Source organism: Staurois parvus, unplaced genomic scaffold (assembly GCF_062004578.1).
Source record: "Staurois parvus isolate SC_StPar_1 unplaced genomic scaffold, SC_StPar_1.0 ptg000694l, whole genome shotgun sequence".
In the NCBI taxonomy this organism is placed as follows: domain Eukaryota; kingdom Metazoa; phylum Chordata; class Amphibia; order Anura; family Ranidae; genus Staurois; species Staurois parvus.
In genome coordinates, this window is record NW_028318490.1 from 5,105,063 (window position 1) to 5,218,824 (window position 113,762).

The 113,762-nt window shown below is 43.6% G+C and overlaps 2 protein-coding genes and 2 pseudogenes across 2 annotated transcripts; 1 reads left to right on the plus strand and 3 right to left on the minus strand.

Annotated features, from left to right (window-relative positions):
• The first annotated feature begins 245 nt into the window (after positions 1-245).
• LOC149446217 (protein RD3-like) lies at positions 246-8,701 on the plus strand. Its single transcript, XM_089652863.1, has 3 exons — positions 246-424; positions 1,244-1,557; positions 6,855-8,701. The coding sequence occupies exons 2-3, from the start codon at positions 1,253-1,255 to the stop codon at positions 7,165-7,167; spliced, it is 618 nt and encodes a 205-aa protein (XP_089508989.1). The 5' UTR covers positions 246-424; positions 1,244-1,252; the 3' UTR covers positions 7,168-8,701.
• A 12,395-nt stretch (positions 8,702-21,096) lies between these two features.
• On the minus strand, positions 21,097-21,954 carry LOC149446218 (uncharacterized; annotated as a pseudogene).
• A 123-nt stretch (positions 21,955-22,077) lies between these two features.
• On the minus strand, positions 22,078-22,778 carry LOC149446219 (uncharacterized; annotated as a pseudogene).
• An 8,731-nt stretch (positions 22,779-31,509) lies between these two features.
• STX5 (syntaxin 5) lies at positions 31,510-67,085 on the minus strand. Its single transcript, XM_089652864.1, has 11 exons — positions 66,957-67,085; positions 49,690-49,901; positions 43,881-43,951; positions 42,227-42,282; positions 39,607-39,677; positions 39,395-39,511; positions 35,492-35,548; positions 35,013-35,094; positions 33,508-33,608; positions 33,286-33,407; positions 31,510-32,592 (listed from the first exon to the last, which is right to left on the minus strand). The coding sequence occupies exons 2-11, from the start codon at positions 49,885-49,887 to the stop codon at positions 32,433-32,435; spliced, it is 1,035 nt and encodes a 344-aa protein (XP_089508990.1). The 5' UTR covers positions 49,888-49,901; positions 66,957-67,085; the 3' UTR covers positions 31,510-32,432.
• Positions 67,086-113,762: the final 46,677 nt, after the last annotated feature.

A 113,762-nucleotide genomic window follows, 5' to 3' on the forward strand; every position in this document is an offset into this window, starting at 1 on the left:
AATCTGAACAACAACAGAAATCTAAAAAAAGCTAACATGCTAAAAACAAAATGTTTACCCGTCCCATACCTGAGTTGAGCTTTTACAGCACGTATGTATGAGCTATTGTTATATAACTAGTGCATTGTATCCCAATGAAGAGAATGCTGAGTGGACCGAATCTGCAGATTACAGAGCATTAGACGAGGCTTTAAAAAGTAGAGCTTGCCTAATGACAATGTGATGAGTGTGGAGACAGATGAGAAGGAAGACAGAAGAGAGTGTATTGAAAACAAAGAGCCTCTGAAAACTGAGACATAGGAAAGGTTCAAATAAGGAGGCAAGGAATAAGAAAAGATAATATCTGTGGCTGATACCATTGGCCCTGAGCAGAAGAAATACCAGGACTGGGTATACTTCCGGGGATACTTTGAGAAGAGCCCAGGTAATTGAGCATCCACTGCTTTTGATACAAAAATTTACTGGGAAATTTCAAAGAAACTGGATGTCATCAGTATTGTGAATAATGTTTTTATTTATTTGTTATGTAAAGTGTATTATAATGATGCAATTATCCATACCTACTATTATTATTTACAATATCAATATACTTATCAATGGCTTTTAGAACTATTTCTCTTCAACACTTTGTGTATTCTGCATGGGTCTGTCACAAATGTTATGACAAAACGTTGGAATATGGCAAATGGTCAGACACTTGTAATAAGTAATTTTGTAATTTATGGGAGAAGGGTTAAGGAGACCTAGGTACCTGTTGGCATCTGCAATAATACAAATCTCCACTCTTCATTGGTTAGGATAATGCACCTCCAGGGATTATGTGATTTTTTTTATTTTTTTTTATTTACTTGTATTTTCTCAGTGTCAGAACAGAAATATAAGCCCACATAGCCATCAGATCACGTGCTGATAACATGTACTCAATAGCAAATAAACAACAAGCAATCTGTCTGGATCACACTAAGAAAAGCAAAAGACTCTGTTAACATACCGTTTTATCTTCCTTCCATGGCCTAGACAAAGTATTTATTATCAGCTTTGAGCAGGGGAACATGTCTGCTTTACTGGGGTCCTACAGCCAAACCTAAACTGGCCTTTCTGCTTTGACAAGGAGAGAATACATGTGAATAACAGCAACTACTGCAAAATTATTCTGAAAAAGAAATGCTTGTTGATTTCAATATTTTAAAAGTGCTATTTATGGAAATGACCTGTAACCTAAGGGTGATATTGTCTTTACTAGGTCCAGAGGATGTTCCTGGCAGGACTCTTTGGTTGGAATGACTCGGAAAACTCTGCACTGAAACTGGCACCCAGGAGTAGTGCAGAGCTGGTTACAGAGACTTTGATGTTAGAACTGGGATCCCATCTCAAACGTGCTGAAAAGCAGCAACGGGAGCGCTTTATTGAGTACCGTCGAGTGAAGAGCGGCGTGGACTACACATGGCTTGCTTCCATACCACGCCAAGGCTACGAGGTCACCCCAGGTGACCAGCTGGAGCTTAGAGATATATGCTCCAAAATAAGCCCCTCGCAGTGTGGTCCTGCCATTCTCAGGTACAGTGACAAACCTTAAATACGCTTTTTCAGTAATGTTTTATGGAGTGATGCGAAATGTTTGCTGGTCTTCAGGAATCCTGTCCCCATCTATACATTTCATTACTGACAAGAGCAGATGGCAACTGTTGTGTAGCAAAGTATATATCCTCAAATTTCTACTCACAAAAGTATAATACATGCAGTATTTCCATTGTCATGTGTCGGTGTTTGCACAATAAAAATAGATTTTTTTAAATTCAGTAAAACCATTACAACATAGTTGAGTTCAATCTGCATTTTAATAAAAAAAAATGTACCTGTTGAGTATAGAAAAGGCAATTCAAATTTTTGTGAATCAGATATTGCTAGGAGAAAACCATAATAAACAAGGTTTAAAAAAAATTATCTTAATGAACTGAGTCTATGACATTTTGTAGAAATTTAAGGAACCAATTAATGTTTGAAGCAAATGTAAGTGAGTGGTGTCACGGTAGGATAAACGGCTTGGTCATGAAATATGGCAGAGCAATAGGGAATAATTATATAGTAAGACAGTCCATACATTGATCATTGTTTTTCATTCAACCCACTGGCTGAAAGGAAAACAATGATCCCATTCCTCCATCCACGCACTCAATAAATAGGGGAATGTGGTATTGTATTCTGACAGTAGGTAGACTTCCCTGCTGTCAGAATACAATGGTCAGTGTTAAGCTGACCATACATGAACTGCAATATGGCTGGTTCAGCAGGGACCAGCTGAATTTCGGTCCATATATGGGCAGACTGGTTGTACACAAGTCGATCTATGAACCAGCCTGTTGAGTTTTTCCTGAGCAAGCAGGCTGCTGGCTACAGCAGGCAACACTGATCTTTGTGTGGATGGGAGAATCGGACAATGTAATGGGCTGCCTAAAGCCTAGTAAACATGATAAAAAAAAAATCATCCAAAAAATACCGTTTACGAAACGATCATATGATAATCTGATCGGTAGTACACGGCTTTCATCCGAAATTATTTGAAGGGACAATCACCAAAATGTTCTCATACGATACCAGATTGTACAATTTTTGTTTAACCAGTACAGTTTTCGTCTGAAAATACAATACAAAACAATACATTACTTCAGAATTTTTATTCTGTCGTACAAGAATTTGTACAGTCTTCATTTTCAATATGGAGACTAGCATGCAAAAAAAAACAAAAATGGACAATCATTCGTCCAATATTCTCATCATGTGTACGGGGATTTATTTTTCTTTTTTTTTTAAAAAAACTAACACTGAGTATACACATATCGAAAATTGACACATGTACCCCTGACTGTTCAACAAACAGGCACTGAAGACCAGCATTTGACCATTATCTGATTTGTGTATTCTGGGGGGAGTCCCCCTTGTCAGGATACAAAGACATAGCAGGAGAGATCCCTGCATTAACATTGCTTGTGTTGATGTGGGGATCTGTGCAGGGGCGGACTGACCATTTGGAAACTCGGGCACTGCCTGAGGGCCCGGGGTCAGTAGGGGGCACCATGAGATGCCCCTGGTACCTTTTTCATAGGCTTTTTTGAGTTTGGGCAAGGACACAGGGCCCCCATGATCCCCTATTGCCCGGGAGCCCCATGGGTTGTCAGTCCGCCCCTGGATCTGTGATATTTTTTCTTTTTCAACTCGCTGGTTGAAGTAAAAGAAAACTCATTGTGTATACCCTACTTAAGGGTTAAAACTGTTGCCATTTTTTTTTTCCCTGGAGACACAAGAGGAAGGGAAAAGGAAAAATAGTCTTAGACAGTTGTCACTGATAATATTAGAAGATTTCCCCTAAACTCTTGTTCAGGTACAAACTTAAAATGTTGGATTTCCCATCACATTCTATCCGAATGACCATGCCACCAGGACAAATAGAGAATGGGAATTTCACCAGTAAAAGATGCAGACTGTAGTACAAACCTGAAAGAGATTCTGGCTTTTAGAAAACATATTAACACCCCAGTTGCTAAAAGTGGCATTCCAACTTTTAAGATAACTTAATTTCGTGATGGCTCCCTCCATCCAATCACGACAGGTACAAAGTACTTTGGGAACAGGGGCGGACTGACCATTTGGAAACTTGGGCACTGCCCGAGGGCCCGGGGTCAATATGGGGCCCCATGAGATGCCCCTGGTAACTTTTTCATAGGCTTTTTTGAGTTTGGGAAAGGACACAGGGGCCCCATGATCACCTATTGCCCGGGGGCCCCATGAGTTGTCAGTCCGCCCCTGTTTGGGAATAATGCAATGCAGACACTGATGTGTGAAGCACAGAATTCAACGTCTTTATTATTGTTTGAGTTTAAATACCGAGATAACACCGAATATTTCAGGTGTTGTCCATAAAGCACCAATCAAAATACATTATAGATTTTGCAATAATTCCCCATATGGTGCGTAATAGAAATATGGCAAACAAAATAATAAGTTCTGCAAAACTTCATGGCCGAGGACACACTTGTAGATAGCATTCCAGTCCTCAGAGAACATTCTGTTATGGGGATAAAAGTTGATTTAGTAAGCATAAAGCAAAGGTTACTTAACTATTAACCCTTTTACCAACCACAAACATCTATGTAAAATAAATTATTTCTTGTCATGGTGTGGAAAATGTTCAGATCGGTTTTGTAATAGAATTAATTTACTAGCACAATATATGCTGGATACTACAGCCAGCACTGTACTTCAGGCTCTGCAGCTACGGCTCTCATACAATGAAGCGATCCTGTCATTTGCCTGCCCCTCCTCTCCTCTTGTCCATTCACAGAATGCCTTGTGCTCTCTGAACAGAAGTACAGCACTTTCTGTATAGTCCAGCATATACTAATAAATTAATAATATGGCAACGAAAACAGTCTGAACTGCTTTCTTTACTTTAAGAATGTATATACAGTTGTGCTCAAAATAATAGCAGTCAGACATCACTAACCTGATCAATCACGGTTTTTCGTAGAAATGATATTTCTTCATGGCAAATAATTTACTAGCAGATGTAGTAGAGTAATAGAAATCCAACAGACCCAACAGTCATGACATGCATGCTGCTGATTCTGTGTAATTTAATCACTTATTGAAAGGGGCATGTTCAAAATAATAGCAGTGTGGAGTTCTATTAGTAAGGTCATTCATTTTTTGAAAAACAGGTGGCAATTATTGCCCTTATTTAAGGAAGGAAGACAGCAAATGTTGTACATTCTGGTTACAGTGCATTTCTCTCTGAAATTCTGTGGAAAATGGGTCGTTCCAGACATTGTTCAGAAAAACAGCGTACCTTGATTAAAAAGTTGATTGGAGAGGGGAAAACATATAAAGAAGTGCAGAAAATGGTAGGCTGCTCAGCTAAAATGATCACAAATGCTTTAAAATGGCAACCAAAACCTGAAAGACGTGGAAGAAAGCTAAAAACTACCATTCGAATGGATAGACTAGCCAAAATGGCAAGGACTCAGCCAACAATCAGCTCCGGGAAGATCAAAGAAGGTCTAAAGTTACCTGTGAGTACTGTTACAGTTAGAAGACGCCTATGTGAAGCCAAGCTATCTGCAAGAAGCCCCCGCAAAGTCCCACTGTTGAAAAAAAGACGCGCTGAAGAGGTTACAATTTGCCAAAGAGCACATTGACTGGCCTAAAGAGAAATGGCGCAACATTTTGTAGACTGATGATAGTAAGATTGTTCTTTTTGGGTCTAGTGGCCGGAGACAATTTGTCAGACAACCCCCAAACACTGAATTCAAGCCACAGTACACTGTGAAGACAGTGAAGTATGGTTGCACAAGCATCATGATATGGGGATGTTTCTCATACTACGGTGTTGGGCCTATTTATCGCATACCAGGGATCATGGATCAGTTTGAATACATCAGAATACTTGAAGAGGTCATGCTGCCTTATGCTGAAGAGGCAATGCCCTTGAAATAGGTGTTCCAACAAGATAATGACCCCAAACACACCAGTAAATGTGCAACATCTTGGTTCCAGACCAACAAGATTGACATTATGGAGTGGCCAGCCCAATCCCCGGATCTTAATCCAATAGAAAACTTGTGGGGTGACATCAAAAATGCAGTTTCTGAGGCAAAACCAAGAAATAGAGAAGAACTGTGGAATGTAGTCCAATCATCCTGGGCTGGAATACCTGTTCACAGGTGCCACAAGTTGGTTGACTCCATGCAACACAGATGTGCAGCAGTTCTCAGAAACAGTGCTTATACAACTAAATATTAATTAAGTGATTCAAAGGAAAGCAAAATCTTCAAACATTTTTCAGTTTATATAGTGAATGTTTGAGTTTGTAAAGAAGAATACAAACACTGCTATTTTTTTGAACAGTCTAATATTCACTTTTCTTAAATTTTTTTTAGAGGAACAACACAAATTTGATATATTTTTCTTCATGTTTTGATTTGGAATAGAATGTGTAGTGTTCTCAATGCATTTGTGTGTATGGAAATAAAAGCTATTAGAAGGATTTTGAGCTTTATTCACTTTTTTCAACAAGCTGCTATTATTTTTAACACAACTTTAGGTGTCCGTGGCTGGAGTTCTGCTTTAACCCACATTCTGGTTACCTGCACAATAATATTAAACAAAGCCTATACTAAATACATATGGCTGCTAAAAGAGAAAACCATTAGGAGGGGATCATTCAAATAAATTGAGTTTTATGTACAAATTATACTCTTTAGTATGCCTCTGTTTCACTGGAATCTGTAACTATCAATGTGATGGAGGAGAAGGATAACAGATTAATAATGTATGTTAATAATGTAGTACAATTTTTGACCTGGTCTCTAATGAAAAACTATACCATGGATATAGCATGGTTTTAGAATTAGCAATGAACACACATTCACTGGACATTTCTTGTTCACATGACTGTAGTGAGCAAAGAATCTTGTATGCATTCTTTGTAATAATGCTGGTCATTAGAAGCGTCTTCCAAAGGTTAGCACCATCTTCTCACAGAGATGACAATGGAGGTTTTGACTCACAGGGTAAGCAACTACGGTATATTTTCAGGTCGGAAGCCATACAATGCTGCTTTACAAGATCCCACTTAAACCTTGACTGCTGTAGGCTCACATGCTAACATGCTAGGCCATTGGCTCAGATATTCTGTAGAATATACCTGTGCAAACATGTCATAGTATGACGTCACAGACTGGTCAAGTCAGTTTTTAGAAGGCTTTTACCATTTTTAGCATGAATAACTTTTAATGCCAAAGAATTTAGTTAAAATTACTTGGTGTCCATTGACTTTTGGGTTTTGGCTTAATGTGCAGGTTTCGTAGACTGATGTTGGAGTTTGAGCCTGAAGGAGCAGAAATCCCACGTCTCTTCCGATCAGTGCTGCAAGATTTTGTGGCCCAAGAAGAGGAGCAGCGCAGGAAGAAGCAAGATGTGCCCTGGGAGAAGCGTAGGAGAGCTAAGAGCCTGGCAACATTCAGTTTTAAACCTCCTCGTCTGCGTGTCAACCCCTTTCAACTAGAGGACACACATGGATCAGATACTGAATGTGAGCTGGCAGGTGCTGGAAGAGCAAGGAGCAAGAGTATGCCAGAAGTTAGCTTGACAAGGGAAGTGCATTGTGATTGAAGCTAGTGTACCTCCAAAAGGTGTAGCCAACAGTCATTGCACAGGTTCTCATTACCAGTATATGTCCAAGAAAACAATGCATATTGACTAACACTGTTCAGATTGTATATTCCTGGAGTACACAACTCCTACAATGTCTGTAAAGACCTCCTCCACTTTTTTCTGTGTGTAGATAAAAGTTATAGAGTGACTTTTATTCTTTTACTTTTTATAGACAATTTATAATGATGTCACTTTGTCAGTCGCTAACATTTGCACCCAATATTCTGTTGTGTAGGAAGAAGGATCTGTCACTCAGAAAAAATGAAGTTAGAGATCAAAGAAATGAGGTGCTATGAAACACATCTGTTCTCTAGTAAACAGATTATTTAAATCCTTTTAATATTTACATTTTTTAAAAGTGGCCCTTGTTAAAAGAAACCTGTCAATATAGAAACATGGCCATTTCTGATTTGAGGATGAGGAGCTGTTATCCTTCTCTTTCCTTCACAATTTAGTAAATCACTGACCTGAAACAAACATGTGCATATCAGGTGTCATGTCTTCAAATATACTTATTCTGGATCAGTGACTGAATAAACACTGAATAAAGAATAAGCAGGAAAGCCCCAGAACTTGCATCAACAAAAATCAGTCTTGTGGGCAATGATATAGTAGTTCAGATCTCCGCAGTTACATATAGAGCTATGATCCTATGTGCTTTGGAGGAAACACATTCAAAGGTCTGTATGTAGCAGCCTTGGAACACTTTATATAAAATTGTCCTCCTAGGACATCTTATAACCACCCTTTGAGATCCACAGGTCTTTCTAACCCACATTTTTTAGATATGCGAACAAAGCCTTAAGAAAGAAAAAATAGGGAAATGCATTCCAAAAATAGCAGTTTTGTAAAAAAAATGTTTTGCACATTGATTACTGCTACTGGTCATCACCTATTATGGGTTCCTAGATTTTCTTGATTGCTATAGCTGTCACTGGCAGCAAATTTCCTGCATGAACATAGGTGCACCTTATGCGCAAGCGGTTACATGTACAGTATATGCATATTGACAGATGAAAGCTTGCATCCAGCACAGAGGATTGCATGTGTTTTTTTTTTTTGTTTTTTTATTTAAAGAGTTGTCTGCTGTAATGAGAGCTCCACATGGCACAAATCATATTCAGATATGTGAATGTCCTGGGACATGTATATAAGAAAAGAAGGAAACCTTATTCATCATTCTCAAAATACACACCACACTTTACTTTCCTTCAAAACTGAGATCCCATGTACTGTACGTTGTGACTTTACATATATTTGTATAGATCAAGATACTGGCTGAGCATTGCAGAAAGTACAGTAACTGGCTGAACAGACAATGGCAGCCTCTCCAAATATACTGTATATACACACACATGTATATAAATTGCCCAAAAATTCACTGTAATTAGATCTAGATTCAGTTATAAGCCTGTGAGGCTACATTCTGTCTGCGTAAAACAATTATTTTGTAACTTTTTTAAAAATAAATTTACATTTGTTTACAATAAAACACATTGTCTAGCATTGCTTATGGTCACAAGTCACCTTATGAATACATTATTTTATTATTATTTTTAGGTACTTATATAGTGCCATGTATGTAAACTCGCTTTGATGGGTCTATGGCTCATGTGCAGTCCAAACACTTAATCTGGTTCTTGCTATAACTAATAATGAGCATCTGAATTTGTCTCAGTATCGACCTTCTGTAATGTTCTGTACAGTGGGATTCAAATTGCAAGAATGGACAGCAAAATGGAGCCAATTGTTCTGTATGTAAAGTATATACAAACACAAGAAAAAAATTGATTGTATTGAAGCTTACAGATCCTTAGATGTAGTGGATGCGTTATTTTCTTTTTTTCACACCTTTTACCCTTTATTTTAATCTGCCATTAGCACACTTCCTGTTCTAGGGTGACAACTGTATTGAATAGTGTTGTCACCCTACTAAAGGGAATGTTTTAGGAATCTATCACACTGTGTTAGTACAGATTTCATCATCACAGCACCTCTCAAACATATCCAATCAGAGAATGCTTTGCATTCTTTGAGAAAATGCCACACATTCATTGAATGGCACTCATGCCAAGTGGGTGATCTCCTTGGTTCACAATGCAGCAGCGCAGCTACTCAGCATGGGCTTTGAAAACTAGTTGAGATCACTGAAGTAGGGGTGCTGATTTCCAGCTTCTAGAGCACAGGTGTCAAACTGGTGGCCTTCCAGCTGTTGCGAAACTACAAATCCCATGAGGCATTGCAAGATTGACAGTTACAAGCATGACTCCCAAGGACAGAGGCATGATGGGACTTGTAGTTTTGCAACACCTGGAGGGCCGCCAGTTTCACACCCCTGTTCTAGAAGGACCCCACAGGTATGGCATATGTAGTTACATTGGTCCAAGCTGAACCAATGTAACTATGTATAAAGTGCTGTGTCTGGAATAATTCATTAACAGACCAGAAGAGAGAGAATAGCTATTAATGTTAGAATTTACATAAACTGTAACACTCATGTGTTGACAAGAATAGAGAGCAGAGAGATGACCAAACAGTTGAGTACCACAGATCTGAGCATTTCATGTGCAGGAAAATACAGGGTTGTCAGTGAATAAACATTGTAGCAATGGTAAGTGGTCCATAATTAGAAAAAACATAATTTTCTATTTTACTACCTCACTCTTGCCTACAGACAAATATGAAGAAACAGGAAAAAGCCAAAGTTCCAGGATGTGCAGGTAATTGCTATCTGGAACACCAAAGTTCCAGGATTCTTCCAGGCACCTGTCTTTCATATACCTTATAGAAGAAACTAATAATGTGATTTGCAACATCTGCAGGACTACAAACCCCAGGGTTTCATATCTACCTTTGCCATAGTAAGGCAAGAAAGACAGGAATTTACACAGATTTTGCAATGGGTGATAAAGAGGAGCTTTAGATCAATCCAGAAGGAAAAAACGACATTTGAGTCATATGAAGTTATTGCTATAATCAGCAAGCTATAGGGAACAATAATAGAAGTGAGCTAAAGGGAGCATTTTTACTCAGTTGTGTTTATGAACAATATACGGTCATGGCCAAAAATATTGGTATCCCTGCATTTCTGTCAGATAATGCACCACTTCGCCCAGAAAATTGTTGCAATTACATATATTTAGCCTTTCTCATGTTTATTTCTTTTGTTTGTATTGGTATGACACAAAAAAGTGGAGAAACAAAAAGCCAAAAATCTGACACATTCCTTGCAAAGCCCCAAAAATAGACTGGACAAAATTATTGCCACCCTCAATTTATTATTTGGTAGGACATCCCTTGGAAAAAATATAACTGAAATCAATCACTTCCTGTAACCGTCAATGAGTTTCTTACACCTCTCTACTGGAATTTCAGACAACTCTTCTTTCACAAACTGCTTCAGGTCTCTCATATTTGAAAGGTTCCTTTTCCCAGCTGCTGTTTTGAGATCTCTTCACAGGTGCTCTATGGGATTTAGATTTGGAATCATTGCTGGCCAGTTAATTACTCTGTAGTGCTTTTTCTAAAACTTCTTCTGGGTGCTTTTTGACATTGTGTGCTTTGAGTAAATTTTCCTGCTGTAAGACCCATGACCTCTGACGGAGACCCAACTTTCTGACACTGGGCTGTACATTGCACCCCAGAATTCTTTGGTAGTCTTCAGATTTCATAATGCCATGCACACGGTGAAGACATCCAGTGCCTGAGGCAGCAAAGCAACCCCAAACTATCAGAGAACCTCCACCATATTTGACTGTAGGGACTGTATTATTTTCTTTAAAGGCCTCATTTCTTTTTCTGAAAACAGTAGAATGATGGGCTTTACTACAAAGCTGTAATTTTGTTTAGTCTGTCCATAGCACATTCTCCCAAAAGGATTTCGGCTTCCTGAGTTAAATTTTGGCAAAACTCAATCTAGCTTTTTTATGTTTCTGTGTCAGCAGTGGGGTCCTCCTGGGTCTCCTGGCAGTGCAAGCTGACATGGTTGTACCCTGTGCCTGAAGGACAGCTTGAATTTGTCTGGGAGGTGATTGAGGTTCTTTATCCACCATTCTAACAATCCTTCATTGCAATTCTTGAGTCTCTTTCTTCCATATCCAGGGAGATTAGCTACAGTGTCATGGGCTTTAAACTTCTTGACAATGTTGCACACAGTGGACACAGGGACATTAAGATCTCTGGAGATGGACTTGTAACCTTGAGATTGTTCATGCTTTTCCACAATTTTTGTCCTCAAATCCTAAGACAATTCTTTGCTGCTCCTTCTCTACTCCATGCACCATGCGGCACACAGACATACAACAGAAAGTTTGAGTACATTTTTCACCATTTTAACTGGTTGCCGGGGTGATTTCTATATTGTCAGCACCTGTTAATTGATACAGGTGAGTTGAATTACAAATTACAGGAGCATCACAAACCTGGAATACAATTACTGCTTACATTTTTGAGAAGGTGCCAATAATTTTGTCCAGTCCATTTTTGGAGTTCTGTGTCAGATTTGGCTTTTTGTTTCTCCAATTTTGTGTGTTATACCAATACAAACAAAAGATATAAACACGAGAATGCCAAAATATTTATAATAGCAACAATTTTCTGGGCAAACTGGTGCATTATCTGACAGAAATGCAGGGTTGCCAATATTTTTGAGCATTACTGTATGTGACTGATAGAAATATGCAAAAAAAAATTCCAACGCAACCAGGGGCGGACTGACAACTCATGGGGCCCCTGGGCAATAGGGGATCATGGGGCCCCTGTGTCCTTGCCCAAACTCAAAAAAGACTATGAAAAAAGGTACCAGGGGCATCTCATGGGGCCCCCTACTGACCCCAGGCCCTCGGGCAGTGCCCGAGTTTCCAAATGGTCAGTCCGTCCCTGAACGCAACTATGTTTGATCATCTGTGTGATTTAAATACCTATGTAAACACTTCCTGCCGGCTGTACGCATTTATGTGGCCTCTTTGCTGGTGGGCTTTAACCCCAAGGCTGCATATATTTATCCCTATATGTAAACATTTTACTGTGCTGAGAGCGTGCGCCCTGCATGCTTCCAGCAGCAATGGGAGCAGTTACTGGTGGGACCAGAAAGCTCCCGATGCATACTTGCAGTTGGGAGCTTTCTGATCATGTGACTGCCAATCACAGCAGTCACATGATCGGAATGCCTGCCTCCACCTCCTGGCATTTAGAACGATTTAAATGGCAGGGTGGTGGCGGCGGTAAGGCATTAAATACTGCAGTTGACACTAGAATGTGTTCCCACATATATAAAAATAACAGCACACAAAAGGTGATTGACAGCATCAGCTGTCACATCGAACACATGTCCATTTACATCTGCTGCTCCATACAGGAGAATGGATGTTCCGATCGTGGTCCACCTGAAAAATGAACAGGAGGACCAGATCAGAACATTTGTGTAGAAGAGGCCCGAGTCCTTTTGACTTGAATGTACTTCACTCTGCCCTGTAAACATGCCACAGGGCAAATACCTCAGCCCTTGGAACGTTTACACGGTTATTTTTTTCCAGTTTGTCATTAGCATTGTATTTTCAGAAAGTCACCATTACAGGCCATGAAATGTGTTAAACACCTGGTGCGATTTTGACCCTTTGTATGCACTGTGGACCATACAAGCGTCAATGTCTGCTTTCTTGGGCTGCCATATCTAAAATTGAAGGATGTATATATGAACCATAGTCCCTGTACATGCAATATCAATTCCTAAGAAACTGGAGTTAGGCGATAAACTTTTGCCTGTGCAAATTATTGTACAAAACATTACTAATTTTATGTCATAAGGTTGGCATTTAGGGCATCTTTAGCCATAATATTATGACAAACTGTGACTCATTGGGAGTGTCAATGTATAAGCTTGATTTTTATGAGTCTAACATTATGAAGATTGTTTATTAACTCTAATATATTTAAGTTATTTGTGATTCACGTAAAACCACCATGACTTACATCCCGTGGGCCATATGCGATTAAGTGTTTGCATCTAACAACTATAACCTGGGATAACCAACATATATACAGCCTGATTATCTATACGAGATGATCTCATGCAAGATACTCTTACCATTAAACTGTGATTGTAATTGTGCGTTGAGATAAATGCAGAATATCTGGGATAGTTATTCAAACATCACCCTTCATGAGGCATTTGAAACTGGGGATTTGTGCACATAACACTCCTAAAATGTATGTTCCAAATTTGAAACTAGTCTATTATGTGTGTCTGTCATCTTTGCATATTTGCATTTTGATGATTGAGAATGATTCAAACCTTGGGAATGCTGAAAGAAATACTTTTTACATCATGCTTACCTACTTATTTACCTCCTTTACTTTTATCCTCTTTGTCAATTCATCCCCACTCAATTGTTACCTTTGTATCACTTGCTCCTTCCTTGTAGTTTCTAAGCTCTCATGAGCAGGGCTCTCCTAAACCTCATCATTATTATTATTATTCAGGATTTATATAGCACCAACAGTTTGCGTAGCGCTTTACAAAATGAAGGTAGACATTACAGTTACAATACAATTTGGTACAAGAGGAAACAGAGGGCCCTGCTCGTTAGAGCTTACAATCTAGGAGGAAGGGTTGAGTGATACAAAAGATAATAGCTTTGGGGGGGGGATGAGCTGATGGAGGAAATAAAAAGCGGTTTACTAGGTAGAAGCAGGATAGACTTCTTTAAAGAGAAAGGTTTTCAGGGATCATCGAAAGGTGGATAGATTAGGGTAGAGAGATCCATAGGAAAAGCTCAGGGAAGTCCTGGAGGCAAGCATAGGAGGAGGTGACACAGGAACTAGAGAGCAGAAGGTCTTTGAGGATCGAAGAGAGCGGTTTGGTTGATATTTTGAGACCAGGTTGGTGATGTAGCTGGGGAAAAAGTTGTGGATGGCTTTATAAGTTGTTGTTAGTATTTTGAATTTTATTTGTTGGGTGAGTGGAAGCCAGTGGAGGGATTGGCAAAGAGGGGTAGCAGACACTGAATGATTGGTAAGGTGGATGAGCCTGGCAGCAGTATTCACGATGGACTGGAGGGGGGATAGCCTATGTAAAGGCAAGCCAATGAGGAGGGAGTTGCAGTAATCGAGTCGAGAGATTAAAAGGGAGTGAGTGAATTAGGAGCTTTGTGGTATCATTGGTTAAAAAGGGGCGTATTCTGGATGTTGCAGAGGTTGAGGCGGCATGATTTGGACAGGGATTGGATGTGGGCCTGAAAGGATAGTTCAGAATCCAGGGTGAACCCTAGCACCCTGGCATGCGTTGATAGTGGTGCTATTGATCCGGACTGAGACATCAGGGGAAGAGGCATGTGGGGGAGGAAATAAGAGCTCAATTTTGGATAGATTGAGTTTTAGGAAGCGGAGTGACATCCAGTCTGATATGTCTGTTAGTAAATCGGTGATACGTGTGAAAACTGATGGGATGAGCTGAAGAGTAGAGAGATAGATTTGTGTGTCATCAGCATAGAAATGGTATAGGAAACCATGGGAAGCTATCAGCTGACCCAAGGAAGAAGTGTAGATCGAGAATAGGAGATGTCCAAGGACAGAACCTTGGGGGACCCTGACAGTAAGATGAGTAGGAGAGGAGGAAGTAGAGTTGTAAGTGACACTGAAGGTGCGGTGAGATAGGCAAGATTGGTTTCAGCGGTTAAAAAGTCGTTTGTGAGTTTTAGGAGAGCAGTTTTACAATTTAAGGCCCCATTCACATTTCGCAAGCTTTATATATATGGTCATGATGCAGTTTCCAAAATAAAAAAATTGACATACCTGCAAATGCCTAATCTTGGACTACAGTCCAGGACACAGGAACTGTATTCCTAGGACACGAGTTATAATGCAGTTACTGTCAGGTGACTGGACACTGACAAAAAAAATGGCTACCCACAAAATGTGTCATATACTGTAACCCCACCCACTCCACGAGACTCCATTTTTTTTTTTTTCAGCAAGCAGGAAGGTGTGATCAAGACACAGAGACAAGGGGCTGTGCTCTGTACTGTACTCCAAGATAAGGCACTTACAGGTAACTCAAAATTCCTATTATCTTAATCATACCAGTATAGAGTATCTTAAAAACAGTGCTGCGCTAGTATATCTGTGAATCAAACCTCCTACCAATCCTATGTAGAACTAATAATGATACAATCAGTGACTATAAATAATATATACACAAACTATATGAATATTGTGTCATATTCAAAAGTAAATACATCATATACAGTGGCGAAAATGATTTGATCCCCTGCAGATTTTGTAAGTTTGCTCACTTACAAAGAAATGAAGGGTCTCTAATTTTTATCATAGGTGTATTTTAAATGATAGAGACAGAATATCAACCAAATATCCAGAAAAAAAATATGATACAAATGGTTTAAATTTTGCTGGAGTTCAGTGAGTAAAATAAGTATTTGATCCTCTACCAACCAACAATAATGCTGGCTCCCACAAACTGGCTATGTGCTCATGTGGTACACAGATTAGTCCTGCCAATTTAAGGTGCTCCTAATGACAACTCGTTATGTGTATAAAAGACACCTATCCAGAGAATCTTTCTTCCATTCAAACCTCACCACCATGGACAAGACTAAAGAGCTGTCAAAAGACGTCAGGGACAAGATTGCAGACCTGCACAAGGCAGGAATGGGCTACAAGATCATCAGCAAGGAGACAACTGTTCGAGCGATTATTTGCAAATGGAAGAAATACAAAATAACCATCAAATCGCCCTCGGTCTGGAGCTCAGTGCAAGATTCCACCTCATGGGGTAAGGATGATCATGAGAAGAAGTGAGGGATCAGCCCAGAACTATATAAGAAAAGCTTGTGAATGATCTCACGGCAGTTGGGACCACAGTCACCAAGCATACCACTGGTAACACGATACGCCACCATGGATTCAAATCCTGCAGTGCCCACAAAGCCCCCCCTCCTCAGGAAGGCACATGTACAGGCCCATCTGATGTTTGCCAATGAACATCTAAATGATTCAGAGAAGGATTGGGAGAAAGTGCTGTGATCAGATGAGACCAAAATTGAGCGCTTTGGCATTAACTTGACTCACCGTGTTTGGAGGAAGAAAAATGCTGACAATGACCCTAAGAACACCATCCCTACAGTCAAGCACGGAGGTGGAAACATGCTTTACCATTTCTCTGCTAAAAAGGTATTTTTGGTTGATACTCTTGTCGCTATCATTCAAATTACACCTGTGATAAAAAAAAATATAGACCCTTCATTTCTTTCTAAGTGGGCAAACTTACAAAATCTGTAGGGGATCAAATAATTATTTTACCTACTGTAAATAGGAAGAGTCCTTCAAAAAGTGTTGATGTGCCAAATGCTATTTCCACCTTCCTGCCCATCAACCACACTGTGTAACACCGCCACCAGCTGTCCTCTCACCTTAGCATTTTGACCTCCCACTAAGTGTTCGGTCATAAAATGCTTGTGTCCCTTTAAATGGACTATGGTTAACACTCCTCAATATGCCCAATGATGGTTCTCCTCAGGCTGATGCTCTCCTCCTTTTAACTCTGCTACACCATGCAAATAAATTCCTAGAAATAGTGCTTTACCCTTAAAACATTTAGTGCCTCCCAAAATGAAATAAAATACCACTCACATTGTGTGGATGCTAGATTGTATCAAATATTTCCAGCCTTATTTATAAATATAGCAACATTGTGCAATAGTGCTACGTGAAAGTCCGTACTTGCTATATCGGGAACGAGTACCGTCACATCATCCAAGCCCCACTCCAACGCATTTTGTCACAGGGCACGTGATTTCCTCAGGGGTTCCCCACATAATTCATACACAAACTATATGATTATTATTTATAGTCACTGATTGTGATTCAAACCTCCTCCCAATCCTATGTAGAATAATGATACAGATACATTGGTGTAGCACAGTTTAGGATATTACATTTGAACTGATGTGTATGAGAATCATTATTATTATACAGTATTTATAAAGCGCCAACAGTTCGCTCAGCACTGTACATTACAATGGGAGACAAAACATGCGACATTACAACAACAATACAATGCGATACACGAGGGGTTCGAGGGCCCTGCTCCTTGGAGCTACAATCTAGGAGGGAGGGGATAGTGGTACAGGAGGAAGTGGCTGTGGGGGATGGAGTGGTAGGAAGAGTGGAGGAGGTCGGGAATTAGCAGGGGGTGGGGTAGGCATCCCTGAAGAGGTGGGTTTTCAGGGTGCGCCTAAAGGAGAGGAGAGTAGGTGATAGTCTGACGGATTGGGGTAGGGAGTTCCAGAGTATGGGTGATGCCCTGGAGAAGTCCTGGAGGCGGGCATGGGAGGAGGAGACTAGGGAACTAGAGAGAAGGAGGTCTTGTGAGGAGCGGAGAGTGCGTGAAGGGTGGTATTTGGATATTAGGTCAGTGATGTAGTTTGGGGCAGTATGATGGACAGCTTTGTACGTCAGTGTTAGGATTTTGAATTTGAAGCCAGTGGAGGGATTGGCAGAGGGGGGTGGCGGAAACGGAGCAGTTGGTAAGGTGGATGAGTCTGGCTGCCGTATTCAGGATCGACTGAAGCGGGGATAGCCTGTGGCGAGGCAGGCCAGTAAGGAGGGAATTGCAGTAATCGAGTCGTGATATGATGAGGGAGTGGATGAGCTGCTTAGTGGTTTCTGGGGTTAGGAACGTGCGTATTTTGGCGATGTTGCGGAGGTGGAGTCTGCATGAGTTTGTTAGTGACTGGACTTGGGGCTAAAAGGATAGATTGGAGTCAAGAATGACACCAAGTACTCTGGCCTGCGGGGCGGGCCTGATGGTGGCATTGTTGGACGTGATGGAGAAGTCAGTGGGGGGTGGTGTGCGGGCTGGGGGGAAGACTAGGAGCTCGGTTTTGGAGAGGTTCAGTTTAAGGAAGTGGAGCGACATCCAATCTGATATGTCGTTCAGTAGGCTTGTGATTCAGGCGGAGACTGAGGGGGTGAGGCGAGGGGTAGAGAGATAGATTTGCATGTCGTCGGCATAAAGGTGGTAGTTGAAGCCGTGAGAGTGTATGAGTTGGCCAAGGGAGGAGGTGTAGATGGAGAAGAGAAGGGGCCCGAGGACAGAGCCTTGAGGGACCCCAACAGAGAGGGGGAGAGAGGGGGAGGTGGTAGCGTTATAAGTAACGCTGAAGGAGCGTTGTGATAGGTAGGACGAGAGCCAGGAGAGAGCGGAATCTGAGGCCAAGGGAGTGTAGTTTTTTGAGGAGGAGGGGGTGGTTGACTGTGTCGAAAGCCGTGGAGAGGTCAAGGAGTAGGAGCAGGAGCACTGAATAGTGGCCATTAGCTTTGGCGGTTAGCAGGTCGTTGGAAAGTTTGAGTAAGGCGGTTTTGGTGGAGTGTAGGGGACGGAAGCCGGACTGTAGGGGATCGAGGAGGTTGTTGTCGTTGAAGTGAGAGCTAAGGCGATTGTAGACTAAGCGTTCAAGGAGTTTGGATGTGAATGGCAGCAGGGAGATGGGTCTAAGGTTATTCGGGTCAGTGGGGTCCAGGGAGGGCTTTTTAAGTATGGGGGTGATAATCGCGTGCTTCAGAGGGGAGGGGAATGCGCCGGAAGAGAGGGAGAGATTAAAGATGTGGGTGAGGGAGCGTAGGATGGAGGAGGAGAGAGGTCGTAGAAGTTGTGAGGGGACAGGGTCGAGGGGCAGGTGGTGGGACAGGCTTCAGAGAAGACCTTGGTGACCTCCTCATGTGGTACATAGTTGCTGGTATTCTATTTATCATATAATTTTATATGTTTTATGGTATATAGGTATATTTATTGGTATCATCATAGCCGCTCACAAGGAATATAGTGATATATTGAATCATACAGTACAGGTCTGGTATTCATAGACTGTGAGGCATACCCAAAAACCTTAGTTAGACTTACTGTTGACAGTATTTCTAAGAACCTTTCAGGACAGCACCTGGAGAAAGTGCAGCTCCACCATTAGTTACAGGAAACACTGCAGCTTTAAAAATCCACCTTTTCCACCATGTCCTCAGTTATTGTCGAGTAGTCCACAACATGACATGCAAAGTTGTTCTAGAGATGCACCAGCCCTTTCAGTCCAGGAGGCCGCCACTGATCTTGTAGAGTGTGCCGCAATCCCTACTGGAATCTTTGCCTATTGCTCCATAAGCTTCCTTGATGGCTTGCCTGAGCCATCTGCCCATAGTACTTTTGGAGGGTCTCTCCCCTTTGCAATTTTCCAAAAAGAGTACAAACAAGGGAGTTTCACTTCCTGAACTCCTTCGAGATCTCCAAAAATTGTAAGACATCTCACATCCAACGTATGGAACACTTCTTTTTCTGGATTGGCTGGAGCTGTACAAAAAGTTGGTAATGCTAGTCCCTGAGTATGATGAAAGGCAGAAGAAATCTTTGGAGGCAACCTGGGGTCTGTTCTAAGGATCACTCGGTCTGGAAATATAGCTAAAGAGGGTTCAGATATTGACAGCGCCTGGACCTCACTTATCCTTCGGGCTGAAGTGATTGCAACCAAAAAAATGGTTTTTAAAACAAAATCTTGTATTAATGTCTCTACTGGCTAAAATGACTTCTTTGTGAGGCCCCGTAAAACTAAACACAAGTCCCATTTGGGAAAAATTTTAATGGAAGCCAGCCTAGCTCTGGCCAAGGCCTTGAAAAACCTAACAACTAGAACCTGAGATAACATTCTCTACAGAAACACCGATAATGCTGCAACTTGAGATTTAAGGGTACTTGTTGCTAACCCCTTCTACATTCCTTCATGGAGAAATTCCAAGACTGACACAATCCTCTTTACCTGGAAACCCTTGTCTGAACACCAGGAATTCTAAAACGCACACTTTATGATACTGTATATTGCTCTGGTTACCCCCTTCCTACTTGAAAGCAGGGTGGAAATAAGCTTGTCGGACAGTCCCTTTCTTCTTAGAAGATCCTCTTCAAGAACCACGCTGTTAGTTTGAACTGCTCCATCTCCTTAATTAGCAAAATCCTTCCTGGCCGGCAGTCTCCAGGGAAGATCTGGAGAATAGATTCGGGAGCATCAAGAACCACGGACTTTTTGGCCAGTATGGCGTGATTAGGATTAGAATTGTCGCTTTCTACTTGAACTTTCGAAGCACCAGGAGGAATGAGCTGAAAGGGAGGGAACACGTAGGACAAGCGGTAATTCCATGGATGTGCTAAAGCATCCAAGCCCACAGCCTGATCTTCCATGTGAAGAGAAAAGAACACTGTCGACTTTGGATTTAGGAGACTCGCAAACAGGTCGACCTGAGAAACCCCCCAAGCTTCCATTTGCTGATTCAGGCTACAACCTCTCCTGCTTACAAAGTCCATCCCGTTTAGATGTACAGCCGAGAGGGAGGCTAAATTCTGTTCCACCCAAAACAAGATCTCTAGTGCCAACTCCAGCAGCCCCCTGCTCCTTGTGCCCCATCTCGAGATGTAAGCCACCGCTATTATATTTTCCAAGAGGACCTGTACGTGTTGCCCCCTTACTAACTGCTGAAAAAAGAAAAAAAGAGGAGACCCAGTTGGATGGCCTCAGCTTCCTCCAATTTGGCGACTTTCTGGCGCCTGCTTTGGACCAAGAGCCCTGTGTCGTCTGATCTTCGAGGTGGGCTCCCCACCCCCATGCACTTGTATCCGTTGTTAGGCGTTTGGACAGGGGAAAGGACCATAACAGACCCTTCGGCAAGTTGGTCAGATCCCGCCACCACCACAGTGCTCTTTTCACATTTGAAGTGATCTTTATATGTCTGTCTAGAGGTTCCTGGTATGCCCATTTTTGAAGAATGTCCTGTTGGAGAGGATGGGAATTAAACCCTCTCCCACTGGACTGCCGGAATTAAGTGGGTAAGCAGCTACAGTGCCGACATGGCCACCCGAACTGACACTGACAGATTGGACTGAATTAGACTCATTTTCCCTATCTTCTCCTCCGGGAGAAAGATCTTCTGTTGCACGGAGTCCATGGTATGTCCTAAAAATCTTACGCTCTGGGCTGGGATCAAGTTTGGATTTCTCAAGGTTCAAAAGCCATCCCGGATTTTTCAGATTAGTCTGAGTTACCTAAAGATTTGACAGCACCTGAGCCCTGGTTTCTATGAACTCGAGCAGGTTGTCTAAATATGGCACAATTGAAATCCCCCTTAGCCTCAGGGGCTCTAGAGCTTCCGCCATCACCTTGGTGAACACCACCTTGGAGAAGATGACAGGCCAAACGGTAGTGCCTTGAATTGGAGGTGCCAGATGGATGTTCCTAGATTGACAGCCAGGCAAAGGAATTTTTGAGAAGATTGAGCTATCGGAATGTGAAGATAAGCATCTCGAAGATCGATGGTTGCCATGAAGCACCCCGGGAGATTATAGCTTCCTCACTGAAAAAATTGTGTCCATCCGGAAGTGACTGTATCAAATGCACCAGTTTAATATCTTTACATTCAAAATTGAACAGAACTTCCCTGAGGGTTTCTTGACTAGAAAAAGGTGTGAATAAAACCTCAGACCTTCTTGTGCCCTTGGAACCTAGGTAATGACGTCCTGCTGCATCAGTTCCTTCAAGAGGGATGTAATTGGTAAAGCCATCTCTTGATCCCTTGGGAGATTGGTTACAAAAAATCTGGTCGTGGGGTCCTGGAGAACTCTAGACTGTACCTTTGAGCAATGATGTTCTTGACAAAGGCATTTGTTGTTGCCTCCTTTGACAGTGGAAAGACCATAGTCTCCCTCCCACGGGAAGAGAATTGTCATTGGCTCTTGGCAGGCCGTTCCGGAGGTCTGAAGAGCACTCCCCCTTTCCCTTATTTTTCTGAAAGCTCCAATTTATCTTCAGGCCCTGTTCTTTATCTCTGGATCTGTGAAATAAATCTGAAAATTCCTCCTGATGGTTTTTTCTTTTTTGATGGGAAAGCGTTCTTATCCGCCATCCTATCCAAAACTGTCTCCAGATCTGGCCCAAACAAGTCTCCTGAAAAAGGGATTTCACATAACTTAATCCTGGACCCCCGACCAGGTTTTGAGCCACATATCTCTCCTGACAGAGTTAACCAAGGCAGAGGACCTGGCCGACATCCTGACCGACTCTGCTGATGCATCTGCCATATATTTCACTGCCTTTAGGAGGACAGGGAAAGACTCCAAATGCTCTCTTCTAGAGGTGCCCGCTGCCACATGTTGTCTCAGCTGCTCCAACCAGCACTCTAGGTTTCTAGCCACCACTGTGGAAGCAATCGCTGGCTTGAACTTGGGAAGAGTCCCAAGCTTTTTTAAGGAGTGAGTCTTCCCTCTTATCCATTGCATCCTTCAGGATGCTCATGTCCTCAAAAACCAAATCTATGCACCTGGAAACCTGTGAGAAGGCCACATCCAATTTTGGCTTTTTGTTCCAAACCAAAGACTCATCCTCCTCAAAGGGGAATCTCCTTTTGAGGAATTTGGAAAAGGGACCCCTCTCTCCTTTCTTCCATTCTTTTCTTACGGAGTCTTACAAGACTTGATGGACTGGAAAAACTCTGTTCTTGTGCTGTCTCAGGCCCTGGTACATCTTATCATGAATAGACAGTTGGACCTTTTCCTCCTAAATTGCAAGAGTTGTGTAAATGGTTTTTAAAAAGTCATCCACCTCTTCTAAGGATAGCTTATATCAGATGATCTTGTGACCTCCTCTTCTCCCTCATCCTCATCAGAATCCTTAAGGGAGAGTAGGACCCTTCCTCTCTCCTCTGAGTCGCTAACTCCAACATGGCCTGAGGTGGACGGCAGAAGTCTGCATAGGGTACTCTGCTGAGAACCTGGCTGCAGCCCTGGTATTTTATCCAGCAGGATACAAATCAAATCCCAGAGTCTTTGTTAGCTCTTTTTTGACCGAAGCAAACATGTCCTTGCACTGCTGCAAAGGCTCTTCTTTGACTACTTTCGCAAAGCAAGATCTACATAGCGGCTTTGGCCACGAATCCCTGAACAGATTCCTGCAGGAAGGACACTTCCTTTTAACCAGAGAAACTCCCTTCAATTTAACCGTGGCTTTGGCCTGAAATACAGAAAGGGACAGCAAAATAGCCTCATCAGGCTCCCGTCCATCAGGACCCTGACCCTACCCCTCTGTGCCACAAAACAAGCCACCACTTTTTGTGTGTGAGAGAGAGAGAGAGAGAGAGAGAGAGCAAAAAGAGAGGAGATTCAGTCCACAGTGCTGCAGAGCAACCCCCCACCAAGCTATGGAGCAGAGCGAAGTAACCTATGTACCATAGCAGCAGGCTTCCCCTTTAAGACCCACCAGGGAAAGCACAATAGAACCACCACAGAGAATAAAAACTCCCTTATAGTAAGGATAAAAAGCACCACTGTACCCACCCTTACCTAATCTAGGCTCTGGCGTCACCCTCTGACCGGGACCTACTGCACACCAGCGGGAGGCCACCACCATTACCACAGCTTCCCGCACAACGATCCAGATGTAAGAAGACCCGCTCCTACCTTGCCGGACCCTCAGACACCTGGGCAAAGACTACCCAACTGGCCACCACTCCCCTGAGCTGGAGGGGAAAGAAGGAACCGGAGCACCCCCCCACCATCTGCAGGAGGAAGGTGCTGGGATTGTCTATGGAAGAGCCACGACACCGGTAAGGCTACCCCCCTCCCCACCTGGAGAGAGCGCAGCCCCCAACAAAGGTTCCCTGCAGAGCTTCCACCATGGTAGAGGAAAGACTATAATGGAGGACAGACTTTTAAAGCTGCAGTGTTTCCTGTACCTATGGGTGGAGCTGCGCTCTCTCCAGGTCCTGTCCATAAAGGCGATGGGAGAAAAACTTAACTGAGGGGTAAAACAACATAGCAAAAAAGAACTGCCAACAGGCCCACAAGAAAAAAAGATGAAAAACCCCAACCAATTATTGGTTAAAAAAAAAAAAACAAACCAAAACATTTTGATAACAGCTCACCTCGGCAGAGGCCTGAACATCCACCAGGTACAACTTGGAGATGCTTGATGCTGAAAAGTCCAAGATACAATCAGCAGCCCTAGTGATATTGGCTCTCACAGTGAAAGGAGGAACAACAAAGCACTTCTCATCCATTAGAACCGGGATAATTTCTAGACCAGCAGAACACTGATGTGGAATGTGTCAGATTTGGCTTTTTATTTCTCCACTTTATTGTGTCATACCAACCATGCAATTACAAATGTTTAGGCATTCTTATGTTTATTTCGTGTTTCTATTGGTATATCACAAAAAAGTGGAGAAACAAAAAGCCAAATCTGTCACATTCCACAAAAAACTCCAAACATGGACTGGACAAGATTATTGGTACCCTCACCTTAATATTTGGTAGCACACCCCTTGGAAATAAAAAATCAATTGCTTCCTGTAACCATAAATTAGTTTCTTACTCCTCTCTACTGGAATTTTGGACCACTCTTTTGGTAACTGCTCCAGGTCTCACAGATTGGAATGGTTCCTTTTTCCAATTGCTGTTTTAAGATCTCTCCGCAGGTGCTCTATGCGATTTAGATCTGGACTCATTGCTGGCCAGTGCAGTACTCTCCAGCGCTTTGTCTTAAACCATTTCTGAGTGCTTTTTGACATGTAGTTTGGGTCATTGTCCTGCTATAAGACCCATGAACTCTGATAGTGACCCAACTTTCTGCACCCCAGAATTCTTAGGTAGTCTTCAGATTTCATAATGCCATACACACAGTCAAGACATCCAGTGCCTGAAGCAGCAAAGCAACCCCAAAACATCAGTGAACCTCCATGTTTGACTGTATTCTTTTCTTTAAATGCCTCATTTCTTTTTATGAAAACAGTAGAATTATGGGCTTTACCAAAAAGCTGTAATTCTGTTTTGTCTGTCCACAGCACATTTTCCCAAAAGGATTTTGGCTTCCTCAGGTAAGTTTTGGCAAGCTCCAATCTGGCTTTTTTATGTTTCTGTGTCAGCAGTGGGGTTCTCCTGGGTCTTCTACCATAGCATCTTTTCATTCAGATGGCGACATAGTGCAAGCTGGCACAGTTGTTTCCTGTACCTGAAGGTCAGCTTGAATTTGTCTGGAAGCTGACTGAGGTTCTTTATCCACCATTAGAACAATCCTTTGTTGCAATCTTTGATCAAATTTTCTCTTTCGTCCACGTCTGGAGAGATTAGCTACAGTGCCATGGACTATAAACTTCTTGACAATGTTGGGCACAGTGGACACATGAACATTAAGGTCTCTGGAGATGGACTTGAGATTGTCCATGCTTTTCCACAATTTTTGTTCTCAAATCCGAAGACAATTCTTTGCTGTTCTTTCTCTTCTCCATGTGGCACACAGACATACAACAGAAAGGCTGTCAATTTTTCACATTTTAACTGGTTGCTGGTGTGATTTCTATATTGTCAGCACCTGTTAATTGATACTGGTGAGTTGAATTACAAATTACAGGAGCATCACAAATTTGTAATGCAATTATTCCTTACAATTGTGAGAAGGTGCCAGTAATTTTATCCAGTCTATTTTGGGGTTGTATGTGTCAGATTTGTTGCTCCACTTTTTTTGTGTCATACCAATACAAACAAAAGAAATAAACATGAGAATGCTTAAACATTTGTAATTGCAACAATTTTCTGGGCGTACTGGTGCATTATCTGACAGAAATGCAGGGGTGCCAATATTTTTGGCCATGATTTTATATATATTTATATTAGGGAATACTGGTCAACTAAAAAGAAAGCCCATGATGTACAAAACACCCTGTCAGGAAACTTATGCTAAAGTGCATGTTCAAAAGAATGTTCGTGCTCAAAGAAATGTGCATGCACGCAGAACAGTCCATAGGACTGTGCATAGAATTAGGACCCTACCTGCATCTATATGAGCACAAGCGTACGCAAGTGAACATTAGCGTGAGCACGTTTGCTCTGGCGCCCAGTGGCCTATTTAAAGCTATACTGGATCATTGCCGATAGTCTTTGCTCCCTTTGCTTGTGACCTGATCCTGTATACTCTTGTATCCTGGACCCAGCTTGCTAAATCCTGCTTGTTCCTGAACTCCTGTTGCTGACTTTGGCTTGTGACCCAACCTTGCTTCTTTCTTGTTGTTCCAGTACCCTCCCTGCTCGCCTGATGCTGACCTTGGCCTGGCCCTGCTCCTGGTTCCTGATTTGATACTCCTGCTGCCAGATGTTGCTGCCTCTGCTTGTCTGATCATGCATCTGAGATCCTGTACATGCCTGCTGTCATCTGATCTTCAGCACTGCATCTGCTATCAAAATATCCTGAACCAGACATTCCTGCAGGCACTTGTGCCACTCTGAGCCCAGTTATCCCTAGGGGAAACAGGACAAATGTAAGGCCTTGACCAGGTTTTTGACACACTCAGAGTCTCTCACCCCCATACTACATACAGATTAACTCCACAGGCTTTAATTCTGTTTGTGAACACCAAGACCCCATTTTGCTCCCTGACATACAGCATGACAGCCTTCGGAGTAAATCTCTATGTAGTGTGGAGGTGAGAGACTCTCTGGATGTTTAGATAACCAGTATTCCCTAATACATACATACGAATATATATATATATATATATATATATATATATATATATATATATATATATATATATATATATAGTATTTTTTCCCCACTTTCAATAATAATTTAGTGTTTTTTTATATGCCCTAGGTTGTACTTTTGTGCCCGTCCTCCCTTCTCTTATTCATCATGGCGGTTGGGTGTCAACCTTTTCACTCCCTGGTTTTTGGAACTCCATTGGATTGTTCATCTTCGGTTCCTGGTTACAGTGAAAATATATATATATTGCATTGATTGCTGCAGCTTGCACCTCCACAGACTGGAAGGCATCCCATATCCTGAACTACCACACCTAACATAATGGGATTTGTTACCATTTTGTACACACACACACACTATATTTTTCTTTTTAGTACACCATAATTCATAGAGATTTTGTAGAATGGATCTTGATGAAGCGCACAGTTGGGAAATGCATCAATCTTTAGCGCTGTACTTGACGTCATCTATTCTATGAGATTGTGACCATCTCACACACACACTATAATGCCAAAAGTATTGGGAATACCTCCATATCACTGGATTCAGGTGTTTCAATCACCTTCATGGCCACAGGTGTATAAAATCAAGCACCTAGCCATGCAGACTGCTTCTACAAACATTTGTGAAAGAATGGGTCGCTCTTAGGAGCTCGGTGAATTCAAGTCCATCTGTGAAATTTCCTTGCTACTAAATATTCCATGGTCAGCTGTTAGTGGTATAATAACAAAGTGAAAGCAACTGGGAACAACAGCAACTGAAAACAAGTGGTAGGCCACAACATGAGAGCGGGGTCAGCACATACTGAAGCTCATAGTGCACAGAAGTCACCAACTGTCTGCAGAGTCAATAGCTAAAGACCTCCAAACTTTGTGTGGCTTTTAGATTGGCAAAACAGTGCGTAGAGAGCTTCATGGAATAAGCTTCCATGGCTGAGCAGCTGCATCTAAGCCTTACACCACCAAGTGCAATTCAAAGCATCGGATGTAGTGGTGTAAAACATGCTGCCATTGGACTCAAGGGCAGTGGAGACATGTTCTCTGAAGTGACAAATCATGCTTCACTGCCTGGCAATCCAATCCACATGTCTGGGTTTGGCAGTTGCCAGGAGAACGCTACTTAACTGCATTGTGCCAAGCGTAGTTTGGTGGAGGGAGGATTATGGTGTGGGATTGTTTTTCAGAGGTTGGGCTTGGCCCCCTAGTTCCAGTGAAGGGAACCCTTAAGGCGTCAGCATACCAAGACATTTTTAGGCTCCCAACTTTGTGAGAACAGTTTGGGGATGGCCCCTTCCTGTTCCAACATGACTACGCACCAGTGCACAAAGCAAGATTCATAAAGACCTGGATGAGAGGGTTTGGGTTGGCTTGCCTGCACAGAATCCTGACCTGAACCCGATGAATTAGATCAGAGACTGCGAAGCCAGGCCTTCTAGTTCGACATCAGTGCCTGACCTCACAAATGGGCTTCTGGAAGAATGGTCAAACATTCCCATAGACACACTCCTAAACCTTGTGGACAGCTTTCCCAGAAGAGTTGAAGCTATTATAGCTGAAAAGGGTGGGCCAAGTCAATATTGACCCTACAGACTTAAACTGGGATGCCATTAAAGTTCATGTGCACGTAAAGGCAGGCGTCCCAATACTTTTGGCAATACAGTATTTGTAAAGATATGCAAACTATATTCAACAATATTATTGCATATTGATGGTGTTACTCTAATTACTTTTAAGGTCTTATTTTATACAAGATACATAACAAAGTTGTATGTTGAGCCCTTTTAATTGGCTGTGAATTTGTTATCTCCATGTGGTACAGTAAAAGTTCCATTATGAACTCTCCCCTCCTTTCCCTTTAGGAGGTTTGAAGGGGATTTTCCTTCGTTGTTGTCTGTTTTTAAGGGGTGGTACCCATGGAGACAAATGTGCACAAGACACAAGCTTGTCCTTTCACTTGTTTTTAATTATGGGTGCCTTCAACATGTCTGACATTACCTGGAATTCTCAATCTGCTATTTCAAGCAGGACCAGGAATGTAATGGAGGCTATGAATGGGGTTTCTCTAGTAAAAAGCACAATCCGAGGTTATCATATTCTAGACCTAGTACTGACAAACGGGGATTGACTGTCTGATGTTGAGGTGGGAGAAATTTTGGGTTTTAGTGATCAACTAAGTCTTTGGTTTAATAATAAAGAAGAACTGAAAAATCATAAACAAAAACAAACGTTTTAGATTTCAAAAAGGACAAATTTTGCTGGAATGGGGGAATTTCTAAAAAAAACCAAAAAAACAAAACAAAAAAAATGAATTAAAAAAGGTTGGAGTAAAACAACATGAGTTGGTAATCAGTGGGCATTGTCAAAGAATACCATCTAAGAGGCAACTAGAGAATAAGTCAGGCAAATTAGTAAAAGCAAATAGGAGAAAAACCAATATGGTTCACTAAAAAGGTAAAAAAAAGAAATAAATCAGCATATAGGAGATTTGGGAAACAGGAGGTATAGATAGAGAAATGTATAAAGCCAGTGGGGGACCTGAGAAGAGGAGGATTGGGGATGCTCTGTGCAAAACCAATGTACAGAGCAGGTAAGTATGTTATGTTTGTTATTTTAAAAAATAAATAAAGATTTACAGTCACTTAAAAAAAAAAAAACACACAATTTGCTGGACCCAAAAGCAGCATGGCTTTACTGAGGGCAAATCATGTCAGACTATAAATCAGATTGAATATTTTTTACTACATTGCTAACGTAATGGCACAAAAGGTGTATAATAGGGTTGATATTCCTGGAGATGCTAGTAACATGAAATGTGATTTTTGGCATTGTAAATCAAAAAATCAGTGGACACTGCATTTATAAATGTAAAATAATGCAGCTATGGAAAAAGAATCCCAATACAATATTGGGGTAAAGTGTTGGCCAGGGCTGCAGCAAAAAAAAAAAAAAAAGATTTCGGTGTACCTATTGCAGATGATTGCAAAACGAACAGTGTGCCCAGACAAATGGGAAAAGCGAATAGAATTCTAGGATGCATCACTAGAGGGGTTTATTTAGAATTCTGTGTCCAGTTCTGGATACATCGCTTACAAAATAATATTGATAAAGATAGAATGAGTCCATAGACAGGTAACAAAAAAAAAAAGGAGGGATAAAACATCAGGAGAGACAGGACATGATCATGACTGAAACCTTTAAATACATTTTCAAAATGAAGACAAAATCAAGAACATGGGGACATGACATCAAACTAGCAGGTGGAAAATTCAAAACTAATCTTAGAAAATATTTTACCAAGAGGGTAGTTGATGCTTGGAATAGACTTCCAGTAGAGATAGTGAGACAATCAACACTTAATGGCTTCAAACATGCTCGGGAAAAACATAGATCTATACTCAGATATAAAAGTTAAAAAAAAAAATGTATAAATTAAAAATAAAGAAAAAAAAAATGGGACAGACTCAATGGACCACTTGAAGACATATGCAATACTATTTATAGAAAACAGTTTATAAATAACTGGGCCATATTGATATTTCAATCTTTTCTGGGGGTACCAAGACACCTGTCCAGGCCATTTTAGAATATCTTTGTACAATAAACAATTTACCTTTTCACACTTTCTTTGTTTTCCTCTATGATATTCCAAAGGCATGTGGGTATACGTGGAACAAATGCTTTCATCAAAGACAATTAGTGTATGTAAAATCTAACAATACATTTCTCTAATTTGCTCCCTTATGGGCTGTTAAGTATAGAATTGAAAGTGTTATTAATATATCTGTGCTAAAAAAGAAAAAAAATGTTTATCCAGCCAGAGTTGATAATGAAGAGGCAGAGAGTATGAGGAAGTTATCAGTTTGCACTGTTCTATGATATCTCCATGAATTACAAAACACCTTCCCTTGGTATGGAGCACAGAGGGAAGTGTTATGTAGTCCTAACACGCTACCTGTGTGAATAAGATATTGAGCACCTTTTGTTTTGAAGCGCCTAAACTGATTTAAACTCTAAGTTGGGCTTTCAAATATTGAGGTAAACCATACTTAGATAGATCTAAATTCACTAAGCTATAACACATGGGTTAGTAAACTGAACTAAAAATGTTAATATTTTTTCCTTGTAAGAGCTTTACTTAGATCATCAGCAGTTAAAAATTTTTTGCCTGACACACCTGGTGGACTTCCCCAATAGCACAAGACCTGTGGACGAAAGCCTAAGACATGATTTGCATACTGTTTGCAAGCTTTCATACTATGAATCTGTGCATAGCTCTTCTCAAATCCTGTAGGTCTCACAATATGAATTTGATCTCATCACACATATCTTAATGGCCACAAAACAAGGCAAAATGAAAGCATGGCTATCCAGTACATTCATCTGGTCTGAAATCATAGAGCAGACTTCATTGGACCACCTTAAAAAAAACAACATCAAGGTTCATGGACACAATGACCACATTCAAGAAGATCTGTGACTCATGGGTCATGTACTCTCTGCCTGCAAACGTTGACTGCCCAAAATTGATCTCCGAACTCCTCTGACGATTCCGAATTGGTGGAATCTGGCTCATTGGCAAAGCTCCAAGGCATTCTGCCCCGTTCCCCCCAGCTCATCCCATCTGTTTTTTTTCTATACGTTACCTATTCTACACGATTCTTTTCACCAGGTGCACTTATTTTTTTACCTTCATCCGTGCAAATAAACAAGACAAACACAAGCAGTTCAACTGAAATGTGTATTATTCCGTCATCTGTATTATATACAATGTGTACATCATATGAAGGTCACAGTCTTTATCCTAAGGCATTTGGGAAGAGAGGGGTTACAGTCCTCCAAGGTTGAGTTCTGGAATGTGTTAAAAATATAACCGCCTCTCCTGGGTCATTTAATCCATCTACACGGGACCTTCCCCTTTGAGAGAGGGCAAATTTACACCTGCGTAGTAGCAACTTTGTTTAATGCTAAGGAATAATTAATAATTTAAAAGCAAAACAGTCTACAAAAGATTAAAATAAGAAAGACGTCTGTATATGGTGGAGAAGGAGGCTGGCTGATCCTTTCACATGCCTTGGGTCATTTTAGGGAGTTCCAGTAAGACACCTTAGAAATGTCAACTCAACTTTCATCCAGTCATAGTCACATCATTCTCACTCATTCACTTCACATACATTGGCAAATAACATAGCATTTGTATACATGTGTCAACCGTTCAGCCATTCATAAGCAATTTACAAACACTCATACACCAATTTCACTTCCTAATCCACTTATGACTGTGTGTGCAGGCATATATATTTACAAGGCCTAAAACTATATATAGTTAGATATATATTATTTACACATACATACACACACAGTCATCCATTATACTATCAAATATGTGCACTTTATATTTCAAGGATAACCTTTCTATGGCACCATACAGCAGTGCTGGTACCATACTAGGCCTGCCCCTTAAAAAAAAAAAAAAAAAAAAAAAAAAAAAAGTGCCACACACACAATTTATGTCCCTCACACAAAAGCCACGATCCACATGCATACAAAATGACAGCACTGAAATTTTCCTGTGGTTTCATAGGACCGAGCTGTCTGGAGGTAGCATGGAGTGTGTGCGGACCATTGTATTGTTTTTCTGGTGGTTGCCTCAAGCCAGGAAGACCACAAATATGATGAAAAAAACGATAAGTATAAGAAAAATCTTGATCATGAGCCAGCGGTTTGATGTGACGGACTGAAAATATTTCAAGATTTCAGAGTGGGCTGCTTCCACATTCAGCTGCGTGTCCTCTACATTCCCATCAATTCTGTTAAAACAAAAGCAAATATATGTAACCGCTATAAAAGATGGATTTAAAGAGTAACTCCACTTTTGTTGAAAAAAAACTTTCCTCTCTGGGTGATCTTTGTACATTGCAGGGATTTTAACAAACTTTGTTGCAGATTCCTACCTTTTGTTTGACATAGCAGTTTGTCTGTGTCCAAGTGCAAAGTGAATGTGAATGAGAGTGAGTTTATAATTATCAATCAGCTGCTGCACTTGAGGAAAGTGGCAGGGTCTGCATCCATTTAGACATGATTTCCCTTTGGGAGTATCTCACCAAAAATGAGACTTTTGTTGCAGGGGATGGCCAAAATCTGACCTGTATCTTAGCGCAGACTTCTGGGAAAATCAGTAAGCCAATCACACAAGCTGGAAATTACATTTCAGGGAGGGTGTCCTGTACACCATCTGTGTACAGAACACCTCCAGGTAGCCATACTGCATTGCAGTTTACAGAAAATTACAGCACTGCAGATTGAAAAGGAAAGGCCATTTTTAATAACATTCAATTACAATATGACTTGTGTAGCAATTGTACATACTATTGTTTTTTATTTGCCTTTTTTTTTTCATGAAAGTGAAGCTACCCTTTAAAGACAACATATACCTAGACAGAGAACAGAAGGAGTAATTTAAAGGGTATGCAGTCACATGGATAAAGACTTCAGTTACTCACCTTTGTATAGTTTCTTCCTGCTCCTTTACCATGTGAGCCAGCTGTTGGAAGATTGAACCCAGTTCGACAATGGTGGACTCTATGTTCTGCATAGTGTCTGCTCGACTCTGAATATAGGAATCCTGAAGAAAGGATTGAAAAAAATGTATTTGTGAAGTTTATGGATGCTCTAGTCCACAATAGTCCATTTATTCCTCTTAAAACAATATCAGTTCCTCTTACCTGCTCATCTATTAACTGCAATTGTTGACTGACTTTTGAATCCATGTCTATTGTCACATCCCCATGTCTGCGAGAGTCATCTTGTAGGAGGACAGAGGGACCTGCAGTAAAATACAAGCAATAGTTAGGGCTGCAAAACGGAGCTAAATTATAAGAATATAGACAAGGAGGGATAAAAAAAATAGTGCTGCTGTTTACTTTGAAAAATGAACAACATGCTTTATGGACTTTCCAAAAAATGTACTACATGACGAGTCGTAACATATAGCAACAGACCAATTTACTGTAGTAAAATCTAGAAGCACAGCATGCTTATTTTTATGTATTGAAGAACCCTAAGGGCCAGTTCACACTATAAACTCAGTCTAGATGCATTTTTGCATGCGCGTATTTGGTGCATTCCAGTGCGTTTTATTACCCTCTCTTTTTCTTCAATCTAAATAGGGACATGTGCATTCCAGTGCATTTTTGGTGCGATCCAATGCGGTCCTGTGCGTTTTACCATGTTCCAGTACAGTTCTGTGCTGCAAGCACTGAAACGCGTGTAGTATGAACTGGCCCTTAAAGTGTTAGTCTATTATTACACAGTATTTATAAAGCGCCAATAGTTCGCTCAGCGCTGTACATTACAAAGGGGGACAGAACATGTGACAGAACAATACAATACATGAGGGGATCAAGGGACCTGCTCTTTCGAGCTTACAATCTAGGAGGGAGGGGATAGTGGTACAGGAGGAGATAGCTGTGGGGGATGGAGTGGTAGGAAGAGTGGAGGAGGTCGGCAAGTTAGCAGGGGGTGGGGTAGGCTTCCCTGAAGAGGTGGGTTTTCAGGGTGTGCCTAAAGGAGAGGAGAGTAGGTGATAATCTGATGGGTTGGGGCAGGGAGTTCCAGAGGATGGGTGACACCCTGGAGAAGTCCTGGAGGCGGGCATGGGAGGAGGAGAACAGGGAACTAGAGAGAAGGAGGTCTTGTGAGGAGCGGAGTGTGCGTGCTGGGCGGTACTTGGATATTAGGTCAGTGATGTAGTTCGGGGCAGTATGGTGGACAGCTTTGTACGTCAGCGTTAGGATTTTGAATTTGATCCGTTGTGCAATCGGAAGCCAGTGGAGAGATTGGCAGAGGGGGGTGGCGGAGACGGAGCGGTTGGAAAGGTGAATGAGTCTGGCAGCCGTATTCAGGATCGACTGAAGCGGGGATAGCCAGCAGCGAGGCAGGCCAGTGAGGAGGGAGTTGCAGTAATCGAGTCGTGATATGATGAGGGAGTGGATGAGCTGTTTAGTGGTTTCTGGAGTTAGGAACGTGCGGATTTTGGCGATGTTGTGGAGGTGGAGTCTGCACGAGTTTGTTAAAGATTGGACTTGGGGCTGGAAGGATAGGTTGGAGTCCAGAATGACACCAAGTACTCTGGCCTGCGGGGCGGGTTTGATGGTAGCGTTGTTCGATGTGATAGAGAAGTCAATGGGGGGTGGTAAAGACAAAATTAAATACACTATGGCACACATACCCATGCTGTTGTGATGGAGGGGTAGAGCAGAGACCTGATTCTGAGAAAACTGCTCCCTGCGACTTCGCTGATGCTTTAGATTCTAAAGAGAAAAACAAAGGTTTAAAAGTTGGAATTTCAAAGAAGAAGCTGTGGGGGCCAACCAGGAGTCAAAACTACACGTTTAAACTATTGTGTGATTGAGTGGAAGTGATTTTCAGTGCAAACGATTGTGTTGGTCAGCCTCTGGTTACTGCAAGGGACCCTATAAGTTGTAAAGTTAAATCTATATTTCTTTGCTGAGAAAGAGAACATTGACCTCATTGTTACTCAGAGTGCTGAAGACAGTGATGAGGAGATAACCTTACATAGTGGATCCAATAGTGGATATGCATGACAAGAGAAGGGCCAATAATGCAGAACCAAAACAATCAGATAGCTGCTCCATATATGGCAAACTTTTTTTCTAATTTGGTGAAACTAAAATTTCCATAACTCACCTCTGTCCTTACTTCTAATACAGACTTGAAGTCATTAGACATTGATGCCAGCTTTGACTAGAAAGACAAAAACAAAGGAATTACCTTCGGAACACAAGAACATGGCTAAAGAAAATGGTTAGAAAGATTTTTTACCCATATAATGCTGTCACAGTGATTAATAAAAGACATAAAATGTGGTCCATGTGTGATCTGTGTTGTGCCAACAGTACATATGTTGGCTACAGTTGTGAAGTTCCATCACTCACAATGTGGGGAAAAACGGACAGAGTTTCGTGTCCGCAGGTCTACAATGCTTCCCACACTTCCAGGTTCAGGCTGCTGTAGGAGCCATGTGGCGTCATCAACATGAATGAGAGGAGTCACAAAACATCTCATTCATGTACTTGTACCTGCAGCAGCCTGGAGATGAAGCACTTTCACTTGCATGCATTCACGTTTTTCCCCACTTTTCACTATTTTGTCCACACTACCCAATATGTTAAAGAGTGATTTATGGCCCTTACCATGAAAGTAGAATTTAAACTTTAATGCCCCATTTACATCTATACGGTGTATTAAGGCAGCCCATTTCAAGAACACAATTGAACATGACTCTTTTTGTACCGGCTGTTTGTCCTGCATGCTCATAACTAATGCTCTCTGTGTCCACATTTTTCCCCAAGACCAACCCAATATAGATTTATCAGAACCAAAAAAAGAGTTGGTTTTAATCACATTCCAAATGGTGAGCACTTAAATATACCGTAGTTGTTTAAAAGAATAAGTTCACCTTTAGGAACATATTACACCTACATTTAGGGTGTAACATGTAACCTGTTCTAAAGCACCCCCATTCCCCTTGTGACAGCCTGCAAGGGTTCCTCTCCCCTGCCGTCGCTATCACATTTAAATTTGGTGCAGCTGTATTCAAATGCAGGTGCAATGCTTTGTAGGCTCCTGTAAAAATAAAGGAACATATTTTTTCCTACAAAAACATTTTTTTTTTTAAATGTGAACCTATCCTTTAACCACTTCCAGTCCGGACACTTTTACCCCCTTCCTGACCAGGGCAATTTTCAGCTTTCAGCGCTATCACACTTTGAATGACAATTGCGCGGTCATACAACACTGTACCCATATTAATTTTTTACCATTTTTTTGAGACAGATAAAGCTTTATTTTGGTGATATTTATTCACCGCTGGGATTTTTATTTTTTTTGCTATGTAAATGAAAACGTCCAAACATTTTGAAAAAAAGTGTTTTTCTTATAAAATTTTGCAAAGAAATAATCGTTCATCATAAATCTTGGACAAAATGTATTCCGTTATCTTTTTAGTAAAAAAATAAAATAAAAATAAGCCAAATTAGTTTATAACCAAAATTTTAATTTTTAAACATTTTTTTTACATTTTTTTTTTTATATTATTTATTTATTTACATACTGTCACCCTAGCAGTACAGTGTCACCATGGTGACACTGTACTACTTGTGGGAGGTGATGAAGATTTTCTTTTTTTTCTTTCTTACACTGATAGGATGTAAAAGCAATCATTTCTCATTCTCTCTGTCTGCATTCTTGCAGCCATTGAGAACTACTGAGTGAGCTGTGATTGGTCACAGCTTGTCACATGGTACAAGGCTGTTGTGAATAGCATTGTACCATGTGACCTGTGTGATCATTCACAGATTTCACACGTAGTAAGCAATGATGTCACAAGTGACATCTTGCTTACTACTTTGCATGTGATCACTGATTGAACAATCAGCGATCACATGATCGGGACCTCGTACAGAGGTCCCGTCCGACGATCGGTGTTTCACTGTGTCTGGAGGACACAGCGGACACCGGATCGCGGTGTTGTGCGCTCCCAGGGAGCACGCACAGCTAGAAATGGCGGGTGCCGTTTATGAACGGCAACCCGCCCCTGGAGTGCCACTGTCCGGCCGTTTATAAACAGCAGGCGGACGGCAAGTGGTTAAGGGTAACCAATAACTCTCATACACAGCAATGCAAACAAGCATCCTTTTGGATGCAATCAATGAGAGGGCTGAAGTTGCCAGTAACCTCCAATTATTAATAAATCAAAGTTGAATTATCTGTAACCAGATGGCAAAAACGTTTTAAGACGCCAAGGGGGTCATTGTCAATCATTCCAAGCTGAAGTGTAGATTAATTCTCAGATATCCTCTTCTACAGGAAGCAGCACTGGCACACAAACAGATACCAAATGCAGCAAGAAAAATATGACAGTGTGACATTTTGGAAGAATCCCGTCTCATCAGTCTTCACCTAAAAACCACTGCATCATCTCACATACTCTTTGTTAATGAAGCCTGACTGCACTGAATATTTACGTTTCATGGACCGTCTGCTGTAGTAGAGATGTTTAGAATCTGGCATTTACTTTTGTTTCAGCATCACACTCATTTAACCGCATGCCGCCCAGCCACTCTACATATACGGCGGCAGGGCGGCACTCACAGGCAAAACCACGTTTTAAGACGTGTGTTTTGTAAACAAATAGGGGGCACGCGCGAGGCGCGCCGCCGCCCTATTTGTCCCGCGGTTCTCTGCCGCAGATGTCAGTCGCTGGGTCACAGCCGCTCCTTAGCGGCTATGTCCCGGCGATCGGCGGCAAACAGTGACAGAGAGCACAGCTGTAGTAGCTGTGCTGTCTGTCACTTCCCTGACAGCTCGAGGATGAGCTGATCGAGAAAGAACAGTTTTTCTTTCTCGATCAGCCTTGTCCCGCCCAGCACATACCCCCGCCCCCTAGTAAAACACTCCCCTCACTCCTATAACCCTTCCCTGCTAAAGTTAACCCCTTCCTCCCCAATGCCATTAGTACAGTGTCAGTTTTTTTTTTTTTGCACTGATCACTGTATTAGTGTTTTTGGGGATGTCAGTGACCCCAAGTCAGTACCCCCCAATGTCAAAATGTCCGCCGCAGTCCCGCCATAAGTCGCTGGTCGCTGCCATTAGTCCCTGATCGCCGCCATAATTCGCTGATCGCCGCCATTATCAGTATAAAAAAACCCCTAAAAATCCCAGTATCTTTCCCGCCATTTGTAAACGCTATAACTTTCATGTAAACCAATTAATTTACACGTATTGGGTTTTTTTTTTTATAGCAAAGACATGTCGCAGAATGCATTTTGGCAGAAATTTATGACTAAATTTGATTTTTGCATTTTTTTTTTACTGGACATGTTTTATAGCATAAAGTCCAAAATATTGTTTTTTTTTCCTCAAAATTATCAGCCTTTTTTTTTTTATAGTGCAAAAAATAAAAACCGCACAGGCGATCAAATACCACCGAAAGAAAGCTCAATTTGTGGGGAAAAAAAAAAGGATGTAAATTTCATTTATGTACCGTATTGCATGACCGCTCAATTGTCCGTTAAACTAGCGCAGCGCTGTATAGCAGAAAAATGGCGTAAATTGCAGTATTTATACCATAGTTTGTAGACGCTATAACTTCCACAAAAAGCAATCAATATACACTTATTGGGATTTTTTTTACCAAAAACATGTAGCAGAATACATTTTGGCCTAAATTTATAACCAACTTTGAGTTTACTATATATTTTTTATAGCTGAAAATAAAAAATATTGTTTTTCTTCAAAATTTTTGGCCTTTTTTTGTTTATAGCGTGAAAAATAAAAAGCGCACAGATGATCAAATACCACCGAAAGAAAGCTCTATTTGTGTGAAAAAAGGACGTAAATTTCGTTTGGGTGCAGCATTGCATGACCGCGCAATTATCAGTTGAATTAGTGCAGCGCCAAGCAGCAAAAAGAGGCCTGGTCATTAAGGGGGGTAAATCCTCAGGAGCTCAAGTGGTTAATACAATACTTTTGCCACTCATGCTTCTGTTGCATTACTGCTGGCATGATAGAAGCTTGGGATCACCTCACCTGAAGAGAAACCACCACAGTATTTGAGTGAGTCTGAACATGTCGCCCATTCTGGTTGCCTCGTGCTCTTACAAAGGACTGTAACTGGGCAATCTGTTGATTCAGGCTTCCAATGTCCTACATATACAAATGACAGGAAAGAAAACGTGCAGATTAGAAGAGAATATATAATTTAGACATGTAAGGAATCAGCATAATCTATAGATCCCTACTTGTTTAATAATGTATGTCAGTTCCTCAATTTCCACTGCTTTGTCATCAAACAGAGATTTCCTTTTAGCCACTAGAGAAAATAAGAGAATGATCAAAAACTATATATTTGGCACCATTTGTCGTTCACAAAAATAGACATATTTATGATCAAATGGTATGTGCACATTCCTAAACCTTTTTGCTGCAGAAGCCTTTTATTGTATACCATAAAATGCAAACTTTAGGTCTGAAGATTATATAAAACCCCCACTGTATTATATGTTTTTTGAAAACATAGGCACTAAAGAATGAAATGGTGGAAGTTACATTTTGTCACATGATAAATGTACTACTGTTTATCAAATCTATATTATCAGCATTAAAACAAAATTATCACACAAACAATTTTTCCATTTTTTTGGGAAAAAGACAAGTAAACAGAAACCAAATGTCAAGCCTCAAAAAAGTGTACATGCAAAATGATGAAAAACGAAGTCCCCCAAATCTGTACATCAGAGGCTCTTTAAAAGCCTTTACAATTCATTGATGTAGAGTTGACAGTGAATGATGGCGTTGAATTATTGCTCTCACTCTGGTGTATGTGGCAATATCTAATGTGTGGCACAATTGTCATTTTTGAATGTGTCAAGAAATATGTTGTTGCCAGACCACATAACAGCACATCTGTCTGGATATGTATTATTTTGAGCAGTCAAAAAGTAAAATAAATAAATGATCAGAAATGTGTGTTAAGTTACCCAAATTATGTAACATGGTTTTCACGTGTGGCCAACTTCAAGCATTTGATTAAGTTTTACCTTTTCTTAGGCAGTAAGGTAATGCAACCCATACCTTTCAACTATACTCTGCATTTCTAATTAGCAAGCATTTTCAACAGTAAAAACATCCACATACAGTCAGGTCCATAAATATTGGGACATTGACACAATTCTAACATTTTTGGCTGTATACACCACCAATGGATTTGAAATGAAACTAACAAGATGTGCTTTAACTGCAGACTGGCAGCTTTAATTTGAGGGTATTAACATCCAAATCAGGTGAACGGTGTAGGAATTACAACAGTTTGCATATGTGCCTCCCACTTGTTAAGGGACCAAAAGTAATGGGACAGAATAATAATCATAAATCAAACTTTCACTTTTTAATACTTGGTTGCAAATCCTTTGCAGTCAATTATAGCCTGAATTCTGGATTGCATAGACATCACCAGACGCTGGGTTTCATCCCTGGTGATGCTCTGCCAGGCCTCTAGTGCAACTGTCTTCAGTTCCTGCTTGTTCTTGGGGCATTTTCCCTTCAGTTTTGTCTTCAGCAAGTGAAACGCATGCTGAATCGGATTCAGGTCAGGTGATTGACTTGGCCATTGCATAACATTCCACTTCTTTCCCTTAAAACACTCTTTGGTTGCTTTTGCAGTATGCTTTGGGTCATTGTCCATCTGCACTGTGAAGCGGCGTCCAATGAGTTCTGAAGCATTTGGCTGAATATGAGCAAATAATATTGCCCGAAACACTTCAGAATTCATCCTGCTGCTTTTCTCAACAGTCACATCATCAATAAATACAAGAGAACCAGTTCCATTGGCAGCCATACATGCCCACGCCATGACACTACCACCACCATGCTTCACTGATGAGGTGGTATGCTTAGGATCATGAGCAGTTCCTTTCCTTCTCCATACTTTTCTCTTCCCATCACTCTGGTACAAGTTGATCTTGGTCTCATCTGTCCATAGGATGTTGTTCCAGAACTGTGAAGGCTTTTTTAGATGTCGTTTGGCAAACTGTAATCTGGCCTTCCTGTTTTTGAGGCTCACCAATGGTTTACATCTTGTGGTGAACCCTCTGTATTCACTCTGGTGAAGTCTTCTCTTGATTGTTGACTTTGACACACATACACCTACCTCCTGGAGAGTGTTCTTGATCTGGCCAACTGTTGTGAAGGGTGTTTTCTTCCCTAGGGAAAGAATTCTTCGGTCTTCCACCATAGTTGTTTTCCGTGGTCTTCCGGGTCTTTTGGTGTTGCTGAGCTCACCGGTGCGTTCCTTCTTTTTAAGAATGTTCCAAACAGCAAAAACATTAGGCGTGGCCAAAACAACTCTCTCTCTGATGGGTTTGATTTGTTTTTTCAGCTTAATGATGGCTTGCTTCACTGATAGTGACAGCTCTTTGGATCTCATCTTGAGAGTTGACAGCAACAGATTCCAAATGCAAATAGCACACTTGAAATGAACTCCTTTTATCTGCTCATTGTAATTGGGATAATGAGGGAATAACACACACCTGGCCATGGAACAGCTGAGAAGCCAATTGTCCCATTACTTTTGGTCCCTTAACAAGTGGGAGGCACATATGCAAACTGTTGTAATTCCTACATTGTTCACCTGATTTGGATGAGAATACCCTCAAATTAAAGCTGACAATCTGCAGTTAAAGCACATCGTGTTCATTTCATTTCAAATCCATTGTGGTGGTGCATAGAGCCAAAAATTTTAGAATTGTGTCGATGTCCCAATATTTATGGACCTGACTGTATACATGGATGACATGTATTATAAAATATTATAAAATAAGCTGCCATTTCTTTGTACATAAATACACACTCTTTTAGACTTACATATTGTCAGTTTTTCCAGCTTACTGAATGTGTTGCTAAGATCCTTTCCAATTCGTCTGCAAAAAAGAAAACGTGCAAACAAATTGAAAAAAAGCTAGTAAATGTTTGTTTATTTTTAAGAAAACTGAAAGAGGCAGAAGACTGAAAACATAAGAAACCAGATGTACATACTTGCTCCATTATAGTACAAACAATTTCTCTAATCTGCATCCATGTGCATTACTACATTACCAAAAAAAGTTTTGTACAGTTTTGTAGACGTAATAACAGCTTTGTCCTGCCTAGATTACTTGCAACAATTGGGTCAAAAAAATAAAAGGAATACGACTTGATTCCCCCATCCACACATTCGTTGTGGATTGTGGAAATACTCCTGCTGTGCTATTGTGTTCTGATGGCGGGATATCTCTCAGCCCTCAGAATACATTGATTAGGGCTCTCGACTATATTTGGAGGCACTAATCCACGGGAGTCAAACTGGCGGCCCTCCAGCTGTTGCCAAACTATAAGTCCCATGAGGCATTGCAAGATTGACAGCTAAAAGCATGACTCTGAAAGGCAGAGGCATGATGGGACTTGTAGTTTCGCAACAGCTGGAGGGCAGCAAGTTTGACACCCCTGCTAAACAATCGGGAAAAACACAACAGGCTGGTTGTACAGAAGTCAATCGGTAGAACGGCTTCTGTAAAACCAGCCTGCAAGGAAAATGGGTCAAAATTTTACCGGCTAAATTTTGATCCATGTATGGCCAACTTTAACTCTTCTCCAGACCTTCAACTAAAAGATAATTGCTAACATAATCACCAGCCCTGTCATGCGGTTTAGAATGAAAGCTCTTTGGATGTGGAACTCCATTTTATTCTTGCAATAAACTTAGACTGTTTACTGTTATCAAAAGGCAAATACCCACTTGTGGTGCTTTTAAAGTGGTTGTAAAGGTTGAAGGTCTTTTACCTTCATGCATTCTAAGCATGAAGGTGAAAAAAAACAAAAAACAAAAACAAAACCCTGTATGCAGGCAGCCCTTCAGCCCTCCCTAATACTTACCTGAGCCCCATTGCGATCCAGTGATGTGCAAGAGAGCCTCAGCTCTGAAGGGACTCTCCCACCTCATTGGCTGTCTCGTGATGGGGCTCAGGTATGTATTAGGGGGGCTGGTGCACAAAGAAGTTATTTTTACAACCACTTTAAAAAGGATTACCAGTGGATATTTGCCTTTAATAAATGTAAACAGTCTAATTTTATCGCAAGAATAAGATGGAGTTCCACATCGTGGAAGTTTAGAAAGAGAATATTTAGAGAGAGGGGGGGGCGGGGCCGAGCCGCGGCTCTGTGTGAATAGATACACAAATCAGCGGCTTGGGAGCTAGCCTGCTTGGATGCCCCCATTGCAAGCTGCTTGCTCTGGGGGCATGTGGAAAGAGGGAAGGGTCAGGAGCATTGGAGGGGGACCCAAGAAGAGGAGGATCGGGGTTGCTTTGTTCAAAACCACTGCACAGAGCAGGTAAGTATGACAGATTTGTTATCTTATAAAAAAAAAAATCTTTGTTATTTTAAATGAGCAATTTATCAATTACACAACATAGATAAAATCAGTAACATAAAAGGATTAATGAACAGAGAAGGATAAAATAGAGAATGCTAGGTTTCTTACTTGGCCATTAGAGTAAATTCACTTCTCTGTTTCACAGCATTGAGAGAAGGGTTGGACAGCTGAACACCATTCTGCAAAGCATAAAATCAGATCATTGGAGTGAAAATGACATTATCAGGCGGCTACTGATCTACATAAATGTATTTCTATGTATTCATTATTGTCAAATGACTGAACTATGTGGCCACATCCAGTAGACCTTCATTTGCCCATCCCAAACATGTTACGATTTTTCTGCCCGGCTTCCCTTCTTCCTCTCCTCTAAGCTACCCACCATCATCCTTGGTGACTTCAAAATCCCTATCAACGTCAACAACCCGGCTACATCCCAACTCGTCCACTTAACCTCTTCTTTTGCACTCACACAGTGCACACAGTCCTCCACCCACTCCGACGGGAACACCCTGGACCTCGTTTTCTCTCATCTCTGCACCCCCCACAACCTCACAGACACCTCTTTCCCTCTGACCAAAACCTCATTACGTTCTCCGTCTCCCTGTCCTCAAACACCCCCCCCCCCCAAACGTCAAACCATCACCAGCAGTAACCTCCGCAACCTGAACCCGGCCCCTCTCCACTCTGCAGCTGACCGTCTTTACGACAGTATCCTGCCACTGTCCTGACCTGGCCACTACTGCGTATAACAACTCGCTGTCAGCTTCCCCTAGCACCCCTAGCCACACGCAGCATTAGACCCCGACCGCTTCAACCCTGGCAGAACAACCACACCAAAAATCTTAAGCGACGCAGTCACGCGCTGGAGTGATTATGGCGCAAAACCAGATTCCTTCAAGCGCTCACCCTTTACAAATCCGCCTTCCTCACCTACACCTCCTCCCTCCACGCCACCAAACAAGCCTACTTCGTAACCCTCATCAATACCCTCTCCACCTGTCCTCGCCGGCTCTTCACTTTCAACTCCCTACGCTCTCCCCACCTCCACCCAGCACCACACTCACCGCCCACGAGATTGCCAACCACTTCCAAAACAAGATCAATACAATCCGTAAAGACATCGGCAATGCTCAATCTACCTCCCCACCTAGCCTCCCTCCCACGATAACCCCCTCAACTCTCGCCTCCTCTGACCTCGCAACCGCCCTGACCCCCATCACACCTAACATCCCGCACACTAAAGCCTCCCCAACACTCCACTCCTTCTGCCTTGCTACCACTTAAGAGATCACTAAGGTCTTCTCAGAAGCCCGTCTCACCACTTGCCCCCTTGACCCTGTCCCCACACAACTCCTTCGGTCTCCCTCCTCCTCCATCCTACGCTCCCTCACCCACATCTTCAATCTCTCCCTCTCTACTGGCGCATTCCCCTCCCCCCTAAAGCACACTCACATCACTCCCATACTCAAAAAACCCTCCCTGGACCCCACCGACCTGAGCAACCTTAGACCCATCTCCCTGCTGCCATTCTCATCCAAACTCCTTGAGCGCTTAGTCTACAATCGCCTAAACTCCCACCTCAATGACAACAACCTCCTCGATCCACTACAGTCTGGCTTCTGTCCCCTATACTCCACCGAAACCGCCCTACTCAAAATCACTAATGACCTGCTAACCTCTAAAGCTAATGGCCACTACTCAGTCCTCCTACTCCTCGACCTCTCCGCGTCCTTCGACACAGTTGACCACCCCCTCCTCAAACTATACTCCCTTCGCATCAGAGACTCCGCTCTCTCCTATCTATCCCAACGCTCCTTCAGCGTCACCTATAACGCTGCCACCTCCCCCTCTCTGTTGGGGTCCCCCAAGGCTCTGTCCTTGGGCCCCTTCTCTTCTCCATCTACACCTCCCCCTTTGGCCAACTGATACACTCCCACGGCTTCAACTACCAACTCTACGCCGATGACACGCAAATCTACCTCTCTACCCCTCGCTTCACCCCTTCAGTCTCCGCCCGAATCACCTGCCTACTCAATGACATATCAGACTGGATGTCACTCCACTTCCTCAAATTAAACCTTTCCAAAACAGAGCTCCTAATTTTCCCCCCAGCCTGCGTCCCCTCCCCACCCTCTGCATCACGACCAACAACGCCACCATCAGTCCCACCCCACAAGCCAAAATTCTAGGTGTCACTCTAGACTCAAATCTGTCCTTCCAACCCCATGTCCAATCGCTGGCTAACTCATGCAAAATCCACCTTCGCAACATCTCCAAAATACGTACGTTCCTAACCCCATACACTACTAAACAACTCATTCACTCCCTTATTATCTCATGACTACTACTGCAACTCCCTCCTCACCGGCCTACCTCATCACAGACTATCCCCGCTTCAGTCTATCCTGAACTCAGCGGCCAGACTCATCCACCTTACCAACCGCTCCGCATCTGCCACCCCCTCTGTCATTCCCTCCATTGGCTTCCGATCGCCCAACGCATTAAATTCAAACTACTAACATTGACGTACAAAGCCATTCATAACACTGCCCCAAACTACCTCACCGACCTGATACCCAAATACCACCCAACCTGTACTCTTCGCTCCTCACAAGACCTCCTACTTTCTAGCTCCCTGGTCTCCTCCTCCCACACCCGACTGCAGGACTTTTCCAGAGGATGGGAGCTCACTACCCCAATCCATCAGACTGTCACCTACCCTCCTCACCTTTAGGCGCACCCTGAAAACCCATCTCTTCAGGGAAGCCTACCCCACCCTCACAAAACAGCCGATCTCCTCCACTCCTCCTACCACTCCATCCCCCAAAGCCACTTCCTCCTGTACCACTATCCCCTCCCTCCTAGATTGTAAGCTCAAAAGAGCAGGGCCCTCGAACCTTTCGTATATTGTTTTGTTACTGTATTGTCTCATGTACTGTCCCCCACTATATTGTACAGCGCTGAGCAAACTTTTTGAGAAGAAGACGGTCACTGAACAGTAGAAGTGCAGGATGCCTGTAGGATACCCCTGACTCCAAATATGGAAAAAAAATAACCCTATATGAACAAACAGAAGTGCATACAGGAAACAAAGCTATTGATAAAGATTTTGAAAAATACTATTTTTGTACGTCCTGTAATTTTTTTTCTTGAAGTACATTGAGGGACATAGGAATGTAGAAAATCATAAACATATGGGGTATATGCTGCTGCCTACAGGAGGTTTGAACACTAGCAGATGGAAAAAAAAAATATTGACAGCCAGCCTCCATATAACCCTACGCTTATCTCTCATATGTCAGTTTTGTGAACAAGTAATACATAGGGTCAATAAACACAAAGGTGTAGGACCTGTGTCCCTCAATGGATTTTAAGAAATGGATTTTACAGCAAGTACAAAAATCTTATTTTCTTTATCTTTCATGGAGGGACACAGAAATGTAGAAATTCTTTTGGGACATCTGCGAGCAGTAATTTCAAGTAAAAAATCCAAAAGGCTGGTTGTACTGAACTCAAATTGATGGATCGAGTTCAATACAACGAGCCTGTCCATTGATGGATCAAATCTCGGCCGGTTCAGAGTGGATCAGTCTATGGCCGGCTTTAAACTACAGACCCCGGGCATCAAAGAAGAAAGGCTCTAAGATGAAATAGGGATGACTAAGACGGCTACTCAATCTCTTATGGGAATAGATGTCTATCTAGCATAATACCCCAAAGGTGGATATTCAAAGACCTAATTACAGAGAACTTCAACGGCAGCACCTTAAGTCAGAGGCTAACAAACAAAAAGGAGAAAAAAGTACCCCTACACACATCAAAATACTCAGGAGTAGAAAGATAATCATCCCCACCACACTTGTATTTATAACAAAATCACCCGCTCTAAAAGAAAAGGAATTACGAAAAATCACTCTTCTGCCGCGTATAACACAATAAGTGTTCCAATAATCTATAACAGTACAGTAACAATCCAATAACAGTACACGGTGCTCTTTAAGCATTAACACCTTCCCACTCGGCCCATAGCAGATTGACAGCCAGGCGGGACACTCGCCGTTGTGACTGGGACGTTGTGACGTCTTGTCAAAACAAGCCACGCAACGGCACAATCTGTCACCAGCTGTGTCCACGGGACACAGCTGATGACATATCACTACACTGGCCCATTGCCAGTGTCATGTGATCGCTGTGACCAATCACAGCAGATCACATGTAAATTGTATACAATGGATGACTTCCTGTCAAAAATAAAAAAAACTCAGTGGTGATTAAATACCACCAAAAGAAAGCTCTATATGTGTGAAAAAAATAAATTTTTCATATGGGTTGCATGACCACTCAATTGTCATTCAAAGTGCGACAGCGCTGAAAGCTGAAAAATGGCCTGGGCAGGAAAGGGGTATAAGTGCCCGGTATTGAAGTGGTTAAAGTGCAATGTCCATTATATATCACTCATAATACAACTACATATAGTGTAATACATTATGTGACAAATTCCATGCATTAAAGTGCTTGTCTGTATGTCCTTTAGAAGCAAAAGTGCCTTGTGCACGTAAAGTGCAATATAGTCCACACCTAATCTTCGGTGCTCCACTCCAATATGCACTTTTTCCCCTCTGGGAATCAACCATCCAGGAACTATGGCAATCTCTCCTTCACAAACTTGGGGTATGAATGAGTCCGCTTGGTTCTCCAAGAGCAGGAACTACAGCGTGATGGTAAATGGTGGAAAAGAGAACGCAGAGCATGCATGCAGCACTACTCCCAGTGGATGACGTCAGCACTTGACCGCTTAATCCTTACTGTGGCAAAAGCTGCAGGACATTTGAACATGGTGCCCAACAGTTCAAACTGTATAGCTCCCACTGAAAAAAAGCAAAAAAACACCACCGCTCCAGGTCGGTCCCCTCTTCCACTACCCCTCACACAGTCCGCAGCAGACTTCATAAGGCAAAAAAACATCCGATGGCCGCACATTCAATAAAATCACCTTTATTACAAAATTCTATGCATAAACCACTTCCAAAAAAGTGGGGAACACAGTACTCCAGTTAACGGGTTTCACGCTCCATCAGTGCTTAGTCATAGCTCGCGCTAGCTAGAGTACTGTGTTCCCCACATTTTTTGGGAGTGGTTTATGCAAAGAATTTTGTAATAAAGGTGATTTTAATTGGATGTGTGGCCATCGGATGTTTTCTTGCCTTTTGTATAGCTCCCACTGCTGCAGCCCAATCAGCCTTGTTCACTAAGTGAGCCTTAAAAGATGGGGTCAAACCAGAAACCAATACCCTGGCTCTGAACCCAAAAAGCACTCTGCAACTGATTACCACCATGCACAAAGGTCTAGAAAGCACCACCATGCAGCATTTAGGAGCCGGAGGTCACATTCTTGGCTAGCCTAAATCCAGAGGCATACTGACTGCGAGTCTTCCAAGACTGGGTCACACCTGGGGATGTGTCACAACTCTGGACCTGAAAAGTGCTCTGCATGTAACGAACACAATAGACAAAGGTCTGAAAACCCCACCAGCAGAGCCCAGTGGCTGAAGGTCAAATTCCAGGATAGCCCTGCAATCCTTCAGTTCAGTGGGGTCTGGGTACGGCCTACAAAGCTACTGCTAGTTCCAAAAGCATACTGAAGTCAGCAAAGGAAAAGTATGTATTGGGTACCAAGTATCCTTACTGAAGAAAAAAAATAAAAGCTAGCAAAAATATAGTTAAGAGTTTCTCAGTAAAGCTGAGGAAAAAGGTGTCCAACCTGCTTGGGGCAGGGTTACGCAGGGGCTAGGGGCTTTGCCCAAACCTATATAACCCTGTCTATTTCTACATTCCTGTATCCCTTATAGAACAATATAATGTTTTATGGGAAACAAAAAGTTTCCCTGTGTTTTTCACACTTTATCATGCTAACCTGGCGTCCACGTAGAGACTTGCAAGCAGATATGAACTCGGCAGTGCGGTCCCGGCAGGACATCACGTCAGCTGGAGGAGGAAGTACAGGAGGAGAGAAAACTTCAGTCGTAGTGGAGGGCAGGACTTGGGTCTGTGGGGGTCCTACGTAAACTCCGTTATCAGTGTTACGGGAGCCGTGGCGTTTACGAGTGTTCATGAGTCCTGGGCCAGCTGAAAGATAAACAAAGATTAATTCATGCAAACAATCCAATGTTGAAAGTGTAATGTATGCATATATTGATTTCCCTTTCCCCCTGAAACTTCCCAACCAATATGTATTAAAAAATGTCAAATCAAATCATTTTGTTTTCAAGAAATACCTATTTTGAGGCCCAGTGATATCATCACTGGGTCTGTATACTGGTCTTTGCTCCGAATTTAGGAAGAGCCAGCAGGCTTCTTTAAATATAAATATAAGTACGGTATCACCTACCACTAAACTAACCCAAATATCCTTTCACATACTAAAACAAATACTTTCACCCTTGAAAGTACAAATCATTGCCATTTGGTTCAGCTTTTTGCCGTCCCTCCTTGATGTCATTGGACATTTCGTTATTTGACTAATACAAGTCAGCAGAATGTCTCTGTTTATGTTATTGTTCTGTTCTGCCCCTGCGTGGGCGTATTTTGAGCTTGTTGTATTCTTAAAAACAAAAAACTTTCTTAATAGAAATAATGAAGCAGAAAGTGCAAATCATTAAACCAAAGATCTAATATGTCCATATACTCCACACTAAGTGCTAAACTCAAAACTATAAATCCCAAAACAAACAGTCCAATGACAAAATTAAAAATAAATCATGTAAAGTCACTCAAAAAAAATATAAATGAAGTCACTGCAACAAAATAAGTGTCCAAAATCAAGCTTGTCACATTCTTTAGTGCTGAGCCCCTCCACTGGTCTTAGAGGACAGAAAATACTTCAAAAGAATGAAAAACACTACATGGTGTATTACCTTAATCAATAAATCACAAAAATATTATTCCTTCCCCCCAAAAAATATGCAAAAGTTCAAAGTAGTGCAAAAATAGTGAACACTGTGCAACGTGAATAGTAGTGCGTCACTCTGAGTACAGCAAAAAAACAAGTGATCACAACAGTGTATACTTCTATAGTGAAAAAGCATATATACTCTTACCAGAACAAAAAAGTAAAAACGCCTTATTCATATAGTAGGAATCATCAGCATACTTCCACTCCTTTCCTCCACTCCTGAAGTATACCTCTTAGGATGTCATCCACCATATCCTCCTGAGCATCCTCATGGTTTAAACGGACATTCCCAAGACTCCAGGGTGCTCATGTAACAGATGTATGGATATAATATATAGTGTAATTCTGATTTTTATAAGATTATGATTTTATTATAACTGCTTACATTAAAAGGTTAAAAACGCATATTTCCATGCCCAAAACCACTCAGGGTTGCCGAGCAGCTAGCTCTCAACTTGCCATGTGGTTTTTCCAACTTCAAAAATGGCCGACACGCCACTTCCGGTTCCTTTCCTGTGCGTCCGACGTCACTTCCCTTGACACGTTTCGTCACATCCGGGACTTACACCCCTTATGCTTAAGTCCCGGATGTGACGAAACTCGTCAAGGGAAGTATCACTCTTAACAGAATGATTGTTTATACAAATAATTTAATAAGTAAGCAGAAAAAAGTATAATTTTTATATTGATGATTCATTTGCAACATCATTCATTCTGTATTCACACTTATTGAAGATTGTGAATGTCGTAATAATATTAGTAAGAGATGAAGAGGGAGATTAAAAAAAAAAAAAAAAAAGCTTTGCGGTGTTGGTTGCAAGTCAGTGTTTTCCAACTGGCGTTGACACTATACAATAACATACAGCAGTATAAAAAAAATTAAAATACATCTAAAGAGAAAAAAATGAAATGTATTGTAGATTAACAATCCTTAAATTAGACGACTACATTAGTTTTATTTTTTCAGGTTTTATTCTGTTATTTTTATCCAATGATCATCCTAGGACAGAAAAACTTTCTGTCCTAGGATGAAAGGGACCAATGTACTGTATCATTCTGAACAGCGTTGTCTCTCTAGAACAGCGTTTTTTTTTTTAAAATACCAACTGTGAGATGGAGGGGAAAAAAAACACGAAGATTTATTTATTTTTTAAGATGTTGGGCGTAGGGAAGGGGGGGGTTGAGGCTTGGGCCGAAGAGGATGTCCTACTTACCTTAAAGCGGAGTTCCAGCCCCAGGGTAGGGAAAAGGGTGGTCGGGCAGTTGGTAACAGAGAAGCAGAGCTTTCACTTTTGGGTGGAACTCCGCTTTAACCACTGCTCCTGGGTTGTCCTTTTTTCTCTAACGCTCTGGGCAATTCCTCTGTGCCATGATGTACAATGCAGGGCTATTAACATAACATTGTATGCGGTGGAAGAAGGAACGTGACTGCTTTACCCCTGGTTCACATAGCTGCGGCCGCATTTTGTGACGGGCACGAGAGCCCAATCATTTGAATGGGCTCCCGTGCCCCGTGACATGCAGGGAAAAAGTCCCTGCACTTCTTTTGACAATGCAGCCCACAGGAACCTCGCTTCCCAGTACGGTTGCGTTTTCCAGTGCGGGCGGCATGCCATTAGCACTAATGATACCCACCCGCGGGTCCGCATTCCTCTGTGCAGATCCTAGCCTTACAGAGGAGGATTTGCAAGATTGGCCACACAGATGGATGGAGACCACAGGAGAAAGTAGTAAAGTATTACTCTATGACAGCATTTTCAGGTTCAGTTCACATTATTGCAGGCCAAGTGACCTGCGTTTGCTCGGGTGTGGCAGCCCATTTATTTGAATAGACTGCTTTGCCGCATTTCCTGCAGGAAAAAGGTGCATACACCTTTTTAAAAACATGGCCGTAGGGAAACCACAAGGCCTTTTTGATCATGTGTTTTCCCTGTGGTTCCCACATCCACAAACACACTGCAGGCTGGGATGCGTGGGCGTGCCACCTCGCAAGAGCAATTCGATTGGGCTGTGGGTGGTTGCAGGAACAGGTGTGATTCCTGTGCCCCCAACATAGCCTTAAGCCTAGTACACATGATAAGAATTTTGGCCCCCCAAAAACCGCTTTCGGAGTGTTCGTCTAATATTATACAGCTTTCCAGAGTTGAGCATGACAGTTCACGCAATATTATCCAAAGGGACAAGAAAATGTTTGAAAATGTTTCTTGTAAGATAACAGAACGAATGTTTTTGTTTAATCGGTACAATATTTGTCCATAAAGAAAAAAATCAACACTGTGCATGTTCGGAAAAGAAAGAATACGTTACGATACAATACATTACATCATCGCAGGAAGTTGTATTCTGTCTTACGAGAATTTCCGTTACTCTAGTAAGCTACTTGTTTTCGATATGACACTAGCATGCAAAAAAAAAAAAAAAAAAAAAAACCCCAAAGAAAACAAATGATAATTTGTCCAATATTCTCATAATGTATATCAGGCTTTAAACCAAATGAGAAATGAACGCTTGCAGTGTGAGAGAGGGGACCATTTGTGCCCAGAGTTGCACTTTAACACTGCCCCTTTTTTTCCATGTACATAACATGGGGGGGAGTTGAGTGTTCTCTAGTCCACAGAAGTTAAGAGGTACAGGCTTACAGCATAGGAAGTTGCAGGCTTATTCTGACAGAATCAACAGTGCAATCAAGGCAGAGTTTACTAGGGGGGACTGTGGCAGGTGAGGTTTAATGTGGATAAATGTAAAGTTAAGCACTTGGGAGCTAAAAGCATGTATGCATTATACATACAAAGGGGGGGGGGGGGGGGGGGGAGTACAACTGGGGAAGGAGGAGAAGGATCTGGGTGTTCTGGTAGATCATAGGCTTAAAGAGGTTGTAAAGGCTGAAGGATTTTTACCTTCATGCATTCTATGCATGAAGGTAAAAAACGTTCTGTGTGCACAACACCCCCAGCCCCCCCCCCCCCCCCAAACTTACCTGAGCACTATCTCTATCCAGCAATGTGCATGAGAGCCTCGGCTCTTCCGGGTCTCCTCCTCTTCACCATAGTAGCCATTGGCTCCCGCTACTGTAAATCATAGCCAGTGAGCCAATGAGGAGAGAGCAGGGAAGAGCTGTGCTGTGTGTGTAAATAGACACACAGAGCAATGGCTCAGAAGCGTGTTTTCTTGGGTGCCCCAATAGCAAATCACTTGCTATGGGGACACTTGGCAGGAGGGAGGGGCCAGAAGCATCAGTGGGAAGAGGAGGACCAGGGCTGCTCTGTGCAAAACCATTCCCAGACCAGGTAAGTATGACATATTTGTTATTTTTAAACAAAGAAAATCTGCCTTTAATATCACTTTAATAGCATGCACTCCCAAGTTGAAGTTTCCAGAGCGAGATAAGTCTTTTCTTGTATTAAAAGAGGTATGGACTGCAGAAAGAGAGAGATCATTTTATCTCTGTACAAATAAAAATCACTAATAACACCTCATCCAGAATATGCAGTTCAGTTTTGGGCACCAATTCATAAAAAGATATTGGAGAACTGGAGAAAGTGCAGAGAAGTGCAACCAAGCTGATATGAGGCATTGAGGAGCTCAGCTATGAGGAAAGATTAGTGTGAATTTATTTTCTCGAGAAGGGGAGATTAATGATCTTTTCACATAGGAGGTTAGAGTTCAGCTTTTAGCTGCGGTTAGAGGAACTCATTTACTGCAGTTAATTGCAGACAATGCATCCCTATAGCTCCATTTACAAACTGCGTTTAGGAACTTTTTCATAACATACGGTTTTAGGCGCTTAGGAAAAATAAAGTTGACGGCGTCCAGGAGCGATGTACCGCAGCTATCTGTACATAAACACAGTTAATCGCAGTACAAAGGAAACATAAGTAAACAGTTGCATTAGAAAAGGCAAGAATTTAATAATGCAGCCGCATGTAAACATACATAAAAAAGGTGTACAAACACAGGTGATCTCTGTGCAAGGAGTGTTGGATTTCCAAAATAAACAAAATATGCATTTACGGGCAGCAGAACAACTGCCCGTGTGAAAGAGGCCTTAGGGGGATATGATCAACATGTATAAATACATAGGTGGTCCATATATTGAACTTGGTGTAGAGTTATACACTTTAAAGAGGAGGTTAACTCTGGGGGAAAAAAAAAAAAAGTCAGCAGCTACAAATCCTGTAGCTGCTGACTTTTAATATAAGGACACTTACCTGTCCAGGTATCCAGCACTGTCCTCACCCAGGCTAATTCACTAGCATTAAGGTTCTCAGCACCAGCATCCTAAGTTTGGACAGCCGGCTGTTTTTTTACTTCAAAGCTGAGCTTTGTGAATGGTCCCACAGTCTTCAGGGACCTGTGACGTGCAGGTGATCCAAGCGGGAGTGGGAGCAGGTACCTGTCAAAACTAGGTACCCAATCCTCCCCCCAAATATGACATACCAAATATGGCAGGGGAGGAGAACTTAAAGTGAATGTTGCCCTTTTGTGTGGAGTTCCACTTTAAGGTCATCACAGAGGACAAGGGGGTACTTTTTACATCTGGTGGAAAGGATATTTAATCTCCAAATACAGAAAGGCTTCTTTACAATAAGAGCTGCAAAAAATGTGGAATAGACTCCCTCAAGAACTGGTTCTGGCCAGCCTTTCAAAAAGGCCTGGATTCTTTCCTAAATGCAGAAAATATAACTGGGTACTGATATCTATAAGTAAAGTTGATCCAGGGAATATCCAATTACCTCTAGGGGGATCAGGAATGTTTTCTTTTCCCTGCTGCAGCAAATTGGATCATGCTTTATTGGGGGGGGGGGGGGGGTTAGCCTTCCTCTGGATCAATTGTGGGTATAGGATAGTGTATATGGAGGTTTTAAATTTGTGTTTGTTTTGTTTTTGTTCTGTGGGTTGAACTGGGTGGACTTGTGTCTTTTTCAACCAGATTAACTATGTATTATATTAAATTTAAGTTGTCACCAGAAAACAGTAAGTGGGGAAATCTTCCTATGCAGACACAAGTTCCAGAAACAACTGTCTAAGAGGGGATTTCCCTAACTTTCCAGAACTTTTATCACTTATTTCAGCTTCAAGATTGAAAGTGAAAGAAAATCTCTCCACTGGAAGAAAAAAAAAAAAGCAAAACAAAAATCAAAACCAAAAAAACCTTTTTTAGATACATTTTGCAGCCAATCTCCAGGATAAAGATAAATCCTTACTCCCCAACCGATTACTGTAATAAAAAAAAACAAAAAAACAAAAAAAAACAAACCACAGTGTCCCTTTTTCTTGGTCTTAACCACTTCCCAGTCAAGGCAAATTCTGACATTCATCTTCGACATGAAAAGTCAGCAATTTTTTTTGCTAGAAAACTAGCAACCCCCAAATATTATATTTAAGAAAAATTCCTAGAGGATGAAAGGGTGCATATTTTTATGTCAATGGGTATTTGCGCAGCTGTTTTTCAAATACAAATATTTTGGCAAGATACACTTTGATGAATTTAATGCACAAACACAAAATGTAATATCCAATCTTTTGGTAAAATATAAACGAGGATGTTGCACCAAGTGAGTAGATATCAAACATGTTGTGCTTAAAATTCATTCAAGACATGCCTTCAATGATAACTGTTACAGTTACTAATGTGTCTATGTGAGCTCTAAACCAAACTGTCAACCTATTAGATGGCTGGTGTTAGAATTGATCACATGTGCAGCACCATGGCAACTGCAGATCAAACGGAGGCTAAGATGGCAGCTTTCTTGGCTGTAAAGGATAGGCAAGTTTAGTTCCCCAATAAGTTGCAGTCATGTGAAGCTTCAAGAGCCTTCTCCATTTCTGTATACTTCCTGAGTGGGTTCTTCTTACGGTGTCCACATCAATCTCCGCATGATGTGGAAACTTCATATTAGAATTGGGTTCTCTCAGTGTCTAGAAATGGGCCGATACCAGAGAGGATCTTTGGTGAATTAGTGCCGAATTAGAGGTCCCCCACCCTTGGAGGAAAGCACTGGTAATATACAAGAGACTTTGGTATGTACAGCTGGCTTCACAAAATAAGGAAACAAAAACATCTGACAGGATAGTAAGGGGGGGATAGAGGGGAGTTTTTGTCTGTAATGGGGCTTTAAACGCCTCCCGCCCGCCCTATTGTGATAGGATGGCCAGGTGAGATCCCTATTATCCTGGAAGGACATTATACTACATCTATCCAGTATCAGGCCACGCTCCAGCGATCTGCCAGTGGATCTGCTGCCTGCACCATGTGATCGCTGCGACCAGTTACAGCAGATCGCATGACAGTTGTAAAGGATGAAAGGCTTCCTTTCATGCCATTCATTGCTTACAATTGTGTTGCTAGCTGTGATTGCTCACAGTGATAACATAGTACAGACAGGGCCAATCACAGCCCATCTGGCCAATCACAACAATAACTACTGAATGAATCAATTTCATTCAGTAACAATGGTTGTTTATACCAGTGAAATTCACTGGTATAAGCAATCATAATGTGCAAAAAAAATATTTAAAAAATCCTGATCACTTGCCCAGTGTAGTACAATGTTACTATGGTAACACGGTTTTGCTCTGGTCACAGGAATAAAAAAATAAATCATATAAAAAAAAAAAACCTACACATTGAAAATAAACTGATCACCGCCACAACAGTTAAATAAGGCTACCGTATTTTTCGCTCCATAAGACGCACCTAGGTTTTAGAAGCAGAAAACAGGAAAAAAAAATTCTGAACTAATGGACTGCAGACATAGCAGAGGAGATGACCAGAGACTGCGGACAGTACAGGGATGACCAGTGACTATGGACAGTACAGGGATGACCAGTGACTGCGGACAGTACAGGGATGACCAGTGACTGCGGACAGTACAGGGATGACCAGAGACTGCGGACAGTACAGGAGATGACTGCTGACCTTTGGGGAGGGAGGGGGAGCGGGTACCTGAATTTGACAGGTACCCGCTCTTACTTCCGCAGAGTTTTTCTTTGATCTTACCTGTTCCTCGATCCAGCCGCGCGCTGTCTTCCCGGCTTCTGTAGCGTGGGCGCTCGGCGGACAGCCGGGTGCCCAGTGCGCATGAGCGAGAAGCGCTGCGCTTTGTGATTGGTCCGGCGGCTTCTGGGATCTGTCATGTGTCCCAGGTACCGCCTTACCATTCACAAAGAGCACCGCTTCTTGTGCATGCGCACTTGGGACCCGGTTGTCACGCACACTACAGAAGCCGGGAAGACAGCGCGGCGCTGGATAGAGGAACAGGTAAGGTCCCACTGCAGAGCTGAGCGGCCGGCCCGGTATTCTGACACGGCGGCGGTGAAAATACCGGACCGGCCGCTCTATATTCGCTCCATAAGACGCACTGACATTTTCCCCCCTTTTTTGGGGGGAAAAAAGTGCGTCTTATGGAGCAAAAAATACGGTATACTGTACTGGTGACAGTATATAATAATAAAAAAAAAATTGTGAATTTTTTTCATTTCTTAGTTTTCCACAAAAATGACAAAAAAAAAAAAGGCAACTTAAAAAACAAAAACATATGAGAGAGCATGTGATCTCTTCATGTGACAGAGCTAGGGTTTAGCTGTCAACATGCTGACAGATTGGTAACATCTCTGCTGCCCTAGCCTCTGACACGGAGGACATCAGTGCTAGCTGTGACAAAGGAAAGAGCAGCGGGCAATCACTGGCATTGGGAGTGTTGGAGAGTCAAGAAACCCCTTTACTTATGCAGGCCATAGACGGGTCGAAAACTGGCTGTTTAAAAAACAAAAACAAAAAAAAAACACAAAAAAAAATCGATTGTTCAATAGGCCGACCTTACCACCTAGGGTAAAAAAAATAAATCAGCCGATTTTCGTCCCGCCTACGGCCGGCATTTAATTACTTCTGACCCTGCAGAGCGCCCTGCTATTATATTTGACATGAAAAAGTATTGCGGTTGCAACAATGTATCCATTTGTATCCATTTCGGATACAGATGGTTTTATTCAGATACAAGTAGATACATTGTTGCAACCTCAATACTTTTTCATGTCACATATAATAGCGGACTGGAATTCTTCTTCCTCTTCCTCTTCTGTTTCTTCTTCTCGCAGGTCACGGCTCATGCGCAGATTTTTTATTGGTAAAACGATCGGCTGATTTCCCCATCATTGCCGGGAAAATCGGCCAAATTTTTTCCAACTTTACCGATAAAAAAAAAAGTGCTAAAACCCTGAAAAACGGCTGACCAATTAACCCATTAACGGTGCGAAAATCAGCCAATTTTTTTTTTTTGGCCGATTTTCGACCCATCTATGGCCTGCATTAGACACAGAAATCAATACCTTCTCGGTTTCTTTTTTTACTACCTGCCATCTCATCCCACTTCTGCTGAAGCTGGCACCGTATTTGAAAATGCCTTCTGTTTACTTCCGCATTTCATAGATGTCATCCTAAAATCTCACGCGTGTGCAGTCCATAAGTAAGGCGCAGTGAGAAAGTTAAGAACTTTCGGCAAACATGGAAAAACACGTTTCTATTCCAGAGACAGGGAATTAGATCACCATGGAAAGGCTCTCTGAAGATTGGGGCATGAAATGTATGATAAATTGCTGATGTGCAGGTGACATCAGTGACTGAAATAAACAGTGGAATCTAAGGAACGGAATGGCTTTAAGAAATTTGAAAGGTATACCCAAGCAGCATGGGCAGGATGCAGGCAGATAGGCTAAAGTGAATAGATTGCATCTAATCCGGGTTTTATTAGGCCTGATTGTGTGGTCACCTTGCATCTAATAGGTCCAGCGGTCAATGAGGGAGGGAGAACAAGAATTCCATTTTCCCCATCATTCATTGAGGAACACAGCTAGATTCATTAGAGTTAGGATGCACGGTAGAGACAGCAGGAACCCCTACACATCTAATGAATCCAGCGGTATGTTGCAGTAATGTCTGAGGCAAGAATCTTAAATAAAAACTTGAAAACATAAAAGAGTGATGGCAGAAAAAACCAAGTTTGCCCCATTTCATACAATATATATACACGCATGGCCACACACACACACCTCACAAAAATGAAAGGAACACTTTGAAAACACATCAGATCTCAATGGGGAAAAATATCATGCTGGATATCTATAAGGATATGGACTGGGTAATGTGTTGGGAACGTAAGGATGTCCCATCATTTGATGGAAATGAAAATTATCCACCTACAGAGGACTAAATTCAAAGACACCCCAAAAATCAAAGTGAAAAAAAAATGATGAGACAGGCTACTCCATTTTGCTGAAATTTCATTGCAGGCGTCGGATGGACGAAAAAAAAGATATCCCAGAGGTGTTCTATTGGATTTATGTCAGGCGAGCGTGGGGGTCATTCAATGGTATCAATTTCTTCATTCTCCAGGAACTGTCTGCATACTCTCGCCACATGATGCTGGGCATTGCTGTGCACCAGGAGGAACCCAGGACCCACTGCACCAGCGTAGGGTCTGACAATGGGTCCAAGGATTTGATCCCGATATCTAATGGCAGTCAGGGTGCCATTGTCTAGCCTATAGAGGTCTGGGCGTCCCTCCATGGATATGCCTCCCCAGACCTAGACCAAGCCTAGGCTTGTCAACACCTTTTGATCCTTATTCCAAATTGCCTCCAGCTTCTACGCTTTGAGTCTTTACTGTTCTTGCTATATGTGGGCATAATCTATGATCATTGTGAGTATTAGTCCATCCTATCCCTCTTGTATTGAACTGTATTGTTGCTGTATTGTCTCCAGTTATATTGTAAAGCGCTGAGCAAACTGTTGGCGCGATATAAATCCTGTATAATAATATATTGCGTCTAAGCATTCGTCAATCAGTATATTTAGACTTACACAACTATACTATTTGCTGGTGGCATTATGTGCTTCTTTTTATAGGATTCAGTTATGCACTATCTAGTTCCCTGGTCTGTTGTCTGTGTTCCAAACTCGAGTTTCCTATGTCTGCCCCCCCAGGCAATATATCGTTGGTTGCCGCGTTCCTATGTAAGCCCAATGATTGTTTTTGTTTATTATATGTATTTTTTACTTTACTGCATATAATGGTGTGTACATTGTTTGCTCTTTCTATATTTTATATACAGAAGTTACAGTCCTGAAGAAGCCAGATATAAAGGTGAAACATGTTGGCAGTTTTCTAATTTTCAACCTTACTTTTGGAATCAACATTTATGCTATAGGTGACATGTTATGTGTCATATGTCAAGGGATAGGCGGTGTACGAATCCTTTTTTTCCCCCCTGTTGTGTTTGGGGGTCATGTATGTATCATTGTATGTATGTTCCAAAAAATCATTTTTGTGATTATTTTATGTCAATAAACTGATATTTTTATATGATAGTGTGGTCTCTTACTGTGCCTAAAAATATCCGCTAGTTTGGCTATACAATTTTTGTCCTGCAACTTTTTACTTACATTTTATAGGATGTGGCACTGGGAAGCTTCATGTTATTTTCGAAATATGAAAGGCAATGATATGGCGAGTTACACTGGATTGGGGTGAATGATGGTAGTCACTGAAGGCACTATTGGCGATATATGTTTAAAATGAAAAAGAAGACACAGGAGTGGACTTTGTGTTTTATAGAATTACGTCAAAGTCTCTTGGGACTGAATGCACTGGACTCTTATGCTTTGCTTTAAAAACGTTTTTTACACTTTGAACAAAGTGGACTTTCTCTTTATTTATTCACATTTTTTAGTTTATTTGTTTATATGTTTTTCACAGCGCTAGTACTGATCTGAACACTATATTGTTTGATTATTTTATGATAGTTTTTGGCTCTCTGTAATCAGAAGAGTGGTGGTTGTTTGGCCTGGTCTGTTCAGAGCTTCACAAGCTGAGTGTTTGATTACTTCCCCCTGCCTCTAGAAGAAGTTTCTGGAACTTAACCACCTCCCGCCCGCCATATAGTAATATGACGGACGCAAGGTGGTTCTCTCACCGTGCATGAGGTCATGTGATAAGCTGTGTCCAATCACAGCTGATCACATGTAAACAGGGAAATGCCGATTATCAGCATTTCTCTCCTCTCAAGCTGTCACGCTGACAGCTCGTGAGGAGAGGAGAGCCGGTAATCGGCTTTCCGCGGAGGGGACATGTACACAGATCATCAGGGCACTGATAAGTGTGCCCTGATGATCAGTGTAGCCCCAGCAGTGCCACCTGTCAATGTCCATCAGTGCCTCGTGCCAGTGCCCTTCAGTGCCACAACAATGCCACATATCAGTGCCTACCAGTGCACATCAATGCCACATACAGTGGGGCGAAAAAGTAGTGGCGTTTGTAGTGTGACTGTTTGAGGTTGTGCACAGGTGTCTTTATACTGATAACAAGTTCAAACAGGTGCCATTGATACAGGTAATGAGTGCAGGACAGAGGAGCCTACTTAAAGAAGAAGGTACAGGTCTGTGAGAGCCAGAAATCTTGCTTGTTTGTAGGTGGCCGAATACTTATTTTCCACCATAATTTGCAAATAAATTATTTCCAAATCCAAAATGTGATTGTCTGGATTTTTTTTCTCATTTTGTCTCTCATAGTTGAGGTCTACCTATGATGCCAATTACAGGCCTCTCTCATCTTTTTAAGTGGGAGAACTTGCACAATTGGTGGCTGACTAAATACTTTTTCGCCCCACTGTATCAGTGCCCATCTAAGCTGCCTTTCAGTCCCGCCCAACAGTGCCAGTCAGTGCCGCCCAACAGTGCCATGTATCAGTGCCCATCAGCGCCACCTACCAGTGCCCATCAGCGCCACCTACCAGTGCCCATCAGTGCAGCCTATCAGTGCCCATCAGTGCAGCCTCATTAGCGCACATCAGTAAAGGAGAAAAATCACTTATTTACAAAATTTTATAACGAGAACTAAGAAAAAAAAATTTTGTTTTCAAAATTTTCAGTGGTTTTTGGTTTGTTTAAGAAAAAATAAAAAAACCCAGAGTTGATTAAACACCACCAAAATAAAGCTCTATCTGTCACAAAACAAATGATAAAAATTTCATATGGGTACAGTGTTGCATGATTGCGCAATTGTCACTCAAAGTGCGACAGCGCTGAAAGCTGGAAATTGGCCTGGGCAGGAAGGGGTATAAGTGCCCTGTAGGCTTGTGGTTAAAGAAGGAGAATTCAAATGTCCAGCCCGAATATTAACCATGGCTAGCCGATCCCTGGGGAGGTGTGCCCAGATGGTGGCTAAGATGCTGTTAAAGAGTCTGAGGCCCTGAGGAGATTGTCTTTTTTTTCTCCCTAAGGGAATGGATTTGGAAGCTGAGAAAGATAATGGGGAGGGGGGGCGGGGGGGGCTGCTGCCCCTAGAGCCCTTTGGACTGGATGCTGAATTGCTCTACAAGAGGCTGCACCTGTGAGCTGATTTATTCCAGGATCCAGTGAGTAAAGCCTCTTTTCCGTGCTGCACCTAAACTCATGGTCCTAATCCATGAACCTACATACTGTTCCAGTTTACCTTTGCCTGATCTCCAACCCACTTCATGGTCCCCAGCTGTGAACCTATGGACTGTTCCAGTCTACCTGTACTTGTGCTACTGTTACCGAGCTAGAAGTGTCCTCTGCTAACCATACCTAATGTTTTGGAGTATCCCACATACCCCAAGCCCTCTCCTGTTACAGGAAATATACGTTAAGACAACATTCCCTAGACTATTCAATGAGCTGTAGTGAATGCAATGTTGGTGTATGTCTGGCTGCCTCTGCAGTGATTTGGGAAAGAATCTGTCTAATCTACAGCGGCTCCTTAGGGGTAGCGCTACAGGAGTATAGATCTATATTTGTCCCAAGCATGTTTGAATCCACTTACTGTTGACAGACTCCCTACCTCTGGTGGAAGTCTACTCCAAGCATCAACTACTCTTTCAATAAAATAATACTTTCTTAGATTAGTCTTGAACATTCCCCCTGCTAGTTTGAGGTCATGTCCTCATGTTCTTGATCTTGACTTCATATTGAAAAATATTGTCCTCCTGAACCTTACTCTCCTCCTTGAGCCTAGGTTCACACTATGAACCGACTGTGAATTTCATCACATTCCTATGCAATTCACATGTGAACCTGTGCAGTGTGATTTGAGCCCATTCATTTTGAATGGACTCAAATATCACCAAAGAAGTGCAGGTACCTTTTTTTGTGCCGCACTGGGACCAGATAGCATTTTTTTTTTTACCATCCAATCGGGTTCAGGCAAACGCACTGTGTTCGCAAAGTGCTTTTGAGGTGTGGTTAAAGCGGAACTACACTGTATCTGAGCACCAAAGCAAACTCCCCCATCCATCCCTGTCTCCATGCTTTATTTTGCTGAGAAGTCACTTTGAAAAACACCCCACTAGCATTTCTGGCCGTGGCAATCTTGAGTAAGGGCAGATGATTCATGTAGCATTGACTTCCTGGAATCCATCTGCACTTAGTTCAGGCATATAATCAGGCATGCTTAGCTGAGAAAACAGCTCCTCCCCTCCAGAAGACTCCTGAGATGTATGACATTTGCCTAGACAAGAAACCAGGAAGTAAATATGATATATGTCCATATCTATTTACTAATGCTAGTAGCAAAAGGATTAAAAACAGTTCATGTTCATTGTGGTGGTAAAGTTCCGTTTTAATTTTGAATTGACACACTCAGCAGATTGCAAAACACAGTACATTTGCTATGCGGCGTGGGAATCGCACAAGGATTGAAGTGTTTTCTGCACCGCATCAGTGTGAACCGGGGCCAGAGGTTTCAGTGATGTCTCCACTATCCCCCTTCTTTCCTCTAGACTGTACTGAGGAACTAAACTCACTAATTTAACGTTTCAAAAAAGTTACATTCCTGCCATGATAACGGTCAACCAAACTGTCAGACCATCAAATGTCTGGTAACATAAATGATCACAAGTGCAGCACCATTCAGTTGAAGATCAAACAGAAACTAAGATGACAGCTTTCTTGGCTGAAAAAAATAGAACGGTTTACTTTTGCTTTAAAACGGAAATTCACTTAATAAGGGAAGCTCCACACTTCCTCCTCCTCAGATTTGGCACATCTTTTTTTTTTTTGGGGGGGGGGGGGCAGCAGGTATCAGTTTTGACAGATAAACACTCCCCCACTTTCGGTCAGATCACTGCTGCAATCTGAGAGGATGTTCAGCCCCCCTTCAGCTTTCTGGGACTTGTCACAGGTCCCAGAAAGCTGCAGGACCAATCTGAAAATCCACTGTTGGATCCTGGGACAGGCAAGTGTCTAATTATTAAAAATCAGTTTCTACAGTTTTTTAGCTGCTAACTTTTAATTTTTTTAATAGAGGACTGAAGAACTGCTTTAAGTTCTTGAAGTCGCTCTTGATATGTTTTATCCCCCAGACCTTTCACTTGTTTGTTACCCGTCTCTGAACTCGTTCTATCTTATCAATATCTTTTTGTAAGTGAGTTCTCCAGATCTGGATACAGCATTCTAAATGAAGTCTAACTAAAGATCTATGTAGAGGAATCAGGACCTCCTTCCTCGTACTGGTAATCGCTCTAGTGAAACCTAAGGATCTACGTAGAGGAATCAGGACCTCCTTGCTCCTGCTGGTGACCCTTCTAGTGATAACTAAAGATCTATGTAGAGGAATCAGGACCTCCTTGCTCCTGCTGGCGATCCCTCTAGTGATAACGAAAGACCTACGTAGAGGAATCAGGACCTCCTTACTCCTGCTGGTGACCCTTCTAGTGATAAATAAGGATCTACGTAGAGGAAACAGGACCTCCTTGCTCTTGCTGGTGACCGCTCTAGTGATAACGAAAGACCTACGTAGAGGAATCAGGACCTCCTTACTCCTGCTGGTGACCCCTCTAGTGATAACGAAACACCTACGTAGAGGAATCAGGACCTCCTTACTCCTGCTGGTGACCCTTCTAGTGATAAATAAGGATCTACATAGAGGAAACAGGACCTCCTTGCTCTTGCTGGTGACCGCTCTAGTGATAACTAAGGATCTACGTAGAGGAATCAGGACCTCCTTGCTCCTGCTGGTGACCCCTCTAGTGATAACGAAAGACCTACGTAGAGGAATCAGGACCTCCTTACTCATGCTGGTGACCCTTCTAGTGATAAATAAGGATCTACGTAGAGGAAACAGGACCTCCTTGCTCTTGCTGGTGACCGCTCTAGTGATAACTAAGGATCTACGTAGAGGAATCAGGACCTCCTTGCTCCTGCTGGTGACCGCTCTAGTGGTAACTAAAGATCTACGTAGAGGAATCAGGACCTCCTTCCTCCTGCTGGTGACCCCTCTAGTGATAACTAAGATCTACGTAGAGGAATCAGGACCTCCTTCCTCCTCCTGGCAACCCCTCTAGCGATAACTAAGGATCTATGTAGAGGAATCAGGACCTCCTTGCTCCTGCAGTCGACCCCTCTAGCGATAACTAAGGATCTACGTAGAGGAATCAGGACAACCTTTCTCCTGCTGGCGACCCCTCTGGCGATAACTAAGGATCTACGTAGAGGAATCAGGACCTCCTTGCTCCTGCTGGCGACCCCTCTGGCGATAACTAAGGATCTACGTAGAGGAATCAGGACCTCCTTGCTCCTGCTGGCGACCCCTCTGGCGATAACTAAGGATCTACGTAGAGGAATCAGGACCTCCTTGCTCCTGCTGGCGACCCCTCTAGCGATAACTAAGGATCTACGTAGAGGAATCAGGACCTCCTTGCTCCTCCTGGCGACCCCTCTAGCGATAACTAAGGATCTACGTAGAGGAATCAGGACCTCCTTACTCCTACTGGTGACCCTCATCTTATAAGAAGTACAAACATTCCATGATGTCACTATGCCGGTAACCACCGGGAATGAACACTGCCAGGCTGTCCTCCACAATGACAGGCAAGAAATAGAAGGGGGGGGTGAGGGGTCATTCCTCCCAGAGATCCCACCATGGCACTTCTACAATGAAGCGGATGATAAACATGGGGGGGGGGGGTACCAATAGCACATCAACAAGTGGGGACACTGCAGTCGCTTATGTGGGGTGGGCACTGCTGACATCATAACACTAAGCCCTCATATACCAATGTCTCTCCCCAGGTGACTCAAGGTAATGACGTCACCCGCCTGTATACCAATGCCCCCCGGATTTCCTCAGAGAACACACACGGTATCCGTACGACGTACAGTAGTACACATTCCCGGTCACAAACAACCAGCCCAGTCTTCCATTACAAACACTTACTGTCCTTTCTCTGCCGTTACAACTCCCCTCCTGCTTCACCGGCCGCCTTAGCAATCCTCGTCCGTGCCGGGGGTTTCGCTGACGTCAACGCCACGTACTCAAGCGTCACTGGCTCCTAAGCGGCTAGAAACGCAGGGTGATGACGTGTCGTTGAGGCGCTCATATGACAACCCGGAAGTGGGTAGAGACCATCTGAGGCGATGGGAGTGTGGTGCCGTTTACTGAAGACAGTGGTCTGAGTGTCTTACAATTGTGTTGTTAATTGTCTTTTTTATGTCTGATAATCCCAATCTACGTGGAGGCGCCATTACTGGGGATGCTAATTGGCAGGCTGCCATGGTGGGACTCTTGGCTCAGTACTTTGATCTTCTGACCCTGGACATGATTTTATATTCTCTCAAAGGTGGTACTGAAGCCGATGAGTCAGCTTAACAGCCAGGCAGCTTGCATTTTCAAATCAGCAGTGGAGGTTTCCATATCCTTCTTTGCCTTCCTGTGCAGATTTGACATTTTCACACGTTACAATCTACAATTTTTGGCCAAATATAACAAAATGATGTTGTTTTGAGTAAGTAGATACCAAACATGTCACAATTTAAAACCTTGTGCGATACCTAACATTGTCCATAGACAACCATTTACCCTCCCTGGAGGTATTCCTGAGTGTAGCACGGGGTAAAGTTTCAGTACCACAAGCGGTAACCCCGAGCTACACTCAGGAATACCTTGCAGCATGGCTCCGGGATCTCTTCTGCACTTACCTTGTCCTGCGCTCCCGCGATGTCCCTCCTGCAGCGTCCCCGGCAATGTCCTCCGGCCGATGCCGGCATCTGTCATCTGGGTTCCATTCCCTGTGACGTCAGGACGTACGGGGACGGAACGGCGGGAAATTCAAAAATGTAAAAAAGTGACATTCACTAAATACACTAAAATCACATAGTAAAACATTACTTTATCAAAGCATTTCACATACATTTTGTCCTGTGCCCTGCCTGCATTTTTACTGTTCTTTCTGCCTGGAAACTGAGAAACGTCCATGGCGTCCAAAAAGCGTCCCTTTAGGTCAAAAGCGGTTTTAGACCAGCTAGAGAACAGCGATAGTAAATCAGAACCACTTGCAGAATTGAATGATAATGATTTGTGGGGAAATTCATCATCAGACACTGAAAACGATTCTGTGACTGAGCTCAGCAATGTGCGAACTTGGCGCTATATTTTAAATTTCAGTGTTTTTGGTTTGATTATATTATTGAATTAAATTTATTATTATTATATTATTATTTATGATTATTAAATTATAATTTATTATTTCGTGGTTCAAATTTTAACATACCCGGGATGTTTACTAGACTCTTGTTCAGACAGATTTCAGTGAGTTTTTCCTAAACGTTACAGGCCTACAATAAAAAAATTTACATATTTCCATGCAAAAGAATATACCGCTTTGAGCACAGAAATACTGACATAATCAGACCGCTAGGGAGGCTACAAAGCCTTTACAGTTTACTGATTTAGAGTAAGGCTAGGTTCACCCCTATGCACTTTGCGTTTGATCCGTTTTTACAGTGCATTTTGCATTTTTGCACGTTTTTGACACCTTTAGGTGTTTTGTGTTTTTTTTCCCCCAACTTGTTGCTGGGCAGATCAAAAACTCACTACATGTATTTCTTCAGTGTCTCCACTGAAGTCTATTGAACCAAAAACGCAACTTTTTGCATTAAAAAATCCCTGATCCTTTCCAAAAAACGCACCGAATGAAAACGCGGAGATGTGAACCTGTCCTATAGGAAATCATGTTAAATGGACTGCTGTGCGTTTCTGCCAAAGGCAACAGAAAACACATAGGTGCAAGCCTAGACTTAAAGAGGTTGTAAACCCTCTCATATACCCAGTGAAGGGACTGGCCTCAGATGATACACAGAGATTAAACAAATCCTCCTACATAATTTGTACCCGTTTATCTGTAGCCATTTCTTCTGTACATCTGTTTGAAAGGTTGAATTTTAAGGGCTCATGTACACGGGGCGTTTGGAAAACTCTTCTGAACGATGGAAACTGACTGCTGGAAAATGTAGGTAAAAAACGTCAGTTTTGCCGCGTTTGCATATCACGTTTATGTGCGTTTGCGTTTAGAAGCGTTTTTAAAAGATAACCTCAGGAGACCTTCCCAAATGCCCAGAATGCACTGAAAAATAGTAAACTATTTCAGTCATTTTGAAAGCAATAGAGAGAGCAGTATGTGTTGAGATTACCCATCTTTTCTGGTTGTATTCACTGTGGATCCAATCATCAGTATAATGCGGCACGTTCTACCATTTTTTCCTTCACGCGAAACCTGAAACTGACTGCGCTGGTGTACTAGGTCCATTTGAATACATGGAAACCACTTTGCATGCATTTCCGATGATAAAAAAAAGGCTCTGGACAGCATCTGGACATGGAACTGTTAAAAAAACGCTTATAAATGCAAACGCTTATAAATGCGGTTAACCGCGTTTACACACGCTTACAAGCATTTGGTGTTTGAAATGCCGGTAAAATCTCCTGAACGCAAGGTTGGTGCGTTCAAAAAAACGACTGTAAACTCAGCTGCCTGTAAACGACTGTAAATGACATAGTGTACATGGACACATAGAAAAACATTAGGGAGAGTTCAGGGGCTGCTGAACAAAAAAAAAACGTTGAACAGCTCCTGAAGGTTAGTTTAGGAGCTGCACTGTACATGATCCCTAAAGCTTGTCTGAAAGCTGATTGTAGGAAAGAGACACCCCCCCCCCTACACAGCTCACAGGAACAGAGCTGAGACTGTCAATTGGCTGGAGGTCCCTCCTCTGTCACCATTTTTCTCTTGGTGTCAGGAAAACTTGTCAGAAATGACACTTAGTGCTCTTTATTGAGACATACACACTATGGAGAGATATGCTTTGTTCATGTTCATGTCTGAGGTTTACAACCACTTTAAAGTGGAACTAAACCCTCCTGTCCCTTTCAGCCAAGGAAGCTGCCATCTTAGCCTCTGTTTCACCTTCCATGGAGCCGCACATGTGATCAGTTATGACACCAGACATTTGATGGTTTGAGAGTTTGGTTGAGAACACAAGTAAATACAACAGTTACCATTCCAACTGATTTTTTAAACCGTTAAATCAATGGGTTTACTTCCACTTTAAGGTGCAGTGCACACCACATAAACACGCTCCAGATGCCTTGCGGATGCATTTTTGTTTACAGTTCACCCCACACTCCATTTTGGTGCATTTTTGATACATTTTACTGTGTTCCAGTACATTTCTGTGTAGAAAAGATGCAGCATGTTCTACTTTTTTTTCTGCACCAGAAATTGACTGTGCATGCATTTTTGATGCACTGGACTGCATCTGGTGTGAACCAGCCCCTAGGACCGGTTCACGTTATAGACATGCAGTCCAGATGCATTTCTGCATGCACGTTTTTTGCACATTTTTTATGTGCTTTTGACACATTCCGGAGTGATGCCATCCCTGGCCGGTCCAGGAACACTCAGAGGACTAGCGCCTCTTTCCGGTCCGGGGACGCAGGTGAGTGGACACTCCATCTCCCAAAGTCTTGGGTTACCATTGTTCTGCAAGTTTGAGGCACTCTTTCTTCTACAACTTTTATACTTTTAGTCATTTGAACAATAAAGATATACCTCTAGGTGAGGTGAATTTTGACTCCCTACCACTGTTCTTTAGGCCTCTTTGGGATGACCTTTTATCTCAGGGGCCGGTGTTCCATTCTGATTTACTGTCAGTGGCTTTGAAACCATGGCTATTGCAAGCCAGGTTCTGTAGGATAGGAAGTTGTCTGGCTCAGTGATTCTGACTATGTTAAAGGGCTTGTAAGTCTACCTCCCAGAAGATTTATCATCCCATCTAGAGACCGTTTGGTGCAAAGCTTTGGTGTTTCATTCTTGCTATTTCTCGATGGTGTGGGTGCTGGCCTTCCTCCAGAGTGGCAAGGATCAGAAGCTTGCGTTGAGCGTGATCAAGGTCAAGTCTCTGCTCAGGCTGTTTCCTTTTGGTGTCCCTTGGTCAAGGATTCCTTGGTTTGCACTCTCATTCAAGGGGTTCGTCTATGGTGCCCCTGTGCATTTCCTGTTGTCACAGTGGGACTTGACTTCAGTACCGTTGGCTCTTTAGAAGCCTCCCTTTCAAAGGACTCAGAATATTCCCTTAGTTGCACCTTCACAGATAGTTGCCTTCCTAGTCGCTATCACCTCAGTTCCTTGGGTGTCAGACTTGGCAGCTCTGTCCTGTAAGTCACCTTCTCTGGTTTAACACAAGGTGGTGCTTTGACCTTCCCCTTCTTTTCTTCTGCAGGTAGTGTCGGACTTTTACTTACAGGAGGACTTGATCCTTCCTTGTGTGTCCTCAGCCATTGCACCCTAAAGAGGTGGCTCTGCACTCCTTGGATGTGGTTTATGTGATCGCTTGTACCTTTCTGTGAAGGCCACATTTTTTAGGTCTGATTCCTTTGCGCTCATAGGTGGTCAGAAGAATGGCTTGGTGGCCTCTTCTGCTATCATCTCCCATTGAATTTGGCAGACAATTGTGTAGGTGTATACTATTATGGGACAAGAACCTATTTTCCCTGTGACAGCACACACCACCAGGGTGGTTTGTATCTTCTGGGTGTTCCAACATCAGATGTTTGTTTGTCAAGTGGCACCCTGGTTGTCTGTCCATAGGTTTACAAAGTTCTATAAAGTTGTGTTGGCATCTTCCGATGCTAGTTTTGGCTGCAAAGTTTTGCAAGCAGCTGTTTAGGAATTCCGGGCAGCCCCTGGAATGGTTCAGAGTGTTGATATGTTGCCCTGGGTTGTTTCTCCATTACATAGTTACATAGTTAGTCTGGCTGAAAAAAGACAAAAGTCCATCCAGTTCAACCATAAAAAAAAAAAAAGTTATCCTACAGCCACAGTTGATCCAGAGGAAGGCAAAAAAAACCCCCCAGCAAAGCGTGATCCAATTTGCTCCTGCAGGGGAAAAAATTCCTGATCCCCCGAGAGGCAATCAGAGATTACCTGGATCAACTTTACCTATAAATGTTAGTATCCAGTTATATTCTGTGTATCTAGGAAATAATCCAGGCCGTTTTTAAAGCAATCTACTGAGCTGGCCAGAACCAATTCTTGAGGGAGTCTATTCCACATTTTCACAGCTCTTACTGTGAAGAAACCTTTCTGTATTTGGAGATTTAATCTCTTTTCCTCCAAACATAAGGCGTGCCCCCTTGTCCTCTGTGATGACCTCAGGATGAATGCTTCTCCACAAAATTCACTATATGAACCACTGATGTGTTTGTACATTGATCATGTCACCCCTTAATCTCTTCTTCTGAAGAGAGAATACATTCAGTTCCTTTAATCTTTCCTCATAGCTGAGCTCCTCCATGCCTCTTATCAGTTTGGTTGCCTTTCTCTGTACTTTCTCCAGTTCCCCAATCTTTTTGTGAATTGGTGCCCAAAACTGAACTGCATATTCCAGATGAGGTATTACTAATGATTTGTACAGGGGTAATATGATATTCTCTGGAGTCTATACCTCTTTTAATACAAGAGAGGATTTTGCTCGCTTTAGAAACTGCAGCTTGGCATTATTAAGCTTGTGATCTACCAGAACCCCCAGATCCTTCTCCACCATTGATTCTCCTAGTTGTACCCCCCCCCCCCCCGTATGTTTGATGCATGCATATTCTTAGCCCCCAAATGCATAACCTTACATTTATCAACCTTAAACCTCATTAGTTGCCCAACACTGAACCTTGGGGTACACCACTGATGACCCCAGACCATTCACAGTATGTATCATTAACCACTACTCTCTGAATACGATCGTTTAGCCAGTTTTCTATTCATTTACATACAGATTTTTCCAAGCCTGTAGACTTTACCTTACACATTAGCCATGTGTGTGGATCTGTGTCAAACGCTTTTGCAAAATCCAAGTATACCCCGTCCACCGCCACCCCTCTGTCCAAGGTTTTGCTCACCTCCTCATAAAAAGAAATCAGATTTGTTTGACAACTTCTGTCTTTCATGAATCCATGCTGTCTGTTGCTTAAAATATAATTTTCAAGCAAGAACTCATCTATGTGGTCTTTTATTAACCACTTGCCTACAGGGCACTTATGCCCCCTTCCTGCCCAGGGCAGTTTTCAGCTTTCAGTTCTGTGGCACTTTGAATGACAATTGCACAGTCATGCAACACTGTACCCATATGAAATTTTTATAATTTTTTTGAGACCGAGCTTTCTTTTGGTGGTATTTAATCACCTCTGGGTTTTTAATTTTTTGCTAAACAAACCAAAAACAACTGAAAATTTTGAAAAAAAAACTTTTTTTCTTAGTTTTTGTTATAAAATGTTGTAAATAAGTGATTTTTCTCCTTCACTGATGTGCGCTAATGAGGCTGCAGTGATGGGCACTGATAGGCTGCACTGATGGGCACTGGTAGGTGGCACTGATGGGCATTGACGGGCATCACTGATGGGCACTGAAAGGCAGCACTCATATATGACACTGATAGGCAGCACTGACTGGCACTGTTAGGTGGCACTGACTGGCACTGTTAGGTGGCACTGATGTGCACTGATAGGAGGCACTGACTGGCACTGATTGATTGGCAGCACTGATAGGTGGCACTGATAGGTGACACTGAAAGGCAGCTCAGATGGGCACTGATATGTGACATTGATGTGCACTGGTAGGCACTGATGTGTGGCATTGATGAGGCACTGACAGGTGGCACTGATGAGCGATGACAGCTGACATTGATGGGCACTGACAGGTGGGACTGCTAGGGCTACACTGATCATCAGTGCCCTGATGATCAGTGTACATGTCCCCTCTGAGGGATGCCGATTACGGTCTCTTCTCTCCTCTCGAGCTGTCAGCGTGACAGCTCATGAGGAGAAAAATGCTGATAACCGGCATTTCCCTATTCACATGCGATCAGCTGTGATTGGACACAGCTGATCACATGACCGAGCCGACATCTTCAGCTCTTTCTGTTGATCAGTGATCCGCTGTGTCCGAGGGATCCCCATGCTGTGCGCTCCTGGAGCCGAGTGGGAGAACATCATATGACTTACTCCCAGAACGAGAGAACCGCCTTGCGCCAGTCATTATCTTATATGGCAGGCGGGAGGCGGTTAAACTCTCCAGTATTGTCCCAACTATAGAAGTAAACTAACAGGTCTATAATTGCTTGGGAAAGATTTTGATCCCTTTTTAAATATAGGCACCTCAGGCATTAGTTGGTTTGCCCACCTCTCATTGTGGCACTGCTTGGGGACATCCCTGTTTGGTCATGGTTAACCCCTTCACGCCTAAGGGTAAAACAAATCTAAATGCCTAAGCACAATTTTGCAACGTTGACATGTGTTCGTAAAACCGTACATATCATCACAACTACTTTGTACATCCAGGTGAATTATACCTTGTTTTTTTCAGGACAAATTGGGCTTTCATTTGGTGGTAAATGGTAATGGATATCTCCTGATTTTTTTTATTATCAAAGGAAAACTGGCCCAAAATAGTAAAAAAAAAAATATTTTTTTTTTATTTAGCTGTGTGTTACTTGTTACTACCATAACCTACCACCAAAGAACAATCCAAAATAAATTCTCCAGCTCTTGACGATCGCAGTGATACCATAGACGTGTATGTTATTTGTTGTTTGTACCCGTAGTACAGCCCAGAAACAATAGTGCACATTTTGTTTTTGTCTTTTTTTTTTTACCAAAAACACACTGACACCAAATTTTTTTTAAAAAATTAAAAAATTTTTTTTTTTAAAAGCAATCCTAGTGGCTGATTAGCTGCTGGATTGCTTTACAAGCATCGGGACGAGATGAGTCCCCCTCCCGCCGCCTGTCACGGCTCTCAGGCTCTCCCGTCCCACCAAGAGACCTGAGAAACCAGCTGACGATTCCACTGGCTGACCATAGAGGTAGTCAGAGACCGGAAAGGCTCCGATCATCTCTAGGGTATAGAAAACTGGAAGCGATAAGCATTCATCACTTCCAGCTTTGCTGAATGAAAACAGCACCATTTTTAAATTGGGAAAGCATCTGATCACACCGATATTGGCGGGATCAGATGCTGTGAAGGGCAGAGGAGAGTTCTGGGGTCTCAATAAAGAGTACCTGTCACTGCCTATTGCTAGTAAAGTGGATTTTTTATATTCCCTGTGATAACAATAAAAGTGATCAAAAATATTTAAAGCAACAGTGTTGAAAAAAAATTAAACGATCAGCCCACACATGTAAGGTATCACCATGAATGTCAAATTGAGTGCAGTAATTCTAGCACCAGAACCCTTGTGTAAATTTAAAGTGGTTGACACAGACTTGGGGCTGGTGGAGATCCCAGAGAACTCTGTTTTACTGTGTTTTTAAATTATCCAGAAGGAGCTGGTCACTAATTGACTTTTGGATTCCTATGTATAATGTATTCCTGTGAGGGCACCGGACTGTCTGAGGTGGTCTGTGATAATGTGATTAGCTCTACTGTCTGAGGTGGCCATTGTCTTTGATAATGTGATTAGCTCTTATCTGATGGTTTTCTGTATAGATTCCATGTGTTTCTCTAACAAAGCAGTTCTTCTGGTTTACTCCAAAAACTGGCATTGCCTAGTTCTTTGGGGTAGTTACAGCTATAATCACTTGCCTTGTGTTCCAGAGCTTGAGAAGCAGCTTCTTGGTAGAGATATCCTAGTCCGGGTGTCAGGAGTTCATCACAGTGGTAAACTGTAAAGGCTTTTAAAGCGTCACCTATGGATAATTATTATTATACAGTATTTATAAAGCGCCAATAGTTCGCTCAGCGCTGTACATTACAAAGGGGGACAGAACATGTGACAGAACAATACCAATACAATGCAAAACATGAGGGGATTGAGGGCCCTGCTCTTTCGAGCTTACAATATAGGAGGGAGGGGATGGTGGCACAGGAGGAGATAGCTGTGGGGGATGGAGTGGTAGGAGGAGGTCGGCAAGTTAGCAGGGGGTGGGGTAGGCTTCCCTGAAGAGATGGGTTTTCAGGGTGCGCCTAAAGGAGAGGAGAGTAGGTAATAATCTGATGGGTTGGGGCAGGGAGTTCCAGAGGATGGGTGACACCCTGGAGAAGTCCTCGAGGCGGGCATGGGAGGAGGAGACCAGGGAACTAGAGAGAAGGAGGTCTTGTGAGGAGCGGAGTGTGCGTGTTGGGCGGTACTTGGATATTAGGTCAGTGATGTAGTTCGGGGCAGTATGGTGGACGGCTTTGTACGTCAATGTTAGGACATAGTCTGTCGCTGTTGCACAGGCGTGCACAATTTTAAAGTGTGACATGTTCTATTTACATGGCATAACATCATCTTTTAAATTTTATGGATTGGGTATCATATTGTGTTTTTGTGCCTTAAAATGCAAAAAAGTGTTTTTTTCCCAAAAAATTGGGTTTGAAAAAGTGCTGCACAAATACCATGTGACATAAAAAATTGCACCATCCACTATTTTATTCTCTAGGACATACTTTGTAGCAAAAAATACTGATTTTTACATGTAAACATAAAGCGTCAGAAAAGGCTTGGTCTTCAAGTGGATATCTCATCCTGAGGTCTCTGCATAGTTCTGTGGTAATGAATAACGTGGTTGTGCTAGTGGTTGTTAAAATAAAATTATACCTAAAGCGCAAATATGCTATGTATATGGTTACAGTAAGCATAAAATTAAAACCCCATTTTGATTTCTGGAGTTAGGAAATAGAGATACAACTTTGACTACTTGCTTAGGCAACATTACTACTTCTACACCTGTAGGCAGTTGCAGTCTATATACTCCAGGTTGTGCTGGAGGTGGAGGGAAACTAAGTAGGACTTCCTTGGTCAAACAAGACAGTGGTCTAGTTGGGTGTTCTGGTCCCATGTGACCGTGGTGTCCATCTTGGGCCAAGCAGAGTCTATTTAAGACACTGACCTCGGGCTTTAGTGCGCTTTATGCAAGTGGCTAGAGTAGGCACAGATTCTCTGACTAGCAGGGACAGTGTTAGCGATAGTGAATGTTCCAGAGAAGTACGGAAAGGGCAGGGACTATGTCTACCTTCTCAGGAAGCTTCCCCTTTGGTTTGGAAAGGCCTGGCTGCACTTTGTTCCTCATGGCAGACACTGTTGGCATTTCTGAGTCTTCTTATCGCTGTCACTTGACCTTGTCGGGTGAGCCTCCCCGTTGTGTCTGGTTGTACTGCTGAAGTACTTTTACAATACATTACCTTTTTCAAATCGGGACTCTGTGCTTACTGCCAACCACACCATGCTGCACCCACCCAACACACCAATGTTGGAAAAAAAGGCAACATGTAATGGCAGCCTTTACAATATCAGGAGCAACATAAACCGTTCTGGTAGTTGCAGCTGAACTCCAGACAGACAGAAAAAAACAATTCTGCAACCAGAATTAGGATGGGCATTGACATTTCGCCTTGCCTCAACTATCCCAAATCCCGCGGGACTGCCAGAATTGCACACCACAAATCAAAGGCATGCCTCACATCTGAAGGACAGCTGCAGCTGCCCTGCCCAGCTATCCTTGTGCAATGCACGTTTTCCAGCAGTTGCAGGGCGTAGAAGGTATAGCCAAGACAATCTAGGTCATTTTTTCTCTCTCTGACCACCAACACTGCTTTTGTTTTCCTTCTACCTACCACTGATGCCACAGCATTTTCCCTCTTATTTACCACCAACTCCACAGCAGTATTCCCTTTACTAAATACAGACACTGGGACATTTTTTCCTCAGTTTAACAGCACTGTAACTGACACTATATTGTATGGTCCCGACTCCTGCAGTCAATTCACTATGTTGTACATTAGATTGTCCTGACCCCTGCACTCTATGTGCTATGTTGTACAATAAATTGTCCTGACCCCTGCACTCTATACAGTTGTTGTACATTTTTTTTAAAGATGGTATTTATTTTGGTTTTCAAAGTTGTACAAATAAAATACAAATACAAAGTTGTACAAATACAGTAACAATAAAACTCTTATAACCTTTTACTTAGTCTGTATCCTGTGTAGCTTATATGTACAGCCATTACTAAATCAAGCCTGTTTATACAATACAAAGTTGAGGCTATCTGAAGGAACTATACACAATAAGACATGGGGGTTGATTTACTAAAGGCAAATAGACTATTCACTCTGCAAGTGCAATTGCTCCAGAGCTTAGTAAATGAGGTGAAGCTTCACTTTACAAAATCCAATCACAAAAAAGCAACATTTTTGCTTGTGCATGATTGGATGATGGAAGTCAGCAGAGCCTCCCCTCCTTTACTAACCTATGAAGCAACTGCAGTTGCAAAGTGCACAACCTATTTGCCTTTAGTAAATCAACCCCAAAGTGTCATCTCTATGCCTATATTCTGCAAACAGAAAAGCATATGGAAATCAAAGAGTTTAATTTTTCAAAAATCATATCTATTGTTTATGTGCATCTCTGAAACTGTTGCTTGTGACCAGGCCCGGACTGGGACAAAAAATAGGCCTGGGCATTTTAAACTGAGCAGCCCCAAGCCCGAGGACCTTTTCTTCAGAGCCCAGTGGCGGAACGCCAGGGCCCGGTTGCAAAAGCAACCTTTGTGACTCTGATAGTTCTGCCACTAGTGTCTGTAGGTTTTTATTTTTATTTAATTTTTTACAATTTATATCTTATTATTTTTTACATTTTTTTTATAGGAGAGAAAGGAAAGAAGGAGGGAGGGAAAAAAGGAAGGAGGGAAAAAAAGAAGAAGAGAAAGAAAGATGGACAGAAAGAAGGAAGGAGGGAAAAAAGGAAGAAGGGGAAGAAGAAAGGAGGGAAAAAAAGGAGGAAAAGAAAGATGCAAAGAAGGAAGGAGGGAAAGAGGAAAATAAGGAAGGGGGTAAAGAAAGGAGGGAGGGAAAGAAAGAGAAGAAGGAAGGAGGGAAAGAAGGATGGAGGGAAAGAAAGAAAAAGGGAAAGAGGAAAAGAAAGGAGGGAAAGAAAGAAGGAAGAGAAGACACAGAGCTGGTGGGGAGTGTGGGCAGGGCAGACACAGGAGGAGAGGGTGGGAGGAGAAGGTGCAGCTTTCTGTGGGGGTAGCCCATCTGTGGTGGGCAGGGAACTGTCAGCACTGGGGACAGAATATGCTGACAGATGCCCCGCAGCAGCTGCAGGGAGGGGGGGAACCTGGCAGCATCGTTGCAGGAGATGAGGGTGGGGGCGGCCGCAGGGTGGGGGAGCATACAGGAGCCCAGGGCATGAAGGAGATGGATAAGAGGGGCGCCGGGCAGCACTTAGAGGGACCGAGAAATGTTCCACCCGGCCACCCCTTCTATCCAGACAGCCCTGGGCCACCGGGAAAATGCCCTATGGCCAGTCCAGGCCTGCTTGTGGCACAGTAATGGTTTAAGGTGTATTTCGTAGGTTCAAGGACAGCAGCATAATTGTGCAGTGTACAGTATACCCAGTATTTATTTATTTATCGAGTTTATATAGCGCCAAAGGGTTTGCTCAGCGCTGTACAACAGAGGGGGGGACAATACATGAAACAGTACAGTAACATCAAACAGCACACAAGGGGTAAGAGGGCCCTACTCTTTCGAGCTTACAATCTAGGAGGGAGGGGGTAGAGGTACAGGAGGAAATGGCTGTGGGGGATGGAGTGGTAGGAGGAGAGAAGGGCAGCGGCTGTTAGGTGAGGGTGGGGTAGGCTTCCCTGAAGAGGTGGGTTTTCAGGGAGCGCCTGAAGGTGAGGAGGGAAGGTGACAGTCTGATGGATTGGGGTAGTGAGTTCCAGAGGATGGGGGAGGACCTGGAGAAGTCTTGCAGTCGTGCGTGGGAGGAGGAGACCAGGGAGCAAGATAGAAGGAGGTCCTGTGAAGAGCGAAGGGTACGGGTAGGGTGGTACCTGGGAATCAGGTCGGTGAGGTAGTTAGGGGCAGTGTTGTGAATGGCCTTATAGGTCAGAGTGAGCAGTTTGAATTTAATGCGTTGGGCAATGGGGAGCCAGTGGAGGGAGAGGCAGAGGGGGGTGGCAGAGGTGGAGCGGCTGGTGAGGTGGATGAGTCTAGTAAAGTAAGTAGACTAAAACTTTATTTAACCATGCCCTTTTAAACTACAGCCAATATTCAGTGGTCTATCTCTTACTAGGTGCTATCCTTATGTGGCAGTATAGTACTTCCTTATTGGGGCAGTAAAGTCAAAGAAGGGATGTCCTTTCTACATTATCATTGTCTTAATATTGAAGTACTATACTGTCTTATAAGGATCGCTCCGAAGTAAAGCAGTATACTACTTCCTTATTAGGGAGTCACATGCTTCTTGGAGATTTTGCTTCATAGATAACAAACAATGCTTTTCTTTTCTCAGAAGGAAATGCAGCAGGTTGCATCTGGAAATGTATGTGAGATTGGTTTAGGAAACGTTAGCATCATCTCTGGAATGTAAGTCCAGCAATTATCTCTGCAGAGCATGGACTTCCTCTTGTTGACCTTTCACCACACTTTTCAGTTCAGAATGTTTTTCTTGGTAGATAACACCAAACTCTTGCTGCTCTGCAATTTGCTGCCTAAAAGGAGTCACAACATTTTCAATAACAGCCTCCATGTTTGGGACAGATTATTCTGTCAATAGTGTTTGCTGTCATGAATGGCTTTCATTCATGACAGCTTACTTAATATTGTGGTCTGTGATTGGCTGCAGCTAATCACATGGTACAGGGTGACAAGTACCAAGTGATAGCTGTGAGTCAATCACAGCATAACAATAGTAAGCAAAACAGTCATGAATCAAAGCAATTTATGAATGTTTTGTTTACACTGTAATCATGCTATTTGCTATGACCAATTATGATACTGACCAGGTATGTGGTCTGATATGTCCACCATACACAGAGGTCACAGGATCTCACCACTGTGCAACCCAGGGGGCACACTAGTGCACATGTGCTAGGCAACGTATGGGTTCATCGCCTAGCCTGGCTGTGCCGCCCACCCACAGTTATTGTACTGTTGCAAGGTGGCAAGTGGTTAAAGGACTTTGTGTACCTGATAACTACTGGAGAACTTCTTCCTTTGTTGCTGCTGTGGACAGGGTTAAACTGAATATTCATTAATGCAGTAGTGCAGCAGCCATCTCTAAGGCGCTCACTCGTCTATGGATTGTCTCCAGTGCAGGGGACAGCCATCTTAGTTGGGTCTGGGTCAGTCCTGGAGGACAGTGGTTGGCTGATGCAACAAAGAAAGGGGAGTGTGTCTGGAGGCAGCTGGGAGGAAAGGAGGGGGCAGTCAAAAAGGGTAGCAGGGGTGTTGGAAAAAGACTGAGCTGCTGACTGAACAGAAATCAAAGCAACTAATTTCCTGTCTGAGGTTTTGAACTGAGCCAGAGCATGTGTCCACAGATCCATAAGAGGGCACCCTGGGTCTGGTAAGAGACTAACATTGTGGTTCTAAATCAATCAATAAACTCCTATATTTCCACCTCACCACAAAACACTACTTTCTCCCTAGAAAGTATACAATCTGATAAATCCTTTTTGTGATACACATATAAATCCCCCAAACTAACTCCAACTATTATTATAATCAATATCTCTTCAACTCCAAGTGTATTTAATAAATCCACACATAATTCCAAATAAATAGAATATAAAAATATATTAAAAAAATATATATGTAGTAAACCCAAAGTGTCCAAGTTCCAAAAAAAATTTTTCTATAAATCCAGTAAAGCAGAAATCGATCCTAAGTACTCCGTGATAACCTCAAAGAAAAAAAAAGAAAAAAATTCATAGTGTATTACCCTTAAAAAAAAATATATTTATATACTCCACTCTGTGCACAACACAAAAACACATCTAAAATTGTGCAAAATAGATAAAATATATATCAATCCAAATAAATAAATAAAATCAGAATTAAAATAAAAATAAAAAATATAAAGCCCAAAACGTGAAAAATCGTGATCACTCCAACCACAAGTGAATGGTGATACTAGGTACTAGTACCCTTTAAACTCCAGCCAAAAGTGATACCAGGTACTATTACCCTCTTCCAGTATTTTCAGGCATGAGCTGACATAGAAAACCCGTATCTCTCAATCCTTCATTTTCAGGGGTATTCCTCATAGAAGTAAAGAAAGGCTCTTAAGCAGGATCCATAAAAAGGAACAGATTTTAATAGAAACTTACATATAAAACAGGGATATCCAGCTTCCAGCACTGATCTCTCAAGTCCTAGGTTGAAAACCACATGTTTCCAACCAACAAAATGGCCGCGGCGACACTTCCGGTTAGCGTGTGTGCGTGATGACGTCACTCCCCTATTAAAATCTGTTCCTTTTTATGGATCCTGCTTATGAGCCTTTCTTTACTTCTTTACCATTTACTTGTGGTTGGAGTGATCACGATTTTTCACGTTTTGGGCTTTATATTTTTTATTTTTATTTTAATTCTGATTTTATTTTATTTATTTGTTGATTTATTTGGATTGATATATATTTTATCTATTTTGCACAATTTAAATGTGTTTTTGTGTTGTGCACAGAGTGGAGTATATAAATATATTTTTTTTAAGGGTAATACACTATGAATTTTTTTCTTTTTTTTCTTTGAGGTTATCACGGAGTACTTAGGATCGATTTCTGCTTTACTGGATTTATAAAAAAAAATTTTTTGGAACTTGGACACTTTGGGTTTACTACATATATATTTTTTTATATATTTTTATATTCTATTTATTTGGAATTATGTGTGGATTTATTTAAATACACTTGGAGTTGAAGAGATATTGATTATAATAATAGTTGGAGTTAGTTTGGGGGATTTATATGTGTATCACAAAAAGGATTTATCAGATTGTGGTTCTAAAGGCTGAAGTTTTTACCTTCATGCATTCTAAGCATGAAGGTAAAAAAAACTTCTGTATCCAGCTGCCCCCACCAAGCCCCCATCTTACACTTAACTGAACCCCATCTCAATCCAATGCTGTGCACAAGAGCAGCAGCTCTCTCCTTTTTCTCCCTGTCCACAGGGCAGATCAAATCCTATGACAAGGGAGTGGGGCCGACAGACAGCAGGGCTCAAGAACGAGCCCACATGAGTGCCCCGATAGAAAGCAGCTTCCTATGAGGAAGGAAAAAATGTCACCAGCACACCGAGGATCACCAATATGGGTCCAAAGGTTTTAATAAACCATCACATAGTTACAGCAAGGCAATGTTTCGGAGTCTCGCAGGACCCCTTCACATGCCTGATGAAGGGGTCCTGCGAGACTCCGAAACGTTGCCTTGCTGTAACTATGTGATGGTTTATTAAAACCTTTGGACCCATATTGGTGATCCTCGGTGTGCTGGTGACATTCTCCCTTGCTGATTTTGTTCGGTTCCAGCCGACGGTCACTGCAGCACCCACTTATACACACAGCCATTTTTAACGCAGGAACGTGTGCGTTTGGATCATACACTTGCATTCAGCTTCCTATGAGGGCACCTGCCAAAGAGGAGAGATGGCTCAGGGCTGCTCTGTGCAAAACCATTACACAGAGCAAGTAGGTTTAACGTTATTTTTTTAAACAAAAAAATTACCTTTAGAATCACTTTAATCTGTTGACTGCTGGGAACTTTTGTACTTTCTTCAAGGGCCCCAAATTTGCATGTGAAGGTTTTTTTTCACCAATCACTGGCCAATGGGATAAAACTGGGTCTGTTAGAGCAAGTTAGGACCATCTTTATATATTGTTGCTAAATAAATGCAATTCAGTTCTGTTAATTATTGGTAAACAGAATACTGTAATTGTTTAACCGTATCTCTCAGTGTAATGTTATTGTCTTATTGCTTGTTTGTATAAGTACACTTGCTAATCCTCCCTCTTCTAGGCTATGATGGGCCTAATAAATTCTTTGAAATACCTCAAGGTGTGTCAGTAAATGCTGGGTGAGCGAGGTGTGTCGTTTTCAGGTGTGCAGAGAGAGATCACAAAACAATTCAGTGGCTCCTCTGGAGGTAGCTCTACACTTATATAAGAATATGTATCACTCTGAGTCTGCATTCCAGTGCTCTTTAAAGAGCATATAACAGGCAGTGTGGAGGCGTTGTATTGCCTCCTCACCGCCTGCTTTAACCCCGCAGCCTTTTGCAGAGCAGTTGCAGGGCGATTTTGCCCATCGAAAGGGAGAAGGGGAAATAATTCTTGCCGTGGCCATGGTATGTGTACACCCCCAGCCACTGCCTTTGCAGCTAAAGGGGGTAGAGGTTGGGGGATAGTAAAAGTGCCTCAGGCATATAGGCATATAGAGGTTTTCCAGGTGTGGTGAGCTGCTGAGCCAGGGATGGGGGTACATAGACATTTTATAGGTACAGTGTGCTGTTGAGCCAGGGGTGAGGGTACATAAAGATTATACAGGTACAATGCACTGCTGAGCCAGGGAGGGGGTACATAGGCATTTTACAGGTACAATGTGCTGCTGAGCCAGGGAAAGGGGGGGGATTGAGTACATAGAGATTTTACAGGCACAATGTGCTGCTGAGCCAGGGATAGGGGTACATAGAGATTTTACAGGCACAATGTGCTGCTGAGCCAGGGATAGGGGTGCATAGAGATTTTACAGGTACAATGTGCTGCTGAGCCAGGGATAGGGGTGCATAGAGATTTTACAGGTACAGTGTGCTGCTGAGCCAGGGAAAGGGGTGCATAGAGATTTTACAGGTACAATGTGCTGCTGAGCCAGGGATAGGGGTACATAGAGATTTTACAGGTACAGTGTGCTGCTGAGCCAGGGATAGGGGTACATAGAGATTTTACAGGTACAGTGTGCTGCTGAGCCAGGGATAGGGGTACATAGAGATTTTACAGGTACAGCGTGCTGCTGAGCCAGGGATAGGGGTACATAGAGATTTTACAGGTACAACGTGCTGCTGAGCCAGGGATAGGGGTACATAGAGATTTTACAAGTACAACGTGCTGCTGAGCCAGGGATAGGGGTACATAGAGATTTTACAGGTACAACGTGCTGCTGAGCCAGGGATAGGGGTACATAGAGATTTTACAGATACAGTGTGCTGCTGAGCCAGGGATAGGGGTACGTAGAGATTTTACAGGTACAGTGTGCTGCTGAGCCAGGGATAGGGGTACGTAGAGATTTTACAGGTACAGTGTGCTGCTTAGCCAGGGATAGGGGTGCATAGAGATTTTACAGGTACAACGTGCTGCTTAGCTAGGCATAGGGGTACATAGACATTTTATAGGTACAGTGTGCTGCTTAGCCAGGGATAGGGACACCTAGAGACTTTACAGGTACAATGTGCTGCTGAGCCAGGGATAGGGTGCACCGAAAGTTTTTAGATATGGGATTAGGATTTTCCAGGTATGGCGTACAAGGGCATATTCAGAAACATTTTGAAACTATATCAGGAATATGTACAAGAGAGGAAAAAAAAAAGGCAATTTTTTTTCTCTTTGTTTTGTTGTGCATGCAATGAGCAAGCACACTTCTGCTAAAAAGCTTTATATTGTTACTGAGCCGTATTTGAAGGCTCTAGTTTCACAGGAATCTTCGGTCAAATAAGGATCCAACTCTAAAAAAATGTACACATACAATGGTTATTATCACAGTGATCTAACAATAACCAGATTAAGAAGAGTTGCTTGTTCAGCATGCTTTAAATAACATGCCACCTGTCCCTACACACCACCCAGTGTTCAACACACACAACTAAATGGTGCTGAGCGTAATCCAGAGATAATATACAAAGGCAAATGATAATAGGCAAGACTTAGTTTTCTGCAAGACCTTGTGATATCAAATAGAATATTTCAACACATTTTCAATAGGACAAAACAACATAGTAAACGTTAATAGCCAATGAGAATAAATGTCTGTTTTCAGTATCTGCTCTCTGCTCATTTGCTATGTATTAGTACACTTTGTACATCATCACTGCTTTACTAGTAGGCTTACAAATGTGCTCACCTGGTGAAAAGTACAAATTAAAAAGAGAACAAAACTAGTGTAGGTGAATGTGTAAAGAAAAATAATTATGTATGTACAAACTAAAGGTGAGTTTATACAATGAAATCATGACCCCAATATTATGCCACTGCATTACTCCTACAAAAAATGTAAGTAATAAAAAAAAAGTAATAAATAATAATTCAAATCAGTAAATGTCTGTTATAGTCATCTACAGACCCTAGAACTATGTAATAGGTGCCAGGTTTAAAAGGGATGAGAAGGTAACCCTACATAACCTTGTTGTTGACTAGAGGGATTTAGCGCAATAAAAGGTAACAGAAAGGGATGGGTAAGAAGGCAAGGAGGCTTGAGTATCAGGGAGAAGATTATGATCAGGTCATGAGGGTATTGTAGCAGTCCAGCTGTGTTGTCATCTCTTGAGAACTGCCCTGTCTAAAAATGAATTTTAGACATGAATTATCACCCTAACAAAACTCCATGTGATTCCAAAGAAAACAGTACAAACATAGAAGTTCAGAATCAGTTGAAGACTCACAAGTTCAGAATCTACTAATTACTTTCAAGTGTTACTAAACCCACAACAGTAAAATCTGTAAATACAGTAAAGCATGCTTGTTATACTCACTGTGGAATCTAAGGGGTAATCCTCTGCATTGTATAAAGGCTGTTTGATCCTGACATCTCTGATCCTCCCCTTCTTCCAGTGTTCTCCTCTTATCTCCTAATGAGACAAATCCTGTGGAGACACTCTGCACATGCTCAGTTTGGTGTGTATTGCTAGAAAGTTTTTTTTTTTCTTGAGAGTGTGCATGTGATCAGCACAGGACCAATCAGCACTGTCCAGACAGAGGTCAGGGATTTTGCATCCTCCTAGAACAGAAAGAAAACTCCTCCTACAAGCTTTAACCAGTGCTCTGCTGAACACCGATATAAGTCACAAGACTGCTCTAACTGGTGATGAGGAAAGGTATTTAGCAATTTGTATTTACTAAAATAATTGCATTTCCATTTTGTGTGTACTGCGGGAGACCAGATATAGTTCTGGGTTTAGCATCACTTTAAGAACTAAAAGCTTTACTGAGAGAAACATAGAGGCTGCCATTGCTGACTTCCTTCTGAAAATGCTAAAAAGGACTTCTGTAATAGACACTTGGGGGTTGATTTACTAACTGCAAAAATACTGTGCACTTTGCAAGTTCACTTGATCCAGAGCTTGGTAAATGTGGTAAAGCTTCCCTTTGCCAAGAATACCCAATCACATGCAAGGAAAACAAAAAAAACTGAATTTTTGCTTGCACATGATTGGATGATGGAAGCCAGCAGAGCTTCTGCTCATTCACTAAGCTCTGGAGCAACTGTACTTGCAGAGTGCAATTGCACTTTGCATAGTCCTCAGTCTATTTGCCTTTAGCAAATCAACCCCTTGTTCTACGGTAGTGACTCAAAGTATCTAAGCCAGAGAGTCAATATAACAATTAGGCAACAAGCATTTTGAGAGGAAATTGGCAGTGATAACTCATATATGTTGGGGGTTTCAGCTAAGGAGCAGAGGTTTGCCATTCTTTCAGCATGGATTAGACCAACTCTCTGGATGGTAACTTGATGCCATCTGTGAAAAAGCTGAAGTTAAAGAGAGGATGGCATCTACAAATGGATAATGATCCTAAACACACCTCGAAATCCACGGGGGATTACATCAAGAGGCGTAAACTGAAGGTTTTGCCATGGCCTTCACAATCTCCTGACCTCAACATAATTGAAAATCTATGGATAGACCTTAAAAGAGCAGTGTGTGACAGACAGCCCAGAAATCTCAAAGAACTGGAAGACTTTTGTAAGGAAGAATGGGCAAAGATACCTCAAACAAGAATTGAAAGACTCTTGGCTGGCTACAAAAAGCGTTTACAAGCTGTGATACTTGCCAAAGGGGGCAGTACAAGATATTAACTCTGCAGGGTGCCCAAACGTTTGCAGACGCCATTTTTTTGTTTTCTGTTATTTTGAAAGTGTAAATGATGGAAATAAAATCTAAGTTTTGTTGACATATTATAAGAATGTCTAATCTGTAATTTGATGCTTTTTGGAGATTTTTCCATCTTTCCTTGGCTTCTTTATGCACATTAATACAAATTTTTAGCTGGGGTGCCCAAACTTTCGATCCCCACTGTATATGCAGGGCCTGTGTCTGGGCTCATGCTTTTTTCCCCCCATCATCATCCTTATAAAAACACACAATAAACAGACACCATTTATGGATTACCCAAGCATGGTCCCAAATTATACCCAAGTAACCAGTGTTAGCAGCAACATACTAAAACACAGAGAATTTCATTGTGGATGCACAATGCTTCAGTACTTGTAAATCAGCACCTTACTGTTCTCAATCACAGCCAGTAAGGAGAGAAAGGACGCGGGGATATCACTTTAAGAGGTTTGAGAGGTAAAAGGTGCAAGGCACTGCTGTCAATGGGAAATAGCTTGGGAAAAACTGTATTTAAACTTATGCTTAAGGGCTCATGTACACGGGGCATTTGGAAAACTCTTCTGAACGATGGAAACTGACTGCTGGAAAACGGAGGTTAAAAAACGTCAGTTTAGCCGCGTTTATGCGCATTTATGTTCGTATGCATTTAGAAGCGTTTTTAAAAGATAACCTCAGGAGACCCTCCCTAATGACCAGAATGCACTGAAAAATAGTAAAAAATTAACTATTTCAGACATTTTAAAAGAAATAGAGAGAGCAGAAGCAGAGAGAGCAGTATGTGTTGAGATGACCTGTCTTTTCTGGTTGTATTCCCTATGGATCCCATCATGAGCATAATGCAGCACGTTCTACCATTTGTTCCTTCAGGCGAAACCTGTAACTGACTGCGCTGGTGTACCGGGTCCATTTGAATACATGGAAAACGCTTTGCGTACATTTCTGATGATGAAAAAAGGCTCTGGACAGCATCTGGATATGGAACAGTTAAAAAACACTTCTAAACGCAAACAGTTCTAAATGCAGATGTTTATAAATGCGGTTAACCACGTTTACAAGCGTTTACGTGCATTTACAAGCATTTGGCGATTGAAATGCCGGTAAAATCTACTCCGGAACGCAAGTTTGGTGCGTTAAAAAAAACAACAACTGTAAACTCAACTGTCTGTAAACAACTATGTGTACATGGACACATAGGAAAACATTAGGGAGAGTTCAGGGGCTGCTGAAAAAAAACGCTGAACAGCCCCTGAACGTGAGTTTAGCAGCTGCACTGTACATGAGCCCTAAAGCATATATCAAGGCTAAATTGAAAATACCTGTTAATGTGTTAGATGTTCAGTGTGTGCCTTCCTTGATTCCTTGAAATTAAATACAATTTAGCAATAGAGCATCAATTAAAGGTAAGAAAAATAATAGGATTTTTGTACTCACCGTAAACTCCTTTATTTGGAGTCTATAGAGGGACACAAGAAATCAATAACTGTTTGGTTATACTTCTGCATGCAGGAGAATTGGTCAATGGCAAAAAAAAAATTGTAGGAAAGCCTATGATAACCCACCCTTTCAATGGTAGTTCCCATACAATGATAGGCAGTGTACAGAAGAAAAATTTCATCACCGTAAGACAGTAAAGAGAACTTCAAACCTGATAGAGTTGAGGACCAATTTCAAAACACATCCATCAGCGTTGGGAGAAGCCAGAAGAAAAAAACTTGCTGAAATATCCTGCTGTCTTGGAGCCTCAAACAGTTGCAGGGCTAGAGCTGTGTCTGACTCCTCAAATCCAAATATGCTACAGTCAAATCTTTTAGGGAGGTGAACATTATTTGCACGAGTTAAACTTACCTCTAGGGTCTGTGAAGCAAACAATGAGGAAAGACCTAGATCCAGGAGTGCCGATCTCACATAGTCTCAGAAATATTCCATGCAACTTTCAGAGAATTACTGCATCAGGAAACTAACCTAATCAGCATGCAGATGGCCCAGGGTGGGTACCACCTGCAATGCACGATCAGAAAAGTACCTAGGTGCCTGGCCCACTCCCCCATATTTGAATATAACCATTTAGAACAAACTCACCTTCTGAAGCCCTCATTTGAAAGTGCAATGAAGACAGGACTGAAACCCAAAGTTAAGTCTAAGTCAGGACACAAACTACCCATATTGCACACAAGACTCCCTGTTCCTCCTCGATGGTAGAAGCATGGCAGCACTGCACTGCTGTCCAACAGTATTCATATCAGGAGCCATATCAAGGGAATGATTCCACAATGCAGGAGGGACCATCTCTTGTGAAACTCCAGAACGTAGACCAGGAGATGAAGATTCTTCAATGATCTAATCTTCTAGAAGGAGGAAAGAAAACACTTCACCAACACTGCATACAACACTTCACCAACACACTAAATAGATTTTTAGTTTTACAAATTGAAAGTCATTTTGTTACCCCGGGAAAGTGAAATGCAGTGTATCGGAAAGTATTATGCTTAAAGTACAGCTTATTCAGTAAATAAACTAAACTTGCTTTTTAAAATGTTATTGTTATTACAAATGGAATAAGGACTGTAATTGTTACGAACATTTCAGCTATATATGAGAACATGTAACCACCCCCTTTCCCTCATAATATTTTAAAAGCTTCCTGCCAATATGCATTATCAGTTATTGACATTGCACTCAATCTTTTGATGGTGTGAGTGCTGCATACGGCATATGGATGTGTTAAGATTGCAGTATATATGTTCTAAACAATTCTATCTTTAATCTAACTGATTATATAACCTCCTTAAAGTGTCCCTTTCCTGAAGAAGGAGTATATTTCCTCTGAAATGTGTTAGATTGTTGTAAACAAACTCTGTAATTTTTAAATATTCTATTATTGTGATATAATATTATATATGATTGTCACAAACAGCTACTTCTACACATTTTTACTTCTGTTTGTAATTCTATATTTTTTATATAAAATAAAGATTGATGTGAATATTTTAACTTAAGGTTTGTTGCCATTAAAGTCCCATAGAACTGGGGGTTCTCTATAGCAAAATATAGGTTATTGACAATGCTGATCCAGAAGCATATATTGCGAGCTTGATCAATGTTCTCCTGATTTTCTGATGTCATCTTCTCTGTAAATGAAGGGATTGTATATTTTTGTAAGGCGGTGGTTTGCAACATTTCCTTACTTGAAGATGTTGTTGGTGAAGTAACACTTTGTGATGATCCAGAAAAAGTAGAGTGTTTCTAGAGCGAGAGCTCTGGAGAGAAAAGCTACTTGCACTTTCATTCTGGTCCTCATCATTTAATTCCATAAAGTATTTTTAATGGCTTAAAGCGGAGCTCCATCCAAAAGGGGAAGTTCCGCTTTAAGGCTTTGTCCCCCACTCCCCATTAAGGATTGGCACCTTTGGGGAGTGGGGAGCTGTTATTTTGACAGGTACCCGCTCTCACTTCCGCTGCAATCGTGGAGTGAAATGTGTTGGGGGTGTAGCCATACACCTCCTCATAGGGTTTTGCTGTGATGTGCAATTTTTAGGACTTGTCGGCACTTCTGTTGACCAAATCTATGGAATATGAAATATAATATTTCTCTGATATGATTTGATTAACCTTAATGAGAGTTCTTTGACCAAGAGTGAAAGGTTTAACACTAGAGATGAGCGAAGTATTCAAAAATTCGATTCGACTGATTCGGCGAATTCGTGGACAATATTCGATTCGAGTCGAATATATTCGCTGTGAATTTAACTTAAAAAAGGGTGTTTCTAGGCTTCAGAGAGACTTAATATTAGTGCAGAACACTGTACCTTTAATTTAAATGCCCTTGGAGTCTGCTGGGGAAGAGAAATAATACTGTCAGTCAGTATGACATGCAGATGAGTGCCGTCGATCTTAGAATCACCGCACACTTCACTCATTTGGCCAGTCACGGGGCCAAAACCAGTGTTTGGAGCCACAGTGTGGCGGTGGAGGCAGCAGCAATGGGAGGCCATACAGCAACCTATGACAAAATGGAAACCAGCAGGAGTGTGAGGAGACCTCAAAGTGGCACATGGCAGAGTGGGAGCAATGGGAGGCGGTACAGGGACCCATGTCACACTGTGGACCCAGCAGCAGTGTGATGAGGCGGTACGGGAGCCCATGGCAGATTTGGGGCCTGGCAGCACCTATGGGAGTCCTGTAATCTGCCAGCAACCTATGACAAAATGGAAACCAGCAGGAGTGTGAGGAGACCTGAAAGTGGCACATGGCAGAGTGTGGCGATGGAGACAGCAGCAATGGGAGGCCGTACAGGGACCCATGAGAGACTCTGGACTTGGCAGCAGCATGAGGAGGCGGTATAGGGGCCCATGGCAGATTAGGGGCCTGGCAGCAGCTATGGGAGGCCCGTAATCTGCCAGCACCCTATGACAAAAAATGGAACACACCAGCAGTGTGAGGAGACCTGAAAGTGGCACATGTTTGGGGCATGATTCATGGCGGATTTAGTCAGTTGTGTCAGGAACTGGTGGTTTGAAATCCAGACTAATCCACGCCTGATTCATTTTCACAAACGTGAGTCTCTCCACACTTTGGGTGGACAGTCGTGTCCTCCGCGGAGTTGCAATACCTCCTGCCGCACTAAACACGCACTCCGATGCCACGCTACTGGCCGGGCATGACAGCCTTTCAAGGGCAAATTCAGCTAGTTGGGGCCAAAGGTCAAGTTTCGTTGCCCAGTAGTCAAGGGGATTGTCTACCTCGGTTGGCAGGGTGCTGTCCAAGTAGGCCTAAGCCTGTTGTTTGAGGTCCTGCTCCAGGTCCACCTGATGCTGCTGCTGCTGCTGCTGCGGCTGGTTATTAGTTTCCTCACTGCGCTGGTGAAGAAAGCTACTCATCATCGACTGCAGACTGAGGCAGCTGCTGCTGGTGGAGCTGCCACTGCTCCTACCACCCCACCCCTCCCCTGCTGCCATGGCAGCGTAACGCGAGTGCACAGGGCCCACAGTGTCTGAGGATGGACGTTGGCGCAGACAGGCAGAGACCAGCTGACTACATAGGTGGTTTTTATAGTACGTTATTTTGGCCTCCCTCTCAGCAGGTGTGAAAAAGGCCACCATTTTGGAATGGTAGCGAGGGTCCAACAAGGTGGACAGCCAAAAGTCATCCCTCTGTCTGATGGTTATTATTCGGCTGTCGGTACGCAAGCAAGCGAGCATGCTATGGGCCATTTGTGCCAAGGAATGCGAGGGACTCCCTGCCTCCATCTCCACAGCATACTGCCACGGTGCGTCTGGGTCCTCTGTCTCCTCTTCCTCCTCCTCTACCAGATGCTCCTGCTCCTCCACTCCTGTCCGCTGAGTGGAAAAACCACCCATTTCACTCAATAATTCCTGAGCACCAATGTCCTCCTCTACCTCCTCCTCTTCTTCCTGTCCTGCCCCCACAGGGGTCATGTGGCGTTGAGATCTGTGCGCCACGTCTACCGCATCCTGACCAGCCATTATTAACAGCATTTGTTCCAGGACGTGCAACAGAGGAATGACGTCGTTCATCCCATAGTCCTGCCGACTCACGAATAGCGTGGCCTCCTCAAAGGGCCTGAGCAAGCGCAGGTGTCACGCATGAGCTGCCAATGGCTGACATCTAAGTTACACAGGGAGTACCTTTATCCGCTTTTAACATCAGGAAATCTGTGATGGCCTTTTGCTGTTCGTAAAGGCGGTTAACATGTGTAGGGTTGAATTCCACCTTGTTGCAACGTCACAGCATGAGGAGTCGGTACGGGGGCCCATGGCAGATTACGGGCCTGGCAGCAGCAATGGGAGGCCCGTAATCTGCCAGCACCTTATGTCAAAAAATTCAACACACCAGCAGTGTGTGAGGAGACCTGAAAGTGGCACATGGCAGAGTGTGGCGATGGAGACAGCAGCAATGGGAGGCCGTACAGGGACCCATGAGAGACTCTGGACTTGGCAGCAGCATGAGGAGGCGGTATATAGGGGCCTATGGCAGATTAGGGGCCTGGCAGCAGCTATAGGAGGCCCGTAATCTGCCAGCACCCTATGTCAAAAAATTCAACACACCAGCAGTGTGTGAGGAGACCTGAAAGTGGCACATGGCAGAGTGTGGCGATGGAGACAGCAGCAATGGGAGGCCGTACAGGGACCCATGACAGACTCTGGACTTGGCAGCAGCATGAGGAGGCGGTATATAGGGGCCCATGGCAGATTAGGGGCCTGGCAGCAGCTATGGGAGGCCCGTAATCTGCCAGCACCCTATGTCAAAAAATTCAACACACCAGCAGTGTGAGGAGACCTGAAAGTGGCACATGGCAGAGTGTGGCGATGGAGACAGCAGCAATGGGAGGCCGTACAGGGACCCATGACAGACTCTGGACTTGGCAGCAGCATGAGGAGGCGGTATATAGGGGCCCATGGCAGATTAGGGGCCTGGCAGCAGCTATGGGAGGCCCGTAATCTGCCAGCACCCTATGTCAAAAAATTCAACACACCAGCAGTGTGTGAGGAGACCTGAAAGTGGCACATGGCAGAGTGTGGCGATGGAGACAGCAGCAATGGGAGGCCGTACAGGGACCCATGACAGACTCTGGACTTGGCAGCAGCATGAGGAGGCGGTATATAGGGGCCCATGGCAGATTAGGGGCCTGGCAGCAGCTATGGGAGGCCCGTAATCTGCCAGCACCCTATGTCAAAAAATTCAACACACCAGCAGTGTGTGAGGAGACCTGAAAGTGGCACATGGCAGAGTGTGGCGATGGACACAGCAGCAATGGGAGGCCGTACAGGGACCCATGAGAGACTCTGGACCTGGCAGCAGCATGAGGAGGCGGTATATAGGGGCCTATGGCAGATTAGGGGCCTGGCAGCAGCTATAGGAGGCCCGTAATCTGCCAGCACCCTATGTCAAAAAATTCAACACACCAGCAGTGTGAGGAGACCTGAAAGTGGCACATGGCAGAGTGTGGCGATGGAGACAGCAGCAATGGGAGGCCGTACAGGGACCCAGGACAGACTCTGGACTTGGCAGCAGCATGAGGAGGCGGTATATAGGGGCCCATGGCAGATTAGGGGCCTGGCAGCAGCTATGGGAGGCCCGTAATCTGCCAGCACCCTATGTCAAAAAATTCAACACACCAGCAGTGTGTGAGGAGACCTGAAAGTGGCACATGGCAGAGTGTGGCGATGGAGACAGCAGCAATGGGAGGCCGTACAGGGACCCATGAGAGACTCTGGACCTGGCAGCAGCATGAGGAGGCGGTATATAGGGGCCTATGGCAGATTAGGGGCCTGGCAGCAGCTATAGGAGGCCCGTAATCTGCCAGCACCCTATGTCAAAAAATTCAACACACCAGCAGTGTGAGGAGACCTGAAAGTGGCACATGGCAGAGTGTGGCGATGGAGACAGCAGCAATGGGAGGCCGTACAGGGACCCATGACAGACTCTGGACTTGGCAGCAGCATGAGGAGGCGGTATATAGGGGCCCATGGCAGATTAGGGGCCTGGCAGCAGCTATGGGAGGCCCGTAATCTGCCAGCACCCTATGTCAAAAAATTCAACACACCAGCAGTGTGTGAGGAGACCTGAAAGTGGCACATGGCAGACTGTGGCGATGGAGACAGCAGCAATGGGAGGCCGTACAGGGACCCATGAGAGACTCTGGACCTGGCAGCAGCATGAGGAGGCGGTATATAGGGGCCTATGGCAGATTAGGGGCCTGGCAGCAGCTATAGGAGGCCCGTAATCTGCCAGCACCCTATGTCAAAAAATTCAACACACCAGCAGTGTGTGAGGAGACCTGAAAGTGGCACATGGCAGAGTGTGGCGATGGAGACAGCAGCAATGGGAGGCCGTACAGGGACCCATGAGAGACTCTGGACCTGGCAGCAGCATGAGGAGGCGGTATATAGGGGCCTATGGCAGATTAGGGGCCTGGCAGCAGCTATAGGAGGCCCGTAATCTGCCAGCACCCTATGTCAAAAAATTCAACACACCAGCAGTGTGTGAGGAGACCTGAAAGTGGCACATGGCAGAGTGTGGCGATGGAGACAGCAGCAATGGGAGGACGTACAGGGACCCATGAGAGACTCTGGACCTGGCAGCAGCATGAGGAGGCGGTATATAGGGGCCTATGGCAGATTAGGGGCCTGGCAGCAGCTATAGGAGGCCCGTAATCTGCCAGCACCCTATGTCAAAAAATTCAACACACCAGCAGTGTGTGAGGAGACCTGAAAGTGGCACATGGCAGAGTGTGGCGATGGAGACAGCAGCAATGGGAGGCCGTACAGGGACTCATGAGAGACTCTGGACCTGGCAGCAGCATGAGGAGGCGGTATATAGGGGCCTATGGCAGATTAGGGACCTGGCAGCAGCTATAGGAGGCCCGTAATCTGCCAGCACCCTATGTCAAAAAATTCAACACACCAGCAGTGTGTGAGGAGACCTGAAAGTGGCACATGGCAGAGTGTGGCGATGGAGACAGCAGCAATGGGAGGCCGTACAGGGACCCATGACAGACTCTGGACTTGGCAGCAGCATGAGGAGGCGGTATATAGGGGCCCATGGCAGATTAGGGGCCTGGCAGCAGCTATGGGAGGCCCGTAATCTGCCAGCACCCTATGTCAAAAAATTCAACACACCAGCAGTGTGTGAGGAGACCTGAAAGTGGCACATGGCAGAGTGTGGCGATGGAGACAGCAGCAATGGGAGGCCGTACAGGGACCCATGAGAGACTCTGGACCTGGCAGCAGCATGAGGAGGCGGTATATAGGGGCCTAAGGCAGATTAGGGGCCTGGCAGCAGCTATAGGAGGCCCGTAATCTGCCAGCACCCTATGTCAAAAAATTCAACACACCAGCAGTGTGAGGAGACCTGAAAGTGGCACATGGCAGAGTGTGGCGATGGAGACAGCAGCAATGGGAGGCCGTACAGGGACCCATGACAGACTCTGGACTTGGCAGCAGCATGAGGAGGCGGTATATAGGGGCCCATGGCAGATTAGGGGCCTGGCAGCAGCTATGGGAGGCCCGTAATCTGCCAGCACCCTATGTCAAAAAATTCAACACACCAGCAGTGTGTGAGGAGACCTGAAAGTGGCACATGGCAGAGTGTGGCGATGGAGACAGCAGCAATGGGAGGCCGTACAGGGACCCATGACAGACTCTGGACTTGGCAGCAGCATGAGGAGGCGGTATATAGGGGCCCATGGCAGATTAGGGGCCTGGCAGCAGCTATAGGAGGCCGTAATCTGCCAGCACCCTATGTCAAAAAATTCAACACACCAGCAGTGTGTGAGGAGACCTGAAAGTGGCACATGGCAGAGTGTGGCGATGGAGACAGCAGCAATGGGAGGCCGTACAGGGACCCATGAGAGACTCTGGACCTGGCAGCAGCATGAGGAGGCGGTATATAGGGGCCTATGGCAGATTAGGGGCCTGGCAGCAGCTATAGGAGGCCCGTAATCTGCCAGTACCCTATGTCAAAAAATTCAACACATCAGCAGTGTGAGGAGACCTGAAAGTGGCACATGTTTGGGGCATGATTCATGGCGGATTTAGTCAGTTGTGTCAGGAACTGGTGGTTTGAAATCCAGACTAATCCACGCCTGATTCATTTTCACAAACGTGAGTCTCTCCACACTTTGGGTGGACAGTCGTGTCCTCCGCGGAGTTACAATACCTCCTGCCGCACTAAACACGCGCTCCGATGCCACGCTACTGGCCGGGCATGACAGCCTTTCAAGGGCAAATTCAGCTAGTTGGGGCCAAAGGTCAAGTTTCGTTGCCCAGTAGTCAAGGGGATTGTCTACCTCGGTTGGCAGGGTGCTGTCCAAGTAGGCCCAAGCCTGTTGTTTGAGCTCCTGCTCCAGGTCCACCTGATGCTGCTGCTGCTGCGGCTGGTTAGTAGTTTCCTCACTGCGCTGGTGAAGAAAGCTACTCATCATCGACTGCAGACTGAGGCAGCAGCTGCTGGTGGAGCTGCCACTGCTCCTACCACCCCACCCCTCCCCTGCTGCCATGGCAGCGGAACGCGAGCGCACAGGGCCCACAGTGTCTGAGGATGGACGTTGGCGCAGAAAGGCAGAGACCAACTGACTACATAGGTGGTTTTTATAGTACGTTATTTTGGCCTCCCTCTCAGCAGGTGTGAAAAAGGCCACCATTTTGGAATGGTAGCGAGGGTCCAACAAGGTGGACAGCCAAAAGTCATCCCTCTGTCTGATGGTTATTATTCGGCTGTCGCTACGCAAGCAACCGAGCATGCTATGGGCCATTTGTGCCAAGGAATGCGAGGGACTCCCTGCCTCCATCTCCACAGCATACTGCCACGGTGCGTCTGGGTCCTCTGTCTCTTCCTCCTCCTCCTCTACCAGATGCTCCTGCTCCTCCACTCCTGTCCGCTGAGTGGAAAAACCACCCATTTCACTCAATAATTCCTGAGCACAAATGTCCTCCTCTACCTCCTCCTCTTCTTCCTGTCCTGCCCCCACAGGGGTCATGTGGCGTTGAGATCTGTGCGCCACGTCTACCGCACCCTGACCAGCCATTGTTAACAGCATTTGTTCCAGGACGTGCAACAGAGGAATGACGTCGTTCATCCCATAGTCCTGCCGACTCACGAATAGCGTGGCCTCCTCAAAGGGCCTGAGCAAGCGGCAGGTGTCACGCATGAGCTGCCAATGGCTGACATCTAAGTTACACAGGGGAGTACCTTTATCCGCTTGTAACATCAGGAAATCGGTGATGGCCTTTCGCTGTTCGTAAAGGCGGTCTAACATGTGTAGGGTTGAATTCCACCTTGTTGCAACGTCGCAGATCAGGCGATGCTGTGCAATTCCGTTCTGCCGCTGCAGCTCAATGAGGGTGTGCTTTGCGGTGTAGGAATGGCTGAAATGCATGCAAAGTTTACGTGACATTTTAAGGATGTCTTGCAGTGGGATGGTGGATTTTAGGAACCGCTTGACAACCAGATTGAACACGTGAGCCATGCATGGCGCATGGCACAACCTTACTTGACGCAAAGCAGACACCATGTTCTTTCCGTTGTCGGTCAACATGGTTCCGATTTTCAGTTTGCGCGGAGACAGCCATCTGTCGATTTCTCTGTTCATTACACTGAGAAGTTCCTCCCCTGTGTGACTACGTTCGCCTGGACCTGGCAGCAGCATGAGGAGGCGGTATAGGGGCCCATGGCAGATTAGGGGCCTGGCAGCAGCTATGGGAGGCCCGTAATCTGCCAGCACCCTATGTCAAAAAATTGAACACAACAGCAGTGTGTGAGGAGACCTGAAAGTGGCACATGGCAGAGTGTGGCGATGGAGACAGCAGCAATGGGAGGCCGTACAGGGACCCATGAGAGACTCTGGACTTGGCAGCAGCATGAGGAGGCGGTATAGGGGCCCATGGCAGATTAGGGGCCTGGCAGCAGCTATGGGAGGCCCGTAATCTGCCAGCACCCTATGACAAAAAATGGAACACACCAGCAGTGTGAGGAGACCTGAAAGTGGCACATGGCAGAGTGTGGCGATGGAGACAGCAGCAATGGGAGGCCGTACAGGGACCCATGAGAGACTCTGGACCTGGCAGCAGCATGAGGAGGTGGTATATAGGGGCCCATGGCAGATTAGGGGCCTGGCAGCAGCTATGGGAGGCCCGTAATCTGCCAGCACCCTATGTCAAAAAATTCAACACACCAGCAGTGTGAGGAGACCTGAAAGTGGCACATGGCATGAGACACTGTGGACCTGGCAGCAGCATGAGGAGGCGGTACAGGGGCCCATGGCAGATTAGGGGCCTGGCAGCAGCTATGGGAGGCCCGTAATCTGCCAGCACCCTATGTCAAAAAATTCAACACACCAGCAGTGTGTGAGGAGACCTGAAAAGTGGCACATGGCAGAGTGTGGCGATGGAGACAGCAGCAATGGGAGGCCGTACAGGGACCCATGACAGACTCTGGACCTGGGAGCAGCATGAGGAGGCGGTATATAGGGGCCCATGGCAGATTAGGGGCCTGGCAGCAGCTATGGGAGGCCCGTAATCTGCCAGCACCCTATGTCAAAAAATAGAACACACCAGCAGTGTGTGAGGAGACCTGAAAGTGGCACATGGCAGAGTGTGGCGATGGAGACAGCAGCAATGGGAGGCCGTACAGGGACCCATGAGAGACTCTGGACTTGGCAGCAGCATGAGGAGGGGGTATATAGGGGCCCATGGCAGATTAGGGGCCTGGCAGCAGCTATGGGAGGCCCGTAATCTGCCAGCACCCTATGTCAAAAAATTGAACACACCAGCAGTGTGAGGAGACCTGAAAGTGGCACATGGCATGAGAGACTGTGGACCTGGCAGCAGCATGAGGAGGCGGTATAGGGGCCCATGGCAGATTAGGGGCCTGGCAGCAGCTATGGGAGGCCCGTAATCTGCCAGCACCCTATGTCAAAAAATTCAACACACCAGCAGTGTGTGAGGAGACCTGAAAGTGGCACATGGCAGAGTGTGGCGATGGAGACAACCCACCGACTGTTTTGCTCGCTGCCAAGCTGCCACCCTCTTCTCCTGATGATGCGGAAGCAATAGCCTGATGACGACGAGGCTGCCAAGTGCGATCAGCCTCATCATCATCAATTAGGGTCTCCGCCTCACTACTAGCCCCCTCGGCTGCGTGTGGGTCAGGAGACAGACCTGTCTCTACACCGGCTACCGAGCCACTCTCCTCGCCACTACTTCTTCGCCTGGCTGCTGAAGAGGCGGATGTCTCCCCCCGTTCCTGACCGCCCTCTGTTAGCTCTTCCTCACTGTACTGGATGACACCGGGAGCACTAGCCTCTGGCTGCGAATAGTGCTGCCTCGACCCCTTCCTCTGCTGCCACGTCTGCTCGCTCCTAAAACATTGCCTCCTCTGCCACTCCTCTGCATGTTGTCTGACATACTCTTTAATTAAACGATTCTGTGTCCCTGAGTAACAATTCTGTGTCCCTGAGTAACGTTTCTGTGGCCCTAAGTAACAGTTCTGTGGCCCTAAGTAACAGTTCTGTGGCCCTCAGTAACATTTCTGTGTCTGTCCCTGAGTAACAATTCTGTGTCCCTCAGTAACAATTCTGTGTCCCTCAGTAACAATTCTGTGTCCCTGAGTAACAATTCTGTGTCCCTGAGTAACGTTTCTGTGGCCCTAAGTAACACTTCTGTGGCCCTAAGTAACAGTTCTGTGGCCCTCAGTAACAATTCTGTGTCTGTCCCTGAGTAACAATTCTGTGTCCCTGAGTAACAATTCTGTGTCCCTCAGTAACAATTCTGTGTCCCTGAGTAACAATTCTGTGTCCCTGAGTAACGTTTCTGTGGTCCTAAGTAACAGTTCTGTGGCCCTAAGTAACAGTTCTGTGGCCCTCAGTAACAATTCTGTGTCTGTCCCTGAGTAACAATTCTGTGTCCCTCAGTAACAATTCTGTGTACCTCAGTAACAATTCTGTGTCCCTCAGTAACAATTCTGTGGCCCTCAGTAACAATTCTGTGTCTGTCCCTAAGTAACAATTCTGTGGCCCTAAGTAACGGTTCTGTGGCCCTCAGTAACAATTCTGTGGCCCTCAGTAACAATTCTGTGGCCCTCAGTAACAATTCTGTGTCTGTCCCTGAGTAACAATTCTGTGGCCCTAAGTAATGGTTCTGTGGCCCTCAGTAACAATTCCGTGTCCCTCAGTAACAATTCTGTGGCCCTAAGTAACGGTTCTGTGGCCCTCAGTAACAATTCTGTGTCCCTGAGTAACAATTCTGTGGCCCTAAGTAACGGTTCTGTGGCCCTCAGTAACAATTCTGTGTCCCTCAGTAACAATTCTGTGGCCCTAAGTAACGGTTCTGTGGCCCTCAGTAACAATTCTGTGTCCCTCAGTAACAATTCTGTGGCCCTAAGTAACAGTTCTGTGTCCCTCAGTAACAATTCTGTGTCCCTCAGTAACAATTCTGTGTCTGTCCCTGAGTAACAATTCTGTGGCCCTAACTAACGTTTCTGTGGCCCTAAGTAACAGTTCTGTGGCCCTCAGTAACAATTCTGTGTCCCTGAATAACGTTTATGTGGCCCTAAGTAATGGTTCTGTGGCCCTCAGTAACAATTCTGTGTCCCTGATTAACGTTTCTGTGGCCCTAAGTAATGGTTCTGTGGCCCTCAGTAACAATTCTGTGTCCCTCAGTAACAATTCTGTGTCTGTCCCTGAGTAACAATTCTGTGGCCCTAAGTAACGGTTCTGTGGCCCTCAGTAACAATTCTGTGTCCCTGAGTAACAATTCTGTGTCTGTCCCTGAGTAACAATTCTGTGGCCCTAAGTAACGGTTCTGTGGACCTCAGTAACAATTCTGTGTCCCTGAGTAACGTTTCTGTGGCCCTAAGTAACAATTCTGTGTCCCTCAGTAACAATTCTGTGTCTATCCCTAAGTAACAATTCTGTGGCCCTAAGTAACGGTTCTGTGGCCCTCAGTAACAATTCTGTGTCCCTGAGTAACGTTTCTGTGGCCCTAAGTAACGGTTCTGTGGCCCTCAGTAACAATTCTGTGTCCCTGAGTAACAATTCTGTGTCTGTCCCTGAGTAACAATTCTGTGGCCCTAAGTAACGTTTCTGTGGCCCTCAGTAACAATTCTGTGTCCCTCAGTAACAATTCTGTGTCTGTCCCTGAGTAACAATTCTGTGGCCCTAAGTAACGGTTCTGTGGCCCTCAGTAACAATTCTGTGTCCCTCAGTAACAATTCTGTGTCTGTCCCTGAGTAACAATTCTGTGGCCCTAAGTAACGGTTCTGTGGCCCTCAGTAACATTTCTGTGTCCCTGAGTAACAATTCTGTGGCCCTAAGTAACAGTTCTGTGGCCCTCAGTAACAATTCTGTGTCCCTCAGTAACAATTCTGTGTCTGTCCCTGAGTGACAATTCTGTGGCCCTAACTAACGTTTCTGTGGCCCTAAGTAACAGTTCTGTGGCCCTCAGTAACAATTCTGTGTCCCTGAGTAACGTTTCTGTGGCCCTAAGTAACAATTCTGTGGCCCTCAGTAACAATTCTGTGTCTGTCCCTGAGTAACAATTCTGTGGCCCTAAGTAACGGTTCTGTGGCCCTCAGTAACAATTCTGTGTCCCTGAGTAACAATTCTGTGTCTGTCCCTGAGTAACAATTCTGTGGCCCTAAGTAACGGTTCTGTGGCCCTCAGTAACAATTCTGTGTCCCTGAGTAACAATTCTGTGTCTGTCCCTGAGTAACAATTCTGTGGCCCTAAGTAACGGTTCTGTGGCCCTCAGTAACAATTCTGTGTCCCTCAGTAACAATTCTGTGTCTGTCCCTGAGTAACAATTCTGTGGCCCTAAGTAACGGTTCTGTGGCCCTCAGTAACAATTCTGTGTCCCTGAGTAACAATTCTGCTGGCCCTAAGTAACAGTTCTGTGGCCCTCAGTAACAATTCTGTGTCCCTCAGTAACAATTCTGTGTCTGTCCCTGAGTAACAATTCTGTGGCCCTAACTAACGTTTCTGTGGCCCTAAGTAACAGTTCTGTGGCCCTCAGTAACAATTCTGTGTCCCTGAGTAACGTTTCTGTGGCCCTAAGTAACAATTCTGTGGCCCTCATGTAACAATTCTGTGTCTGTCCCTGAGTAACAATTTTGTGGCCCTAAGTAACGGTTCTGTGGCCCTCAGTAACAATTCTGTGTCCCTGAGTAACAATTCTGTGTCTGTCCCTGAGTAACAATTCTGTGGCCCTAAGTAACGGTTCTGTGTCCCTCAGTAACAATTCTGTGTCCCTGAGTAACAATTCTGTGGCCCTAAGTAACGGTTCTGTGGCCCTCAGTAACAATTCTGTGGCCCTCAGTAACAATTCTGTGTCTGTCCGAGTAACAATTCTGTGGCCCTAACTAACGTTTCTGTGGCCCTAAGTAACAGTTCTGTGGCCCTCAGTAACAATTCTGTGTCCCTGAGTAACGTTTCTGTGGCCCTAAGTAACATTTCTGTGTCCCTCAGTAACAATTCTGTGTCTGTCCCTGAGTAACTCCTCTGCATGTTGTCTGACATACTCTTTAATTAAACGATTCTGTGTCCCTGAGTAACAATTCTGTGTCCCTGAGTAACGTTTCTGTGGCCCTAAGTAACAGTTCTGTGGCCCTAAGTAACAGTTCTGTGGCCCTCAGTAACAATTCTGTGTCTGTCCCTGAGTAACAATTCTGTGTCCCTCAGTAACAATTCTGTGTCCCTGAGTAACAATTCTGTGTCCCTCAGTAACAATTCTGTGTCCCTGAGTAACAATTCTGTGTCCCTGAGTAACGTTTCTGTGGCCCTAGGTAACAGTTCTGTGGCCCTAAGTAACAGTTCTGTGGCCCTCAGTAACAATTCTGTGTCTGTCCCTGAGTAACAATTCTGTGTCCCTCAGTAACAATTCTGTGTCCCTCAGTAACAATTCTGTGTCCCTGAGTAACAATTCTGTGTCCCTGAGTAACGTTTCTGTGGCCCTAAGTAACAGTTCTGTGGCCCTAAGTAACAGTTCTGTGGCCCTCAGTAACAATTCTGTGTCTGTCCCTGAGTAACAATTCTGTGTCCCTCAGTAACAATTCTGTGTCCCTCAGTAACAATTCTGTGTCCCTCAGTAACAATTCTGTGGCCCTCAGTAACAATTCTGTGGCCCTCAGTAACAATTCTGTGTCTGTCCCTGAGTAACAATTCTGTGGCCCTAAGTAACGGTTCTGTGGCCCTCAGTAACAATTCTGTGTCCCTCAGTAACAATTCTGTGGCCCTCAGTAACAATTCTGTGTCTGTCCCTGAGTAACAATTCTGTGGCCCTAAGTAACGGTTCTGTGGCCCTCAGTAACAATTCTGTGTCCCTCAGTAACAATTCTGTGGCCCTAAGTAACGGTTCTGTGGCCCTCAGTAACAATTCTGTGTCCCTGAGTAACAATTCTGTGGCCCTAAGTAACGGTTCTGTGGCCCTCAGTAACAATTCTGTGTCCCTGAGTAACAATTCTGTGGCCCTAAGTAACGGTTCTGTGGCCCTCAGTAACAATTCTGTGGCCCTCAGTAACAATTCTGTGTCTGTCCCTGAGTAACAATTCTGTGGCCCTAAGTAACGGTTCTGTGGCCCTCAGTAACAATTCTGTGTCCCTGAGTAACAATTCTGTGGCCCTAAGTAACAGTTCTGTGGCCCTCAGTAACAATTCTGTGTCTGTCCCTGAGTAACAATTCTGTGGCCCTAACTAACGTTTCTGTGGCCCTAAGTAACAGTTCTGTGGCCCTCAGTAACAATTCTGTGTCCCTGAGTAACGTTTCTGTGGCCCTAAGTAACAATTCTGTGGCCCTCAGTAACAATTCTGTGTCTGTCCCTGAGTAACAATTCTGTGGCCCTAAGTAACGGTTCTGTGGCCCTCAGTAACAATTCTGTGTCCCTGAGTAACAATTCTGTGTCTGTCCCTGAGTAACAATTCTGTGGCCCTAAGTAACGGTTCTGTGGCCCTCAGTAACAATTCTGTGTCCCTGATTAACAATTCTGTGGCCCTAAGTAACGGTTCTGTGGCCCTCAGTAACAATTCTGTGGCCCTCAGTAACAATTCTGTGTCTGTCCGAGTAACAATTCTGTGGCCCTAACTAACGTTTCTGTGGCCCTAAGTAACAGTTCTGTGGCCCTCAGTAACAATTCTGTGTCCCTGAGTAACGTTTCTGTGGCCCTAAGTAACAATTCTGTGTCCCTCAGTAACAATTCTGTGTCTGTCCCTGAGTAACAATTCTGTGGCCCTAACTAACGTTTCTGTGGCCCTAAGTAACAGTTCTGTGGCCCTCAGTAACAATTCTGTGTCCCTGAGTAACGTTTCTGTGGCCCTAAGTAACAATTCTGTGGCCCTCAGTAACAATTCTGTGTCTGTCCCTGAGTAACAATTCTGTGGCCCTAACTAACGTTTCTGTGGCCCTAAGTAACAGTTCTGTGGCCCTCAGTAACAATTCTGTCTGTCCCTGAGTAACAATTCTGTGGCCCTAACTAACGTTTCTGTGGCCCTAAGTAACAATTCTCTGGCACTCAGTAACAATTCTGTCTGTCCCTGAGTAACAGTTCTGTGGCCCTAACTAACGTTTCTGTGGCCCTAAGTAACAGTTCTGTGGCCCTCAGTAAAAATTCTGTCTGTCCCTGAGTAACGTTTCTGTGGCCCTAAGTAACAATTCTGTGGCCCTCAGTAACAATTCTGTGTCTGTCCCTGAGTAACAATTCTGTGGCCCTAACTAACGTTTCTGTGGCCCTAAGTAACAGTTCTGTGGCCCTCAGTAACAATTCTGTCTGTCCCTGAGTAACAATTCTGTGGCCCTAACTAACGGTTCTGTGGCCCTAAGTAACAATTCTCTGGCACTCAGTAACAATTCTGTCTGTCCCTGAGTAACAATTCTGTGGCCCTAACTAACGTTTCTGTGGCCCTAAGTAACAGTTCTGTGGCCCTCAGTAACAATTCTGTGTCTGTCCCTGAGTAACAATTCTGTGGCCCTAACTAATGTTTCTGTGGCCCTAAGTAACAATTCTCTGGCACTCAGTAACAATTCTGTCTGTCCCTGAGTAACAATTCTGTGTCTGTCCCTGAGTAACAATTCTGTGGCCCTAAGTAACGGTTCTGTGGCCCTCAGTAACAATTCTATGTCCCTGAGTAACAATTCTGTGGCCCTAAGTAACGGTTCTGTGGCCCTCAGTAACAATTCTGTGGCCCTCAGTAACAATTCTGTGTCTGTCCGAGTAACAATTCTGTGGCCCTAACTAACGTTTCTGTGGCCCTAAGTAACAGTTCTGTGGCCCTCAGTAACAATTCTGTGTCCCTGAGTAACGTTTCTGTGGCCCTAAGTAACAATTCTGTGGCCCTCAGTAACAATTCTGTGTCTGTCCCTGAGTAACAATTCTGTGGCCCTAACTAACGTTTCTGTGGCCCTAAGTAACAGTTCTGTGGCCCTCAGTAACAATTCTGTGTCTGTCCCTGAGTAACAATTCTGTGGCCCTAACTAACGTTTCTGTGGCCCTAAGTAACAATTCTCTGGCACTCAGTAACAATTCTGTCTGTCCCTGAGTAACAATTCTGTGTCTGTCCCTGAGTAACAATTCTGTGGCCCTAAGTAACGGTTCTGTGGCCCTCAGTAACAATTCTGTGTACCTGAGTAACAATTCTGTGGCCCTAAGTAACGGTTCTGTGGCCCTCAGTAACAATGCTGTGGCCCTCAGTAACAATTCTGTGTCTGTCCGAGTAACAATTCTGTGGCCCTAACTAACGTTTCTGTGGCCCTAAGTAACAGTTCTGTGGCCCTCAGTAACAATTCTGTGTCCCTGAGTAACGTTTCTGTGGCCCTAAGTAACAATTCTGTGGCCCTCAGTAACAATTCTGTGTCTGTCCCTGAGTAACAATTCTGTGGCCCTAACTAACGTTTCTGTGGCCCTAAGTAACAGTTCTGTGGCCCTCAGTAAAAATTCTGTGTCTGTCCCTGAGTAACAATTCTGTGGCCCTAACTAACGTTTCTGTGGCCCTAAGTAACAATTCTCTGGCACTCAGTAACAATTCTGTCTGTCCCTGAGTAACAATTCTGTGGCCCTAATAACGTTTCTGTGGCCCTAAGTAACAGTTCTGTGGCCCTCAGTAACAATTCTGTGTCTGTCCCTGAGTAACAATTCTGTGGCCCTAACTAACGTTTCTGTGGCCGTAAGTAACAATTATATATATATATAGTGCAGCGCTGAAATGTAATGGTATATATAGAGAGTCTTTCTCATGACAATAAAATCAAATATGTGCAGGTCTTCTCCTCATTAGGTGACTGGAAAATAGCAAGATTGCGCACTCACCGACCGCACATTTAAAATGCGCCTGTGTATGATATAATCCAAAAGACCAGCCAGGTATACAGCTCCAGAGACCACACGGATCCTCCCTCTTCCACACTCTCATCCGCCTTGGGTGTAGCAATATCTCCAGATCCAAAGGTAGATAGACAGAGATCCCCCTTTTTTGGTTCCAGACACCCCAAGAATGGAAGATATATATCTGCACTCTCCAACAGGAGAGTCAAAGAAAAAGGGGAACGCCAATAGTGTGGTACTATCAAAACTTTTATTGGAGCAATAATGCCTGGGTCATTAACAATTCTCTGGCACTCAGTAACAATTCTGTCTGTCCCTGAGTAACAATTCTGTGGCCCTAACTAGCGTTTCTTTGGCCCTAAGTAATGATTCTGTGGCCCTCATTAACAATTCTGTGTCCCTGAGTAATGCTTCTCTGTCCCTAAGTAACGTTTCTCTGTCCCCAAGTAACGTTTCTGTGGCCCTAACTCTGTCCCTAATACAGAGCGGTCTGCCTCTCTTGAATGACTGGAGGCAAATGAAGAATTCTAAAATGGCCGCTATTTATAGCTCGACCATTACACAGTGCTGGCTGCCTGGCTGCTGATTGGCTAATGCGATCACATGTCATTAAGGAATGCATTATGGGTCAGCGCGCCTTGTCTGCGCACCTTCCCAGACATCCCCGCTCCGTCGCCGCACATGTCCGCCGCCATTTTAGGAAAAATTTCGATTCGCGCGTCCGAAGTAGGCTATTTTTCGGATTCGGCTATTTTTCGGAAAATTTTCCAATATTCGACTCGAATTCCACTTCGCCTACTTCGATTCGCTCATCTCTATTTAACACAACAACCAAAATGTATTGGTGAATAGTAGGGAGGTCTAAACTAACATACCACAATCTATCTATTTAACAATAAGAAAAAGAGAAACAAAATGTATATGATTCAACCAATGAATTAAAGCATATACTATTCATACCCTAAACCCACAAACAGCAAGACAGACAACACATACGACAATCATGTATACATGTAAGTGCCAGAGAAATGTCCTGGTGTTTACCAATTTTTGATTGAAAAATATACTTTATTACAGAAGTATAAAAAAACACGATATTCGTAATCGGGATACATCTCACCCGATACTGCGACGCAGCGCACCACATTGCAATATAGTTCCAGGCATACGATAAATACATTCAATAAATACATTCACTCAGCGGTATGATGCCTGACGTGATGTGCGTGGTGAACGAATTCCCAGACCAACACGTCATGCCTAACGCCGCTTACCCCGAGACCATAGCATGCTTAGAAAACATTTCCTACAATTACAAAATCATGCAAGATACGATTATTACAATTTACAATAAGCCTCGGGTGTGGGGGGGGGGGGGAAGGGGTCACAGGCCCGAAGCTTTATTGAAGGGACAAAGACACGCAAGGGGGAGTAGGGGGAAGGGGAGATCTTCAGACGTCCTCTTCCTCCTTAAAGTCCATCAAGGTATAGTCCCTGAGCAGACTGAGGATCAGTCTGCGGCAGTCCTCAATGGACATCCTCTCCCGCTGGTGGATGAGGCGCTTCCTGGCGCACCATAAAGCGTCCTTAAAACAACACAGCACCCGCCAGGCGCTGTCAATGTCCTCCAGAGTAAAAGTTCCACAGAAAAGTCCGTTCAACACCCCAAAGTGTGTGATGGCTGTCTGTGGCACAAAGTCCTTTAGTTCGGGTTCCAGGGCCCTCAACAGGTCCTGAGCAAAAGAGCACTCCCAGAAAACGTGATGAGCCGTTTCCTCGTGGATGATGCAGAAGGGGCAGTGCCTGTATCTGCTCAGGTTCCTGGCATGCATAAATGTCCTGAGAGGCAACCCCCCTTGGATTGCCATCCATGCCAGGTCCTTGTGCCTGTTGGTGAGGATGTTTGAAGAAACATTCCTCCAGACCACCTTGCAGGTGTCTGAAGGCAGGCCTGGAACCGACTCCAAAATGTCACTTGCTCTGATGAGCTTGTAGATTATCTTCGGTTTCCACAAGTCAGGCTTGACTCCCTGTAGCCCCTGCTCCTTGATAAACTTGAAGGTATCCAGGTAGTACCAAGGAGTGTCCCAGTTGTAGAGGATGGAACTGTCCCAATTGTCCCATCCGAGGGACCTCCAGAGAGGCAACAGAAAGAAGCGTGACATTGCGTTCCCGCCAGAGTCCATAATCCTTTTTGGCAAAGTCCTGCGGATGCAGTTGCAGGCAAAGAACACCGTCAGTTGGGTGGCGATGTCGGGCACACCCTTACCGCCCTTGAGGGGTTCCTTGAACATGACTGCCCGCTTCACTCTGTCCATCTTGGAGCCCCAGATGAAGTGATGTTTACCAATGGTGTAGCGTGAGGGCCCCCAGGATCGGTGGATCTTCTCTTGTCTTCCCCAAAAACCTACCCTGATATACACCTATCTCCCATAGACTTTCATGGGGCCATCCTGATTGGTAGAACTATCCAATCCATCTTCCATATCTGACGCATCTCATCCAGGATTGGACAATTTCCCCATCCCATATCGCTTACATAACTCAGCCCCATCCCAGAGCCTCCCCTTTTAGTGATAAAATTACATATGCCAGGTCATGGCACCGAGGCATCTGGATCCAGGCTTTCTCATCAAAATTCCCCCCATTATTGAGAGTTTGGAGGGAACCTTAGGTCATAACCTGGTAAAACTGCATTCCCCAGATAGCCATCACCATTGCATATCTAAAGAGAGGGTACTTTGAAGTGGCCCTCATACAAACAAAGAGATTTAAATGGCCTGGTCTAGATCATTATGTGGGCCCCATAAAGTCTGAGATAAGGTAGTTAATTTAGTGGTTGCCCCCTCTCACATAATAGAACATTTCTTGTGGCATGCACATGTTTACACACCAAACATTCCTCCAATACAATACAAAGCTATCTCTACAACTTGATCACTTGTTCCAATGTCTATGTACAACACACCGCTATCAAATCAAGCTCTGATATTTCCAGCTTTGTAACTTGGTTAACATATAGTTATAAAAATATCTATTTACAGTTGCTGATAAAGATTATACATAAACCCCTCATAAGTCAACACTTCTAATGGTTTGTCATGCATGAGGACCTGGTAGAGACTTGAGCGACAGCTCTAATTTCTGTTATGGGTCACAATTTACTGAGCAGACTATAAGTAAACATTATGCTACGATGGTGGAAAACATTAAAAGGAATCATTAAAGCATACCTCCCAACCATCCCGGATTCCCAGGAACCGTCCTGAGATTTTAAGTAAATCCTGGTGTCCCACGAATGTGGGTTGACTGCCACAGCAGAGCCCAGTGCCAGAGTAAATTCGGATTTTTATTCCACTAATCCAACTGTCTCCCCACACCTCCCCCACCCGCTCACTCTGCAGGCTGCAGAATGGAAGAGGAGGGAAGCTAGATTTGCTTCACCTCCTCCCCTTGTCCCCCCACAACCCCCGGCTTGTAGCCAATGCTGTACCTGTGAAGGGGTTGTGTGGGTGGGAATTTTGAAGCAGTGAACATGATGTCTCTGCATAAGCCTTTGGAGACCAACCAGCTTTGGGTGAGTGTACAGACTGTGACTGAACAATCCTGTCTCTCTCTTCCTCCCATATAGTCATATAACATAGTGATCCTTCCTTCCTGCCTTCCATGTACCATAGTGATCCTTCCTGCCTATCACATGCCATAGTGATCCTTCCTGCCTTCCATGTGCCATAGTAATCCTTTGTGCCTGTAATGAACCACCTGGCAGGACCTCTAGTAACCCACAGGATAGGATTCCCCAGAGCGCGGAGTCTAAGTTCCGGTCTGCTTGTTCACCAGGGCCCCTGATGGTGGGGATGGACTTGGAGCAGCCCGAGACCAGGTCGCGGCCCCTGAGTACACCCACCTGTGGTAGAGGGGTCGGCCAGAGGTATCTGCAAGATGAGAGGCTGATGTGAAGAGGCGGATGGGACTGAGCAGGACGGATGGATGAGCAGAAGCATGGTCAGACAGGCCGAGTCAGTAACCGTGGGAGCAGCGAGGTACAAGGCAGCGGGCAGAAAATAGTCGGGTCACACGCCGGGTCAGTAACAGAAGATCAGATCCAATGGGGGGCATCCAAGAGAGAGGTCAGGCAAGCCAGGGGTCAAAGCAGGAGAATACAGCACAGTCAGGGACAATCTGGGTCAGCAACGATCAAATAGCAAGGAGTACAGGAGCAGGAACACAGGATAGACCAAACGTCAATCAGTGTCAGTGCAGGGCGGATTTAAATACCGCGCCCTGTGCTGTCATTGGTGCAAGGCGTGGACCCGCGGCCCTGAGTGCGCATGCGCAAATTCCGTCTCTGCCACGGCCGGCCAGGACCTAGTGCCCGCACACCAGCGCGAGCCGGCACACTGCGCCGAGCCACAAGCCGCGGCGGACCCTGACAGTGCCTTCCATGTGCCATTATGATACTTCCTGCCTTCTATGTGCCATAGTGATCCTCCTTTCCATATGCCATAGTGATACTTCCTGCCTTCCATGTGCCAAAGTGATCCTTCCTGCCTTCTATATGCCATAGTGATCCTACCTGCCTTCCATGTGCCATAGTGATCCTTCTTGCCTTCCATGTGCCATAGTGATCCTTCTTTCCTTCCATGTACCATAGTTATCCTTCCTGTCTTCCATGTGCCATAGTGATTCTTTCTGCCTTCCATTTTACATAGTGATCCTTCCTTCCTGCCTTCCATGTGCCATAGTGATTGTTCCTTCATGCCTTCTATGTGCCATAGTGATCCTTCCTGCCTTCTATGTGCCATAGTGATCATTTCTTCCTACCTTCCATGTACCATGGTGATGCCTCCTTCCTTTCTGTGTGTTGAAAAAAGTTAATAAAGCTCAACATACTTCTAATAGCTTTTATTTCCATACACACTAATGCATTAAGAACACTTCACATTCTACTACAAATCAAAATATGAAGAAAAATATATCAAATTTGTGTTGTTCTTCTAAAACAAATTGAAGAAAAGTGAATATTAGACTGTTCAAAAAAAATAGCAGTGTTTGTATTCTTCTCTACAAACTCAAACATTCACTATATAAACTGAAAAATGTTTGAAAGATTTTTCTTTCCTTTGAATCACTTAATTAATATTTCGTTGTATAAGCACTGTTTCTGAGAACTGCTGTACATCTGTGTTGCATGGAGTCAACCAACTTCTGGCACCTGTGAACAGGTATTCCATCCCAGGATGATTGGACTACATTCCACAGTTCTTCTCTATTTCTTGGTTTCGCCTCAGAAACTGCATTTTTGATGTCACCCCACAAGTTTTCTATTGGATTAAGATCCGGGGATTGGGCTGGCCACTCCATAACGTCAATCTTGTTGGTCTGGAACCAAGATGTTGCATGTTTACTGGTGTGTTTGGGGTCGTTGTCTTGTTGGAACACCCATTTCAAGGGCATTTCCTCTTCAGCATAAGGCAGCATGACCTCTTCAAGTATTCTGATGTATTCAAACTGATCCATGATCCCTGGTATGCGATAAATAGGCCCAACACCGTCGTATGAGAAACATCCCCATATCATGATGCTTGCGCAACCATGCTTCACTGTCTTCACAGTGTACTGTAGCTTGAATTCAGTGTTTGGGGGTCGTCTGACAAACTGTCTCCGGCCACTAGACCCAAAAAGAACAATCTTACTTTCATCAGTCCACAAAATGTTGCGCCATTTCTCTTTAGGCCAGTCAATGTGCTCTTTGGCAAATTGTAACCTCTTCAGCACAACAACAGTGGGACTTTGCGGGGCTTCTTGCAGATAGCTTGGCTTCACATAGGCGTCTTCTAATTGTAACAGTACTCACAGGTAACTTTAGACCTTCTTTGATCTTCCTGGAGCTGATTGTTGGCTGAGTCCTTGCCATTTTGGCTATTCTTCTATCCATTCGAATGGTAGTTTTTCGCTTTCTTCCACGTCTTTCAGGTTTTGGTTGCCATTTTAAAGCATTTGCGAT

Coding starts and splice junctions, on each gene's coding strand:
- LOC149446217 (XM_089652863.1), top strand. CDS start 1,253: ATGTTCCTGGCAGGACTCTTTGGTTGGAATGACTCGGAAAACTCTGCA. Junction 1,558..6,854: donor TGTGGTCCTGCCATTCTCAG/GTACAGTGACAA, acceptor CTTAATGTGCAG/GTTTCGTAGACTGATGTTGG.
- STX5 (XM_089652864.1), bottom strand. CDS start 49,887: ATGAACACTCGTAAACGCCACGGCTCCCGTAACACTGATAACGGAGTT. Junction 39,512..39,606: donor TGACATACATTATTAAACAA/GTAGGGATCTAT, acceptor TTGTATATGTAG/GACATTGGAAGCCTGAATCA. Junction 33,408..33,507: donor TGCAGTTAATAGATGAGCAG/GTAAGAGGAACT, acceptor TCCTTTCTTCAG/GATTCCTATATTCAGAGTCG.